Raw genomic sequence first — 121896 nt, 5'->3', positions numbered from 1 at the left:
AATGACAATACCAAAGTTCATTACATCATTTAGCAGACGCTCTTATCCAGAGCGATTTACAGTAGTGAGAGCATACAGTTTCATACTGGTCCCCCGTGGGAATCAAACCATGCTCTACCAACTGAGCCACATGGGACAGTTCATCATCAGTGTATAATGTTTGGCACAATAATGCAACAATTAATTATAAACGTTAAGTTGTGTTTCATATTCACATTTTTGTGGGTTATCACAACTGGTGTTAATGAAATCAGCAGTGTTGGCCTTAAAGGGTCAATCAGCAGTTGCTTCATAATTTTTTTGGGAGGTCCATAAACTGCCATCTGAAAAGTCCAGCCGAAGAGAAATGTATATGCCGCCAGGCCTACTGCCCGCAGAGTGACTATTCAAATGTCTCTCCCCTCTGTCACTAACACTCTGTAAATCCCTGCAGATAGGAACATCTGTCCCATAAATATATAATAATCTCACAGACCCGCCATGCTTGCCCACACACACGTCCTCCGGTCCTGTCCTATCCTTGGGAGACAGTACTCAGTAATTAGACAATATTTAATCGGAGTGTAGAGTATTTGCAGGGTATCATCAATATTATTATGGCAGGATAATTTGAGTCGCATTCACCGTCTGTTTCTCAGATGGTCACCATTAGCTCAAATAACTGGTAGATCAAAGCACTTCAGATACAACACTGTGATGGACTTTTAAACAGACCAGAACACATAAATGGACTCAATAGAAATCGCTGGATTCAAGGATGAGGATCCAGGTGGGGGAATTCTATCCAAATTGGTTTCCTAGTAGCCTTCTTGATGATATGCATCCGCAGCCTGCTGTATGTCTTAAATAGAAGCACAAAGCATGGCCTTTTATAGTAGTCCCCCTATTGTTGGCAGCATTGCAGTCAGGGAGGGGGTGAAGAAAGAATAAAGGGTCCCAGACACTCCAGGACACCTCTACCCAGTGTGTGTTAGCAGTGTCATTCCTCCTGTGTGCCCTGTGTATAGTCGTGCATCGCAATGGCGCCCAAGAAGAAGGAAGAGCCCAAAGAAGCACCCAAACCCAAGGCCCCAGAGCCTGAGCCAGTCAAGATCCCGGAGTTTAACCCCACAGAAGTCGTGGTACAGAACAACTCCTATTTTCACTGGTTTGCATGAAGGGAATAGGGAAAATATGATGAGCTTTGGATGTGGGTGTTGGATGGTGGAAACATTTTTTTTATTTTCTTTACCTTTATTTAACCAGGCAAGTCAGTTAAGAACACATTCTTATTTTCAATGACGGCCTAGGAACAGTGGGTTAACTGCCTGTTCAGGGGCAGAACGACAGATTTGTACCTTGTCAGCTCGGGGGTTTGAACTTGCAACCTTCCGATTACTAGTCCAACGCTCTAACCACTAGACTACCCTGCCGCCCCACATCAACATAACAATGTTTTTATTTGATTATTTGTTATCTTCGAACGTGTTTAAAATGATTTGTTTTATTGGGGATTTATTTAAGACTAAAAAAGTGTGTTACTCATGTACTTGTTAGATGCTAAAATTGTAACTGGGCTATCCTACAGCACATAATTTCACTATAATTTGGGTGAGGTTCCACTCTTTTCATATTCATCAAATTGATAAGAAAATGTAATACTCTTAATCTCAACATCAAGCCATCTATCCACTTGAGGACAAAATTTACCTTTAAAGGAGATGGTAATAACAGTTTGGTCTTCCATTGATAGTCATCTGTGTTTTTCAAGAACATCAGAGACACCGTGTGACGTGAACATTGCAGTGCATGCAAATAGGAGTCCTACAGTTTAGCCGTTTGGACAAGGTCCAATGCAGACATTTTTAAGTCACTATCAAAAAATGTCTGTGTAACAATGAAGTATCTTACTAACCAAGTTACCATCCACAGTGTTTTATGTGAATGATGTCACCGTAGATTTAAAAAATATATATTAAAAAAAACAGGTAGTTTCGGTACAATTTTGAAATTGCCGACAGGTCATTTGTTTGTTTGACATGGTGGGATTTTTTTGTGTAGGTAAAATGTATTATGCGAGAAATGGTGGTGGAAAGGCTTTTATGTGCAAATATTTATATAATACCCATTATATCGAAGTGAACTTGGAGTCACTCGATGGTATAGTGTGTGGTCCAACCACTATGACTAGGGAAACCATGCAGTTTATTAGGCTACAGATTAGATACGTTATGATGAACTTCACAGGGTGGAGAAAGTACATGGTAATGAGCTTGATGCTCATTTTCAATAAATAGCGAGGGTCATATTCTGGTGACATGATGATTGATGCTTGACTGCCGTTTGACAAATAAACATATTCTTGTTCTAATCCATAATTAACTCACCATGTAGACCCCCCTATATCTGCGAACTGTGGGCTGTTTAACGCAGCAGTTTTTGTGACAAAACTATCGGTAGAGTTGAACATATGATGGAAACACATTGAGCTTTAGATTTGAATTCGGTACATGAAAACATAAGCAAAAAATTATATATTGTGTGCACTATTTCATCACTCACTGACTTTTCCGCAACAAGTCAGTTGCGGAAAAGGCGCATATCTTCTTCATGCGGATTTTAGAATAGTCTCATGAAGATCTGTCGCCAATTGGATGGAAACCTAGCTAGTGTGACTGTTTTCAATTAAAATGTCCAAAAAACAAATCTAAATGCTTCTTAGCAAAGAGTGGTCGGACGGAGTGGGTAGGGGAAAATTGAACTAGCTGTTATTGGTATAGAGGTTTGGAACCCTCTTTCTTATTGGTCTAGTAACTAATTTACCACCTGGTGATGTCAAAAGTCAGGCCAAAACTCCATCCGACCAAAACAGAATGACATTTCAGGCAGTCATTTCAAACAGCTCTTACACTAAAAGGGCATTATCATAATTGTCACAATTTCACAGTATTATTCCAACCTCAGTGTGGAAATATATATAAAATCAAGTTTTTGACTTTAAAGATAAGATAATACGAGTAGCATGACAGATTGAAGAGGAACAATGATAATTAACCTGACAGGCAAATATCTACATGCATTTCAAGACCTTTATAGAGCATTTTATCTTCATACTACTATTTACATCGTCACAAGTCACATTATTTTGTACTTAAGCAACAGTAGCTTGAACTTGATGGAGCTTAAAGTTGGGAGAATATTGGCTTACACAAGGCAAAGTTTGTTTCTTGCTGACTCTGCCTCTTCTATATAAGTAAACATTTTCATGGTTGAGGGAACAGCTGTATTATGTAGTGAGGTTAAAACCACTCAATGTGATTTTAATTATGGCCATGCATAGCAGACCACCCAAATCGGAATGCCTTATTTGTGCATAAAAATAAGAAAGAAGTGCAAAGATAAATATATATATTTCTAACCAAGGCCAAATATTTGAAAACATATTAAAATATTTTCTCACAACATACACAATAGGAAAATCGTCAAGAGCGTTTACGATGGTGAACAAGTGCAAGAGGGACGTTCCTTTCCTATCCTCATTACATGAAGGATATCAAATGAATATAAATAGGATTTTAATACAGTTTTAGGTTAGACGTTTGAAGTTTTTCAGATAACCTGAAAGGTTGGTGAAGCACAATTACATTTTCATGTCTTTCTCCTCCTATACTCCTCCATTTTCCATTCACTTTACATTTAGGTTCATTCAGAGTGGGGGATACTACTACCATCAAGGCCAAAGAGTCATGCCTTATGTATTTGACCTCAGTTTTTTTAAAGTCATTTTCACTGTTGCTCACAACATGCAGTTAACTATGTTGGCCATTTTAAATCATTACTTTGTGTCCACTACTTTGTGTCCACTACTTTGTGTCCACTACTTTGTGTCCACATCCTGAACCAAAATGTTATTTTTGTTTTTCCTTTCAGCTTGAATTCACTCCTGAGCAGATTGAGGGTAAGATTGAGATTGTAGTTACAGTTGTGACCTGGAATGGTACACTTATTATAATAGAGGTTGTTTTGGGGTTGTAATTTTAGTATTTTAGTATTTTTGAACATGAGAATACCAAGAAGTGCCTCATACAGTTGAAATGACTAATTGGAGACTGTTGGCATTTGATAGGCTGAGAGCTTGTTCTCTAGTCATTAGCAAATTAAATTGATGGTTTGTGGAAGTGTTCTGAGTGCAACCATATCAATTTACATTCATTTACAGTGGTGTGTGACAGATGACAACAATGATAACTTTTCTCCATTGACAGTATAGTGCAAGAGATAGGTTCCCGTCGCTCAGTTGGTAGAGCACGGTGCTTAATTTGCCACGATGGTGGGTTCAATTCCCAGGACCACCCACATGCAAAATGTGTTCATGCATGACTGTAAGTTGCTTTGGATATAAGTGTCTGCTAAATGGCTTATATTACATACAGGAAAAAAAGTGATATATTGAAAGCAGGAGGCAATCCCCCTTTGATTTCCTCACCACATCAACACGTGGCGGCACACTGTTAGCATACCACAGATTGTGGCATTTCCAGCCTCTCCTCAAAGTGAGATCTGCCTGCTTTTAGGGCCCTGCCAGACACTCACTGCACTCGGAAAGCTAAGTGGAACAGATTTTAGACACACAGTGATACTTTCGTGTTGCTCTCTCCACAGATTTCAAGGATGCTTTCCAGCTGTTTGACAGGACACCACTCAATGAGATGAAAATCACATACGGACAGTGTGGCGATGTGATCAGGGCACTGGGGCAGAACCCTACCAACGCTGAAATCACGTACGTCCTTGGAAAGCCCAAGGCTGAGGGTAAGTCCATGCAACAATCTATGATCAGTTATATATTAGTGTTTTTCTAAAATAAAAACATACTGCTCAGTATGCTTTCTTCGGTGTTTCATCAATAAGCTTTTAACATTTAGCTATTATTACTTTTTATATTTGAAATTTAATAAGGTAATTATACATTTAATATGTATTCTTTTAATTCAGTCTAAGTCAATGTTATACATTTCTAACCCCTGTGTTGGTGATGGTATGGACGGTTTCAATGACATTTGATTTTGTTGTTTCATACAAAGAGATGGCGACAAAGATGCTGGACTTCGACAGCTTCCTGCCAATCCACCAACACATCTGCAAAGCCAAGGACCGCGGCACATATGAGGATTTTGTTGAGGGTCTGAGGGTATTCGACAAACTGGGCGATGGCACAGTCATGGGCGCTGAGCTCAGGCACGTTCTGGCTTCACTAGGTGAGTCGAACGCCTCAGACATCTTTAACATACACCATTTAGTAATACAGACAAAAATTGTTTGATCTTGCCATGTCCCACAATGTATGTGCTGTAACCAACTCGCACATTCATTATTGGACCAGGCTAAAGTCGGCTATAAAGGTTTTAGGGCAGACTCAAGTTTGACGGTATTAGAAAAGGGAATTGAACAGTATTGTTGATTGGTTGAAGGTGAGAAGATGAAGGAGGATGAGGTTGAGCAGCTCATGACAAACCAGGAGGATGCCAACGGCTGTGTAAACTACGAAGGTTAAGAAATGATACCATCTTCTTGCTATCGTTGACTAAACATTCCAAAACATAGCTTTTAAATCAATCAAGATCTCTGTATGTAACTCCCTCGTCTATTTCTCCTCTCAGATTTTGTAAAACACGTCATGGCATCTTAAAAAGGCTGCCAAGACACCCGATAGTTGAAGACGGGGGATTGTTCATATGTTCATGGAAAGTCCACACCATGTCCCTGATCCCAAATGCTCATCTCATGTGCTCATCCCTATGTGCCCAATTGGATTACAATTCCATCAGGTGACGGGACCAATTAACGTCAACTAATTGTTCAATGTTTTCATTTGCTCCCCATCTTGTTCACTCAAATAACAAATGTGATTGTACTAATCATTTGTGGATCAAAACGTGTAATTAAACAGAATGATTCATTATTATAAATAAAATAAAATAAAATAAAATGTTATTTGTCACATACACATGGTTAGCAGATGTTAATGTGAGTGTAGCGAAATGCTTGTATTGTGCAATACTGTACTTCCGAATTTTACCTATCGTAACTGTTTTTCATTAGTCACATTTTCCTTGCCATGTGACGGTATACTGTATTGGGGTCTAAGGTCAATGCTGCCTCATGTAGCCTACATCCAATAGAGGGTGTCATTGGTCTAACTAATATACTTTACCAAACAATCAGCTCACAGTGATACATGAAAAGAAACTGCTAAAAAATAAAATACAGAAAAGGAACAGGTCCTTCATAATCATACATCAACAATGACAATTCTTCTTACTGTATCAAGTTAAGCTTCATGAACAATCTTACGAAATCTTTATGGCGAAAAGAGATGAGACTCAGTTGGACATGTGTGCTCTGACATGTAAATATATTTCATTCACACACAGTCAGTAGCCATCGTAGTCTCTCTATCACATACATTCACATTCCAGGCAGACACCATGTTCCACCTTTTCGTGTCTCCATTCTTCTCTTCTTTGGTTTATCAAACCACACAACCTATGCCACCTTAACGACGCCACTTGATTTTCCTGGTTGCAGACACAAGAGGGCAGACATGTATCAAGTACTGAAAGAAAAAGTACTATTAATATGCCAGAGAAATACCAGATTGATATATTATCAGGATGAATAAGAGCTTCATTTCAAGTATGAACTGTAAAAAAAATCAAGCTAGTTTATAAAAAGTAAAGAGTTTGTTTTAAATATTCCAAATGTAGTGTATGTATAGGCCTACATTATATTAACTGGCTTCTTACCTTCCACAAATAGATTAAGCCCGTGGTCTGAAAACCAGAGACCTTTCTGTGTTTGGTTTGTTTAACTGATTGTTCTCAGCAGGAAAACTCGCCATAATCACCTGGTATTACAAATTGGATTTAAGATGATTGGATAACTGTCCGGTTACAGATCAGTAGGTCCACATCAGTCACCAGTGTCCACATGATGTCCCCCCCACCCCCCAATATTTCCATTTCAGTATACATTGTAACTTATTTACCTTTCGTGTGGATAACGTCTTGCTAATTTGATTATCTGACTCCTAGGAAGAGTACTGTAGAGTGAACAGCAGTCTGTCAACTCATTGTCCTAATGTAGTATAGCACTTCGGACATGTTGTTTTAGCCCCAGTCCCCATGGTTCAACCCCAGGAAGACCCCCTAAATGCTGCTCTCTGTAATAACTAACATTGAGATTCATTAAGCCTGAATGACTTGATAGACAATCCTGCTTTGGATGGGACGTCTCCCGTCACTCGTTTCGTGGAGGTACTGTACGTTGTGAACCAAATACTGCTCTATAGCACATATAGTACAGTGTGCTACTATGACCTTAGTCATGACGTTGGCCTGGGGGGTAGGTTCATGACAGTCATAAATACCTCTTCCCCCCCTGTTTCCTCTCTCTACCCTACTGATGTGACATTTGAAAACCCCTTGGTTAACATAGAGATTCTGGGAGCATCAGAAGGTGGGGGGAAATGAACTATTCTGGTCATCCTACCAATTGAACATATGCGGTGGTACTTAATGAAAATGATGTCAGTTCGGTTGTCATCTGAGACATTCTCATCAATGATAAGATGACAAACTCTACAGTGGAAAGTCTGCACATTGTAGTTATCGGATTCACATGGAATATAAAGCCTTGACAACAATATAGCCTCCTGTTCCAAGTACGTGAGGTCTGCAGCCTCTGCGTTAACATGTCAACTATAGAAGCATGAGCTTTGGTTGCAAATGGTATGAACTTTGAACTCTTATTCACTACAGAAGTGATACCTCCTAGCCGTTGAGTTAGCAACAGCAGCTGCAAATGTGGTCTAGGAAAGAACAGACAGAATATCCTGTCTTCCACACAACGACATTACTACAACGTATCCAATTGACCACCAGAGACATTTAAAATGTTACCCCCTTTTTCTCCCCAATTTCGTGGTATCCAATTGTTAGTAGCTACTATCTTGTCTCATCGCTACAACTCCCATACGGGCTCGGGAGAGACAAAGGTTGAAAGTCCTCCGATACACAACCCAACCAAGCCGCACTGCTTCTTAACACAGGGCACATCCAAACTGGAAGACAGCCGCACCAATGTGTCAGAGGAAACACCTTGCAACCTTGCACTGCGCCCGGCCCGCCACAGGAGTCACTGGTGCACGATGAGACAAGGATATCCCTACCTGCCAAACCCTCCCTAACCCGGACGACACTATGCCAATTGTGCGTCGCTCCACGGACCTCCCGGTTGCGGCCGGTTACGACAGAGCCTGGGCGTGAACCCAGGGTCTCTGGTGGCACAGCTGCCGCTGCAGTACGGCGCCCTTAGCCACTGTGCCACCAAGGAGGCCTCATTTCCATTTTTAAATAATGGATTCAATGGTGCTTTGTGGGATGTTCAAAGTTTTTTAAATATTTTTTTATAACCCAACCCTGATCTGTTCTTCTCCACAACTTTGTCCCTGACCTGTTTGGAGAGGTCTTTGGTCTTCATGGTGCCGCTGGCTTGTTGGTGCCCCTTGCTTAGTGGTGTTGCAGACTGTGGGGCCTATCAGAATAGGTGTATATATATAGGTGTATATATATATGAGATCATGTGACAAATCATGTGACACTTAGATTGCACACAGGTGGACTTTATAAAAGTAATTATGTGACTTCTGAAGGTAGTAATTGGTTGCACCAGATTTAGTTACGGGCTTCATAGCAAAGGGGGAGAATACATATGCACCACTTTTCCATTTTTTGAAACAAGTAGTATTTCTCATTTCACTTCACCAATTTGGACTATTTTGTGTATGTCCGTTACATGCAATCAAAATTTAAAAATCCATTTGATTTACAGGTTGTAATGCAACAAAATAGGAAAAAAATCAAGCGGGATGAATACTTTTGCAAGGCACTGTGTCATAACCCTTTCTTCCCTTACCACTTCTTGCTCCACCAAAATGGTTGATACGTTCCCTCTCCTGACCTTGTTTGGCTATCTTTTCCTTTCTCATCTGAGAAACATTTATAGATCCTCACCATCATCATTTCATTTGCCCAGCATCTTGCATCATACAGTTGAAGTCGGAAGTTTACATACACATTTAAACTCAGTTATTCACAATTCCTGACATTTAATCGAAGTAAAAATTCCCTGTCTTAGGTCAGTTAGGATCACCACTTTATTTTAAGAATGTGAAATATCAGAATAATAGTAAAGCGAATGATTTATTTCAGCTATTATTTCTTTCATCAAATTCCCAGTGGGTCAGAAGTTTACATACACTCAATGTCACGTTCTGACCTTTATTTCCTTTGTTTTGTCATTTTTAGTATGGTCAGGGCGTGAGTTGGGGTGGGCAGTCTATGTTTGTTTTTCTATGATTTTGGGGATTTCTATGTTTCGGCCTAGTATGGTTCTGAATCAGAGGCAGGTGTCATTAGTTATCTTTGATTAAGAATCATACTTAGGTAGCCTGGGTTTCACTGTTTGTTTGTGGGTGATTGTCTATGTTAGTTGCTTGTGTCAGCACAGTTCTTAGGATAGCTTCACGGTCGTTATTTGGTTTTGTACAGTTTACGTCGTGTTTTTTGTCGTCTATTAAATGATGCATTCACGCTGCGCTTTGGTCCGCTTCTTACAAAGATCGTGACACTCAATTAGTATTTGGTAGCATTGCCTTTAACGTTTTGGGTAACCGTCCACAAGCTTCCCACAATAAGTTGGATGACTTTTGGCCCATTCCTCCTGACAGAGCTGGTGTAACTGAGTCAGGTTTGTAGGCCTACTTGCTCACACACTTTTTCAGTTCTGCCCACAAATCTTCTATAAGATTGAGGTCAGGGCTTTGTGATGGCCACTCCAATACCTTGACTTTGTTGTCCTAAAGCCATTTTGCTACAACTTTGGAATTGTGCTTGGGGTCATTGTCCATTTGGAAGACCCATTTGCGACCAAGCTTTAACTTCCTGACTGATGGCTTGAGATGTTGCTTCAATATATCCACCTAATTTTGCATCCTCATGAAGCCATCGATTTTGTGAAGTGCACCAGTCCCTCCTGCAGCAAAACACTCCCACAGCATGATGCTGCCACCCCCGTGTTTCATGGTTAGGATGGTGTTCTTCGGCTTGCAAGCCTCCCCCATTTTCCCCCCGACCATAACAATGGTCATTATGACCAAACAGTTCTATTTTTCTTTCATCAGACCAGAGGACATTTCTCCAAAAAGTATGATCTAAAAAAAAGTATGACGGCTGTGTGGTCCCATGGTGTTTATACTTGCATACTATTGTTTGTATAGATGAACGTGGTACCTTCAGCCATTTGGAAATTGCTCCCAAGGATGAACCAGACTTGTGGAAGTATACAATTTCTTTCTGAGGTCTTGGCTGATTTCTTTAGATTTTCCCATGATGTCAAGTAAAGAGGCACTGAGTGCGAAGGTAGGCCTTGAAATGCATCCACAGGAACACCTCCAATTGTGTCAAATTATGTCAATCAGCCTATCAGAAGCTTCTAAAGCCATGACATAATTTTCTGTAATTTTCCAATCGGTTTTAAAGCACTGCCAACTTAGTGTATCTTCTGACCCTTTGGAATTGTGACAATTGTTGGAAAAATTACTTGTCATGCACAAATTAGATGTCCTAACCAACGTGCCAAAACTATATTATTAACAAGAAATTTGTGGAGTGGATGAAAAACACATTTTAATGACCCCAACCTAAGTGTATGAAAACTTCCGACTTAAACTGTATATGATTTTTTGCGTAACCAATGTTGAGGCTACATTCATATTAATCTGAAATGTTGCTCCAGAAGACATTGAGCTGATTGATTTCTATCTGCAAAACTCATAATAGTAGCCAAAATGATCGGTTAAGTTTGATGGAGATGCGTTGTTGATGCCCCTTCGCTCCACTTTATGCGAAAGTGACTATCAAGGCATGAGGCCAGACCCAGATGCAGACACAGGAGGCAGATGGTTGGAGTCTTACAATTTTTATTAATCCAAAAAGGGGTAGACAAGAGAATGGTCGTGTACAGGCAAAAGGTCAAAACCATTTCAGAGTCCAATCGGTACCGAAGGGAAGGCAGATTCAAGGTCAGGGCAGGCAGGCAGGATGATCAGGCAGGCAGGAAAGTAGTCCAGAGTCAGGCAGTGGTCAAAATCATAACATACATCATACAGTATGTGAAAACTTTTACTCACCATGCAGTTATGACATCATTTATTATTAGCCAAGTTAATGATTGGTGAAATGCGACTGAAAATAGTCGCAGGGAACTTGAGGGACATATTACAAGTTGTAGGAGGACCCAGGAGGATATGCAGCTATAGCCCGAGAGGCACATCAGATCCACAAAACACCTTTTAATCGTCTGTCAAGCAGCAGGAGCATTAATTGTCACAATAAGCCTTTATTTGCTTGAATCAGAGATGCAGCTAATTGTTAGGGCTATATAACTCACAGCGAGTACAGTGAGAGTGCTGCTACACCTCATTCCATCCAACTACAGTAAGAATAGTAGGAAACCCAATCCACATATACAGTCTATTATTTAACCTGGCACTCTTCCTTAGGCCATCTTCAGATACTCCAATGAGTCTAGCATCTGCATGTAAGGTTAGCATGCCATGGAGTCAGTGTAGCCAGCATCCTTCATCATTCAAATATTTATTCTATTCAATAGTTATAATGGTAGTCTGTGGTTAGAGATGTTAAGTCGTTATTAAGCCCTTATTGGGTCAAAGAGATTCTAATCCAAATTGAGCACTGGTGTAATGAAATCGAATGAATACAATGCACAAAATGCAATCCTTCTCCTCATTGTCTCCTCAGTGAATACTGATTATTGAATGAGTCTGACTAAGTCTGGAAATGCTGGACAAGATTGTAGGTAGCAGCCTTACAAACCAGAGAGAATATTTATTTCAAATCTGAAGATTTTACCACATGTACTTGTATAAATGCATATCAATCACACATATCAGTACAACAATTAATGTAGAAACATAGTTTTTGCTCTTTACACAATGTTTTTCTATAAGGCAACATTGGTATTTCAACAAAAAGCCAAAATGCATTCATGCACATTAATACGTCATTAATTCAAACCGACATAAGAGAATGGTGAAGCTTTACAAAGTATGAAAAAGGTTGGGAAAAGTGCACTGACAACAAGTAAACACGTTTCACATCTTTGGTGAATATTACATTTTGAATTAATTAATCATGAAAAATAAAAATAAGTTTCAATCTCAAGTTTTAGTTGGATTTCCATTGGTGAATTTAAAACTCTGCTTACCTTTTAATTAACATTCATGGGAGTGCTGTATGTCCAGAATTGTGATGGCTTCAATAGACTAAACACATCATGGAAAGTACAATTTAAACTGTAAAATGAGAGATGGTGATACAAACAAGTAAAATAACATATTCATACCTTTCTATGATTGCTTTGGATGGTTGTAGGTATTCATGTAACCTGAATGCTCTGAAATTTCTTAATGAATTACTACGGTTACTAACAGTAAAAGAGAAAAAAAACATATTTACTTCATAAAATGTGTACAAATACTGTATTAATTACAATATACAACAAACTTTAAAATAGTTTATGTACAGGACAGCTTAACACCTTTGTTATACATGTTTTATCGCACTCTTTGAAGATTTGATCTTATTTTTTAGACCTTCTCAACTAGAACCCCTAGATATGATTAAACCCCTAGATATGAGAAACATAAATAACAAAATGATGTTCAACCAACAGGGTTTAGTGTTTTAGGACAAGAAAAGAGCTAAAATATTTACAGTTTTTCACATACAGTAGTTTATTGGCAATTTATTTAGATCTTGGGACTGTTTACGGGAAAACTATTTGCTTGAAAAGTTGGTGGTATTTAAGAGAGGAATTGCGCATATGGAGTGAGTCACATTTATGAAAATATAACACAGGAAACTGGTACAAAGCCAACTCTTTCAGAAAATGATACATCAAGCAATCAAGGGGTGCAAACTCTAATGGACATGACAGGTTCATCATTTATTCTATGGTACCACATTATTTTCACAGTAATTGTCGAATAGTGAAGAGAAAAATAACTGACCTTCCAGAAGTAAATCTTTCATTACAAGCAATTTGATAAATTATAATTGGCTATTCTACAACATAAATGTGGGTCTAGTCCAATTTCAATGCCAGGAAAATGTGTAAAGCAATAATTAATTCTGACTGTCACTGATTCGTACCTACGTTATATTTAAAAACAGCAACTCTCAACAGATGTTATATATTTTAATTTGAGCATCTTGCTTACTATATACTCCCAAAGTATAGTTTTTTGTACTTTCACCCCTTCTTGGTGGTTACAGTCTTGTCCAATCGCTGCAACTCCCCTCCGGACTCAGGAAAGGCGACGGTTGAGAGCCATGCATCCTCCGAAACATGACCCTGTCAAGCCGGACTGCTTCTCGACACACTGTTCGCTGAACCTGGAAGCCAGCTGCACCAATGAGTTGGAGGAAACATCATCCAGCTGGCAACCAATGTCAGCTTGCAGGCAACCAATGTCAGCTTGCAGGCACCCAATGTCTGCTTGCAGGCACCCGGCCTGCCACAAGGAGTCGCTAGAGCACGATGGGACAAGGAAATCCCTGCCAGCCAAACATTCCACTAACCCGGACAACACTAGGCAATTGTGTGCCGCCTCAATTGGCCCAGTATCGTCCGGGTTAGTGGGTGCCTGCAAGCTGACATTGGTCGCCAGCTGGGTGATGTTTCCTCTGACTCACGGCCAGCTGTGACACAGCCTGGGACCAAACCCAGGTCTGTGGTGATGCTTCAAGCACTGCGATGCAGTGCCTTAGACCACTGCACAACTTGGGAGAGCTAAATACTCTCAAAGTAACTCAACTGTGAGGTACATGGTTGCTTTTAAACCTAAATAGATTTATACAATGCATTAAACAAATACCCCAGATCAGTGAGCTTGTACTCAATACCCATCTAATTGCATAATTTCTACAATTCCACATTTTAAGAACTTAATTCCCTGGGTGCATGGGTTCTACTGTTCTATTTTCCTGAATAAAAAGGCATGCCTATGTGTCTGGAAAGTGTATTATACTGCAGGGGGGGCCTGGAGGGAGATGAGGATAACACCCATGCAGGTCAGCCTGTCGGTCAGTCACCAGGGAAGAGCTTGGCATGTTGACCTGAGCAGAGCAAAGCATTAAGGAAGCCAAATGAAGATCTCACTAATCAGGCTCTATCTCTCTCTGGCTCCTCGACCCAACAGTTTAGTACTGACACTGATTAAGTATGGCACATTGGGATTTGAAAGAGATAAAATAACTATGTGAAATGGATTTCATGTATGCACAATGTACTGTACCTTCAAATTACTCCTATTTCTCTTGATTTGGGACAGCTGTGGCATTGCGTGGACTGAAGTCAGGGTCTGTTCAGTGTTTAAATAAGTGTTATGTAAAAGTCTCAGAATCACAGTCATGTCTCCATTATTTACATAATAAGATAATGGATATAATCTGAACTCAAACCCAGTGAAAGATAGCTTTGATTTATGATTACTCATCCAAATAAGAGCTGCCTTAGGGTTTTTTCATACAGAAGAGAGAAAAACAGATCATTGATGTTGTGCTGCTCAAAGGCATTTGAGAATGATTGGCAGGGAACAATCTTAATAAATGAGCCGGAAAACATTTATACAATAGAATAGCTCTTAGGGTGACATTTTGACAACGCAAAAAAAGTGGTGCTGATGACAAACCAAACGATATCACTTGGAGTCTGTACGTTCCTTATTACCTTGGTGATTAACAGTATCATTTGATCACTCTCATTGCATCTCGAGCTCAGTCTGCAACAGACACAGAACGCATTTTCACCCCGTGTCTGCTCTGTTAATGCACATTCCTGCTTATCCCTGCCCTCTCATAGACATGAAACAATGAAAGGTTATGGAAATAAATGCTGCTACAAGTATAGTAGAGTACTGAGAGTGATTAGGGTCTCTTGACATTAACGCGGCTTTTTCTTTTGCCTCGTCAGGATTGGTCCTTGACAGGTCGACATTCCTGACCTATTAAAATCCAACCTGGTGTAATACAGTATGAAAACAGCTATTAATGCATTGCCAGTAAGACTCTGACTCTGCAATCACTTCACAAAGTTAATTTGGAGAGGCGGCATTGCCCATCTGTTCTGAATTTACATCTTTGCCACACGTCCAAGGAGGTTGTGTTACAGTACTGTAATTCGGAAATCCTAATGGGCTCTTCCTCAAAGCCCTCTCTATCTGTCCTTATGCAGCTGGGGTAAGACATAAAGGAAATAGACAACATTTATGGAGAGGTGCTTCAAGACAAGTCTCTTCCCAAGAAAAAAATGACATTTCCAAAGGTGACCTTTGGATTTGGTCAAACTGCTGTGGTCTGTTTTATACTATGGAAGCTGATCCTGGTGGGTGAGGTGGGGAGGGACATGGCACGTGCCACGCGCACTCTCAGGGCATGGTTGTCCTGCCAACGATGCCATCTTTTCCTGGCTGCTGAGCGCACCTGGACGATGACAATGAAATACTGTATTAGTGGTGGGCAGCCAGTCTATCTGGTAGGACACACAATATCTAGGGCACAGGAAATCTCTTGAACTTGAATTGACATATTTTACTTAACCTTTATTTCACTAGGTAAGTCAGTTAAAGAACAAATTCTTATTTACAATGACGGCCTACCCAGGCCAAACCCTCCCCTAAACGCGGACGACGCTGGGCCAATTGTGCGCCGCCTTATGGGGCTCCCGAACACGGCCCTCTGTGACAGTAGTGGCGCATCTAGCACTGCGATGCAGTGCCTTAGACCGCTACGCCACTCGGTCAACAAACAATCGTTACAAAATGGTACAGAACCACACATTTCAGATACAGTGAATAGCTTCTAAATGATCCACAGTAGACTTCAATCAGTGTCTTTCATTTCATGTGTATATATCAACGAAAGCTTCATAGATGCAGTTGAGAACAGCAGAAGCAGAAGCGAGCCACATTTTTCACAACCCTTTTTTATGGCACTTGAATGAATTTCAGCAATGATTGACCACTAAAGTAAGGAGGAAATAGGTCTGGAAAAATAGAGCGCATCTTCATTAGCGTTTGTTAAAAGAAAATAGCCTGCAGGATAATGATGGTAAAAGTAGGGTCTCAAGGACTTTCTGTCCACTGCCTCTCATAACGGTCCGCCACACAGCGAAGCCCACGAGTGAAAAGACCATTGTTGACTAACCTCGCCATTAAGAAAGCAGTAGAATACTGACACAAAGAACCCCTGGAAAACAAGACAGAACAACGTTAGAATGTACAGAATGTAAGTTCATATGTAAAATCTGTTTTCATAGATCTTTATTAATTCAGTCAAATAAGGATGTACAAGAATCAATTCACTCAAATACGGGTGAAGTCACTCAAATAGGGATGTACAATATTGGACAATAATCACTTATTGGTCAGATATTTTATAGTGAGTCCAAATAATCAGTTTGCCACTCAAGGTGGGCTAGCAATAGGCATTCTTTTCAGAGTCAAAGTGTGATTCATGTAATAAAAATGCCACTAACTGCAAAGTGGGTGTTTACCAGTGGCGGTCAGTGATGTTTTTTGTTTTTTCATGAGCATGGCCTTATTTCTATGAAAGCATATTGGATGACTGTCATTCATATCCATTTTTCCAGTTCAATGTAGCAGTGATAGGTTTAGGTTACTACATAATAATAGTACTCTAATTTTCCTTATACCCATCATGAGGTTGCTACAACCTAGCCTATGAATGAACGTACAATGTACAGTAGGTGCACACAGGTTGAGAGAACAATTTGAGGTGACAGATGATATACTGTAGGGTGTAATCATTAGCCCAGTTGCAAATGAGAGTTTCAATTGGACAAATTCAGGTATGTTTATCCCCGTTTTGATCCTTTTTCTTGCGCTTAACAAAAGTTGTTCAACAGAATCGGCAGAATGAATACATCCCTGATCACCCGAAAACACAGTTCACTTTCATAGCAGCCACATTCTATTCCTTCTCGCATCTATGCTCTCTCCTCTCACCTTTTCCCTTCGCTTGTGGACTTCAACACACAACACATTAGGCAAAAAAAGCTTTCCAAGAAAACCATATCATAACCGCTACACACAGTCTATAAAGTAGTTGTCAACGTATTAGCTAATGTAAAGTCAACATAGCATATGGAACTAACGTGGTAGTAAACCCGCTACAATCATGCAGTAACGTTACAGTGTACAGTCAGTAAACTGGTGTTTACAACATATTTTCTGCCCCAATGAGTAACTTGTATAGATATGGGAAAAAAAGCAATTGATTCGATGATTCACAAACGTATAAGAACAATTATGCACTGCACTTCACATTCAGGGCAGTCTGTATTTCACATTTCAACATAGCAATAATAGAAGTACTGATTCACGATGGAACAGCCTTTTAAGAATAGTCTAAAACTGACCCCTATTCTCTACACACCTTCACTGAGCACCATTAACACATACAGTACCTGCTCCCCACCCAAGTTTACACTGAGAATACTCAATGTGGACAAACTCACACCCACATACATTCTCCTGACAGCTCAGAACACTTGATAGTAACGCAACAAGGGACAGGTTTGCAAAGTCTTACATTAGTACAAAGGGTCCTTCTTCCACAGGCTATAAAACCTCAAATGAACATCATATTAAAGCTAAAGAAAATTATAAAGATTTAAAAGGTTCAAGAGTTGTGTGTTCTTAGGAAGGAGCAACTTGGTAAAGAAAAAAAAGACTCCATGATCTTACCTGAAATGATTGTAGAAATGAATTGAAATAAATAAAAACTATTTGCGAGATGTCGTCCTCTCCGGGATTCACAAAAAACAGCATGTAGGTGATCCCCAGCAGAGGCAGTAGCACTAATGTCGCTTTTACTGCTTTTCTGTGAAGGAAATAACAGAAAAACAGCAGTACTCCAATTTAGTTACAAAGGTAATTGGTGAAAGTGTTTGCTTCTAAAGGGAAGATGTGTAAATGTTTCAATGTACGTACACTACCGGTCAAACGTTTTGGAACACCTACTCATTCAAGGGTGTTTCTTTATTTTTTACAATTTTCTACATTGTAGAATAATAGTGAAGGCATCAAAACTATGAAATAACACATACGGAATCACATAGTAACGAAAAAAAAAGTGTTAAACAAATATATTTTATATTTGAGATTCTTCAGATAGCCACCCTTTGCATTGATGACAGCTTTACACACTCTTGGCATTCTCTCAACCAGCTTCATGAGGTAGTCACCTGGAATGCATTTCAATTAACAGGTGTGCCTTCTTAAAAGTTAATTTGTGGAATTTCTTTCCTTCTTAATGCATTTGAGCCAATCAGTTGTGTTGTGACAAGGTAGGGGGGTATACAGAAGATAGCCCAATTTGGTAAAAGACCAAGTCCATATTATGTCAAGAACAGCTCAAATAAGCAAAGAGAAACAACAGTCCATCATCACTTTAAGACATGAAGGTCAGTCAATACAGAACATTTCAAGAACTTTGGAAGTTTCTTCAAGTGAAGTTGCAAAAACCATCAAGCACTATGATGAAACTGGCTCTCATGAGGATCGCCACAGGAATGGAAGACCCAGAGTTACTTCTGCTGCAGAGGATAAGTTCATTAGAGTTACCAGCCTCAGAAGTTGCAGCCCAAATAAATGCTTCACAGAGTTCAAGTAACAGACACATCAACAGCAACTGTTCAGAGGAGACTGTGTGAATCAGGCCTTCATGGGTGAATTTCTCCAAGAAACCACTACTAAAGGATGCCAATAATAAGCAGATACTTGCTTGGGCCAAGAAACACGAACAATGGACATCCGTCCGGTGGAAATTTGTCCTTTGGTCTGGAGTCTGTCACGCCATAATCTGTTTCACCTGTCTTTGTGATTGTCTCCACCCACCTCCAGGTGTCACCCGTTTTTCCCCATTAGTCCCTGGATATTTATTCCAGTGTTCCGTGTTTGTCTGTTGCCAGTTCGTCTTGTCAAGTCAACAGCGTGTTTTTTTGTGCGCCCGCTTTTTCTTATCCCTCTTTTGCTAGTCCTCCTGGTTTTGACCCTTGCCTGCCTTGACTCTGAACCCACTGGTCTGACCATACTGCCTGCCCTGACCTTGTGCCTGCCTGCCACTCTGTACCTCCTGGACTCTGACCTTGTTTATAATCTTTTGCCTGTCCACGACCATTCTCTTGCCTGCCCCTTGGATTATAATAAATATCAGAGACGCGAACCATCTACCTCCCATGTCTGCATCTGGGTCTTGCCCTGTTTGGAGATTTTTGGTTCCAACCGCCGTGTCTTTGTGAGACGTGGATGAACGGATGATCTCTGCATGTCTATTTCCCACTGTAAAGCATGGAAGAGGAGGTGTTATGGTGTGGGGGTGCTTTGCTGGTGACACTGTCTGTGATTTACTTAGAATTCAAGGCACACTTAACTTCTTGACGCTACCCATCCCATTAGCGGAATCATTTTCGCCAGCAACCGCTGAATAGCATAACGCCACAGTCAAATAATATTACTCAAAAATATTCATATTCATGAAATCACAAGTGCAATATTGCAAAACACAGCTTAGCCTTTTGTTAATCCGCCTGTCGTCTAAGATTTTGAAATTATGCTTTACAGCGAAAGCAATCCAAGCATTTGTGTTAGTTTATCGATAGCAGAGCAAAACATTATGTACACTAAGCATTAAGTAGCTAGGTCACGAAAATCTGAAAAGCAATCAAATTAATAGTTTACCTTTGATGATCTTCGGATGTTTTCACTCACGAGACTCCCAGGTACACAACAAATGTTCCTTTTGTTCCATAAAGATGATTTTTATGCCCAAAATACCTCAGTTTGTTTGTCACGTTATGTTCAGAAATCCACAGGAAAGAGCAGTCACCACAACGCAGACAAAAATTTCAAATAATATCCATAATGTCCACAGAAACATGTCAAACGTTTTTATAATCAATCCTCTGGTTGTTTTTAAAATATATATTCGATAAAATATCAACCGGGTGTGTAGGTTTTTCCATAACACCGGGAGAAACAATGGCCGCTTTACTCTGTAGCACAAAACTCACTCTAAGAGCCCCCACCTATCCACTTACACAATGTGATCTTTCACGCTAATTTTTCAAAATAAAAGCCTGAAACTATGTCTAAAGACTGTTGACACCTTAGTTAGGGAAGCCATAGAAAAAGGAATCTGGTTGATATCCCATTAAATGGAGGATAGGCATGCATAGGAACAGAGAGGTTTCAAAATAAGAGGCACTTCCTGATAGGATTTTCCTCGTGTTTTTGCCTGCAATATCAGTATCATTATACTCACAGACAATATTTTTACAGTTTTGGAAACTTTAGAGTGTTTTCTACCCTAATATGACAATTATATGCATATTCTAGTTTCTGGGGCTGAGAAATAGGCAGTTTCAAATGGGTACGTTTTTTAGCCAAAAACTAAAATACTGTCCCCTACACTCAAAATGTTAAACAGCATGGCTACCACAGCATTTTGCCACTGGTTTGGGCTTAGTGGTACTATCATTTGTTTTTCAACAGGACAATGACCCAACACACCTCCAGGCTGTGTAAGGAGTATTTTACCAAGAAGGAGAGTGATGTAGTGCTGCATCAGATGACCTGGCCTCCAAAATCCCAGACCTCAACCAAACTGAGGAGGTTTAGAATGAGTCGGACCGCAGAGTGAAGGAAAAACAGGCAACAAGTGCTCAGCATATGTGGGAAATCCTTCAAGACTGTTGGAAAAGCATTCCAGGTGAAGCTGGTTGAGAGAATGCCAAGAGTGTGCAAAGCTGTCATCAACGCAAAGGGTGGCTTTTTGAAGAATCTCAAATATAAAATGTATTTGTTTAACACTTATTTTGGTTACTACATGATTCCATATGTGTGTTTTCATAGTTTTGATGTCTTCACTATTATTCTACAATGTAGAAAATAGTAAACATAAAGAAAAACCCTTGGATGAGTAGATGTTCTAAGACCTGGACCAGTAGTATATGTCAATACAAAAAAGCACTCCAAGACCTAAATTGTATTTTTGGAGATTGTTTGCTACTTACCATTTCTCACAAAGGATGTTGATAAATGACCCCAAACGATCAATATCTTAGATACACATTCATAGCTAGTAAAGTTAGAACCCCATCCTATAAGACTACTTCCTCACTAGGCTCCTTCTATCAGATCAACTAGGAGGGAGATGTACAATATTGGAAAATATCACCTATTGGTCAGATATTTTATAGAGTCCACATAATCAGATTGCCACTCAAGGAGTGCTAGCAATAGGTATTTGTTTCAGAGTGAAAATTTGATAAATAAAATAAAAATGCAGATTTCTTAAAACTGGGCTTGACTCCAACAGGTTGATGATAGAAAGGGGTTTATTGCTTAGGGTTTTGTGGCCAAAACAAAAATCTGACAATATAAGAGGTCTATTTGAGTATCAGGTTGAAAATGGAAAATCTCTCTGGGACACAGTCTTTCATTCCTCATTTCCTCGAATTACGATGGGATTTTAGGTCATCTACCTTAGCAGTGAAGTAGCTGATGGCTCTGTTTACACATCAAATAGCACCTATTGTATGACATAAATCCACTGTTTGACTTTGAGTAGGGAACCCAATGTCAGCAATATCAGCATTGGAGTGACAGAGGCCTATTCTACAGGACAGAGGTCTGCAGGCTTTGCTGGGAATTGAGATGTTCCCTTTTGAGTGTTCAAATAATCCACTATGAATAAAAGCTTCAATGTGAATGGAGGACGATGAAAGTTGTTCCAGGAATAAGGCTATTCTCACTGCGCAACATCAGCAGATCATTAGTGAAGAAAAAGAGGGGTTCTATTTCAAACAGAAACGATCGTCATGGAAAATGGTGTGTGTGTGTGTGTGTGTGTGTGTGTGTGTGTGTGTGTGTGTGTGTGTGTGTGTGTGTGTGTGTGTGTGTGTGTGTGTGTGTGTGTGTGTGTGTGGGGCATATCTTCACAGGAATGTTATGCAATGATGCGTGCAAGTCGAGTACAGATTGAAGTGATTCACCCCGTATAAAGCAGCTGACCTTATTATCACTTCGTTGAGTAGGAGGGATTTGTTAAACAAATGCCCCATTAATTGCTCCATCAACTGTGAATGTTGAGGGGAGGTTGTAATGACTGCAATAACTGTGGGTTGGCAGTCTCACATCACGATACAATGTACCAGACCGAGGACGAAGACCATGTTGTTTGAAATGTTATTGTGTCACCTTTATTATTAAAACGTTTGCGTATGGAGCAACCAAACAGTGAGCGGAAGTTCCCTTATTATCTATGAATTAGTGTAACTCTTAGTGAATCCTATAGTGTAAAGGCATTGGTTTAGGTCAGGTGGGTTTCAAGGCACCAGCCTCAGAAGGAATAACAACATGTCAGAAAACCTGAAACTGGTGTTCTGTGGTGATACCGTTCTTGGAAAGACGTTATTTAACGTTTTTTTAACTAGGCAAGTCAGTTCAGAACAAATTCTGGGCCAATTGCGCCGCCCTATGGGACTCAAACTGGAATCAAACTTGTGCGCCGCCCTATGGGACTCAAAGCCAGGAATCAAACTGAGAAGCAGTGACTTAGACCGCTGCGCCACTCGGGAGCCCCCCCCCCCCCCCCCTCGAGTGAATATTAAATGGAGGTCAAGTAATCTTAATATGGCATGCGATATTTCAAATAACAATCCCACAGGAGTAGTGACTCACCTGTACTGTATAGTTTCTGATGTGGTAGAAGCTCTCAACTTGGTCATAAGGATTCTTACTATGTTGAAGAGGAAAACGAAGTTTATCTAGCAGAGAACAGAGATGGAAAACTTTCATTAAGAGTTCATTATGTAGAACATGATGTTTTAGTAATGAACAAATAACTAAAAGGAAGTGAAATTTGTTGCGGTTGCATTAGGGCAGCTAAGAAATAAAACAGTGAGAGACAATGGTCTTGTTACCTACCAAAAGCACAAGGATGACCGGCCCTTGATAAATGTAGTCAATATACTTTCCAGGTTCTTTCCCAAACCAGCATCTGTTGACACACATTAAAATAATGGCTTTTTGAAGTGTTTGCATATTAAACAACATCATTTGTATGAATCTATATTCCATTATTAGCTAAACAATTTTGGTGCATTATCAAGACTTTCCAGAGTTTCCAAGTTAGAAATTGCTATAATTGAAATTAAATTGGAGATGAAATGTACTCTTTTGGGTAGCCAGGAAGTGCCTTGATAATAGTGGCATAAACATCACGGTCAAAACATATACATCATGACCTTTAACTATTGAACTGAAGTCGGACTTTATTCTATTCAAAAGGACAGCAATTGCATTTTCAAATAAACTGAGCTAGCCTTTTCATAACCTCTTTAGATGACATAAATAATCCTCTTGTAAATGTTACAGTGAATGCCCCTTTGACACCTACAATACAGTAAATTGCTGATTCACCTTGAATCCGTACTGGTAGTGGCTCCACAATACTAAAAGAATTCAAGTCCTACACTGTACTACAAAGGGTATAAGACATATTTCAAGGTTTGTAATGTACAAATGGCATACATGTACAGGTGTAGGATCTTAATCTGATCACCCTGTTGCAGCAGAACTTTTCTGCAATGCAGGACATTTTAAACGTGTAGTTTTAAAAAGTGTAGTTTTCATTTCCACTTTGAAATGTCAGACTTGATTTTCCTTATGAAAATTATATCAATCTGTATTGAAATGTCCATTAATTATGGACATAATAATAATAATCAACATTTCTTGTTGCTAAAGGATCATTTTTCTGCTGTAGCAAACTGGCTCAAATTAAGATTCTACAACGGTATAGGTTTCTTTGCACTCTATCAAAGGTCATTAACCTTCACCTTTGATGGACTGTCAGCTTTTAAAATGGTTAGTCAGATATAACAAAATATCTACAACACAAACAATTCATGAATGCTTGAGATTTCATTGTTGTTGTTTAAATTGAAATTGTGCACTTACTGTTCATTTTCATTATAAAGCTTCCCAATGGCCCAAGCAACAATAATAGGACATGGAATGCCTGAAAGAAATAGAAAAATGAATTGACATATTTGCCAATATTGTGAAAGTCGGTGCTAACCCTGCTCCAGAGCAATGTATCTTAGCCCAGGGATAAAGAGGCTGTTAGCCCTGAGCTGTGCAGTGTAAACTAGGCTAATTAGAATCAGACTGCTGCATTTAGAAGCTATTACAGAGATGAAATAAAGGGATCCATTGAGGCCAGTTGGATCCTTCCAGTTCTACTTTGATCTGGCTTAAGGACTTCTTATCTTGCTGGTCCCCAGTGTTGGACAGATAAAGTGACATCTGTTCTACTTCCTACATTTCTTAATAAGTGATCATTAAAGGATCTGAAGAAGCAGGGCACTGATGACATTGATAACTTTTATAACTGGCTGGAGTGGATCTACTTAAATCAACGTGTTTAAAAATGTTATTATGTGTTCATTATCTCCTTGAAGACCAACAGGTAAACTCCATGACCCAATTAGTATTTAACTTAAACTAACCACCCTGACTACTCAAAACAACGTTTTTTAATATTTGTTAGTACAAAGAACAAAATCCACCAAAGCAATTCCTCTCTGTGAAGGAGAAAATATTTAATTAGCTTTTTGTTTACTTGATTTACTGATTATTAAGAGGATGGCAGTAATCCGTTTCAAATTCACTTCAAAATGAACCTCTCGAGAACCAAAAAAATACAATGACGCGAAAAGACTACATGAAACGCATGACAATTTGATCTTTTCACCAACTGATCTAGACAACGCATAGTTGTTATAATCAACAAAAAGAGAAGAAAGTCTATGTTAAGGTTACCCACATGCCAGACATACTTATTAGAAATGATGATGCTCGAGAGTAAGAACCACATCTAGTCACTGTAATGTCTGAAATGAGAGATCATACTTCAATGTTGTAAATAGGATTCCACTTCAAAAGGTGAGACCTGCGCTTGAAAACCACTTGATCATCAGTGGAAACTGTGATGGACTGAGTAAATTACCGAAGGGTGTACTCAAGGACATCCCGAAAACCAAAACATCAGGCTACAATATTAATTTGTAACAGATAGACACTGAGTGTATAAAACATTAAGAACACCTTCCTCGACATAGACTGACCAGGTGAATCCAGGTGAAAGATATGATCCCTTATTGATGTCACTTGTTAAATATACTTCAATCAGTGTAGATGAAGGGGAGGAGACAGGTTAAAGATTTTGAAGCCTTGAGACAATTGAGACATGGATTGTGTATGTGTGCCATTCAGTGTGAATCGGCAAGACAAAATATTTAAGTGCTTTATGGTTGTAGGTGCCAGGCACATCAGTTTATTTCAAGAACTACAACGCTGCTGAGTTTTTCCTGTGTGCATCAAGAATGGTCCACCACCCAAACAACATCCAGCCAACTTGACACATCTCTGGAAACTATTGGAATCAACATGGTCCAAAATCCCTGTTGAACACTTTCGACAGCTTGCAGAGTCCATGCCCCAACGAATTAAGGTTATTCTGAGGGTAAACTCAATATTTGGAAGATGTTCTACATTGTGTAGATAGCACCAACTGACTGTGCAAGGTTATTTACTTATACACAATAAAGACATCTTCTTGAAGGTACAAAACCAACTCCTTCGGTCATCCCACGGCTGACACCAATACATTCCACTGCAATACATCCCACTGCTGACACCAATACATCTCACTGCTGAAATCTATGTACCTCCCACTTGTGAAACCAATGGACTGTAACAATTCCACATCCCCTCCACTACACACCTGAATTAACAAGTGTGAGTGAACAACCTTTGGTTAATTCCATTTTGAGGCAAAGATGAGATTTCTAATAACTATACTGGGTGTGTTACTATACGGTACTATATCCTATACCCCAATAACTATACTGGGTGTGTTACTATACTGTACTATAACTTATACCCTAATAACTATACTGGGTGTGTTACTATACTGTACCCTATACTCTAATAACTATACTGGGTGTGTTACTATACTGTACCCTATACTCTAATAACTATACTGGGTGTGTTACTATACTGTACCCTAATACCCTAATAACTATACTGGGTGTGTTACTATACTGTACCCTATACTCTAATAACTATACTGGGTGTGTTACTATACTGTACCCTATACTCTAATAACTATACTGGGTGTGTTACTATACTGTACCCTATACTCTAATACCTATACTGGGTGTGTTACTATACTGTACCCTATACTCTAATAACTATACTGGGTGTGTTACTATACTGTACCCTAATACCCTAATAACTATACTGGGTGTGTTACTATACTGTACCCTATACTCTAATAACTGTACTGGGTGTGTTACTATACTGTACCCTATACTCTAATAACTATACTGGGTGTGTTACTATACTGTACCCTATACTCTAATACCTATACTGGGTGTGTTACTATACTGTACTATATCCTACACCCCAATAACTATACTGGGTGTGTTACTATACTGTACTATATCCTACACCCCAATAACTATACTGGGTGTGTTACTATACTGTACTATAACCTATACCCCAATAACTATACTGGGTGTGTTACTATACTGTACTATAACCTACACCCCAATAACTATACTGGGTGTGTTACTATACTGTACTATATCCTACACCCCAATAACTATACTGGGTGTGTTACTATACTGTACCCTATACTCTAATAACTATACTGGGTGTGTTACTATACTGTACCCTATACTCTAATACCTATACTGGGTGTGTTACTATACTGTACCCTATACTCTAATAACTATACTGGGTGTGTTACTATACTGTACCCTAATACCCTAATAACTATACTGGGTGTGTTACTATACTGTACCCTATACTCTAATAACTGTACTGGGTGTGTTACTATACTGTACCCTATACTCTAATAACTATACTGGGTGTGTTACTATACTGTACCCTATACTCTAATACCTATACTGGGTGTGCTACTATACTGTACTATAACCTATACCCCAATAACTATACTGGGTGTGTTACTATACTGTACTATAACCTACACCCCAATAACTATACTGGGTGTGTTACTATACTGTACTATAACCTACACCCCAATAACTATACTGGGTGTGTTACTATACTGTACTATATCCTACACCCCAATAACTATACTGGGTGTGTTACTATACTGTACCCTATACTCTAATAACTATACTGGGTGTGTTACTATACTGTACCCTATACTCTAATAACTGTACTGGGTGTGTTACTATACTGTACCCTATACTCTAATAACTATACTGGGTGTGTTACTATACTGTACCCTATACTCTAATAACTATACTGGGTGTGTTACTATACTGTACTATATCCTACACCCCAATAACTATACTGGGTGTGTTACTATACTGTACTATAACCTATACCCCAATAACTATACTGGGTGTGTTACTATACTGTACTATAACCTACACCCCAATAACTATACTGGGTGTGTTACTATACTGTACTATATCCTACACCCCAATAACTATACTGGGTGTGTTACTATACTGTACCCTATACTCTAATAACTATACTGGGTGTGTTACTATACTGTACCCTATACTCTAATACCTATACTGGGTGTGTTACTATACTGTACCCTATACTCTAATAACTATACTGGGTGTGTTACTATACTGTACCCTAATACCCTAATAACTATACTGGGTGTGTTACTATACTGTACCCTATACTCTAATAACTGTACTGGGTGTGTTACTATACTGTACCCTATACTCTAATAACTATACTGGGTGTGTTACTATACTGTACCCTATACTCTAATACCTATACTGGGTGTGCTACTATACTGTACTATAACCTATACCCCAATAACTATACTGGGTGTGTTACTATACTGTACTATAACCTACACCCCAATAACTATACTGGGTGTGTTACTATACTGTACTATAACCTACACCCCAATAACTATACTGGGTGTGTTACTATACTGTACTATATCCTACACCCCAATAACTATACTGGGTGTGTTACTATACTGTACCCTATACTCTAATAACTATACTGGGTGTGTTACTATACTGTACCCTATACTCTAATAACTGTACTGGGTGTGTTACTATACTGTACCCTATACTCTAATAACTATACTGGGTGTGTTACTATACTGTACCCTATACTCTAATAACTATACTGGGTGTGTTACTATACTGTACCCTATACTCTAATACCTATACTGGGTGTGCTACTATACTGTACTATAACCTATACCCCAATAACTATACTGGGTGTGTTACTATACTGTACTATAACCTATACCCCAATACCTATACTGGGTGTGTTACTATACTGTACTATAACCTACACCCCAATAACTATACTGGGTGTGTTACTATACTGTACTATATCCTACACCCCAATAACTATACTGGGTGTGTTACTATACTGTACTATAACCTATACCCCAATAACTATACTGGGTGTGTTACTATACTGTACTATAACCTACACCCCAATAACTATACTGGGTGTGTTACTATACTGTACTATAACCTACACCCCAATAACTATACTGGGTGTGTTACTATACTGTACTATATCCTACACCCCAATAACTATACTGGGTGTGTTACTATACTGTACTATAACCTATACCCCAATAACAATACTGGGTGTGCTACTATACTGTACTATATCCTACACCCCAATAACTATACTGGGTGTGTTACTATACTGTACTATAACCTACACCCCAATAACTATACTGGGTGTGTTACTATACTGTACTATAACCTACACCCCAATAACTATACTGGGTGTGTTACTATACTGTACTATATCCTACACCCCAATAACTATACTGGGTGTGTTACTATACTGTACTATAACCTACACCCCAATAACTATACTGGGTGTGTTATTATACTGTACTATATCCTACACCCCAATAACTATACTGGGTGTGTTACTATACTGTACCCTATACTCTAATAACTATACTGGGTGTGTTACTATACTGTACCCTATACTCTAATAACTGTACTGGGTGTGTTACTATACTGTACCCTATACTCTAATAACTATACTGGGTGTGTTACTATACTGTACCCTATACTCTAATAACTATACTGGGTGTGTTACTATACTGTACCCTATACTCTAATACCTATACTGGGTGTGCTACTATACTGTACTATAACCTATACCCCAATAACTATACTGGGTGTGTTACTATACTGTACTATAACCTATACCCCAATACCTATACTGGGTGTGTTACTATACTGTACTATAACCTACACCCCAATAACTATACTGGGTGTGTTACTATACTGTACTATATCCTACACCCCAATAACTATACTGGGTGTGTTACTATACTGTACTATAACCTATACCCCAATAACTATACTGGGTGTGTTACTATACTGTACTATAACCTACACCCCAATAACTATACTGGGTGTGTTACTATACTGTACTATAACCTACACCCCAATAACTATACTGGGTGTGTTACTATACTGTACTATATCCTACACCCCAATAACTATACTGGGTGTGTTACTATACTGTACTATAACCTATACCCCAATAACTATACTGGGTGTGCTACTATACTGTACTATATCCTACACCCCAATAACTATACTGGGTGTGTTACTATACTGTACTATAACCTACACCCCAATAACTATACTGGGTGTGTTACTATACTGTACTATAACCTACACCCCAATAACTATACTGGGTGTGTTACTATACTGTACTATATCCTACACCCCAATAACTATACTGGGTGTGCTACTATACTGTACTATAACCTATACCCCAATAACTATACTGGGTGTGTTACTATACTGTACTATAACCTATACCCCAATAACTATACTGGGTGTGTTACTATACTGTACTATATCCTACACCCCAATAACTATACTGGGTGTGTTACTATACTGTACTATAACCTATACCCCAATAACTATACTGGGTGTGTTACTATACTGTACTATAACCTATACCCCAATAACTATACTGGGTGTGTTACTATACTGTACTATATCCTACACCCCAATAACTATACTGGGTGTGTTACTATACTGTACTATAACCTATACCCCAATAACTATACTGGGTGTGTTACTATACTGTACTATAACCTATACCCCAATAACTATACTGGGTGTGTTACTATACTGTACTATAACCTATAGCCCAATAACTATACTGGGTGTGTTACTATACTGTACTATAACCTATACCCCAATAACTATACTGGGTGTGTTACTATACTGTACTATATCCTACACCCCAATAACTATACTGGGTGTGTTACTATACTGTACTATAACCTACACCCCAATAACTATACTGGGTGTGTTACTATACTGTACTATATCCTACACCCCAATAACTATACTGGGTGTGTTACTATACTGTACTATAACCTATACCCCAATAACTATACTGGGTGTGTTACTATACTGTACTATAACCTATAGCCCAATAACTATACTGGGTGTGTTACTATACTGTACTATAACCTATACCCCAATAACTATACTGGGTGTGTTACTATACTGTACTATAACCTATACCCCAATAACTATACTGGGTGTGTTACTATACTGTACTATAACCTATACCCCAATAACTATACTGGGTGTGTTACTATACTGTACTATATCCTACACCCCAATAACTATACTGGGTGTGTTACTATACTGTACTATAACCTACACCCCAATAACTATACTGGGTGTGTTACTATACTGTACTATATCCTACACCCCAATAACTATACTGGGTGTGCTACTATACTGTACTATAACCTATACCCCAATAACTATACTGGGTGTGTTACTATACTGTACTATATCCTACACCCCAATAACTATACTGGGTGTGTTACTATACTGTACTATAACCTACACCCCAATAACTATACTGGGTGTGTTACTATACTGTACTATATCCTACACCCCAATAACTATACTGGGTGTGTTACTATACTGTACTATAACCTATACCCCAATAACTATACTGGGTGTGTTACTATACTGTACTATAACCTATACCCCAATAACTATACTGGGTGTGTTACTATACTGTACTATAACCTATACCCCAATAACTATACTGGGTGTGTTACTATACTGTACTATAACCTATACCCCAATAACTATACTGGGTGTGTTACTATACTGTACTATATCCTACACCCCAATAACTATACTGGGTGTGTTACTATACTGTACTATAACCTACACCCCAATAACTATACTGGGTGTGTTACTATACTGTACTATATCCTACACCCCAATAACTATACTGGGTGTGTTACTATACTGTACTATAACCTACACCCCAATAACTATACTGGGTGTGTTACTATACTGTACTATATCCTACACCCCAATAACTATACTGGGTGTGCTACTATACTGTACTATAACCTATACCCCAATAACTATACTGGGTGTGTTACTATACTGTACTATATCCTACACCCCAATAACTATACTGGGTGTGTTACTATACTGTACTATAACCTACACCCCAATAACTATACTGGGTGTGTTACTATACTGTACTATATCCTACACCCCAATAACTATACTGGGTGTGTTACTATACTGTACTATAACCTATACCCCAATAACTATACTGGGTGTGTTACTATACTGTACTATAACCTATACCCCAATAACTATACTGGGTGTGTTACTATACTGTACTATAACCTATACCCCAATAACTATACTGGGTGTGTTACTATACTGTACTATAACCTATACCCCAATAACTATACTGGGTGTGTTACTATACTGTACTATATCCTACACCCCAATAACTATACTGGGTGTGTTACTATACTGTACTATAACCTACACCCCAATAACTATACTGGGTGTGTTACTATACTGTACTATATCCTACACCCCAATAACTATACTGGGTGTGTTACTATACTGTACTATATCCTACACCCCAATAACTATACTGGGTGTGTTACTATACTGTACTATATCCTACACCCCAATAACTATACTGGGTGTGTTACTATACTGTACTATATCCTACACCCTAGCGTACAATATGTTCAAAGGACTCACATAAATGTGACCTATATACAGATCCATCCAGATCTATGTTTTATGCCATTGCATTCATAGTCCTACATTGCATGTTATATAAAGAAAACGTCAAAATGGCTCAGCAGTGAGCTGAGCTGAGCTGAGCTGAGCTGAGCTGAAGTGTGCTGAGCTGAGCTGAGCTGAGCTGAGCTGAGCTGAAGTGTGCTGAGCTGAGCTGAGCTGAGGTGAGGTGAGCTGAGCTGAGCTGAGCTGAGCTGAGCTGAAGTGTGCTGAGCTGAGCTGAGCTGAGCTGAGCTGAGCTGAGCTGAGCTGAGCTGAGCTGAAGTGTGCTCCAGTGCAGTTTCAGGAGCCTCTCCATTGTGGGAGTTTCTAACATGCAATGTGCTTTCACTAACATCACTCTAGGTGAGTGTGGATAATTATGTGGTGATGACTGGGGGCATCTGCTGCCTGTCTCATTAAGCTCTCGCTCAATTGCAGGCCTGAACTGATGTACAACCACCTCGGACTTCCCCACACTCCAATAGCATTTTCTCTTTTCTTGAAATTAGACACTTCTGTTAATCTCACAAAATGCTTTGTGGGGAATGAAGGGTTGTTTTGCTAACATTGTGTAAGTTTGTCTACTCAAGCATGTACTGTAGCATTCACGCTTTGTGATGTGGAGTGAATTAATAAAAACACTACACAAACTAGTGTAGATCACTCCATAGATCAACAACTTTCAGTTAAAAATGCAGCGATATGCCATCCCATCTGGTTTGCGCTTTGTGGTACCATGCTTCTGTAAGGATTGACGCTGGTAGAGACGAGAAGCAGGTACAGGAAGCGAACATTTAATGGCAACCAACATGGAACAGGACAGGACAGCGTCTGGACATGAACACATAACGCCATTAATGCAGACACAGGGAACAAACGGAGGAGCAGACAGTTATAGACGAGGCAATCAACAAAGGGAAGGAGTCCAGGTGAGTCCAATGAGCGCTGCCGCACATAATGATGGTGACAGGTGTGCGTAATGAAGGGCAGCCTGGCGCACTCAAGTGCCAGAGAGAAGGAGTGGGAGAAGGCGTGACAGCTTCACCATAGGGATAGTGCCAGGTTTCATCCAGACGTGACCTTGGCATTCAGGCCAAATAGTTATATTGTAGTTTCATCCGTCCAAAGAATCTTGTTTCTCATGGTCTGAGAGTCCTTTAGGTGCCTTTTAGCAAGCTCCAAGCGGGCTGTCATGTGCCTTTTACTGAGGAGTGGGTTCCGTCTGGCAACTGTACCATAAAGGCCAGATTGTTGTTCTTCTGGAAGGTTCTCCCATCTACATAGAGGAACTCTTGAGCTCTGTCAGAGTGACCATCAGGTTCTTGGTCACCTCTCTGACCAAGGCCGTTCTCTACCAATTGCTCAGTTTGGCCGGGCGACCAGTTATAGGAAGAGTATTGGCGGTTTCAAACTTCTTCCATTTAAGAATGATGGAGGCCACTGTGTTCTTGGGGACCTTCAATTCTCCAGAAATGTGCTTCGACACAATCCTGTCTTGGAGCTCTACGGACAATTCCTTCGACTACATGGCTTGGTTTTTGCTCTGACATGCACTTTCAACTGTGGGACCTTATATATAGACAGGCGTGTGCCTTTCCAAATCATGTCCAATCAATTGAATTTACCATAGGTGGACTTCAATCAAGTTGTAGAAACAGCTCAAGGATGATGAATGGAAACCGGATGCACCTGAGCTCAATTTCGAGTCTCATAGCAAAGGGTCTGAATACTTATGTAAATAAGATATCTCTGTTTTGTATTTTTAAGAAATTTGCAAACATTTATAAAAACCTGTTTTCGCTTTGTTATTATGGGGTATTGTGTGTAGATTGATGAGGATTTTTTTTTTTAATCAATTTTAGAACAAGACTAACATAACAAAATATATTTTTTTTTACCAGACTGTGATAATGGCTCATTGAGGTGCCAATATGATTGACAGATTGACAAAATAGGGAAAATAACGATTACCATTTCATGTTTCATATTTAGACAGTGTTAATGCTGCTGTGTGTATGGCTGCTATCAAGAGTTTTATGATTGATATTAAATCAAATCAATATTTATTGGTCACATACACATATTTGGCAGATGTTATTGCGAGTGTAGTGAAATTCTTGTGTTCCTAGCTTGTGTTCCTATCAGTCACATGTCATAGTTTGACATGTACAGTACTTACACCAGCCAATGAACAAGAAGACCCATTTTTTTAGCTTGTCTGTAGAATAAGTCATCACAATGGCTGTGTGAAGGTAGCATCCTTCAACAAACATCCAGAAAAAATTGGTCACCACAAAATAGTTATATATCGTTGTTATAAGGCGACACCAAGGCTGTAGAAAGACATAAAAACAAAACGAGTTAGGTATTAGTGCAATGAAAAGCTTAACATTCATGTGAATTGTAAAAAAATAAAAATACAAAATGAATATGTAACAAATGTTACCTCATTGCTCTCATGTATATTGTGGTCAATCAACTGAAGTAGGAACCACATAACATTCCTCAAAATGAAGGTTGTTATCAAGTTCCAGTGGATTATGTTTCGAAGGCATCTTATGCTCCTAGAAATATACAGAACATTAGAAATGTGAAAAAACAACAACAATTCTTTACATACCTAAAGATACAATATTCCAATCAAAAACATATTCCTCCGGTAGGCGACAACATGTTATTCTTGAGTACAATTTACTTGATCGATGATAAATATTAGACCTTTTTTAGATTAACAAGCATTAAAACACAGTTTACATACAAAGACACACAACAACAACAACAACAACAACAACAACAACAAAAATCAATAATCTGGATTAAATATATGATTAGTGAAGGTTTTGAGATGCACTCAACATACTTGTGTTTTCAACTGAGAGGGACCTCTTCATTTTACATTGAATGTGTTAATGGAGGGCAATCCTGCAGTTCAAATAAATGTTGCTCGTTGTTTTGTAAGAGGTCACATGTACCGCAAATTCACTTAGAAGGGTACCATTTCTGTACTTGCCTTAAGCATAAGAAGAGAATGAAGGCCACGACAAGAGCTCCCACAGAAATACAGTGGCCTAGGTAGTTGATGATCAGAGCAATCTTATAGTGCATTGGGTATTTCCTCTGAGGAGAGAATATCACAAGTTCTGCTTCAAAATTGCGAAAGGCAAAAAATGATTAATACAAAATTATACAGGTAACTGCACCTTGGTATAGATTCTACAAGTGTCTGAGACTCTATTGGAGGGATTGCAACACCATACTTCCACGAGAAATTCCATAATTCTGTGTTTTGTTGATGGTGGTGGAAAACGCCTGTCTCAGGCGCCAGGTTGAGATCTGGTGACCGAGACGGCAGTGGCAGACGGTTTACATCGTTTTTATGCTCATCAAACCATTCAGTGACCACTCGTGCCCTGTGGATGGGGGCATAGCTATGGTAGCCAAAATAATGCCCAAAGTAATTGCCTGCCCAGCATTTTTATATATGACCCAAAGCATGATGGGATGTTAATTGCGTAATTAATTTAGGAACCGGTATGGAAGCACCAGCTTTCAATGTACTTTATATTCCTCATTTACTTGTGTTTCCATTATTTTGGCAGTTACCTGTACATACACGTTGACAGAGACATGCATTTGCAATGCACAATTCACCTTCAAAAGATATCAATAAAACTAAATATGGAAATGTGGAACATTCTGATTAATTACCTACTTTAGCTGACTGGATGAGTAACAATGAACAAACATTCCAAAAAGCTAGGATTTGATTTGTTTCCAATTTTTTTTGTGAATTTCATAAATCAGAGCTTTGTATGTTGAGCTAATATTTGAAGTAGCTGCTTTTGAAACATAAAAAGAGAGTAGCTAAATCAAATCAAATGTATTTATATAGCCAGTAGAAAGAGGAGGAAGGGAAGCGCTACTAAGGTACACAATAGTACATTTTGGTAGATAGAAGGTGCTCTTTGGTAAAATGGGTAAATTGGTCATTAAAAAGAAAGGAGGACCAAGGCACTCTTCATGCCTTTATTAGTATGGCATGTTCAATAGAAGAAAAAAAATCTGTGTTTCGGCTGCATGGCCTTCGTCAGGGAGGACAAAAAAAGGAACACAATGTCCTCTTTTGAACAGCTTTTCCAATTAGCCCTAATTGGAAGAGGGAGTGGTTACACAATTGATTGGACACACCTAGTAAGCAATACTACACACATTAAAAGGTGAAATACTGTAGCTTTGTTATCATAAAAATACAACTCCAAGCTAGAAGTATCAGAATACTAAAAGGTAGTAACCTTAAATATGACTGGGAGAAGTGTCAAGAATAAGAAAGCAATATATTCCATAGTACACTAGAACACAGCAAAACATGAACAACAACAGTCTAAACATAGCTGAGGGCAATTGAGCAAAATGTCCACTAGATGACAGCAAATGGACCCATCACGACCCTACAGGAAGGGTGAGAAATCCATATCTTCATTTAAACCAGGGTATTTAGTGGCCTGTAGTTTGTAAATCCAAAAACTTTCCCTTTGGTTTAACTGTTTAAGATGGTCCCCTTTTCTAATAGAGGCTGGAATATGATCAATACCCATAGCTTGTGGGTAGGCAGGTTTGCCATGGTGTAAGGACTTGTATTGCCTTGCCATGGGGTAGTCTTCATTGCCTACCCATGTGGCGTACTTGTGTTCCGCTAAGCGGTCTTGAAGGTGTCTCTTAGTCCGTCCAATGTAGAACACCTTGCACTGTGGACATTCCAATCTATAGATGACATGAGTGGTTTTGCAGTTAATGAAATGCTTGACGTAATACTCCATTTAGGAAGCTGTGTCAACAAAATACTTCTTCTGAGCAATATTTCTGCAATGGTTGCAATGGTTACATTTAAAAGAGCCCTTGGGTTTGTGGTCAAGCCAAGTTTTTTGAGAGTCACCCGGAAGATATCTGTGGACTAATTTGTCATTTAGGGCAGGACATCTCTTAAAGCTTATGACTGGTGGCTCAGGAAAGACTTGGCGTAGTAGCATATCACTTTGGATGATTCCCCAATTATTTTTAATGATTATTTTAATGTTCTCTGCTTCAGTACTGTATTTTGTAACAGAATACACTCTCTCCGATGTATCACGAGGCATTCCCCTTTGCAACAAGTTCTCTCTGTCAAGTAATCCAGCCCTTATACCTGCATCTTTCAGGACCTGAATGCTGTAGCCCCGATTCAAGAAGCGATTCTCCAAGTCAGCAGATTTGACACTGTAGTCAGTTTCCTGATCGCAAATTCTGCAGACTCTTTGGAATTGGCCATATGGAATGTTTTCTTTTAGCCTTTTGGGGTTAAAGCTGTCTGCCCTCAGAATGGTATTCCCATCTGTAGGCTTCCTAAAGATTGATGTGTGCAAACAACCTTTGTCATTTTTTACTAATGTTGAGGTCCAAAAATGAATGTTATCCTTGCTGTACTCCATAGTTAGTTTGATGTTAGGATTGATGCTGGTATTGGTGGAAGGAAATAAGTTCATCTTCTGAGCCGGACCAAAACAGGCAAACGTCATCAATATATCGTCCCCACCATATAATCCGATCAAAGAAATGGTTATTTGAAGGATCCAAAATGACGTAATTTTCCCATTATTCCAAGTACAAACCAGTGTAGGAAGGGCTGTAAAGCAAGCTCCCATGGCACATCCTTTAACCTGTTTAAAAATACGGTCCTGAAAGATAAAGATGTTATGATTAAGAGTCCATTCAGTCAGTGAGACAATGAATTCTGTAAGAGGCATCTCAGTTTCAGGTCGGGTACTCAAGAAATGGTGCATAGCTGCCCAACCTTGTTCATGCTCAATGGTGGTGTATAGAGACTCTCCACATCCATGCTGACTAAAAAGGAAGCTGTACCTATATTGTTCAATTCCTTAATGTTGTTCAACACATCTGTGGTATCTTGAAGATGGGCTGGGAGTGACGTCAGAACAGGGTTAATAAAGTAATCAATGTACTTAGAGATGGGTTCTGTCAGACTTTCATTACCACTAATGACTGGTCTGCCTGGGGGATTTTCAAGATTTGTCTAATTGACGGTAGGCTTCTGTCACATATGTCTTTACTCCACACTACTGTAGCACCACCTTTGTCTGCTGTTTTAACCAGAATCTGTTAATTGTTGGACAATGATTTAAACTGCATCCCTCTCTGTCTTAGAAAGATTACGTTGCGTTTTATTGGAGTCAATCTTGATACAGCCCTTCCTACACTGGTTTGTACTTGGGTAAATGGGAAAATTAGTCATTTTGGATCCTTCTAATAACCATTTATTTGACCGGATTATATGGTGGGGACGCTATATTGATGATGTTTGCCTGTTTTGGTCCGGCTCAGAAGATTAACTTATTTCCTTCCACCAATACCTTAACAGCATCAACCCTAACATCAAACTAACTATGGAGTACAGCAAGGATAACATTCATTTTTGGACCTCGACATTGTCATTTTTACTAAAGGTTGTTTGCACACATCAATCTTTAGGAAGCCTTCAGATGGGAATACCATTCTGAGGGCAGACAGCTTTCACTCCAAAAGGCTTAAAGAAAACATTCCATTTGGCCAATTCCAAAGAGTCTGCAGAATTTGCAGGTATAAGGGCTGGATTACTTGACAGAGAGAACTTGTTGCGAAGGGGAGTGTCTCGTGATACAGGACCACAAACCCAAGGGCTCTTTTAAATGTAACCATTGCAACCATTGCAGTAATATTGCTCAGAAGAAGTATTTTGTTGACACAGCTTCCTAAATGGAGCATTACGTCAAGCATTTCATTAACTGAAAAACCACTCATGTCATCTATAGATTGGAATGTCCACAGTGCGAGGTGTTCTACATTGGACGGACAAAGAGACGCCTTCAAGTCTGCTTAGCGGAACACAAGTATGCCACACGGGTAGGCAATGAAGACTACCCCATGGCAAGGCACTACAAGTCCCTACACCATGGCAACCCTGCCTCCCTACAAGCTATGGGTATTGATCATATTCCGGACTCTATTAGAAAAGTGGACCGTCTTAAACAGTTAAACCAAAGGGAAAGTTTTTGGATTTACAAACTACAGGCCACTAAATACCCTGGTTTAAATGAAGATATGGATTTCTCACCCTTCCTGTCGGGTCGTGATGGGTCCATTTGCTGTCATCTAGTGGACATTTTGCTCAATTGCCCTCAGTTATGTTTAGACTGTTGTTGTTCATGTTTTGCTGTGTTCTAGTGTACTATGGAATATATTGCTTTCTTATTCTTGACACTTCTCCCAGTCATATTTAAGGTTAGAACTACCTTTCTAAGTGTTCTGATACTTCTAGCTTGGAGTTGTATTTTTATGATAACAAAGCTACAGTATTTCACCTTTTAATGTGTGTAGTATTGCTTACTAGGTGTGTCCAATCAATTGTGTAACCACTCCCTCTTCCAATTAGCTCTAATTGGAAAAGTTGTTCAAAAGAGGACATTGTGTTCCTTTTTTTTGAAAGCTTTGTTTCTATTGAGCATGCCATACTAATAAAGGCATTTTAAGTATTTTTATAGCCCTTCTTACATCAGTTGATATATCAAAGTGCTGTACAGACACCCAGCCTAAAACCCCAAACAGCAAGCAATGCAGGTGTAGAAGCACTAATGTCATTAACCATTTGGAGGGAGGGGGGGGGGGGCACAGTCTAGAGCCAGTTGCCCTGTACACACTCACCTTAAATTTGACTGTATTATTAAAAACTGATGGAAATTTTCGTTTCTAAACAAGTGGATTATTTATCTTTAGGCTCCCCTGATGGTGTATCTACAGTATATAAATAAAAGATTATAGCTGTAACTTAATTAGACACATATATATACACACACACTACCATTCAACATTTTGGGGTCACTTAAAATGGTCCTTAAATGAAAAAACACTTACCTAACCTGGTTTTAACTAGAAAAGTCAGTTGAGAATTGTTATTTACAATGACAGCCTGCCAGGGAACAGTAGGTTAACTGCCTTGTTCAGAGGCAGAACGACAGTCTGCTCGGGGATTCAATCCATTAACCTTTCGGTTACTGGCCCAACGCTCTAACCACTAGGCTACCTTCAGCCACATACATGAAATGAGTTGCAAAAAGAATAGGAAATATAGTCAAGCCGTTGACGAGGTTATAAATAATAATTGCGTCCTTCAAACTTTGCTTTCTTCAAAGAATCCTCCATTTGCAGCAAGTACATCCTTGCAGATCTTTGGCATTCTAGTTGTCAATTTGTTGAGGTAATCTGAAGAGATTTCACCCCATGCTTCCTGAAGCACCTTCCACAAGTTGGATTGGCTTGATTGGCACTTCTTACGTACCATACGGTCAAGCTGCTCCCACATAGCTCAATAGAGTTGATATCCGGTGACTGTGCTGGACACTCCCTTATAGACAGAATACCAGTTGACCGCTTGCCTAAATAGTTCTTGCATAGTTTGGAGCTGTGCTTTGGGCCATTTTTATTGGCCAGTCTGAGATATGTCTTTTTCTTTGCAACTTTGCCTAGGCGGCCAGCATCCAGGAGTCGCCACCTCACTGTTGACGTTGACACTGGTGTTTTCCGGGTACTATTTAATGAAGCTGCAAGTTGAGGACTTGTGAGGCATCTGTTTCTCAAACTAGACACTCTAATGTACTTGTGCTCTTGCTCAGTTGTGCACCAGGGCCTTCCACTCCTCTTTCTATTCTGGTTAGAGCCCGTTTGCGCTGTTCTGTGAAGGGAGTAGTACACAGCGTTGTATGAGATCTTCAGTTTCTTGGCAATTTCTCGCATGGAATAGCCTTCATTACTCAGAACAAGAATAGACTGATGAGTTTCAGAAGAAAGTTCTTTGTTTCTGGCCATTTTGAGCCTGTAATCAAACCCACAAATGCTGATGCTACAGATACTCAACTAGTCTAAAGAAGGCCAGGTTTATTGCTTCTTTAATCAGGACAACAGTTTTCAGCTGTGCTAACATAATTGCAAAAGGGTTTTCTAATGATCAATTAGCCTTTTAAAATGATCAACTTGGATTAACTAACACAATGTGCAATTGGAACACAGGAGTGATGGTTGCTGATAATGGGCCTCTGTACTCCTATGTAGATATTCCATAAAAATAAAGAATCTGCCGTTTCCAGCTACAATAGTAATTTACAACATTAACAATGTCTACACTGTATTTCTGATCAATTTGATGTTATTTTAACAGACAAAAAAATAGCTTTTCTTTCAAAAACAAGGACATTTCTAAATTACCCCAAACTTTTGAATGGTAGTGTACAGTATCAGTCAAAAGTTTGGACACACCTTCAAGGGATGTTCTTCATTTTTACTATTTTCTACATTGTAGAATAATAGTGAAGACATCAAAACTGTGAAATAACACACATGGAATCATGTAGTAACCAAAAAAGTGACAACCAAATCAAAATATATTATTTATTTGAGATTCTTCAAATAGCTACCCTTTGCTTTACACACTCTTGGCATTCTCTCAACCAGCTTCATGAGGTTGTCACCTGGAACACATTTCAAATAACAGGTGTGCATTCGTAAAAGTAAATTTGTGGAATTTATTTCCTTCTTAATGCGTTTGAGCCAATCAGTTGTGTTGTGACAAGGTAGGGGTGATATACAGAAGACAGCCCTTTTTGATAAAATACCAAGTCCATTTTATGGCAAGAACAGCTCAAATAAGCAAAGAGAAACGACAGTCCATCATTACTTTAAGGCATGGTTTAAGGTCAGTCAATGCGGAAAATGTCAAGAACTTTGAAAGTTTCTTCAAGTGCAGTCGCAACAAAACAGGCTCTCATGAGGACCGCCACAGGAAAGGAAGACCCAGAGTTACCTCTGCTGCAGAGAATAGGTTCATTAGAGTTGACGGCACCACAGAAATTGCAGCCCAAATAAATGCTTCACAGAGTTCAAGTAAGAGACACATCTCAACATCAACTGGTCAGAGGAGACTGTGTGAATCAGGCCATCATGGTCAAATGAAGGCCTGATTCAAGAAACCACTACTAAAGGACACCAATAATAAGAAGAGACTTGCTTGGGCCAAGAAACATGAGCAATGGGCAGTAGACCGGTGGAAATCTGTCCTTTGGTCTGATGAGGTCTTTTTGAGATGCAGAGTAGGGGAATCGATGATCTCTGCATGTGTGGTTCCCACCGTGAAGCATGAAGGAAGAGGTGTGATGGTGTTGGGGTGCTTTGCTGGTGACACTGTGTGTGATTTATTTAGAATTCAAGGCACACTTAATCAGCATGGCTACCACAGCATTCTTCAGCAATACGCCATCCCATCTGGTTTGCGATTGTGGGACAGTCATGTGTCCCACTGTGTCCCACAGGACAATGACCTAACACACCTTCAGGCTGTGTAATGGCTATTTTACCAAGATGGAGAGTGATGGAAAGCTGCATCAGATTACCAAGCCTCCATAATCACCTGACCTCAACCCAATGATATGATTGGAGTTTGACCACAGAGTGAAGGAAAAGAGGCCAAGATGTGCTCAGCATATGTGGGAACTCCTTCAAGACTGTTGGAAAAGCATTCCAGGTGAAGTCTGGTTGAGAGAATGCCAAGAGAACACCAAGAGTTTGAAAACCTGTCATCAAGGTAAAGGGTGGCAACTTTGAAGAATATATTTTGATTTGTTTAACACTTTTCTGGTATGACATGAATCCATATGTGTTACTTCATAGTTTCAATGTCTTCACTATTATTATAAAATGTAGAAAATAGTAAAAAAATAAACTTTTGACTGGTACTGCATACATACATACGCAGTTGAAATTTGCAAACACTTAGGTTGGAGTCATTAAAACTCGTTTTACAACCACTCCACAAATTTCTTGTTAACAAACTATAGTTTTGTCAAGTCGGTTAGGACATCTACTTTGTGCATGACAAGTAATTTTTACAACAATTGTTTACAGACATATATTTCACTTATAATTCACTGTATCACAATTCCAGTGGGTCTGAAGTTTACATACACTAAGTTGACTGTGCCTTTAAACAGCATGGAAAATTCCAGAAAATGATGTCATGGCTTTAGAAGCTTCTGATAGGCTAATTTACATAATTTGAGTCAATTGGAGGAGGTGTACCTGTGGTTGTATTTCAAGGCCTACTTTCAAACTCACTGCCTCTTTGCTTGACATTGTTGGAAAACCAAAAGAAATCAGCCTAAACCTCAGAAAAAAAATTGGAGACCTTGATCTGCATACTTAAGTCCTACCAACCTTCTCCTCCAAAATAGGTTCACAACTGGAGTAGTTGCTCTTCAGAGCCCACGTTCCATTATCGATGCATTCTCTGTATGCGCTCCCTGCGAAAAGAGGAGCGAGAGGATTGTAAACTTATGGTCGCATTACTTATGGGATACAATGTAAGTAAAAGTACATTCAACGGAGTTAACAGAAAGACTGTGGGTGTGTGGTTAAAATCGATGGGGACGACTTCCCCAATTATCACAACCTCTGTTGTAATTGCATTGTTTGCTCTATAAGCCATTAGAAATGCTTTTTATAGGGCATCGTAATAGCCAATATAAGACCGATAAGCCATAGCCTACATCGTTTCACAGACACAGTTCCAAAAGACAAGTGTCACACAGCACCAGAATAAATTCAACCATAGACGTTTGTCAAATGATCCAATTTAAAACTGGACATACTTTTGTGTATTGATAGTGTATGTGGACAACCTTCACATGAGTGGATTTGGCTATTTCAGCCACAACCCATTGCTGACAGGTGTATAAAATCCAGCACACTGCCATGCAATCTCCATAGACAAAAATTGCCAATAGAATGGCCTTACTGAAGAGCTCAGTGACATTCAACATGGCACCGTCATAGGATGCCACCTTTTCAACAAGTCCGTTCATAATATTTCTGCTCTGCTAGAGCTGCCCCGGTCTACTGTAAGTGCTGTTATTGTGAAGTGGAAACATCTATGAGCAACAACCACTCAGCTGAGAAGTGGTAGGCCATACAAGGATCCTGAAGCGCGTAGCATGCAAAAAGGAGGAATAATCGTCTGAGGCTGTTTTTCATGGTTCGGGCTTGGTCCCTTAGTTCCAGTCAAGGGAAATCTTAATGCTACAGCATACAACATTCTAGACGATTCTGTACTTCCAACTTTGTGGAAAAAGTTTGGGGAAGACCCTTTCCTGTTTCAGCATGACAGTGCCCCCATGCACAATGTGAGGTCTGTACAGAAATGCTTTGTCGAGATTGGTGTGGAAGAACTTGACAGAACCCTGATCTCAACCCCATCGAACACCTGTGGGATGAATTGGAATGCTGACTGCGAGCCAGGCTTAATCGCCCAACATCAGTGCCCGACCTCACTAATGCTCTTGTGGCTAAATGGAAGTCCCCGCAGCAATGTTCCAACATCTAGTGGAAAGCCTGAGTGGAGGCTGTTATAGCAGCAGAGGGGGGACCAAATCCATATTAATGCCCATGATTTTGGAATTAGATGTTAGACAAGCAGGTGTCCACATACTTTTGGTAATGTAGTGTATGTCCTGTTTAAGTACACAAATAAAAATGTAACAAACACTTAAAATTACCAACACAGCATGGTCCAATGTAAGTTAAAGTTAGTTGGCAAAGTCCATATCACCATCGGTATCCTCAAGATGTAATAACTTCCTAAAATACTTTTCCGGAGCTTAAGATTAAAGATTAAAATTGCCAAATGTGAAATTTGTAGGCTAACTACAGGTAGAAGCCCCCGGAAGAGTGCGCAACGCTCATTAAATTATTTTTAATCGTAGCTAAAGTTTGTATTGCTACTGATTCAGTGACATGGTCAGCCTTTACTGCTTGGACTGCAAGTTTTTGGCCCGGTTTCCTGTTAAGTAGCAGTTAGCTGCTAGACATCAAGGGAATGGAGCAGGCTAACACTACCTACTGCTAGCCCACTGGTGTTTTTATCCACAGCTGGGCACAAATGCTTCAGGTGTGAGATGATTTTCACACAATCACAAGTTAGAGATAAGGTGGAACTGGAAATTGGAAGGGGAATTGTCTGCCCTAAATGCACCACCATCTAGTATGTTAGGGAAGAGCTCCTCCGGCTGTTAGCTCGGCTGAGAGAAAAAAGAAGACCTGCTTTGAAAGTACACCGACCTTGCTGTATCCCATGCAAATCAAATCTCTGTTTTAAATGCCTCCTATAGAAAATCTGTCTAAGTCGGCGGCGTTGATCTGTCCCAATCCAAACAGACAACTCTGCGGCCAATGGGAGACTGGACACCTGCAAGGCGTAGGACATCGGGGAGGCAGTCTGGCCACCCATCTATCCGAGAAGATCCGATCCGGCTATCAAACAGCTTTGCCCCGCTTGAGACGGACCTACCAACCCCAGGAATCAGCACAGATCCTGGATGTATACCAACACCTGGTGGCCACCACAGTTTAACAGGTAATTTCCCTATCAGAATCCATCACTCTGGGCAGCTCGATGGTGAGAGATTTTGGCCTGCCTATGGTCTGTGGACCGACCGAGGTCCACTGTCACCCAGAAGCAGTGTCAATGATGTCAACTCTCTCCTGCCCACGGTTCTGGCTAACTACCCCAAGGGACTCGGGACGTTTCAGCCTTACTATTTGCCCAAAATGAGTGCCTGAAGAAACTTTGCAATGATTTTAGTGACAACTTTGATTTGCTGTGGGAGCAACCAGCACTTTTTAAAAGAGACGGATTCACCCTAACCACCGGGGTTCCAGAATTATTTCCAGCAATATTGCAAACTGTTTTAGAGACTGATAGACAGGATATGGTAGTGTTCAAGTTCTACCTGTAAAAATAAGCAACGGGGGACTTGGAAACCATATCAACTCCTATACAAATGACACTATGGTTATCGTGAGTAACCTAATTTACAGTGGGGCAAAATAGTATTTAGGCAGCCACCAATTGTGCAAGTTCTCCCACTTAAAAAGATGAGAGGCCTGTAATTTTCATCATAGGTACACTTCAACTATGACAGACAAAATGAGGAAAAAAAATCCAGAAAATCACATTGTAGGATTTTTTAAATGCATTTATTTGCAAATTATGGTGGAAAATAAGTATTTGGTCAATAACAAAAGTTTATCTCAATACTTTGTTATATACCCTTTGTTGGCAATGACAGAGGTCAAATGTTTTCTGTAAGTCTTCACAAGGTTTTCACACACTGTTACTAGTATTTTGGCCCATTCCTCCATGAAATCCCCTCTAGAGCAGTGATGTTTTGGGGCTGTTGCTGGGCTACATGGACTTTCAACTCCCTCCAAAGATTTTCTATGGGGTTGAGATCTGGAGACTGGCTAGGCCACTCCAGGACCTTGAAATGCTTCTTACGAAGCCACTCCTTCGTTACCCGGGCGGTGTGTTTGGGATCATTGTCATGCTGAAAGACCCAGCCACGTTCAATGCCCTTGCTGATGGAACGAGGTTTTCACTCAAAATCTCACGATACATGGCCCCATTCATTCTTTCCTTTACACGGATCAGTCGTCCTGGTCCCTTTGCAGAAAAACAGCCCCAAAGCATGATGTTTCCAACCCCATGCTTCACAGTAGGTATGGTGTTCTTTGGATGCAACTCAGCATTCTTTGTCCTCCAAACACGACGAGTTGAGTTTTTACCAAAACGTTCTATTTTGGATTCATCTGACCATATGACATTCTCCCAATCCTCTTCTGGATCATCCAAATGCTCTCTAGCAAACTTCAGACAGGCCTGGACATGTACTGGCTTAAGCAGGGGGACATGTCTGGCACTGCAGGATTTGAGTCCCTGGTGGCGTAGTGTGTTACTGATGGTAGGCTTTGTTACTTTGGTCCCAGCTCTCTGCAGGACATTCACTATGTGACTCTTTGAGGTTGTGGACAGGTGTCTTTTATACTGATAACAAGTTCAAACCGGTGCCATTAATACAGGTAACGAGTGGAGGACAGAGGAGCCTCTTAAACAAGAAGGTACAGGTCTGTGAGAGCCAGAATTATTGCTTGTTTTTTTTCACCATAATTTGCAAATAAAATCATAAAATCCTACAATGTGATTTTCAGGATTTTTTTTCTCATTTTGTCTGTCATAGTTGAAGTGTACCTATGATGAAAATTACAGGCATCTCTCATCTTTTTAAGTGGGAGAACTTGCACAATTGGTGGCTGACCTAAATATATTTTTGTATGTTCTTTTAACTCCACCTTCTACTGAGCTCATACAAACATTCATCTCTGTCCATTCTGATAGATTGAAGACTGTCAGAAAATGTGGTTATGTTAATCATTTTGTTATTTCATTGGTTACATCTAGGCAGAGTGGCCTACACCCATTGAATATAGCACTTTTAAATGATAGAGCAATCCCTCGTAAAACCTTTCTCGTGAATGTAAAACCTTTCTTGAAATGATTGCATGTTTCTCACTGAAACATGGCTGCCTTCCGACTATAGTACCGCTCTTTATTGAAGCCTCACCCTGGACTACACAGTTTCATACTCTATCAGAAAATGGGAAAAGGGTGGGGGGACAGCCTGTATTTTTCCTAATGCTCTCAACTATAAGGACATTATTTAATTTGGCAACTTTGGGTCTTTTAAGCATCATGGTATACTGTTTAAATGTCAGCCACCAGTGCTGGCCATAGCCATGTATAGGCCTCCAAAGCACTGCCCCACTTTTTATACGTTGCTTTATTTGATCACCACTGTGTAATTCTTACTACCTTGTTGCCCATGGCAGAGGGTAATACTGAACACATTATTAAGAAACACTATCTTACCTCTGTTGCTACATATTTTATTGAGTGTATGAACAATGCCCCATCACTTAGTCTGCATTCCTCTTGTAATGATTTAGTTGATAACTTTAATAACAAATGGAGGGCAAACATTGATGCTATAGCTCCAGTAAAGTTTTTTTTAAAGGCCAAATCCAAACAGGGAGCCCCTTGGATGAGTGAGGAAACTAATAAATTAAACGGAAATTGCAGAAAGGCAGAGAGGAAGTGGAGAAAGTCAAAGTTGCAGGTCCATTTGGGATATTCTGAGAGAGCATCTTGCCATATATGCTCATTTTTCTCACTTGATCACTAATAATCAGAAGAATTAGAGAGTGCTCTTCTCGACCATTTATGGCCCCACATCTGAATGTGATGAGTTTGCGGCATATTTCAGAGATAAGGTAACAAACATTATGCTGGGTATCAGTCAAGCAAGACCTGATAAGAAGTTTGACATGTGCCCTACTCTTTTTGGTTGACTCCGATGTGCTCAGGAAAGTGATATCAAGAAAGCCTTTGGTTACCTGCAAAACATACAGAATGCTGCAGCATGTGTACTGACCAAGACCAGACGGACAGCGCACATTGCACTGGTTTTAAGGTCTCTGCTCTGGCTGCCTGTGAGTTTTAGAATTTTGTTTAAGATTATTCTATTGGTTTTTAAATCAATCCACATTGTGCACTCCAATACATGTCAGACATGCTTTTAATTTATGCCAGAGAACCTGAGGGGGGCCAACACAGTGGACGTTTTCAAAATAAATCTTAAAAACACACCTTCTTTTTCCTTAGGGTGCTTTTTTTTAAGCTTTTTATCCTCTTGTTGCATAGTAAATATTACATTTTTTGTTTTCATTGTTTTTATTTATTTTTTCTTGTGAAGCACACTGTTGCATTCCATGTCTGAAATGTGCTGTGTAAATTAGGCTTGATTTGATTTGATGTTAACCTGTGGTAACCCCAAGATGTTCATTAAAACAACGCACACTAACTATTGATTCAGGACCACGGAGAGTTACCGGAGAGCGTAGCCTCCCACCTCTGCTATTTGTCAGCACCACCAGCTGGACAGTGCCTCTCTGCGAAGGTAGGTTTGAATGCTTTTCAGAATGGAAAATGACCTTTCAGCTGATGCACTTGTAACATGGATGGTGAGCACCTGTTTCAGGCGTTTGCATACCTCAGGTATTGTGGTGGTCAAGTAATATTTCACTAATAATTGCAGCTGCTCACCGGGTGGTTTGTGGAAGGAGGTATCAGCATAGATTACCTGCAGCTAATTTTTCAACCTCCGGTGGTCAAGGAAAGGGTTCGTTTGGATCAGCTGTGTGAAATCTCTGTCAGGAAACCCCTCTTGCTGTGAGTACTCGGGAATTTACCCATAATCAAGAACACAAAATAAGTCGAGGCTCGTCATATCAGCAAACCTCTAGGTCATGTGTAGTATGATTCCATCAAGTATTTCCTAGTACAGTCATCAGTATCTGTTCAGGAGGCCTGGGTCATTGTCCGTGTTGTCCCTGCCATACCATTTGTCATACTGTACATCCCTTGAAACTTCACATCACTTCTGATGGCTTTTGATGGATTCAGTGTACTATCAACCCGTACACATGAATGCCTTACATCAAGAGATTTGGTCTGAAACAGTGGTTCTGTGAGTCCAATTTTTTTTAAATACATGTTTCAGAGCACTGCTCTGGGCAATTTTAATCTTTATCCCAGAAGGGCTCGGTTACTGTATGATCCGATCAAAAACAATGTTCAATGATCTCTGGCCTTCGTTCACAGCATGCACTGCTCTAATCCTGGTTCCCAAATGGTATTGTCAACCTCAGTAATCATGGATGTCTTTTTGCATGACCGGGTAAAAATGTTATGAAAACTGTCAATAGATATAAAAAAAAAAAACATTTAGTCTTGAATACTGGTTGTCCCCAGCGCTTAAACCAGGTTTAGTTTGTGAGCATAACAATGAATGAATAGGGCATATTGTCAGTGGGTTTTCACGAGCAACTGAACCCCACCTTGCTGCCCACTATACATTTGTATTTTTTATTGAACTAAGCAAGTCGGTTAAGAAAAAATTATTATTTGCAATGACGGCCTACCCCGGCCAAACCCTATCCCGGCCAAACCCTATCCCGGACAAAACTGGGCCAATTGTCCGCTGCCTTATGGGACTCACAATCACGGCCGGTTGTGATACAGCCTGGAATCGAACCAAATCGTATTAGTCACATGCACCAAATACAACAGGTGTAGACCTTAGTGAAATGCTTACTTATGAGCCCCTAACCAACAGTGCACTTTCAAAAAAATATGGATAAGAATAAGAGAAAAGTAACAAGTAATTTAAAGAGCAGCAGTAAAATACCAATAGCGAGACTATATACTGTATAGGGGGGTACCGGTACAGAATCAATGTGCGTTGGCACCGGTTAGTTGAGGTACTATGTACATGTAGGTAGAATTATTAAAGTGACTATGCATAGATGACAACAGAGTAGCAGTGGTGTAAAGGGGAGGGGGGAGCAATGCAAGTAGTCTGGGCAGCCATTTGACTACACGTTCAGGAGTATTATGGCTTGGGGATAGAAGCGGTTTAGAAGCCTCTTGGACCTAGACTTGGCGCGCTGTTACCGCTTGCCGGTGCGGTAGCAGAGAGCACAGTCTAGGACTAGGGTGGCTGGAGTCTGACAATTTTATTGCAGGAAGCTTGGCCCCAGTGATGTACTGGGCCGTTCGCACTACCCTCTGTAATGCCTTGAGGTCGGAGGCCAAGCAGTTGTCATACCAGGTAGTGATGTAACCAGTCAGGATGCTCTTGATGGTGCAGCTGTTGAACCTTTTGAGTATCTGAGGACCCATGCCATATCTTTTCAATCTACTGAGGGGGAGTAGGTTTTGTCGTGCCCTCTTCACAAATGTCTTGGTGTGCTTGGACCATTTTAGTTTGTTGGTGATGTGGAACCCAAGGAACATGAAGCTCTAAACCTGCTCCACTGCCACCCCGTCGATGAGAATGGGGGCGTGCTCAGTCCTTTTTCCCCCTTGTAGTCCACAATCATCTCCTTTGTCTTGATCACGTTCAGGGAGAGGTTGGTCTCTGACCTACTCACTATAGGCCGTCTCGTCGTTGTCGGTGATCAGGACTACCACTGTTGTGTCAATGTCAAATTTAATGATGGTGTTGGAGTCGTGTCTGGCCATGCAGTCATAAGTGCACAGGGACTACAGGAGGGGACTGAGCACCCCTGGGGGGGCCCTGTGTTGAGGATCACCATGGAGGATGTGTTGTTATCTACCCTTACCACCTGGGGGTGGCCCGTCAGGAAGTCCAGGATCCAGTTGCAGAGGGAGGTGTTTAGTCCCAGGGTCCTTAGCTTATTGATGAGCTTTGAGGGCACTACGGTGTTGAACTCTGAGCTGTAGGCAATGAATAGTATTCTCACATAGGTGTTCCTTTTGTCCAGGTGGGAAAGTGCTGTGTGGAGTGTAATAGAGATTGCATCATCTGTGGATCTGTTGGGGTGGCATACAAATTGGAGTGGGTCTAGGGTTTCTGGAATGATTGTGTTGATGTGAGCCATGACCAGCCATTCAAAGCACTTCATGGCTACAGATGTGAGTGCAACTGGTCGGTAGTCATTTAAGCAGGTTACCTTAGTGTTCCTGGGCACAGGGACTATGGTGGTCTGCTTAAAACATTACAGGGTATTACAGACTCGGACAGGGAGAGGTTGAAAATGTCAGTGAAGACACTTGCCAGATGGTCAGCGCATGCTCACAGTACACGTCCTGGTAATCCGTGAATGTTGACCTGTTTGAAAAGGTCTTCACATCGGCTGCAGAGAGCGACAGTCTTCTGGAACAGCTGGTGCTCTCATGCATGTTTCAGTGTTATTTGCCTCGAAGCGAGCATAGAAGTAGTTTAGCCCACCTGCTCACACCCCCATCTCCAGCACCCTCATCACTGTCCATCAAATTGCTCAAACTACCATTTTGTTTCTCACAATCACCCATGCACTTTCAACATTTAGATAAAGCGTTTGCCCTTTCCATTGCGTTAACGATAAAGGATTGGTTGATTTCCAGTTAAGTATGCGTTTTTTAAATCGCCCCGTAGCACTCACATCTGTAGCCATGGCCATGAAATGCGTTGAAAGGCTAGTCATGGCTCACATTAACAGCATCATCCCAGACACCCTGGACCCACTCCAATTTGCATACCACCTCAACAGATCACGCAATCTCTATTGCGCTCCACACTGCCCTCTCTCACCTGGATAAGAGAAACACCTATGTGAGTATGTTGTTCATTGACTACAGTTCAGCTTTCAACACCATATTGCCCTCATCACTAAACTCAGGACCCTGGGACTGAACACCTCCCTCTGCAACTAGAACCAAGACTTCCTGATGGGTCGCCCCTAGGTGGTGAAAGTAGACAACAAATCCGCCATGTTGACCCTCAACACAGGGACCCCTCAGGGGTGTGTGTTTTAGTCCCCTCCTGTACTGCCTGTTCACCCACAACTGTGTGGCCGTGCACAACTTCAACACCATCATTAAGTTTGTTGACGACAGTGGTACAGTTCACTCTTACAAAAAAGGGTTATTTGCGGAGGAATAGGGTTCCAACAAGAACCGTTTTGATCAGAATAAACATTTTTGGAAGAAAGGGTTCTTTGATGATTCATTACAAGGCAAAAAAGGCATCTACATAGAACCATAGATAATATTTCCCAGCATGCTCCATTGCAGGGAGATTTTCAGAATATTTTTTTCCTGTGATATCTGTATTTTTGCATGTACATTGATTAGTTGATTAAAAACTAATCCAATCTGTTTAATTGGATTTACTGCCCCGTTACTGAGATGGTTGTTCCAGTTTAGATGACCGAGGTAGTCTCAGTATACTCTGGCTGGATTCCAACAGGAATTACACATCACTTTGCAAGCCAGAATAATGTGACTTGCAGGCCTGATGTGGCCTATAAACTAGGAGACTCCTAACACCACTGTGTTAGAGTATATGGTAACTAGGCCCTCAAAGAAAGGCCTTATGATATATGTAATGAATTGTCATTAATAATTACATTTTAAAGGTTAGTAAGGTTAAAAAGGTGGGTTCTACCCGTTCATATAGGGTTCTAGGAAGAACTCTCCAAAGAATAAAGGGTTCTCAGTAGAACCCTTCATAGACGATTCTAGGAAGAACCTTAAGATAACATATGGAATTGTTTTCAGATGGTCATACTATGGATCATTTAGCTGTTTGATTTTGAATTTTAGGACCCCTTTAGGTATATAAAAAAATATTGATTTGGTTATTTACTAAAGTCCACAGAAACACAATCAATAAAACATTCATAAATGGCAAAAAAAGGACAGTTAAAATAAATAATCTGAAACAAGGTTTTGAAGTTGATGTCCTATATCTAGGAGATATAAAAAAAACTCTGGGAAAATATATAATGTATATACAGTGGGGAGAACAAGTATTTGATACACTGACGATTTTGCAGGTTTTCCTACTTACAAAGCATGTATGGGTCTGTCATTTTTATCATAGGTACACTTCAACTGTGAGAGGGAATCTAAAACAAAAATCCAGAAAATCTCATTGTATGATTTTAAGTAATGAATTTGCATTTTATTGCATGACATAAGTATTTGATACATCAGAAAAGCAAAACTTTATATTTGGTACAGAAACCTTTGTTTGCAATTACAGAGATCATACGTTTCCTGTAGTTCTTGACCAGGTTTGCACACACTGCAGCAGGGATTTTGGCCCACTCCTCCATACAGACCTTCTCCAGATCCTTCAGGTTTCGGGGCTGTCGCTGGGCAATACGGACTTTCAGCTCCCTCCAAAGATTTTCTATTGGGTTCAGGTCTGGAGACTGGCTAGGCCACTCCAGGACCTTGAGATGCTTCTTACGTTGTCCTGGCTGTGTGTTTTGGGTCGTTGTCATGCTGGAAGGCCCAGCCACAACCCATCTTCAATTCTCTTACTGAGGGAAGGAGGTTGTTGGCCAAGATCTCGCGATACATGGCCCCAACCCTCCTCCCCTCAATACGGTGCAGTCGTCCTGTCCCCTTTGCAGAAAAGCATCCCCAAGGAATGATGTTTCCACCTCTATGCTTCACGGTTGGGAAGCTCTATTTTTGTCTCATCAGACCACATGACCTTCTCCCATTCCTCCTCTGGATCATCCAGATAGTCATTGGCAAACTTTAGACGGGCCTGGACATGCGCTGGCTTGAGAAGGGGGACCTTGCGTGCGCTGCAGGATTTTAATCCATGGCGGCGTAGTGTGTTACTAATGGCTGTCTTTGAGACTGTGGTCCCAGCTCTCTTCAGGTCATTGACCAGGTCCTGCCGTGTAGTTCTGGGCTGATCCCTCACCTTCCTCATCATTGATGCCCCACGAGGTGAGATCTTGCATGGAGCCCCAGACCGAGGATGATTGACCGTCATCTTGAACTTCTCCCATTTTCAATTAATTGCGCCAACAGTTGTTGCCTTCTCACCAAGCTGCTTGCCTACTGTCCTGTAGCCTATCCCAGCCTTGTGCAGGTCTACAATTGTATCCCTGATGTCCTTACACAGCTCTCTGGTCTTGGCCATTGTGGAGAGGTTGGAGTCTGTTTGAGTGTGTGGACAGGTTTCTTTTTAAACAGGTAACGAATTCAAACAGGTGCAGTTAATACAGGTAATGAGTGGAGAACAGGAGGGCTTCTTAAAGAAAAACTAACAGGTCTGTGAGAGCTGTAATTCTTACTGGTTGGTAGGTGATCAAATACTTATCTCATGCAATAAAATGCAAATGAATTACTTAAAAATCATACAATGTAATTTTCTGGATTTTTGGTTTAGATTCCATCTCTCTCAGTTGAAGTGTACCTATGATAAAAAATGACAGACCGCTACATGCTTTGTAAGTAGGAAACACTGCCAATTTTGCAGGTTATCAAATACTTGTTCTCCCCACTGTAGATATAATATTTTTATACATCTAACCCATTTTCTTTGGTAGACACAAAACTACCTTCATACTTTTATTTGTTTTTTAAACCGGTACTGGTTACCTTCAGACGAGTCCCGTGACACTTGAGGGGTGTTGTAGAGAAAAACGGAGAACACCGTCATGTCTGTGAATCTCCCCTTTCCAACATTAGTTTCTGGCCCAAATGGTTTGGACGCTATCAAACAGAAGTTGGCACACCGACGGTACCGACTTCAGATGAGTCTTTTGACACTTGTGGGGGACGGAGAGCAAAACGGAGAACACCCCCGTGTTTCTGAGTTTGTAGGTCAAACCTTTCGGACACTACAGTCGTTTACGTGACAAGATTTTCGGGATGTCTCATGGTCTGCAAAAACACTGCTCTAGCTCTGCCACCTTTCACAGCGGATGCGGAAGTGCGACACTGGCGGATGAAGTGGATTGAGATGCATCCAATGCAACAAAAAAAACTAGATATCTCTAACTTACACTGATGGATATTTATGGGGATTTTTTTTGTTGTGGCCCTCAGATCCTCAAGTTCCACAGCTGCATCATTGAGAGCTTCTTGACTGCTTGGCATCCGACCTCAAGGCGCTACAAAGGGTAGTGCGTATGTCCCAGTAAATCACTGGGGCTGAGTTTCCTGCCATCCAGGACCTCTATACCAGGCAGTGTCAGAGGAAGGCCCTAAACTACTTTGACTTGCTGTTTATTATCTATCCTGTTGCCTAGTCACTTTACCCCTACCTATATGTACATATCTACCTCGATTACCTTATACCCATCTATATAGCCATCATGACTCATTGATTCCTCACACTTTCATCCTTGTATTATTTTAGCAGACACTCTCATCTAGAGAAATTTACAGTAGTGAGTGCATACATTTTCAAATGGGTCCCCATGGGAATCAAACTCTCAACCCTGGCATTGCAAGCACCATGCTCTACCAACTGACCTACACGGAACTACTACATTGTTGGGAAGGGCCCGTAAGTAAGCATTTCACTGTTAGTCGACACCGGTTGTGTACGAAGCATGTGAGAAATACAATTTGATTTGATTCTTTGAATTTAGTCTTGCCATCTGTGTTGAGTTCAATATTACATAATCATTAATGTGCTGTATTTAAATTAAGTAGATAATAGTAACACAACTATCATTCATGTGTAGTAGCAGTTATTAAGTTTATAATAGTGATACAACAATAATACTTCATTTAGTAGGTAAATAATAGATAATAAGTGACATAATGCCATGTAAGTTGATAATAGTTACATAACAGTCTTTCACTTAGTGCTCTCCTGTGAGCTGAGAAAAGATTGTTACCTCATCCCTCAGTTCAAAGTTTACAACTTGAAAAACAATTCTGGCACTCTTGACACTTTAGGAATAACAATGTTCATTCATGAAAGGGGATTTGCAAAGCCTCTTAATCTTCCAGTTAATACATTAGCATATCTTTAAAACCTCTTACTGTAGCTAATTGACTTTGAACTGTTTTCCTTCTGCATTTCCACATTTTCTACATTTCAATGTACTTTTTTATATCCTTGATACTTCATGAATTTGATTTATTTTTATAATCCTCTTAAAGCTGCAATATGTAACCTTTTTGGTAACTGGACCAAATTCACATAGAAATGTGTGGTGTAGATATGTCATGCTCATTGAAAGCAAGTCTTAAAAAGCGGTAGATATGTTCTATGTGCACTATTTCTATGCTTCCCGTTAAGTTTTGTTTTTAGTCTTACTTTTGGTTTTGTACACCAGCTGAAAATACTATATTTTCACAGCGGTTTAGATGGTACAATTATTCTCTACACTATACTTGTTTGTTTTGTCACATAAAAATAAATTAGGGCAAACTATTAGAATATTAGCAACCATGAAATGGCTTAGCGATTTCTGCATAGTGCATCTTTAATGATTTGCATGTCCATTTAATGAAAAAAATATCTGTACATTTCAAATGAACCAGGTATCAGTCTTGCTTAATGGATCATAGTTGCTCTTGTATACAGTACTGGCACATTATTTTCTTTTCAACAGTTTGTTGCTGTATGATTGTCTCTCTTTTGTATAACAAGTTATACAAAATCATGATGTATACAACTAGCATATTCATGTGGTAATGAATGAAAAATGCAAAAATGGGGAATATTCACTGACCTTTTTATAAAAATATTGGCAAGATTATAGATTAGAGGAGCAGGGTTAGATGAGTAAGTGGACAAGAGTGACAGTGGGGATGAATGGGGACAATCAGAAGTACCGTGCAATCTGGTGTATTACCTTTCCAGCGCTTCGTGTTACAGCTAACATGTATGCAAAACCAGGTATCACACTATTAGTTAGCCCAGGATAAATCAAATTGGTCTGAGTTCAATGGCATTTCCTAATCAACAGTAAGATCTCTACTCAAATTCCAAAAATGTATTTAGCAGTGAATGTATATTTAACAATAAAGAATCAACAAGAAACATGGTTTGATTGAATGCAGAGGACACCTTCAGTTAAATCATTTGGAACAAACAGACAACATGAGTCCCATGAGAAAGGGCAAAACAATTAATGACATGACCAAACCAAACACATTGAGCCTGTTCATGTGACCCTTTTCAACAAAACTAACTGGACATGTTCATTGATCCACTGACAGACATTATAAAGCAGCTTCTGATGCTGCTACTCACATCTAAGGCCAAGTAATACATAGTACTGTAGGGGACGGCAAATGCCTTGTTTCACAGATGACAGCTTGACTCAATACATTTTGAGTATAATTTCAGGATATTAACTCTCCCTAAAGATTCATCCCCCTCTGTACTTAGAAACTCGAGAGTTGACAAAGTACATCCAAATTAATTGGGTGTCACTCTGGGAATAGTCTAATAATTTCCCAGCAATGCAGGCAGCCTTGTACGGTAGCTCAAGACAATGAGAATTTTCCCAGATAGTATGATATTAACACAGAGAAATAGTAACTGTCTTTGTAAAGTATGCTCTTTCAGTGAACAAACGAGGGATTGGGAGTAGGTTCAGATGCTTGTGCCTGTGAGCTATTCCACTGAGTCAGCAGTAATTTGAAGCATTGGTGCAGGGAAAGAGTACAGATCTCTGACTAACCATCTGTACTTTATGCATGATGAAGCTAAGTTAATCCGATATGTTTCTCTTTCCAAACCATGGTACTAGGTGGTTTCAGTGCTTCATTTCAGCTTGGTAAGGAGGAACTAAGATGTCTGTGTATACACTACATGATTAAAAGTATGTGGACACCTGCTTATCGAACAACTACTTCCAAAATCATGGGCATTAATATAGAGTCTCCCCTTTGCTGCTCTAACAGCTTCCACTCATCTGGGAAGGCTTTCCACTAGATGTTGGAGCATTGATGCGGGGACTTGCTTCCATTCAGCCACAAGCTTTTGTGAGGTCGGGCAATGATGAGCGATTAGGCCTGGCTCGCAGTAGTTGTTCCAATTCATCTCAAAGGCGTTCGATGGGGTTGAGGTCAGGGCTCTGTACAGGCCAGTCAAGTTCTTCCACACCGATCTCGACAAAGCATTTCTGTATGGACCTCACTTTGTGATGCTGTAACAGGAAAGGGCCTTCCCCAAACTGTTGCCACAACGTTGGAAGCACAGAATCATCTAGAATGTCATTGTACGCTGTAGCGTTAAGATTTCCCTACACTAGAACTAACAGGCCTAATCCAAGCCATAAAAAACAGCCCCAGACCATTATTCCTACTCCACCAAAATTAAGTTGGCACTATAGATTTGGGCAGGTAGTGTTCTCCTGGCATCTGCCAAAACCCATATTTGTCCGTCAGACTGCCAGATTGTGAAGTGTGAATAATCATTCCAGAGAACGCGTTTCCACTGCTCCGGAGTGCAATGGCGGCAAGCTTTATATCACTCCAGCCTACGCTTGGCATTGGACATGGTGATCTTACGCTTGTGTGCGGCTACTCGTCCCCTGAAACCCATTTCATTAAGCTCCCGACTAACAGTTCTTATGCTGACGTGGCTTCCAGAGGCAGTTTGGAAACGAGGAAAATGTTGCAAACGAGGAAAGACGATTTTTACACGCTTCAGTACTCGGCGGTCCCGTTCTGTGAGCTTGTGTGGCCTACTTCGCAACTTACAGTTGACAGGGCAGAAATTTGACAAACTGACTTGGTGCTATGTTAAAAGTCACTGAGCTCTACAGTAAGGCCATTCCACTGCCAATGTTTGACTATGGAGATTCCATGGTTGTGTGCTCGAATTTATACACTTGTCAGCATCGGGTGTGGCTGAAATAGCGGAATCCACTAATTTGAAGGTGTCCACATACTTTTCTATATATAGTGTGTTGCTTATAGTGTTGGAGGAGGTTACACAATGTTTGAAGAGACTCCAGCAGGTTGTAGAATTCCATACCCCCTTTTAACTGCTAGTGATCAAAACAAATGAAAACATAATAATCTCTAATAAAAAGGTATTTTGCAAGTACCTCCAGTATGATCAGTGTGCAGATTCAACGTCAAACAGTTCTCAATTCCTGCCCCACAGCCGATGACTGATGGCTATCAAATAATTTTGTGTTTGATACACAGGACAGGGCAGATGTTTTTTGTTTACAATAGTACAAATAGTGTACTCAATACAACATGAAAGTATATTTTATTGTTTAATCCCAAAATGTTTTACCATTTTGGGATTAAACTATAAAATATGTGCACTGTTAATACAATAGCAAGAGACTGTTTTTTTTCCCACATTTGTATCAGTCCTTCGCATGACAGTAGGCAGTACTTTGGCCATTGTCTAACGCAATAGTATCGTTGACATTGACTCATGAGTTCTAAAAAAGGAACAGTCTAAGGACACACTTGGCAGAGCAGTGTTTATCTTCTCAGCATTATATTTTATTGGTTTAATTTCAGGAGGCATCTGCTGAAATGCAGGAGTCACTGATTTCAGCTGATTGAAGAAACTCTAAAAATACATACACAAATAGAACATCAACGTTTATTTGTCACGTGCTTATTTACAGGCTCTAACTAACAATGCAAAAAAGGTATTAGGTGAACAATCGGTAAGTAAAGAAATAAAAGCGACGCTATAACAGTAGCGATGCTATATACAGTAGCGATGCTATATACAGTAGCGAGGCTATATACAGTAGCGAGGCTATATACAGTAGCGAGGCTATAACAGTAGCGAGGCTATAAACAGTAGGGATGCTATAACAGTAGCGATGCTATAACAGTAGCGAGGCTATAAACAGTAGCGAGGCTATACACAGTAGCGAGGCTATACACAGTAGCGAGGCTATACACAGTAGCGAGGCTATACACAGTAGCGAGGCTATACACAGTAGCGAGGCTATACACAGTAGCGAGGCTATACACAGTAGCGAGGCTATACACAGTAGCGAGGCTATACACAGTAGCGAGGCTATACACAGTAGCGAGGCTATAAACCGTAGCGAGGCTATAAACCGTAGCGAGGCTATACACAGTAGCGAGGCTATACACAGTAGCGAGGCTATACACAGTAGCGAGGCTATACACAGTAGCGAGGCTATACACAGTAGCGAGGCTATACACAGTAGCGAGGCTATACACAGTAGCGAGGCTATATACAGTAGCGAGGCTACATATAGGCACCGGTTAGTCAGGCTGATTGAGGTAGTATGTACATGTAGATATGGTTATAGTGACTGCATATATGATAAACAGAGAGTAGCAGTGGCGTGAAAGAGGGTTTGGTGGGTGGCGGGACACAATGCAGATAGCCCAGTTAGCCAATCAAATTATATTTATTTATAAAGCCCTTCTTACATCAGCTGATCTCAAAGTGATTTACAGAAACCCAGCCTAAATCCCCAAAACAGCAAGCAATGCAGGTGTAGAAGCACGGTGGCTAGGAAAAACTCCCTTGAAAGGCCAGAACCTAGGAAGAAACTTAGAGTGGAACCAGGCTATGAGGGGTGGCCAGTCCTCTTCTGGCTGTGCCGGGTGGAGATAACAGAACATTGCCAAGATGTTCAAATGTTCATAGATGACCAGCAGGGTCAAATAATAATAATCACAATGGTTGTCGAGGGTGCAACAGGTCAGCTCCTCAGGAGTAAATGTCAGTTGGATTTTCATAGCAGATCATTGAGAGTATCTCTACTGCTCCTGCTGTCCCTGGAGAGTTGAAAACAACAGGTCTGGGACAGGTAGCACGTCCGGTGAACAGGTCCCCAATGTGCGGGGGCACTGGTTGGTCGGGCCAATTGAGGTAGTATGTCCATGAATGTATAGTTAAAGTGAGGCTTATAGCAAGACAAGAGTATATATATGAGGCCACAACGTAATATGGTAGGCCCTTTTCATCTTCGGTCACTGAGCAACACACAAAAAGCATTTGTCTCTTTGGAAAAGTGCCCAGAGTGAGTGCATTTGGTGATCAAATGAAATTGACTTCTTCATCCTCTGACCCAGAAGCTTCACCATGACGAGTGAGATTCTTAAAGGGGTAGCTGTAAAATTCTGGAGAAATATAGCACTGTATATACAGTATATAGATATTTATACAATTCAATACACTCATAAATGAGCAAATGTATGCAGTATTTCACTCTTATTGTAATTATTATAGGTAATATTCCATAGAAATCTGTAAAGCTACTTTAAAGGCTAGTAATTTCTGCATTATATCTAATCTAAAAGTTTCTCCAAAACGACAGACGCTGCTGTGTACAACAGCTTGGTGGAGAGCATCCTCACATTCAATATGACAGTCTGGTATGGTAATCTGAGCATGAGGAGCAAAAGCAAACTGTCCGGAATAGTAAACACAGCCAGCAAAATAATTGGTCAACCACAGGCACCTTTGAGCATTCTGTTCTGCAAGGCAACCAAGAAGAAGACACTGGCTGTCGTTGGCCACCCCCTCCCACCCTCTACACACTCAGTTTGAGAGGCTTCCCTCTGGCCGGCGCTTTAGAATGCCCATGGCCAAGAATGTGTTCAAACATTCAATCGTTCCTTGTGCTGTTGGACTACTAAATGCAAAGTAAATTGTATCGGTATATGTACAGTGGCAAGAAAAAAGGATGTGAACCCTTTGGAATTATCTCCATTAGTGCATAAATTGGTCATAAAATTAGATCTGATCTTCATCTCAGTCACAAAAACAGACAAACACAGACTGCTTTTAAACTAATAAACACACCAATTATTGTATTTTTCTTGTCTATATTGAATACATAATTAAACATTCAGTGTAGGTTGGGAAAAGTATGTGAACTCCTAGGCTAATGACTTCTACAAAGGCTAATTGGAGTCAGGAGTCGGCTCACCTGGAGTACAATCATTGAGAAAAGATTCGAGAAGTTGGTTAGAGCTGGCGTGCCATATAAAAAAAATCACAAAATTTGAGTTTGCTATTTACAAGAAGCATTGCCTGATGTGAACCATGCCTCAAACAAAAGAGATCTCAGAAGACCTACGATTAAGAATTGTTGACTTGTATAATGCTGGAAAGGGTTACAAAAGTAACTTGAAAAGCCTCGATGTTCATCAGTCCACGATAAGACAAATTGTCTATAAATTGGGAAAGTTCAGCACTGTTGCTACTCTCCCTAGGAGTGGCCGTCCTGCAAAGACGACTGCAATAGCACAGCGCAGAATGCTCAATGAGGTTAAGAAAAATCTTAGAGCGTCAAAGACTTCCCTGGAACATGCTAACATCTCTGTTGATGAGTCTACGATACGTAAAACACCGAACAAGAATGGTTTTCATGGGAGGACACCACGGAAGAAGTCACTGCTGTCCAAAAAAATACATTGATGCAAGTCTGAAGTCCGCAAAATAGCATCTGGATGTTCCACAGCGCTACTGGCAAAATATACTGTGGACAGATGAAACTAAAGTTGAGTTGTTTGGAAGGACCACACACCACTGTGTGGGGGGGAAAAGGCACAGGACACCAATATCAAAACCTCATCCCAGCTGTAAAGTATGGTGAAGGAAGCATCATGGTTTGGAGCTGCTTTGCTGCCTCAGGGCCTGGACAGTTTGCTTTCATCATCAAGATTATCAAGACATTTTGCAGGAGAATGTAAGTCTATCTGTCCGCCAATTGAAGCTCAACAGAAGTTGGGTGATGCAACAGGACAACGACCCAGAACACGGAAGTAAATCAACAACAGAATGGCTTCAATAGAAGAAAATACGCCTTCTGGAGTGGCCCAGTTAGAGGCCTGACCTCAACCTGACCTTGGGATGCTGTGGCATGACCTCAAGAGAGCGGTTCACACCAGACATCCCAAGAATGTTGCTGAACTGAAACAATTGTGCAAGTCTGATCCGCAACTACAGAAAACGTTTGGTTGAGGTTATTGCTGACAAAGTAGGGTCAACCAGTTATTATAACCAAAGGTACACATACTTTTCCCACCCTGCACTGTGAATATTTCAATATGTTCAATAAAGACATGACAACATATAATTGTTTGTGTGTTATTAGTTTAAGCAGACTGTGACCAATTTATGCAGAAGTCCAGATCATTCTAAAGGGTTCACATACTTTTTCTTCCCACTGTACCTATCTATCTAGTGCAGTTGGTTGTTTGTGAGTGAGTGTATTAAATAATTCCCCTGCATATTATCTTCTTATTTGACCAGATATGATCTCCCATGAGATGATATTCTACTCTACTAAATGAGAGCATTGCCCGATCACTGTTTAGTCAAGAACCACTGCTAGACAGGCACATTGAATGTGACTGTGAATGTGACTGTACTATTTGCCATTGGTGCATATGTTATTCCTGCCTTGTCCTGGATATTAGCACAACTAGGTTAAGACTATTTACACATACTGCTCAGCGTTCAACACCATTGTGCCCTCAAAGCTCATCAATAAGCTAAGGACCCTGGGACTAAACACCTCGCTCTGAAACTGGATCCTGGACATCCTGACGGGCCACCACCAGGTGGTAAGGGTAGGCAGCTACACGCCTGCCACGCTGATCCTCAACGCTGGGGCCTCTCAGGGATGTGTGTTCAGTCCCCTCCTGTACTCCCTGTTCACTCATGACTACACGGCCAGGCACGACTCCAACACCATCATTAAATTTGCAGATGACACAACAGTGGTAGGTCTGACATGTACATACTACCTCAACTAACCAGTTCCCCCGCACATTGACTCCTTACCGGCACCCCCTTGTGTGTGTGTATATATATATATATATATATTTTTAAACTTCTGCTCTTTAATTACTTGTTACTTTTATCTCTCTATTCTTATCCATATTATAAAAACATTTTTTTTAACTGAACTGTTGGTTAGGGGCTTATAAGTAAGCATTTCACTGTAAGGTCTACACCTGTTGTATTCGGCGCATGGGACAAATAACATTTGATTTGATATTTGCATGAGAATAAAGAAGTAAGGAAAGCATGAATACATAAAGGATGGATAAAACTCTGTGGGCATTAGGAAACATCTGCTATTCCAGACTGTACCTGGAAGTAAAAAAAGAAACAAGTCTTGTAACTATGAAAAAGGTACAGTATGTGAGCCATACGGTACCATGACAAACACCAATAAGGTATGCAGTTGAACACAATCTGTACGTTAACACCACCAAATGAACAGTAAATTTAATTTTACTTGGGGGAGAGCTGACTGTCAATCTGTCTCAACATCTGTCTCTGTAAGAGGACACATCAAATCACTTCATGTTGCTCCACATGCATAACCGGAGCATGTGGAGGAATGTTGTTACACTGTTAAACCGCTGCATTAAGTAAAGGTTGCATGTCTGTATGGACATAAATTGATAAGACTACTGACTATGCCACATACATCTAGTTATATTGAATCTAGTCTTGCAGTAGTTGATTTAGAGTTAATGTGACAATCGGCAATAAAAAAACTGAGGTATGGGGCTGGAGAAATGTAGCCACTCTTAAATTGATAGACAGAGCGATGATGCAAGGACTGCGCATCCATGATATAAAATGAGTTGTAACCATGTTATGAGGCTATATAGTGTTTGTTTATATATATTTTGTTTGCGAACATCGGAGTAAAGGAAGCTTATATTTTGGGTTCTGATGGGTATGGCAGTTGGACTAAATTCATAAGGCATTGAAATTATATTCTTCAAGAATCAATGGGTACATATCATTCATTTATAAGTCGAAAAATGAATATTTCAACTGCTGACTGCCTCTTTCATGAACATAATTGTAATAAATGACAGGTTCATTTGAGGTGCTTAGTACAGTCCAACTCCTGTAGAGAGATGGCTGGGGGACAATCACACTGCCACTCAGGCTAGGCTGGCTGGCTGACGCCCTAAAAAAAGGTTATTGAAAAAAGGTTATTTTGAGTGAACATTGCACATCCCTTCTACATCAATATATCAGTCATCTCTGACAGTTTGTGATTTTGTGGACGGGATAAGGGTGATCTTTAAAAAGCAACAAAACATCTCCCAGATGGAACTGAATTGCTATTGAACTCCAGGCTAAGCCAACATTTCAAAGTAACCACTGTCATGTTGACATTATATCGCAAAGGATAAGGAACTCATCTGTTTAGAGATTAGCTCAAATAAATAAAGCCTGAACCCCTAGTCATTTGGGTTTCAGGAACAGTTGGGTGGATGAATATGGCATTTGGAGAAATTTTTTTCTCTGTCAGGTGCAATCTAAATGAAAAGTGACAATTTGAGCAGGCAGGATGCCATTTTGAGAAGAAAGGAGAATCAGAATTGACCTACTTCTCTCTTGTGAACACACTAGGGCTACTGGGGGTTATCGTAAAAAATAAAAATGCAATGCCTCTGTGTGGAAGTCGACAGGAAATCATTTTAGAGTGTACAAAAATGGTGTGAAGAGATTGTTCTGCTGACAAAATACCAAAAATCTCTCTTTGGTTAAACAAAAGAGGACAGGGACTGTGGATTTCACCGTAGGGATGAAAAAGCATATTCTACAGCAAATTCACTCACACATCCTACGGGTGTAAAATGCTAAATGGGCACAATAGTAAACATGAACAGCATATCATTTTTTGTGTGTTATTTATCATATTAACTGATCAGTCAGGATGACTAACTAGCATCCAATTACTTAGTTTACTCAGAGAACAATCAGGTGCAGCGCTAGTTCATACAGGTAACCCTAGTATTGGCTTCAGCGATGCCTCAGCTGACGTCACACCAACCATATTCTACAAACACTTCCTACCTTAATATGGTGGTCTTTTTAGCTGATCAGTTTTACTCACTCATTCTCTGCTGCCTCTAATGCTGTTGGTTACTCGACAGTAAGGGGTTGCATTTTTTTCTTGCATCCAACCACCACCCTAAGCCTCCACCTGTTGGTTCTGTGTTTCCTTCCTGCAGGGAGATTGGTACAATGTACCTTGCTCACTACCTGTGTCATGAGATGCTCATCACAGGCATATAACAGAGTCCCTTGAGAAATGGTGTGAAGCCAATTACTTAGAACTGTAGCTAGTGGTAGATTTGAGGAAAAATAAAGATGTTTTTAATCCCACTTATATTAATTGTGAAGAAATTAGCAGTGTTGCCTCTAAGTACTTTGGTGTAATAGTGGACAACAAACTTAACTGGAAGGAGAATTATCAGTGTCTACAAAAATGGCCAATCCAGACTGTACTTCTTAAGTACTGTGAAAGGCCGTACCTATTCACTGACAATCCTGGGCGGGACAGAACGAAATGAGACGCAGAGATGTAACTTCAACAAAAAGAAGGAAACTGTATTGGGAGTTCTTCTTTCAACTCTCCCCGGGACCGTACAAACAAAGTCCAGGGTAATGGCTATCAAACAGAACCACAAAAAAAACAATGAATAGTTGGTACCACACGCAAATCCAACAGTTTGAGCCGAACCAGGCATCCTACTGTCCTTGAATTCACCTTAGTCTCCGGCTCATAATCACTCTCCCCCCTCTGCCCCTTCCTTAAGATAGCACCATCAATAATCAGTCAATAATCAGTCAATTGGCCTCAGGTGAGCTCATCAGTAGTGGCTGTACTGCGGCCCACCTCCAGGAGAGGGCGGAGTCGGACCACTTGATCCGGCTGATCCCTCACCCCCCCCACCCCCCCTCAAGCCAGACCCAGGGGGGCTCGCGGACATACCAGGTCTCGGCGAGTAAGCGCATATGCGTTATCGTGTCATTTTCCGGGCTTGTGAACCACCTCGAATTTCAACGGCTGCAGTGCTAGGAACCACCTGGTCATCCGGCTATTGTTGTCTCGCTGTCCCGCCATCCACTTGAAGGGGGCGTGGTTGGTGACCAGGTGGAAACGTCTCCCCAGGAGGTAGTACCTCAGATACCCTAGCGCCCATTTAATCTCCAGCACCTCTCCCTCCACAGTAGCATAGTTTCACTCCCTTGGGGACAGCTTACGGCTGATATACACAAGGGGGTGTTCCTCCTCCCCCTCCCCCTGCACAACACGGCCCCTATCCATGTGTCTGATGCGTCTGTGAATACAGTAAAAGGCATGTTAAAGTCTGGCATCCTCAAAACAGGGTTCATGAATAACACAGTCTTAAGTTCATTAAAAGCTTTTCCGGCCCTGTCGGTCCATACCACCCACACTGATTCTATACGGCCTTAAACATACTTTGGCCCTGGGGTCTGTCCAGATATGGTGCTGGATCAGGTTAGTGCTACCTGGAATGGGCTAGAAAACTCTCCTGCTTTGTTTGACCAACACCGTTAGGTCCTGTTACTGTTGTGCCGTTAACTTGGTTCCCATGGGGACTTCCACTGGCGTCGCCTCGTCCTTCCCCTTTCCCCCTATAATACCTGCGCCTCCCTCTCCTGGTACAACTTCAACAGTTGACGTGGTAAATCTGCACGGCTCGGCGCCGCCCAGGCTGCCTAACCGGGTAGGTCACCGGGGACACCTGATCTAACACCTCATAGGGACCCTGCCATTGTGCTAGGAGTTTGTGTTGCGGAGTTGGCACTAACAAGAGGACCTTGTCCCCTGTTTTGAAAGTGTGGTGTTGGGTTGTCCAGTTATAGGACAGTGACTGCGCCATATAGCGGCCATCCTTTCCTGCATCAGGACTACGTAATCAATGAATGAGCGGTAGGGACATGGTTGGTTCTGCCAGGCTTCTTTTGCTAAATTCAAAATGCCTCTGCAAGGTCGCCCGTACAACAACTCGAAGGGGGGAGAACCCGGTAGAGGCTTGAGGAACTTCGCGCAGGGCAAAAATAAGGTGGGGCAACAGCATGTCCCAATTTTTCCCGTACTTATCCACTACACGTCTTAACATGCTCTTGATGGCTTTATCCAGCCTCTCACACAGTCCGTCCGTCTGGGGGTGATAAACACTCGTTCTAATCTGCTCTACACTGTATAGCTGACATAGGGCTTTCATGAGCCGCGACATAAAGGGAGTGCCTTGATCTGTTAAAATAGTCGAGGGTAATCCTACTCGCGAAAACAACATGACCAGCTCCTTGGCTATGCCTTTCATCGCCATGGTGCGTAATGGAATAGCCTCGGGATATTTGGTCGCGTAGGCCACTACTACGAGGTTGTATTGGTGTCCTCGGGCTGACCATGGTAGGTCCATGGCAATCCGTTTGAATGCCGTTTTTATAATGGGAAGAGGTATCAGGGGATTGCAAAAATGGGACTTGGCACCTGTCCATTGACACCTGTCGCATGACCTGCAATATTTGGCTACATCTCTCGTCACCCCCGGCCAGTAGAACTGGGTGAGTACCCTCTCAGCCGTTTTCTCACATCCTAAATGTGCGCCCAAGACATGGGACTGGGCAAAGGGCAGCGCAGTGTCTTGACATGACTTCGGTACTACCAATAGTTCAAACTCCCCATCCCTTCTCCTACATACCCAATATAATAGGCCATTACATATCGCAAAGTATGGGAAACGTAACTCACCCTCATCCTGTAGCCTCTTCCCATCAATAACTGACACTTTGGCCATATGCCTTTGCAGCTCCGGATCTCACTGTTGGGCCGTGCCAAACAGACCCATAAGGTCTTCGGAAAGGGACACTGCTGTAGCTTTCAGACGGGGTGGGGGGCGATCTATGTCGCCGTCATTGGTCTCCATTTCAAACCATGGCCAGGACTTCTCTGGTGTGGACTCAGCGAAGATCTGTCGAAGCCGTTCTCTTTCCTCTTGCCTTCCTATCCTCATCTGCCTGGCTGGATCCCTCTTCGCCTTGGCTCTCGGGTCTCTTCGAAGACCCGCCACAGCAGTCATGTGGATTCCTCCTCCAGCTTCTCCTGTTCCTAGTAGACCTTCTAATCACCCCGTGTGGTTTACTTTCTTTCCCCAGAGTTTATGGCGGGCAACCAGGTTATGTGCCAGGCCCATGCGGTGCTGTGAGCTCCTCTTCTCTTGTCACCCCTCTCATGCTTCTCCACATTGGCCCAAAACCAGTGGAAGAGTGGGCAGTCACGACCGAGGAGGATGGGAACTGATAAGTTCGGTGACAGGCTCATCACCATAGTGACCTTTCCCACAGATGTGGTCATCTTTACTTTGGCCCGGGGGTACTCCTGGATGTCTCCGTGTATGCATGATACCTTCCCTTCCCCTTTGAGCACTGTCCAGTCGTCCTGTATATCCCTTTGGCCGAGGGAGATCATGCTGCCGGAGTCCAGGAAATGTTTCAGTTCCGCCTATTCTCACCGGAACACGCTGGGAGGGGACCGTCTCTGCCTGCCAGCAGGGTACTTGACGAGGAATGTCCCTTGCCTGAGTGGAACCGGGGCTCGGGTTAGGGGACTCGGTGGGCATGGGCTCATCCGTTTTTGAGCAGTGTCGTGAGATGTGTCCTAGGGTTTGACATTGAAAACACCGGACCGTGCGGGCTACAGGTTCATGTCTCGTTCTCTCCCTCTGTGTGGCAGCTTCTCTCTCTTCCTCTCCACTCATAGTAGGGCTTCTTGTGCCGGCTTCCCACGCCTACCGGCCTCTACAAGGGACTCTGTAGCCCTACAGGTCTCAATAGCCCTGACTAGGGCATCCATTGTCTGGGGGTTGCTCTGGCTTACTGTTCTTAGTAAGTTAAGAGGCAGCTCTCTCAAGCACTTGTCGACCTTGATTGTCTCCAGTAGTTTGCCTGTGGCCCGGGCAGACCCCAGCCAGCCTTTCACTAGGCGGACTAACTGGAACACTTGTCCTCTAGGTGATTCGTCATCCCTGTAGGTCCACCCGTAGAACCTCTGGTTATACCGAGCCCTCACTAACCTGTATTTTGTAGTGTCTTTATTTATAGTGTAGCACACAAGAATGCTCCTTCCATTATTGAGGTCAAGATGAGTATGTCATGTATAGATTTGCACAGACAACATGCTGATATTCATACAGTTGTGAGAACAATGAGCTCACAGCATGATCAAAATAGTCTAGAATCACTGCAAGAAGTCACTGTACATACACACAATATTTTGTGAACCCCCACCCTTAAAAGTCTGTTTGTTTTTCTTATTCTAAATAAAATAAAAGTTAATCTGATAGTAAGGGACAAACTGTATACCTTCACAGGTTACGTATTGGCTTGACTTGGTGATGCAATAAGATTCAAATATAGATCCCTCAGACGCCTATTAGAGTCCAAAATGTGTACGCACAGCAGTGGTCTAGAATAGTGGCTTTCATATTTTTCGAATTCTCAGCTTGGCTCAACCAATTTCACCAACTGTCAACATATTCAAATCAGTAGACATATATGCGGAGCCACATGGGTTAGGAATTTTGGGGAGGTGCGTTGTCGGGATGTGCGTACCCAGCAGACTGTGGTCTCAAAGCAACGTAGCTATGTCACAATGGGACGCAAGAATATAGTGTCTAGGCATCCTGAGAGCTAATGAAATAAAATGTTTTGAAGTTCTTTCTATCGTGTGTCCACTGACCCTACAAATTGGTCTTTGGCGAATGCATTGTCATGAAAACACAGATGTACGTATTAAGTGTGATCGCTCCACTTCCAATTCCCCAAGGCATTCCTCTCAGTGCAACAAGAAAGCACTGTTAAAAAACATCAGCATGTGTCGGGTCCAATTGATGCCCCCAAAAAACTGCTGCTTTGTAGAGATCATGTGCATTCAACCAGAACCCAAACACACAACATAAAGTTTTCCATTGGTGTGAAGATTTAAAATAATTAAATACTTTAGTGCATGAAAACACATTAAATGAGCTATTGCACAATGTAATAAAGGAAATACCACATCATGGAGGGCTATAAAGTAATGAGTCAGACTTGCCCCAAGCCTATATCCAATACAGAAAAATGCATTTATTTTCGAGTAAGAGCTAGCGTTGATTCATTATCTCAAACGATGTTTCAATTACCAAACACTCCCCAACTCATTCAGAGATGGGCTATGTTATACTGAACAAAAATATAATTGCAACATGTAAAGTGTTGGTCCCATGTTTCATGAGTTGAATTAAAATATCCCAGAAATGTTCCATACACAAAAAGCTTACTCACTCAAATGGTGTACATACATTTGTTTACATCCCTGTAAGTGAGCGTTTCTCCTTTACCAAGATGATCCATCCAAATGACAGGTTTGGCATTTCACGAAGCTGATTAAACAGCATGGTCATTACACAGGTGAACCTTGTACTGGGGACAAATAAAGACCAGTCTAAACTGTGGAGTTGTCACACAACACAATGCCACATACTGTATGTCTCACATTTTGAGGGAGTGTGCAATTGGCATGCTGACTGCAAGAATGTCCACTAGAGCTGTTTCCAGAGAATAGAATGTTAATTTATCCACCAAAAGCCACCTCCATCGTTTTATAGAATTTGTCACTACGTCCAGCATGATAATGTTTCTGCATTGTAATGCACTGTACATCTGTACATCAGTACACAATTCCTGGAAGCTGAACATTTCCCAGTTCTTCCATGGCCTGCATACTCACCAGACATGTCACCCATTGAGCTGTTTGAGATGCTCTGGATTGACTTGTATGACAGCGTGTTCCAGTTAACACCAATATCCAGCAACTTTGCACAGCCATTGAATAAGAGTGGGACAACAATCCACAGGTCACAATCAACAGCCTGATCAACTCTATGCAAAGGAGATGCGTCGTGCTGCATCAGGCAAACGTTGGTCACACCAGATTTTAAAAAAAATCTGATCCACACCCCAATTTGTTATTGTTTAAGGTATCTGCATATCTGCATTCACAGTCATGTGACATCCATAGATTAGGGCATAATGCATTTATTTCAAATGACTGATTTCCTTATGAACTCTAACTCAGTAAAATCTTTGAAACTGTTGCATTTCTATTTTTGTTCAGTGTAGTTCCTAAAGGGCAGACAATAAAGTCAAAGGCTCTGTGAGATATCCAGTGACATCAACACAATTAGTTTTAGTCTTGAGAAATAGAAATGTTCTCGGTCCTTGTAATTCTGGGATGTTTGTATTTGTGATATCAATGGCAAAGAGATTACATTTCAGCAGAATTACTTGGAGCATTTCTGGGAAGGTGTTGGGAATCTCACTGCATGTGATTAGCTATTTGAAACAATAGGCATGCTGTGAACCACACAGTCGATATACAAAGCCCCGAGTTAAAGTCTTCCAAAAAACAACTTCACACCAGAGCCCCCGGTACTTTTGTATACTTTTTAGACAGTAGTTATAAAAGTAGCCATCATGGGCCAAAAGTGTTCTGGTACTGTGTCACATACAGTACCAGTCAAAAGTTTGGACAAACCTACTCATTCAAGGGTTTTTCTATATTTGTACTATTTTCTACATTGTAGAATAATAGTGAAGACATCAAAACTATGAAATAACACATATGGAATCATGTATTAACCTGTCACGACTTCCGCCGAAGTTGGCTCCCCTGCCAGTTCGGGCGGTGCTCGGCAGTCGTCGTCACCGTCCTACTAGCCGCTACCGATCCCCTTTCATTTGTCTGTTGTATTGGGCTTATCAGTTTGGCGTGCAATAGTAAAGTCAAATCATATTTATTTATATAGCCCTTCGTAGATCACCTGATATCTCAAAGTGCTGTACAGAAACCCAGCCTAAAACCCCAAACAGCAAGCTATGCAGGTGTAGAAGCACGGTGGCTAGGAAAAACTCCCTAGAAAGGCCAAAACCTAGGAAGAAACCTAGAGGAACCAGGCTATGTGGGGTGGCCAGTCCTCTTCTGGCTGTGCCGGGTGGAGATTAAAACAGAACATGGCCAAGATGTTCAAATGTTCATAAATGACCAGCATGTTCGAATAATATGAAGGCAGAACAGTTGAAACTGGAGCAGCAGCACGGCCAGGTGGACTGGGGACAGCAAGGAGTCATCATGTCAGGTAATCCTGGGGCATGGTCCTAGGGCTCAGGTCCTCCGAGAGAGAGAAGGAAAGAATTAGAGAACGCACACTTAGATTCATATAGGACACCGAATAGGACAGGAGAAGTACTCCAGATATAACAAACTGACCCTAGCCCCCCGACACAAACTACTGCAGCATAAATACTGGAGGCTGAGAAAAAGCACTTTACTCCGTTACTCTCTCTCTCTGCGTCTGATTCCTGCACACACACCTAGTCCCGCGTGACAGAATCCCGCACCGGATATGGAATCAGCAGGAGCAGCCGCATCTCCTCTCCCATCGAGAGAGGATAGGGTCCTCCATCATACCAGCGTTCTCCATAGGATTGGTTCAGCCATTGACCAAATGATGGAGAGGATGGATCGATGGGAGAGGAGTGGCCTTCCCACCTCATCTCCAGCACCCCCTCCTCCAGCACCTCCTGTTCCTGCTACCGCATCTGGCTCTGGGGCTCTTCGGGCTGACGCTCCCACGGGAGTATGATGGAACGGCGGCGGGGTGCCAGGGTTTCCTTCTACAACTGGAACTGTACCTGGCCACCGTGTGTCCTGCTCCCTCCGGAGAGGAGAGTGTGAGCGCCCTCGTCTCCTGTTTGACTGGGCGAGCTCTCGAGTGGGCCAACGCAGTGTGGAACAGTTCGGACTCTGCGAGGGATCATTACCCCGAGCTCACCCGCCGATTCCGAGCGGTGTTTGACCATCCACCAGAGGGTTGTGTGGCGGGTGAACGGCTGTTCCACCTGCGTCAGGAGACGAGGAGCGTGCAGGACTTTGCCCTGGAGTTCAGGACCTTGGCCGCAGGAGCAGGGTGGAACGACAGGGCCCTGATAGATCATTTCCGATGCAGTCTCAGGGAGGACGTCCGCAGGGAGCTAGCATGTCGGGACACCACCCTCACGCTGGATGAACTCATTGACATGGCTATCCGTCTCGACAACCAGCTGGCTGCCCGCGGGCGTTCGGATCAGGTCCTGTAGTTTCCACTTCCCAGCCCTCCTGCCCCTATCCCTATGGAGTTAGGAGGGGTGGCTTCGAGGGGGACCGGAGGAGGAGTGTCCTCCTGCACCAGTTGTGGTCGGCGAGGGCACACGGACGACCGGTGCTGGAGGAACTCGTCTGGGAGCTGGGAGGGCAGGCGGAGCACTACTCGATCACCCCAGGTGAGTAAGCACCAGACTCACCCAGAGCTTCCTGTCGGTCATATGTATGTGTTAACTTCTTTCCCTGGGATTTCTCCCTCGCTACAGCATAAGGCGCTAGTCGATTAAGGCGCAGCTGGGAATTTCATGGATCGTGGGCTCGCGTTAAGGCTAGGGATTCCCCTGGTGTCGTTAGAGCTACCTTTCCCCGTGCACTCCTTAGATAGCCGACCATTAGGGTCAGGAGTAGTTAGGGAGGCTACGGTGACGCTGGACATGGTAACGCAGGGGGGTCATAAGGAGCAGATTAGTCTGTTCCTTATAGATTCACCTGCGTTTCCAGTGGTGTTTGGCATTCCTTGGCTAGCTCAGCACAACCTGGTGATTTCCTGGTGACAGGGGTTCTTAAGGGGTGGTCAGAGAAGTGTTCAGGCAGGTGTATAGGAGTTGCCGTTGGTGCGACTACGGTGGAGAGTCCAGACCAGGTTTCCACCATGCGCATTCCCTCTGAATATGCCGATTTGGCTATCGCCTTCAGTAAAAAGAGGGCGACCCAATTACCACCCCATCGTCGAGGGGACTGCTCGATAAACCTTCTGGAGAACGCTGCACTTCCTAGGAGTCACGTGTATCCATTGTCCCAGGAGGAGACAGTAGCGATGGAAACATATGTTGCTGAATCGCTGGGACAGGGGTACATTCGGCCCTCCGCATCACCCGTCTCTTCGAGCTTCTTTTTTGTGAAGAAGAAGAATGGAGGTCTGCTTCCGTGCATTGATTATAGAGGTCTAAATTCCATCACAGTGGGGTTTAGTTACCCACTACCTCTCATCGCTACAGCGGTGGAGTCATTTCACAAGGCGCGCTTCTTCACAAAACTGGCCCAACGTCGTCCGGGTTAGGGGAGGTTTGGCCGGCAGTGATGTCCTTGTTCCATCACGCACTAGAGACTCCTGTGGCAGACCGGGCGCAGTGCATGCTGACACGGTCACCAGGTGTACAGTGTTTCCACAGACAAATTGGTGCAGCTGGCTTCCGGGTTAAGTGGGCAATGTGTCAAGAAGCAGTGTGGCTTGGTTGGGTTGTGTTTCGGAGGACGCACGGCTCTCGACCTTCACCTCTCCCAAGACCGTACGGGAGTTGCAGCGATGAGACAAGACTGTAACTACCAATTGGATACCAAGAAATTTGGGAGGAAAAAAGGGTACAAAATACAAAAACGACTAAAATAAAAGTTAGCCAGGTGTGTCTGACGGTGATTATCGCTACATATTGTATAAAAATGCCAAAACATTTGTATCTGTAATTTGTCTTTCAGCGTCAGTAGAACACGCCAGACTCTCCTCCACCAGTCATACAAGGAGAATGGCCTCTCATCAAAAAGAGAGCTGACCCAAGCAAGCACAGGTTACACCTGAAGCATGAGGACTTGCAGTGAGTTGGGAACTTCATCAACAACTACGCAGAGGATAATGCAATAGTATTACCAGGATGCCACCCAGGACACAAACACTTGGTGGAAAGCTGCTGCCATCCCATGTGACAAAAGCAGCAATGAGGCATCTTTTTTTTCTCCCCTTTATTTTCCTTTAACCTTCTTTAAAAACTTGGCAAGTCAGTTAAGAACAAATTCCTATTTACAATGACGGCCTACTCCGGCCAAACCCGGACGACGCTGGGCCAATTGTTCACCGCCCTATGGGAGTCCCAATCACGGTCGATGTGATACAGCCTGGAGAACACTTGGTATGTAAAGCATTAACAACACATTTTGGTTATTGAATTTACCTCTAACATGATTGGCACTATTTTTATTGATCTCACATCGTTTTTGTTGTTATTTCCTGTTTTACGGCTTTGATGCTCTGGAGCCTGGTGGTGTCGCAAAGGAGCATACGGACTCAGTTGGATCAGGTTTCAGCTGCTGAGCAACGCTGACACCCTTCTTCCCAACGCTGACATCCTTCCCATAGATGGTCTGCCTGTACAAGCACCACCTGGACAGCTAGACAAAAACATATATTTTTGAGAAGATCAGGGAGTTTTGCGACGAAGAGGCTATGGATATCACATGCCCTGCATCACATGCCCTGCACCAAAGTCAAGGGCAAAACCGAATCTCCGAATATAGATTATCTTGTTCATGCGTGGTTCGGACGGACCAGTTCATCACTGGGGGTGAGTTCCCAGTCATCAGCACTATTTGTAGTGCCTCTATTCAAATTACCCTCTCCTAACACTAACGCCATATGTTGCTGCTACAATCTTTTGTTTTTTAATCCTGCTGCTCAGCCACTTTAGCCCTGGTTGTATGCATATTTTATTTAACCTTTATTTAACTAGGCAACTCAGTTAAGAACAAATCTTATTTTCAATGATGGCCTAGCAAAAGGTAATTGAAGTTGTATCTGGTCTGTCCAAAATATAGGTTGTTGGTTTGGAGTTGATTTGGAGGGTAGCATCCTGTATATTTCACTGCCGAAAAATCCCAATTTATCCCAATTTATCTAACTCCAAACTATCTTATTGTAAAAAATGTGCCCAAAGTAAATATGCCCAAAGTAACTGCCTGTAGCTCAGGCCCTTGAAGTCAGGATATGCATATAATTGGTACCATTGGAAAGAAAACACTTTGAAGTTGATAGAAATGTAAAAATAATGTAGGAGACTATAACACAATAGATATGGTAGGAGAAATTCCAAAGAAAAATCCAAATATTTTCAACCAGATTTTTTGGGGAGAGAGACCATCCTCTTAGAAAGGCAAGAGAAAGGTCAGATTGAAAATTTGCTCCCTGAATACAATTCCTATGGATTCCACAGCAGTCTATGTTGAAGGTTTCAGGCTTGTAACTTCAAAAACGAATAAGAATTATCAGTTCAGGATATTTTGATGTGGGGCACCAATCCTCAATCGCATGGCATGTTTTCGCTCTAATAGCTACTGTAAATCGGACAGTGAGGTTAGACCAACAAGAATTTAAGCTTTCAGACGATATAAGACACTTATGTATACATAAATGTTTAAAATCCATAATATTTATGATTATTTATTTGAATTGCACGACCTCCAGTTTCACCGGAAGTTGTCCCGCTAGTGGGACTCCTATCCCTAAGAAGTTTTTAAGTGTGCCTTGAATTCTAAATAAATCACTGACAGTGTCACCATCAAAGCACTCCCACATGAACACACCTCCTACGTCATGCTTCACAGTGGGAACCTACTCTGCGTGTCATAGGTGATGATGGACTGTTGTTTCTCTTTGCATATTTGACTGTTCTTACCATAATATAGACTTGATCTTTTACCAAATAGGGCTATCTTCTGTATACCAGCCCTACCTTGTCACAACAAAACTGATTGGCTCAAACACATTAAGGAAGGAAGGAAATTCCGCAAATGATCTAGGCACACCTGTTAATTGAAATGCATTCCAGGTGACTACCTCATGAAGCTGGTTGAGAGAATGCCAAGAGTGTGCAAAGCTGTCATCAAGGCAAGGGGTGGCTACTTTGAAGAATCTCAAATATTAAATATATTTGGATTTGTTTAACACTTTTTTGGTTATGACATGATTCCATATGTATTATTTCATAGTTTTGATGTCTTCAATATTTTTCTACAATATAGTATAGTAGTATATAGTAAAAATTAACAAAAACCCCTTGAATGAGTAAGTGTGTCCAAACTTTTGACTGGTACTGTATGTGCAGATACTGTATGTTCACCACTTCATTGCTCTCGCTCTCTGGTGTGTCCACTGAACCGTTGGGCCCTGCAACCCAATTGGATAATGCTGGCAGGCCTCTTGTTAGGTGTCACTCAAATGCAAGGGGCTGAAGCTCATTGGTTAGAATTTAAATTCTTAGAGGCTGGCCCACGTGGGGAGGAAATGGAGGGGAAATGGAGCGACAGAGCTTCAAGATAACAGTCACTTTCAAACTAGGGATGTTGTGGCTAATTGAGATAATACAATCATTCTGCTCATAAATTCTGCATATATGAACTACACATTCACACATCCAGCCCAAAGCGAGAGGTTTAAAAAAACCATTATTCCTTAGTCACGAAAGTACTGGAGCATATCTTTACGAAATTGCTGCCTTGTGATGGCCACTAAAAAAGGGACAAACCTTGAGAGCCTGGAGAAGTGTTGGGCAACACTAAGCTGTTTCACAGCTGTGTCTTATAAGCTTCCCATTCCCCTTCATGTTCCCAAAGCACATTAAGAAACACGATTACACTTGGGCAAGGATTCAAATATCCTCATGTGTGTTGTCTAAAGCTCCCACCTCGGGCTTCAAACAAACACAGGGCCAGGGTTGGCCACAGCTGAGATGATGTCCGTATCTGGGACAAACTTTTTTAGAATGTTTACCAGGCCTCAAGCACCATGGGTGACCATTCAAAAGCTGAGATGTTCTAAGTCATCAGTAGTTTCAATAGAAACAGCTTCTACCATAATTGTCAAAATTCTACTCTATTCAAATCGCTTGCTTTGTCTTACACCTACAGTACATGTTCCGTTGCTAGGCTTCTGTTCCATCTATTCTATCAACGCATTCACTTGAGAAATAACTGCTTGCCTTTTCCTCCTTTGTAAATAATTCACACATTATTTGTGTAGCGTCTGTCGGAATACTTTCATTTAACCATTCCACCGAGAGCAATTTAAATATGGTGGATTATTTTATTATGAACAAGCTGTTATTGACGTGAATAAATCATGGCCTCAAAGTACCACCAGAATCCATTGAAGCCTCAAAGTTGGAGAGCAGCATTCTCAGAGAAGCCTCCATACTTTCACATTGAAACTAAGACAAAGTCAAAGATGTGGAAATATGGAAGGTGAAAATGTAATGTATGTTATCTTAGGGGTCTTGAACAGCACTATTGTTTGATCATTTAATTCATTTTAGAGTATATTATTTAATTCAATTAATCAGATTGAAATTACCTTTGGGAAAAATGCAGAAAGAATAGATCAAATCCTCATAGACAAATTCTAAACTTAGACAAGGTCATTTAATTGTCTTGAATGTACTGTACTGTCGAGCTTATTAAGATAAACCCTGTCATATGTTTTTAAACTAGCAGATCAATATGAAGAATGTGAGTGGCACATGTCCCTTTAAACAATGATTATGTTGGGATTTCTTAAGTCACTGAGTAGATTTAGAAGGGAAAATTATTGCTACAAACTGTTTCTGACAACACAGAGGGCCCTGTCCAAAAACAACCCCTAGCCTATCAGGGGGCAAGGTGAAACTACTGCCATATTGCTTGAACCTATATCAGATCCTTTCAGATCTTTGTGAGTCCAGGCACTAGGGATCATTTGTCTGTTAATCCAAAGAAATCAATAGCTGATTTGTTACAACCTCGAATTCAAGGAAACAAGCCGACATACACATATTTTTTGTTTTAAGATACCAATCGGCTACATGATCAAGATTATAACAAAGTAATCCTAAAACTACAATCGTGTAGTGTGAGGGTTCATTCAATGGTGGATGAGTGACTTTCTATGTGGATACAAACTGGATGGAGACCAATTTATTATTTTTGTAGATTTAATCTTCAACTGACCACTGATACAACCATACATGAACAGCCCTACTTCCTGTTCTCTTCCAACATTAACAAACATCTGACCGATCAGAATAGAGCAAAGTAGTTGCTCGGTAGATCATCAACTATCATTTCAAACAACTGATTCACCATATTTTAGAACTACTAAATAAAAATACTGCTCCAGTACTGCTGGTTGGGGGTGAAAACATCCGGCCTACTTAAGGGTCAGGTGGGTCAATGTCCAATGGCCAGAGCCGGGCAGATGGGTCCTGGCGAGGGGCCTGATGAGGGGCCTTGTGAGGCACAGGCGGCTCCAGGGACGGTTCATGTAAGTAGCATTCCCGTGTCTCAGAGGGCCTTGAGGACTTAAAGGGTAAGGAACCTGATAAGGCTGTCAGGGATGGAGATCAAGGAAGTGTTCCACAGGCTATTTCATTCCATGTCAGTGTACAGGTGATGTGTACGGCCTTAAAAGGTTGTAGTGGATCACTTAGATTGGTCCAGTAGGTACCTGATCCTGTATTTTACACCAGGGTGCTCTTCTGTAGATCCAAGGCACTCCATTACCTCAAAGGAACCCTTCAAGTGTGGTGAAAGCTTCTGACGTGCTGCCGTAGGGTCGTTAAGCCACACAATATCTCCTGGGTTGTAGGGAATGTGCCTGACATTGATGTCATAGTTGCATTTTTGTTGAAAGTGAGAATGCTCAAGGACTGTAACTTCCTTCGATCACGTCTGCCTTCAACTTGATTTTGTAATTCCTGCCTTCAGTTTGTTGACACACACTAGGCACGCTGTTTGATGGCATTGCAGCGCCTGTGCAAATACGATGTTTGATTATGCCTGTTTGACCCTGGCCTTCTGAACTCTGCTGAAGACGTCTGTGTACTTGTGAGAAGCAATTTCGGTGACTACGCTTGAGCGGAAGACAGGTTAGTCATATCTATCTTCACAGGAGGTGCAGCAACATCCAGGGAAGGTGATGTGGTAACAGTATGTCTTCCACAACTGAGGTTTCAAGAGATGAGATGGTATGATACTCCGCCAGGTGTTGGCCAGGATGTGGCTCAATATTGTCCTCTGTTGAGTTCACCACACGCACCACAGTCCTGCCATTTTGAACTTTGCTTAGTGTGTGGGCCACAACACCATCACGGTTTGTGTTGGGCATGAGATGGCACAGGAGATGCAGCCATATATAGCCGTGATGATGTTCTTACTACTAGCAGAAATCCGTATTGAAGTCAGCACTGAGACATTGCAGCAAGCAGCAACTTAATGTCCTTTTGGGAGTAGAAGAGAGGTCGACCGATTATTATTTTTCAACGCCGATACCGATTATTGGAGGGCCAAAAAAGTCGATACCGATTAATCAGACGATTTAAAAAAAATGTATTTCTTTGTAATAATGTCAATTACAACAATACTGAATTAACACTTTTATTTTAACTTAATATAATACATCAATCAAATCAATTTAGCCTCAAATAAATAATAGGTTTAAATAATGCAAAAACAAAGTGTTGGAGAAGAAAGTAAAAGGGCAATATGTGCCATGTAAAAAAGCTAACGTTTAAGTTCCTTGCTCAGAACATGAGACAATATCAAAGCTGGTGGTTCCTTTTAACATGAGTCTTCAATATTCCCAGGTAATAAGTTTTAGGTTGAGGTTATTATAGGAATTATAGGACTATTTCTCTCTATACCATTTGTATTTCATATACCTTTGACTATTGGATGTTCTTATTAGTATTGCCAGTGTAACAGTATTGCTTCCGTCCCGCTCCTCATCCCTACCTGGGCTCGAACCAGGAACACATCGACAACAGCCACCCTCGAAGCATCGTTACCCATCGCTACACAAAAGCAGCAGTCCTTGCAGAGCAAGTGGAACAACTACTCCAAGTCTCAGAGCGAGTGATGTTTGAAACGCTATTAGCGCGCACCCCACTAACTAGCTAGCCATTTCACATCTGTTACACCAGCCTACTCTCGGTAGTTGATAGGCTTGAAGTCATAAACAGCGCAATGCTTGAAGCACAGCGAAGAGCTGCTGGCAAACGCACAAAAGTGCTGTTTGAATGAATGCTTTCGTGCCTGCTGCTGCCTACCACCGCTCAGTCAGACTGCTCTATCAAATATCAAATCATAGACTTAATTATAACATAATAACACACAGAAATACGAGCCTTAGGTTGTTAATATGGTCAAATGCGGAAACTATCATTTCGATAATAAAAAGTTTATTCTTTCAGTGAAATACGGAAACGTTCCGTATTTTATCTAATGGGTGGCATCCATAAGTCTAAATATTCCTGTTATATTGCACAACCTTCAATGTTGTCATAATTACGTAAAATTCTGGAAAATTAGTTCGCAACGAGCCAGGCGGCCCAAACTGTTGCATATACCCTGACTCTGCGTGCAATGAACGCAAGAGAAGTGACACAATTTCCCTAGTTTAATATTGCCTGCTAACATGAATTTCTTTTAATGAAATATGTAGGTTTAAAAATATATACTGTGTATTGATTTTAAGAAAGGCATTGATGTTTATGGTTAGGTACATTCGTGCAACGATTATGCTTTTTTCGCAAATGCGCTTTTGTTAAATCATCCCCCATTACCGAAGTTGGCTATCTTTGTTAGAAAGAAATTGTCTTTACAGTTCGCAACGAGCCAGGTCGGGCCAAACTGCTGCGTATACCCTGACTCTGTTGCACAGAACGTAGAGAAGTGACAGAATTTCCCTAGTTAAAAGAAATTCATGTTAGCAGGCAATATTAACTAAATATGCTGGTTTAAAAATATGTACTTGTGTATTGATTTTAAGAAAGGTGTTGATGTTTATGGTTAGGTACACATTGGTGCAACGACAGGGATTTTTTCACGAATGCGCTTGTTAAATCACCCGTTTGGCGAAGTAGGCTATGATTCAATGATAAATTAACAGGCACCGCATTGATTATAAGCAACGCAGGACAAGCTAGTTAAACTAGTAATATCATCAACCATGTGTAGTTAACTAGTGATTATGTTAAGATTGATTGTTTTTTATAAGATACGTTTAATGCTAGCTAGCACCTTACCTTGGCTCCTTGCTGCACTCGCATAACAGGTGGTCAGCCTGCCACTCAGTCTCCTCGTGGAGTGCAATGTACTCGGCCATGATCGGTGTCCAAAAATGCTGATTACCGATTGTTATGAAAACTTGAAATCGACCCTCATTAATTGGCCATTCTGATGAATTGGTCGACCTCTAGAGTAGAGGGAGCTCCATCTTCCACAAGAACAGCTGTCCTTAAAAAAATAAAATAATAATAAAATGTAACTAACAAATTCTTATTTACAACGATGCTGGGCCAGGCCAATTGTGCGCTGCCCTATGGGACTCCCAATCACAGCCAGATGTGGTGCAGCCTGGATTTGAACCAGGGACTGCAGTGATTCCTCTTGCACTGAGATGCAGTGCCTTAGACCACTGCACCATCCTGGAGCCCGGAGTGGTGCAGTCATTGCCGATATCCAATAGGGCATGGTGCTGTCGCAGTACATTTCAGCCCAGTATCACTGGATGGTGGGCCCCTGTAACAACTTAAAACTCATACTGGTGTAGTTCTTTCCCAAAGCGAATGACTACTGACAAAGTCCTAAGAATGTCCAAACATTTTCCATTGACAGAGCGAGCGAGCACAAAGGATGCACTTTTTCAGAGCTGGATGTAAAGTTCTGCATTCCTCACTGTTGATGGAAATGGTCGATCCTGTGTCAAGAAGTGCAGACACTTCCATTCCCTCAAGCATGCCAATAATGTTAGCTGAAACACCTTCTGTGGAAGCCATCTTGTCACCTAACTTTTGTTTATTGTTGGGTGTCAACAGGGGAGCTCTGGTGCACTAGCTAAAGTTTGCTCCTTATAGACAGCGAGTCTTTAAGAAACTGAAAAGTGAAATGACAACATTGAACAGTGAAACATCATATTTGCATATTGAAGATCTAATAATGAAAAAAATTGCTGTTTTGAATTTGGTCAATTTGTGTGGAAGAAGTGGGAAAACAATTGTTATCCATCAATAATGATAAGCCACCAGATGGCTACAACCTAGATGAGAAACTATTGAGAATGGTAGCAGACTGTATTGCCACCCCTATTTGCCATGTCTTTAACCAAAGCCTAAAGGAGTGTGTCCCCACAGGAGTGGATGGAAGCTAAAGTAATTCCACTACTTAAAAACAGTGAAGCACCCTTTGCCGACTCTAACAGCCACCCAATCTGTTTTCTGCCTGTTCCTAGTAAACCGATGGAGAAAATTGGGTTAAACAAATACAATTTTTCAAAGAACACATTAACTGCTGATTTTCAGCATGCATATAGGAAGGACACTCAACTTGTAATGCACTGACTCAGATGACTGATTGGCTAAAGTAAATGAAAAACAAGATGATAGTTACAGCTGTATTGTTAGATTTCAGTGCAGACTAATGTTATTGTTCATGATTTGTTATTGAAAAAACTAACTTGTTATGGCTTTAAATCACCTGCCATCACATGGTATTCTTCAAAAGTAGCTTCTCTCACATCGGATATGTACAGTGCGGTATCTCTTAGGCCAGTTGCCTTGGGCCGTTACTCTTCTCTATTTTTGCAAATGATTTGCTACTTGTCTTACAAGAAGCTAAAAGGACTATGTATGCTGATGATTGCACACTCTACACATCATCACTTACAGTCAGTGTGCTCACTGAGACTCTTAGCAAGGAGTTACAGTCGGTGTCAGAATGGGTCTAACAATAAACTGGTCTTAAATACAAATCAAAACCAAAAGCATTGTATTCGGTTCAAAGTGTTCTCTTAGACCTAAACCTCAACTGGAGTTCTGCATAAAGAGTGTGACCATTGAACAAATTGAAGAAGCTGAACTCCTAGGAGTAACATTGAATGGTTCGGTTATCATGGTCAAGTCATATTTACAAAGTTGTTTAGCCGGGGAAGCTGGGGAGAGGCACTGTATGTCTGATATGTGTCAAAAACACAGAACAACTGTACACGAGGTGGCAAAACCTCTCCCCTCCTTTGTTTTGTGGTCACAGTTTGGGAAGACCTCCAGAAATACAAAAGAAGTGATGTCTAAGCCCTTACCAGGATCCTAGGGCAAGCATTTACATGTGTCTGAAAGAATGGAAGAGAGTTTGGTCTTTACAATGGAGTAGGTCTTCTGAAACATTGATGAAAGGCTGTCCCAGTAGATGAATGTTGCATCAGCTAGACATGTGTGAAAAACGGAGGCTAGCACAGGGTCCAACTCCATATATGGCAGATTTCACATAGCCTGCACAGTCACATCAAAGCGACGAGACCAGTAAGCAAACGACTCAGTGCCATCTCCCTGAAAAGCTGGTGGTTGGTCCATTTTCATGCGCCCTGAGAAGAGATTTGGGACTACAGAGTAATTTGCATTGTCCAAAGATCCATCTTGATTAGCATTAGGCAGAGGTTTGGGGTCATTGTTAGCATTGTTCAGAGATTCAGTTTCTGACATGTTGTTCCAAGAAAGTAACAAAAAGTTCAGAAAACAAAAAACTTCAGTAATCCTCAAAAGCTCTCAGAAAAAGCTAGTAGCTCTAACCAGTTGTCCAGACAGGTCCTTTATCAGTGTGCTAGCTGGTGAAGGTATCCACAATGGCCAATGGAAAATAACCATAAAAAACAGAAACTACCAACAAATATCATAGTTTGAGGGTTATTTCAATGGTGGATGACTCTCTATGTGGATACAAACTGGATCGAGACTGATTACTGTTTTGTAGATTTAATTATCAACTGACCACTAAAACATCCATGCATAAACTACCCTACTTCCTGTTCTCTTCCAACAATTAACACACATCTAACCAATCAGAATAGAGAAAAGTAGTTGCAAGGTAGAAAATGAATTATCATTCAAATTCCAACAGTGGCTTAGAAAATAATACATCTCAGAAAATAATCCTACAATCACAAAGGCAATAAAAACACACTAATGGTGATGCAAAGCAGACAGTCTAGGCAATGTGTCTATGTCGAGGAAATTATAAATTGTTTATTGATAGAGTTAATACTGTGCATGTTGCTTACAATACTTTTTATTCAGTTGGCAACAAGGACTGTAGGGCGACCCAGCCTCCGAAGCGACTCTTATCAACTGTATGCAAGGATTCCTCTGTGTTGTTTTAGGAATGTATCATTATCTCTCCCACCCCCATTGTCACACCTCTGAGAAGCAGAGGTTCTGTTGTCTTTACATTTCTGCAGTTCTGATATCTGACTGGAGGATAACTTTACAATGCTATTTTTCAAACAATCCAGATTTTGAATCCAAACAACTCAGATTTTGTAAACGGATCTTATGTTCATTGTCTCTCTTTTATTCCTGAACGGCTGTGGTCAGATACTCACTCTCTTTCCTTCTTTGTTTCTCCCTTTCCAATGAGCTATGGGCCTTGGCTCAAGCCACGGTTTCTTTCTCTCTCTCTCTCCCTCTCTGATCATGCTCAGAATGATGCCTTGTAATGGTTGTTAATATTTTGAAACTAAAGCTGTATGCCTTGTATGTGAATCCATTCATGTTCTAAAGTCATTAAATAACACTTGCATTTCTTGACGACCTATTACTGTAACTCAACTGTAGTCTCTTGCATATTCGTATTCACCCTGTATCTTATCAGATGTACTTCTTAATAGACCTTGTCAAATGAATTGCATAGTCTTATCATGGGGTTTCCCAAACTCGGGCCTGCCCCCCTATGTCCAGAATCTGGTATAATGACATTAATAAAAGATGCATTCATTTCTGTTTGCAACACAATAGGATTTCTCCATTACATTTGGGGATAAAAATAAAAAACAAACGCAGAAAATCATTTCATTTGAGACGAGCATCTCTTCATTCATTATTTGGGAGAAAAAAAAATATTAATTTTGAATATGACAGTCTCTTCCTCCAGGAGTAATACTATTATATGGGAGATCTCCGTGTTTGCTGAGTGCTGAAGGAGGATTTGGTAAACCTCATCAGCCTGTGGAGTCCTGACACTATACGGTGGATTGTCAGCACTCACTATGTCAGTGTTCAGTGTTGAAGTACAGGGTGCTGGCAGTGTTAATGTACATGGAGACTGTGGCAGTGTTTAGTATTCAGTGTTTACTGTTAAAGTACAGTGAAACTGGCAGTATTCAGGATTCCGCGTTCAGCGGTCAGCACAGGGAGACTGGTGCTGATTAGACAGCCAATCCCATAAGGCAGAATGTGCGGCCAGGGAAGCCCGTGAAGCATTACAACACACCTCGACCCGGATATACTTACCGACAAGTGGAGGGAGAGAGAGGAGAGCAGGGTACATTTGGAGTACAGTCACAATAAGTGTCAAATTATAGTAACTAATTTGCTTAAGTGGCAAAAAAATAAACAGCCACCCAAGTGAGACGTGCCTTGTTGGTACCTACGAGGTAGAATGGTCCGATGGATGTTTACATCAATTCACATTAATTCAAATGTAATACACGGCAAACTATAGATTCCAGTCAGTTTTTTGAGGACACAAGTGTCCATCACATTTGCGATATACCAAATGCAAAAAATTATTATTGTAATTGACTTGAATCTTTAGCATACCAGGTTATTAATAGTGATGGAGGACAAATCACAACAGTAGAGTATCACAATATTATTGTTGCCGATTTTTATATCGATATTCTGACTCCAAGTATCGATTCATACAAAAAAACGATGTAGTTAATGTTAGCTAGCTAGATGACAGTATCTGAGCCAAAATGCTGTTATTTCTCATACTTTAGCCTGTTCTCCTATTCATTTTTAAATGGCGAGCAAACTTGTTTTCTGAACTTTTACTTCCATGATCAAAACTCATTTTGTTCACGCTGACTCTTAATTGCTAGCGGCTGGTGTAATCAGCAGCACTTCATTGGTGCAATGTGAGAGTTTGGGTTTGCTCTTTAAAAGGTTATGAACCCTATAAGACACAGCAGATTCTTTGCCTCACTGGACACAAATAAAAGGGGCAAAGCGTTGGGTGGAACGATGGGTTGGCAGGGGAGAGGAAAGATGATTCACTCTAACTAACCAGTTACACACATTCCAGTGTTGATTTCACTGAATTTGACAAAGCACATGAGGCAACAAAGGAGTGGCCTGAAAGTAAATGGGGCTCCTGGGAGAGGTCACACGATTGTGACACCAAGGTGTTCATATATTTGTCTCTCTAGAGGTCACGGGAACATCCAGTGCCCTAGAGGCTGGACAGCTACTGAATGACACGGTGTAATGGTTTTCCTCCTCTTTGTCTGAAGAGGAGGTGTCGTATGGATGGGCCCAAGATGCGGCGTGGTAAGTGTTCATGATGTTTATTTTAAAGACATACTGAACACTAAAATACAAAAACAATAAACGTAACGTGACTAACCGAAAACAGTACCGTGTGGTGAACAAACACAGACACGGAAACAAACACCCACAAACAAACAGTGAAACCCAGGCTACCTAAGTATGATTCTCAATCAGAGACAACTAATGACACCTGCCTCTGATTGAGAACCATACTAGGCCGAAACATAGAAATCACCAAAATCACAGAAAAACAAACATAGACTGCCCACCCCAACTCACGCCCTGACCATACTAAATAACGACAAAACAAAGGTCAGAACGTGACACACGGTTGTGACACGCAAGGGACAGACAATGAAGGACCTTTGAGCACACTCAACAACTCCTTCCAAACAGCCTGGTGAAGCATGTTTTAAATAAGCCATGGAATTGGATGAATACTCATAGAAAAGAAGGGGCAGAGGAATTTTAAAAATGTATAAACCTCTTAAAGAGTTGACATTAATATTTATACATTCTAAAAGTAAAGGAAGGAAGCCATTTACTGTACAGCAGTGCCAAGGGAAACATCTGATTTGAGTTCAATTGTTGCCAAAACCAACTCACGTAACCCAGGCATTGGGCCCGCTAAACTGTTCATTTGAGTGCAATAAGGTCAAACTCAAGACTTGACAGTCACAGTAGTATCTTTAGAACTGGAAAAGATTATGTGAGGCCAGGCATACAGTATATTCAAGTAAGCATTTCACTGTTTAGTCTAAACCTGTTGTTTAGAAGAATGTGACAAATAAACTTGATTTGATTCCATCTTCCCAGTAACAATTCAATGACCTGAATTTGAACCCAAATTCTACTTTGCAGGCCTATAGTAACTCCATGTCTGATATTGTTCAGAGTACTGTTATCTCAAGGAGACAATCTCTCAGTGAATAGAAATCATTATGACTTCCATATGCCATATGTGTGTATGGAGCATCTACAGTGACAGAATATGTATCGTTTATATCAAGGCAATTTTTACTTAATCTTGACCTATTTAAAGCCAGCTACAGTTAAGAAGTGTGTTAACGGGGTGTATTCACAAAAAGTTAACACCTAGGAGTGTCGAAGTTGTTATTGGTCTGCACAACGCGTCTAACAGAAATAGTTACGCATAAATTAGCAGTCATTAAAGTTATTTTTAAAGTAGAAATGTACAGTTCCTGATTTTAAAGTTGTGTCTTTAGGCAAGGCATATCAAAATAAATATAATGCAAGTCTCTATCATGGATTAAATATACAGGTGAATGCCAAAATAAAGGAAACACCTGAGTTAATGAGGATACAAAGTATATTGAAAGCAGGTGCTAATTAAGCAATTAAAATTCCATCATGCTTAAGGTCATGTATAAAAATGTCGGGTTGCCCATTATTTTGGCTACCATGGCAAGAAGAAAAGATCTCAGTGACTCAGTGAAAGAGAGGTGTGTGTGTGTGTGTGTGTGCGTGCGTGCGTGCGTGCGTGCGTGCGTGCGTGTGTGTGTTGTCTCAGTCAGCAGATCTCAACCCATTTGAACACTGAATGGGGCAGCGTCCCTCCAATAGAGTTCCAGACATATGTAGAATCTATTCCAAGGTGCATTGAAACTGTTCTGGCGCATTGTGGTTGCCTAACGCCCTATTAAGGCACTTTATGTTGGTGTTTTCTTTATTTTGGCTGTGGATAGTGATATTAATGGCCCATGTTTTGTCTTTGGAAAAAACATATTAGGATTACTGTTGTAAGCAATGGGTGGGTGAACACTGATCACCATTTGCTTTATCTTTTCTATTAAAAGCATTATTTAGTAACTTTGTGACAAGAGCATTTTAGGGAATAAATGGAAAAAGGTACAGTATTGAGATAAAGAAACCACACACACAGCATCTCTCCATACCCAAAAGCTTTTAACAGCCTAACGCCGACAGAGATGGTCGCCTCGCTTCAGGTCCTTAGGAAATTATGGTCTTTAGGAAGCTATGCAGTTTTTATTTTTAATGTATTATTTCTTACATTGTTAGCCCAGAAAATCTCAAGTGTTATTACATACAGCCGGGAATAACTATTGGATTTGAAAGCCATGTCAATTTACCAACATTATGACCAGGAATACGTCTTTCCAGAAGCGGATCCATTGTTCGGACCTCCAACCTGGACATGGGAGCTTACTCCAAAGGCCGACCCAAAACAACTTGGTCGCAGCAGGAGAGGCAGACTTTTGTTCACCTGACCTATAATTCCTTACAATCAAATTATCTTCCAAGAGAATTCTCCTCGATTACAGTCACGGCCGTGTATCTCCCCGTCCCCAAAGCAGATACCGCGTCGGCCCTGAAAAGACTTCACTGGACTCTATGTAAACTGGAAATCAAACATCCTGAGGCTGCTTTTATTTTATCTGGGAATTGTAAACCTTCTTAGTGATAGGAGTTCCACTAGCGGGAAAACTTCCGGTGAAACTGGAGGTCGCGCAATTCAAACAAATAATCATAAATATTATGGATTTTAAACACTTATGTACATATAAGTGTCTTATATTGGCTGAAAGCTTAAATTATTGTTAATCTAACTGCACTGTCCGATTTACAGTAGCTATTACAGCGAAAACATGCCATGCGATTGTTTGAGGAAGGCGCCCCACATCAAAATATTTTTCCACCGGCACAGGTTTCATAAATTCACATATAACGATTAAATATTCACTTACTTTTTGAAAATCTTCCTCTGATTTGTCATCCAAAGGGTCCCAGCTATAACATGTAGTGTAGTTTTGTTAAATAAAATCCTTCTTTATATCCCAAAAAGTATGTTTAGTGGGCGCCATCGATTTGAGTAATCCACTCGTTCAACTTGCAGAGAAAGGAATCTGAAAATGTACCACTAAACTTTGTTTCAACAAGTCAAAATATGTTTCTATTTACTCCTCAGATACCCTAAAATGTAATCAAATTATAATATTTCTTATGGAAAGAAGTATGCTCAATAGGAAACTATTTTAGCAGGTGCGTAATGTCTTCATGGCGCGTGCAAACACACATTTCCAAGACTGTGTATTTCTGCTAAAACTCATATTTCTTATTCGTTTTTGAAGTTACGAGCCTGAAACCTTGAACATAGACTGCTGACACCCTGTGGAAGCCATAGGAATTGCATCCAGGGAGCTCATTTTCAATAAGACATTTCTCTTGCCTTTCTAAGAGGATGGTCTCTCAACAACAAAAACAATTCTGGTTGGTTTTTCTTTGGATTTTCTCCTACCATATGTATTGTGTTATATTCTCCTACATTATTTGATCATTTCTACAAACTTCAAAGGGTTTTCTTTCCAATGGTACCAATTATATGCATATCCTGGCTTCATTCCCTGAGCTACAGGCAGTTTACTTTGGGCATGTCCTTTAGACAGGAAGTGGAGAAAAAAGGGGCTTAGCCCTAAGAAGTTGTTTAACAAAGCTAACCTGAGAACAAGTTCTCCTAAATTCAATCAGCATGTCGAATGCGTGACACAAGCTGGTAGCATTCTGGATCATTGCTACTCTAACTTCCGCTATGCATACAAAGACCTCCCCCGCCCTGCCTTCGGCAAATCTGACCATGACTCCATTTTGTTGCTCCCAGCCTATTTACAGAAACTAAAACAGGAAATGCCCGTGCTCAGGTCTATCCAACGCTGGTCTGACAAATCGGATTCCTCGCTTCAAGATTGCTTCGATCACGTGGATTGGGATATGGTCTGGATAGCCTCAGACAATAACATTGATGTTGACTCGGTGAGCGAGTTTATTAGCAAGCGCATCGGAGATGTGGTACCTACTGTGACTATTCAAACCTTTCCTAACCAGAAACCGTTGATTGATGGCAGCTTTCGCCCATAACTCAAAGCGCGAAACACCGCTTTTAATCATGGCCGAATACAAACAGTACAGCTACTCACAACGCAAAGCAATCAAACAGGCAAAGCGTCAGTATAGAGAGAAAGTAGAGTAACAATTCAACGGCTCAAACACAACATGTATGTGGCAGGGTCTACAGTCAATCACGGATTACAACAAGATAACCAGCCCAGTCTCTGACATTGATGTCTTGCTCCCAGACAAATTAAAAAACGTATTTGCTCGCTTTGAGGACAATACAGTGCCACTGACATGGCCCGCTACCAAAGCCTGTGGGTTCTCCTTCTCCATGGCCAACGTGAGTAAAACATTTAAATTAGTTAAGCCTCGCAAGGCTACCAGCCCAGACGGCATCCCTAGCCACGTCCTCAGAGCATGCGCAGATCAGCTGGCTGGTGTGTTTACGGATATACTCAATCAATCCCTATCCCAGGAAAGCTAAGGTAACTGAGCTAAATGACTATCGCCCCGTTGCACTCACTTCTGTCATCATGAAGTGCTTGAGAGACAAGTCAAGGATCATATCAACTCCACCCTACCTGATGCTCTAGACCCACTCCAATTTGCTTACCGCCCCAATAGGTCCACTCACACTGCACACTGCCCTATCCCATCTGGACATGAAGATTACCTATGTAAAAATGCTGTTCATTGACTACAGCTCAGCATTTAACACCATAGTACCCTCCAAACTCGTCATTAAGCTTGAGACCCTGGGTCTCGACTCCGCCCTGTGCAACTGGGTCCTGGACTTTCTGACGGGCCACCCCCAGGTGGTGAAGGTAGGAAACAATATTTCCACCCCGCTGATCCTCAACACTGGGGCCCCACAATGGTGCATTCTCAGCCCTCTCCTGTACTACATGTTCACCCATGACTGTGTGGCCATGCACACTTCCAACTCAATCATCAAGTTTGCAGACGACACTACAGTGGTGGGCTTGATTACCAACAACAACGGCAGGTATCCTAGTGGTTAGAGCATTGGCCAGTAACCAAAAGGTTGCTAGATCGAATCCCTGAGCTGACAAGGTAAAAATCTGTCATTCTGCCCCTGAACAAGGCAGTTAACCCACTGTTCCTATGCCGTCATTGTAAATAATAATTTGTTCTTAACTGACTTGCCTAGTTAAATAAAGGTTAAATGAAGAAAGAAAAAAACAATGAGACTGCCTACATGGAGGAGGTGAGGGCCCTCGGAGTGTGGTGTCAGGAAAAGAACCTCTCACTCAATGTCAACAAAACAAAGGAGATGATTGTGGACTTCAGGAAACAGCAAAGGCAGCATCTCCACATCGACAGGACAGTAGTGGGGACAGTGGAAAATTTGAAGTTCCTCGGCATACACATCACAGGAAAAACTGAAATGGTCCACCCACACAGGCAGCGTGGTGAAGAAGGCACCTCTTCAACCTCAGGAGGCTGAAGAAATGTGGCTTGTCACCTAAAACACTCACAAACTTTTACAGATGCACAATCGAGAGCATCCTGTCGGGCTGTATCACTGCCTGGTACTGCAACTGCACCGCCCTCAACCGCAAGGCTCTCCAGAGGGTGGTGCAGTCTACACAACGCATCACTGGGGGCAAACTACCTGCCCACCAGGACACCTACAGCACCCGATGTCGCAGGAAGGCCAAAAAGATCATCAAGGACAACAGCCACCGAGCCACTGCCTGTTCACCCCGCTATCATCCAGAAGGCGAGGTCAGTACAGGTGCATCAAAGCTGGGCCCAAGAGACTGAAAAACAGCTTCTATCTCAAGGCCATCAGACTGTTAAACAGCCATCATTAACAAAGAGAGGCTGCTGCCAACATACAGACTCAAATCTCTGGTCACTTTAATAAATGGACTTAATAAAGGTATCACTAGTCACTTTAAATAACCCAACTTTAATAATGTTTACATATCCTACATTACTCATCTCATATGTATATACTGTATTCTATACGATCTACTTCATCTTGCCTATGCCGATCTACCATCGCTCAACTATATATTTATATGTACATATTCCTATTCATCCCTTTACATTAGTGTGTATTAGGTAGTTGTTGTGAATTTGTTAGATTACTTGTTAGATATTACTGCATTGTCGGAACTAGAAGCACAAGACTTTCACTGCACTCGCATTAACATCTGCTGACCATGTGTATGTGACCAATAAAATTGGATTTAAATTGATTTAGCACATGAACTGTTAATATTACCAGCGATTGCAAGTTAAAATGTTGGTGTTGTTATCTTTTGCAGTGTGCTGCTTTTAAAAAAAAAAATTATGTATATGCCCTGAAGCACTGTTGGAAAATGATTTATTATTCTGACCCCTGGGATTTCACACACATATTCCTCATAGCTAGACATTCAGGGATTACTAGTTATATCTCAATGACAAGCAAATATCTGTTGATTTTCTGTTGATCATTGAAATGGTCTGGGCCTTGTTTCCCAGTTGGATTTAACTTTAAAATTATGATGATTGTATCAGATGCATGGTTATTTATGAGTGTTTCCAAAACAAGCACGTAGAAAGAACATTTGCTAAGTGCATCGTTAGACCACGCGTCGATACTGAAACGATTGAAAGAAATGCAGCACTGCTCTCGCATGAGCTTATTCCGTTCAAATCTTGCATAAACTGTTCGGACGCTGCAGACAGAAGTTAGCAGATTGGTTGTACCGACTTCAGACGACTCCCAAGTCACCATCGTGTTCATTTCAATAGAGGGCCTAATGTGACAGACTGGATTCAAATCTTGGTTTCCTGCACACCACAAAGATGTTTAACCTGCAGATCCAAAACTCCTGGGCCCGGTTTCCTGATAGCGATGGAATTTAGGCTTATGAGTGTTTCAAAGATGCATCTTTCCTACAATGGCCGAAGACGTAACATGCTTTTTCCAAAACACCACGCAACGCAGAGAGAACGTTGGCCACGTGCGTCGTTGAGGCATGTGTTGATACTGATAGGATCGAAAGAAAGCCAGCACTGCTCTCAGAACAGCTTTCGCCATTCAAATCTTACCTTAACATTATACATTATACAATACTGATGACGGATCAGCTCCTAAAAAGATATCCTCATCTACGGCTGCAAATATTGAGGGTGGTTATTATAATGCTTACTCTATAATAATGCACTAAATCAAGATTTGGCACATTATTGAGCACATGTTGTAACACATCATGAAATACTCTGAACAAAAATATGAATGTAACATGCAACAATTTCAAAGGTTTTACTCAGTCCAAACCATGCTCAATGGGTGACATATCTGGTGAGTATGCAGGCCATGGAAGAACCGGGACATTTTCAGCTTCCAGGAAATGTTTACCTTGCAACATGGGGCTATGCATTATCATGCGGAAACATGGGGTGATGGAGGGGGATGAATGGCACAACAATGGGCCTCAGGATCTCGTCATGGTTTCTCTGTGCATTCAAATTGCCATTGATGCAACTGTGTTCATTGTCCGTAGCTTATGCCTGCCCATACCATAACCCCACCAGCACCTCTGTTCATAATGTTGACATCAGTAAATCGCTCGCCCACACGACACCATACACACAGTCTGCCATCTGCCCGGTACAGCCTTGGTGAGGACGACGGGCAAGCAGATGAGCTTCCGTTCTTCGGTTGTGCAAAGCCACAGTTTTATCAGCTATCGGGGTGGCTGGTCTGAGACGATCCCACAGGTGAAAAAGCCAGATATGGAGGTCCTGGGCTGGAGTGGTTACACGTGGTCTGCGGTTGTGAGGCCGGTTGGTCGTACTACCTATTTCTCTAAAACGACATTGGAAGCGGCTTATGGTAGAGAAATTAACATTAAATGATCTGGCAACAGCTCTGGTGGACATTCCTGCAGTCAGCATGTCAACTGCACGCTCCCTCAAAACTTGAGACATCTGTGCCATTGTGTTTTGTGACAAAACTGCACATTTTAGAGTGGCCTTTTATTGTACCCAGCACAAGGTGCACCTGTGTAATGATCATGCTGTTTAATCAGCTTCTTGATATGCCACACCTGTCAGGTGAATGGATTATCTTGGCAGCAGAGAAATGCTCACAGACAGGGATTTGAGATATATAAGCTGTTTGTGCTTATGGACATTTCTGGGATCTTTTATTTCATCTCATGAAATGTGGGACCAACATTTTGTATGTTGCATGAATATTTTTTGCCCGGTGGATATTGAGGTAAAATTACAGACATTAGCTTACAAAAGCAAAATGTTTACTCAATTGAATGAATGTCAAATTTATTTAAATAGTATTGAATGATATAGGCCTATATAGCCTATACTGTAGACTATTTAAACAACACGACAAAAAGTATGTGGACATCTGCTTGTTGAACATCTCATTCCAAAATTATGGGCATTAATATGGAGTTGGTCCCCCTTTACTGCTGTAACACTCTTCTGGGAAGGCTTTCCACTAGATGCTGGAACATTGATGCGGGGACCTGCTTCCATTCAACCACAAGAGCATTAGTGAGGTCTCTCAGAGATTTTGGGCGATTAGGCCTGGCTCACAGTAAGTGTTCAAATTCATCTTACAGGTGTTCAATGGGGTTCAGATCAGGGCTCTGTGCAGGCCAGTCAAGTTCTTCCACACCGATCTCAACAAACCATTTCTGTATAAACCTCGCTTTGTGCACGGGGGCATTGTCATTCTGAAACAGGAAAGGGCCTTCCCCAACTGTTGCCACAAAGTTGGAAGCACAAAATCGTCTAGATTGTCATCGTATGCTGTAGCATTAAGATTTCCCTTCACTGGAACTCAGGAGCCTGAACAATTAAAAACCGCCTCAGACCATTATTCCTCATCCACCAAACTTTACAGCTCGTACAATGCATTCGGGCAGGTAGCGTTCTGGAAATCGCCAAACCCAGTTTCCTCCGTCGGACTACCGGATGGTGAAGAGATACAGTGCATTCGGAAAGTTTTCAGACCCTTTGACCTTTTCCACATTTTGTTGTGTTACAGTCCCATTCTAAAATGGATCAAATAGTATTTTACCTCATCAATATACACACAATACCCCATAATGACAAAGTAAAACAGGTTTCTAAACATTTTTGCATATGTATAAAAAATAAAAAACTTAGTATCACAATTACACAAGCATTCAGACCCTTTACTCTGTTGAAGCACCTTTGGCACCGATTACAGCCTCAAGTCTTCATGGGTATGACACTACAAGTTTGGCACACTAGTTTCTCCCATTCTTCTCTTTGGCACACTGGTTTCTCCCATTCTTCTCTGCAGATACTCTCAAGCTCTGTCAGGTTTGATCGGGAGCATCGCTGGGCTCTGGCTGGGCCACTCAAGGAAGTTCAGAGACTTGTCCCGAAACCACTCCTGTGTTGTCTTGGCTGTATGCTTAGGTTGTTGTCCTGTTGGAAGGTGAACGTTCACCTCAGTATGAGGTCTTGAGTGCTCTGGAGCATCAAGGATCTCACTTTACTTTTCTCCGTTCATCTTTCCCTTGATCCTGACCAGTCTCCCAGTCCGTGCTGCTGAAAAACATTCCCACAACAGGATGCTAACGCCACCATGCTTCACCGAAGGGATCGTGCCAGGTTTCGTCCAGACATGACACTTGGAATTCAGGCCAACGAGTTCAATCTTGGTTTCATCAGACCAAAGAATCTTAGTTCTCATGGTCTGAGAGTCTTTAGGTGACTTTTGGTAAACACCAAGTGGGCTGTCATGTGCCTTTTACTGACAGGTGTGCCTTTCCAAATCATGTCCAATCAATTGAATTTACCACAGGTGTATTCCAATCAAGTTGTAGAAACATATCAAGGATGATAAATGGAAGCAGGATGCATCTGAGCTCAATTTCGAGTCTCATAGCAAAGGGTCTGAATATCTTTGTAAATAAGGTATTTCTGTTTTATTTTATACATTTGTTAACATTTCTAAAAAACTGTTTTCGCTTTGTCATTATGGGGTATTGTATGTAGATTGATGAGGGATTTATTTGATTTTATCCATTTTAGAGTAAGGCTGTAACGTAACAAAATGTGGAGTCTGAAAACTTTCCGAATGCACTGTATATTACCAATGCGTACCCAATAAAAATACACAAAATCACAGATTTGGCACAGCATTGCACACATATTAGGCTACATATTGAGAAAAATTATAGAGAGAAACAAAATAGAACTCAATTGTTTAAACATGAAATGTATTTCAATATGAATGAAATAGGCCTATTGGGAACTTTGTGTTTGTAGTCAACTTTGATCTGAAGTTATTGTCAGTCACCATATGACAGATAAGATCCAAGTTTGAAGTTTTATTGTCACGTGCACAAGTACAGTTCAAATATGTTGTTTTTGCATTCGTTAGCTCAAATCACCCCGTCAGACTTCATAAATAAGCCATATGTCTATCTCTATCCCCATCTCTGGAGTTGACAGCTCCACCATCATCTGTGATCTATTTTCATTATGACATCTGCCGCTATTATTTAATTAGCGACTCTCATCAATCAATAACTACTCTTCTGGATGTGAACAATGACGCATCGAGTGACACAGGTGTTTCTCTACATTATCAAGCAGGGTGCTGCTGTTCACACATGTGTAATAATCCATCTTGAGAAATTAATGAAAGATGAATGAATGAATGGATGTTTGCAGGTTAGGTATGGTGATGAAAACCGAGTCTACCAAAAGCACAGGGCAGGTCAGAGAGCCAAAACAGAGAGGAAAGATAGCGTTGCTTATTTTGACATTGTTGATCATGTGTCATAACAGGATGGTTCTGGTAGACATAACTGGACTCAGTATTCAATATAAAAATAACATAAATTGGATCAAATCACACTGGATTTGATTTCAGATTTCCGTTCAAATTTATACTGGGTGTATTACAAAATTATTAGAATATGACAATTCATTTCTATACAGTGTTTCCTGTTAAAGAATGTGTTACTATATCATCACACATCTTTGTAGAGCAATTGGAGAGAACTGCATGAATAAATGTATTCGCATTTGCAAAAATGGGTGCTTGAGTCTTCTGACTCTATTCCAGCAACCCACGTGAAAACGAAATATGATATTATTACTGTACCTAGAATTAGAAGATTGGTTTCGATTGCACAGTTTAGAGTTACTGCTTAATATGATCTGCAACATTACCACCAGAAAAGTATCGCCAACCAATTACACATGGACAGCGACAAACCCCATAAACATAAACGGTGGGAAAAAAACGTTAACAGAATTAAATGGTTTAATGTCTTACTTGTTGTGTTGTACTTCACCCCATTGATGTACTCCGGACAGGGTCTCTCCACCATCCGTCCGGTGTTGCTCTTTGGCCAACATGTTCCAATCTCATCCGTTGTGGCATTGCAATACAAACCTTTAAATAAATAATAAGACGTTTAAATAATGATAATTATTCGTCAAAGTTGTCAAGAAAGAGCATTAGCCTAACCATTGATGACCGTGTCAAAATCACCCCAAATCGTACCGTCAAAATCCATCAACGAGAACGATGCGTTTTCATAGAAACTGTCTTGAAATGAATCCATCACACTGCAGTTTGGGTCTCCAAACTCCCCAAAGATGATTTGGTAAATGGTAGCATCCATGGTTAATTGATAGGTTAAATCAAATAATTTTAAACTGGGATTGAAGTCCAAGAGGTTCCCTACACGAAGCCCACTACAGTATGTGCATGTGTTTCATCCAAGCTATAACGGAAAGAAAGAGTGTGCCCTTTCAAACCCATGGAAAACGTCTCGTCCAACTAGTGCACTCAGAAGTGACTCCAAGTGCTCGAGCGCTTATATCTCTCTCCTACTCGCACCGCTCCCTGTACAATCAGATTGACACACCGAGCCTCAGCCTATTTATACACATTCATCATCCCTCTATGGAATTATGCAACAATTATGAAAGTGAGTTAAATTAATACCAAAAATACTTTAATTTAACCATTGTCCATCTGTTCTGTCTCTTGAAGCCGTTATCTAATTTCGTGAACAACAATCTGGTAAGCAAACTACTGATCCAATGTACTGTTGAGACGAATGGGGTTTGGAAACAATATTTTCATTTTTTTCCCTCATAAATGTTGAAGTAAAAATATTAGTTATTTTCTGTAGGTAGGTAGGGAGAGAGCTACAGAGATGAAGATTAAAACGGGTTATAGATAGCCTACTGCTGCGAAACTTTGAAATGTCCTACGTGCTAACTGTTTGTAGTTATACACGTGCCAAGTTCAACCACTTAGCAAGTTGAACATTTCCTAGTTCTGACTTGCACGTGAACGGGCCATAAATCTGAGACTTGCTGTGAGTGACTAAAATGTGGCTTTAAATAGCCTTCAGTGGCATGTAGCCTAGATAATACAGTATATAAATACCCACTGTATGTAGGCTACATCCAAAACACAGACGATTTAACATTTCTAATGTGTTTTACAAATGGAAATTGAGGACAATGATTTTAAAGTAACTACAGTCAGGTTTCCTCTCAGCACCCCCTCAAAGGGACCATGTCTAATCTTGTATTCCTTTACAAAATTAGATACTTTTTCTAACAGTAGTTGGTCAGACATCTATCACAATAGCTTTTCCATACCCCTGAGTTATGGCAGGAATTCCCTAATATAATATTATCCATCCAGATGGAAAAAGGGAAAGTTGGCCTATCTATTTTTTAGTGGATGAAGAAGCTGTTTAATTGATAAAGTAAATGGTATAGCCTATTCCCAGGCCATAACATGAATTTAAAAAACGGTTATGAAGTTGTATGAAAAATGTACCTCAAACAAACTTTTTAACACATGACTTTTGATCGAACTTTGATATTGTTTTTGATAGCTTTTGACACCTTTCCCAATGCTTTTTGTGATACCCACGTGTGTATCCCTATTATGTCATCACAGACTAGTGATCTGTTTATGTGTTCAATTAGACTCCTGACCTTTAGCAAAATCTATCCCACAGCATTGTTGAATACTCATTCCTGATTGGCTCGAAGGGCATTCTAGAAAGGGGATTTAGTAAGGGATAAATGCTGACGTTCTGTACGCAGCGGGGCGAGGCTAAAGTTTAATGTACTACCCAAGAGCAGGACTCTGTGCTAAGCTTTTCAAGCCTACCAGCTATGGAATTAGACTGGCGTATCATTATCACCGCGATGATGATGATGATTATTATTCATTTACATGTTATGCTCCATATTCCATCTGGCTGATGAAGGAAGCAGATAAGTAAACAAATCGGTAAATAACAGAATCGTGCTGACTGCACATCCAATTTATAAACCTATGGGACAGTAATCACGTATTGGCTGTGATACTATATCATGTGCTTCTGCTGTGGAAGGTTCAGACTGGTTTTAAAGGAAGTCTTCAAAATTCAGAAAGAAGACAGTCTTTAAGATGTTGAACTTTGGCTTAATCTTTACACTCCGCTCTCAATTGTTTGCGCAGCAGGGGCATCACATATCAGTTAACTACATGCGACACTTAATACTGGCCTGCTATTTCCTAGGCATTTCCTTGAGAGTAATATAACTGCCAAGTGAACACTAATTTGAGTTCGACAGCGTTATTCCCTGAATGCAAAACAGTGAATCAAGAAGGCTTTATGCATATTGACTGATATGGCTTTACAGAAAATAAAGTGGCTGTGGCATAAGACAATTATCTTTCAGTTTTAATGAGCCTAATACCAATGCATTTGATTGCTTTTCCAAGAGCATGTTGGAGTAAAAATAATTCATTTTGAACTTCTGTCTCCTCAAAAGGATTTTGGTCTGTAAACTTTGGGACCATAGGCTAGACCTGCAGTCATCACATATTTGCATCCTTAATGTAGGCTGTGCAGGTCCAATAAAATATGAATTATCTGTGCTCTAATGGAGTTTGGTGGCATAGTTTACAGCAGTAACTTTAGAAGCCTACCTTGTTCTACACATTTTTGTTCCTACTGAAGTATGGTAAAGGTAAACCCGTCCTGGGCTTTCTGTTTCAGAAGTCTTGAAGTGGATGAGGGACATCACATCAGGGTTGCAACGTGGATCAAAAGACTAGCAAATAGGAGACCAATAGACGCCAGAGTTGTCTTGAGACCCCAACAAGGCCTGTAAGGCTTTCACCTCTCATGTACTGAGGTTGGAAGCTTCTAGAATTGCTTATTGATGCAGTATTTTTGTTGATGAGCATTGACTGCATGTGAATAAGTGCAGTTCGATCTGGTTTGTGATATGAGATGTTGTAGCACATCATGTTATGATGTCTTTTTTGGTCAAAGCATCATATTTTCAGATGCAGACTGCATTTACCCATTAACCCATTACACAGCCATGGACAATCTACAACAGGTTACTTGAATGTGTTGACTTTCTGGTAACTTTTGTATCCTCACTCACTTCCTCTTTATATGTCATCATAATAGTGAGGACAACAAAATATATTAGCAATATAATCATATATTCTTCCTTCTGAAGTCAACTTGTCTGACCTAATTTTAAACACTGACTATCATTTCTGCAAGCCCAGTTCAACCATGTTTGTGCTGGTTCAAAGAGACAAGTTTGCTTTAATTGTCTGAATGACAAAGACTGAGTCTGCCAGGCCCGCCAGACAGGGAAAAAGCTGCAGATTCTTCCTCAGTGAGGTGTTGCTCAGAGCAATGGCACAAGGAACTGGAAAAACAGATTGCGGGAAAAAAGAGTGGGAGCATGCAGGATGTAAGAAGAAGAAGCAGCTGAAGGAGTTATTGTCATTGTTTGGTATCACTTGGCTTAATGTCAGATACTATAATTGGAAAATGCTCTAGTCTTTTCCTGCCATATGTTAGTTTATTGTTCGCTTCACAGTCCTTAATCTCTTTTGTAATGGACATCTACTGGTAGAATCTCTCTGAAAGCAAGATTTTGTTTTATCATGATGCAGCCGGTCTTACATTTTTAGACTTGATCTGAAATAAGCAGGGAGAGGGAGCTGTTAGTTTGCAATGATAGTGAGAATACAGGAGCAGAAGCTGCCTGTTTCAAATAATCACGACGAGGCAGGAGTGATGATGAAATGTTCTGTAGCTAGGGTGACCACATTTAAAATACCCCAGGTACTGGAGTGCAATACAAATTGAAATTATGTCATCATTTCTCAAAATTTGTACAAGTGTTTTTTTCCCCACAAGTGTAGCCTATTGATATTAATCCTCCAATTGCAATGTTTGTCTATGCCCACACATATTGTCTCAAAAAGGTCATATTTTTAATACCCTCAAACGCCAAGTTAGGCAAACGTAATTTCAAAATAGGCCACTGTCAGTCGTAAATGATAATTAAACACATTTTACCGGTGAAACTTCCAAACTGCATCTGCATGCCAATCATTTGATCTCAATGGATTTCATGGGAATATGGATTCAGATCTTCTTGAATTACTGTTTCCTGGGCAGAACAGATGGTGTTAACAAACTAAATCCTGTATTTAGTTTCAATCCAAACACATTCTGCCTAGTGGCGCACGCTGTCGTTTCATTCTCTTTTTTGTTTTTTACTATTCAACTAACCATTGTAAAATAGAAATTAGGTGATTTTTTTGTTGTTGTCTAACTGTAATGTTATACCATACTATTATATTTGGTTCTGTTATGTAGAATACAAATGAATCATTATGAGTTCTTCCAAGACATTCATTAACCTTTGATCTAACTTTACTAAACAGGCACAGTTGTGAGAAGTGGTGGTGCGACGATCTGGCGGCTCAGGCAGCACTGCTCCACCGAATGAGCTATTTGAAGCGTACCTAGCGTACCTAGAGTACCTAGCGTACCTAGTGTACCTAGCCTATTCTTTTACCTTGCACAATATTTGCTGTTGAAGAAATGAGATACCATGACATGTGTGGCTGTTATATAAATCTGGGAGTATGTGGCCAAGTAAACATTTCTTGTGAGTCTCAGGGAATGTAAAACCATTAGTTAGGGAGACTTAAAATAGGATTGAATGAAGTAGCAGTGAATATGTTGAATGAGCAACTCATGAATGAGTTTGCTCACAAGTCTGACAAAATTACCTTATCTTCAGGGGTGCAACTTTCACTGGAGACGGGGGTCATGATAACCCACATTCATAAATTGCATTCCCCCTTCCCCCCTCCAGTTTTATCATTGCGCTGTGATACCAAAAATGGCATCTGTGTGCTTTAGGAATATGCGGACACCACAGAGCGGGCGGACATGCTGTGTAAATGCAAAGCTTCGGAAAGGCTGGCTGAACCAGCATGGGAGAGTTGAACAGAGGCAGCTGCTGTCAGTGTGTAAAGCAAGCAGAGCAGAAACCGGCTACTCTTTAGTTGACTGATGTAGCTGGCAAGGTAACTGCTGTTTAATTTAACAAAAATTTTTTAGACTAATGTTTATTCCCAGTGCTGAGCTAGTAGTATACCTGACATGTAATGTTAGCTAATGTTTCATCCCCTCTTGAATTAAGGTGAATTAATTAGCTAGCTAGTAGCTATAACAGCCAGTTCAGCTCTAGCTCAGATAGTGATTTGACGTGGCTCCTATTTATTACTATCTAAAAGCTGTTGTTTGTATGGAATTGTTTTGTAGCCTTTTTTAACTGTTTCAACAGAAGTACATATAAATGAACGTAGCTAGCTTTCGCCAGTTGATGTACCGTTAGAGAGAGAGCTAGTAGGTAGGTATAATTTTTGCCTCATTCACACAAGACCTGAATCAAACGATGAAACCAGCATCCAAACAATTGAAGACCGATAATTCTGATGTTTTATTTTGTGCAATGTGGGTTTTTATTAGTCAGTATAATAGCAATGTAATGTTATTGACCTGTCAGTTACCCTAGCTATTTCCCTGCTTTTCACATTGACACAGTAATAAACAGCTCTACAGGCTGCACTGTCATGGTGCTTCACTGTCATGGTGCACTTGTCAGTAAACAACATTATGATCATCATGTCTTAGCAGGATCAGATGGTGACAAGTGTCCCAGTGTAGCACATGGGGATGTGTGAAATGTACTCCTCAGCCTGAAGTGTCCCACTTGTGTCGCCTTATTAGCTAGCTTTTGAGGTGGTGCAATTGGCAAAGATGCTTGAGGACATGCTCATAGGTCCTGAGTTCGTGCCAGGTGTGGGTCGAATCGGGAAGAAGTGTTACTCGCTAAGCAAGCAGCGTGACGTGCTTTATACCAGCAGGGTCAGACAGTCAGGGAAGACCATTCTAAGGAGCTGAGCTGAATTTTGCAGTATATTAACAATATCAGTGAATGATACAAAGTTCCATCTTGAAGCTACAGTCTGGGACCTGGGAATAATGGTCATTTCAATTATTGAACCATTGATTCTATTCTTGAAAAGTATAATGTATAAATATACACCAAGGTAATTCTTTGTCATGCCTCATCTTACTTCTGAGGATCAGATGTTGACGGCCTCTGCAGGGTCGGCCAGCCAGGGAAGGCTAGTCTGTGACGGAGCATATATACATTTTTGCAGATCCAACACTTTATTCTCTCAGTGCAGCAAACACTGGACAAGCCAGATGCTTCAAAGATTGAAACTATTTTAAGGTAGTCTGACAAACCTTCATAGTTGATTGCCAAACCTAATCAATGGTTGATAACGCTTTTCCAGATAACACTTGGCACGTAAAACAAAAATGCAAGGAAGACCTGGTAGAAGCTCTTGATGATGATGAATGGATACAGATGTGTTTGAATGTCACAGGCACAGGTCGAACCGGGCTGTGGGGGAGCACTGGAGATCTGGGCCTTAACACTTGCACCTCTCCTCTTGGCTGAATGCCCACTTTTTCCGGCACGGGCGGAGCGCAGGCATAGGACGCACTGAGCAGTCACAGCACACCGGAGACACAGTGCGCAGAGCCGGCGCAGGATACCCTGGGCAGAAACGGCGCACTGGAGACCAAGCACGCTGAGCTGCCACAATCTGCCCTGGCTGGATGCCCACTCTAGCGTGGCACTTGCGGAGAGCTGGCATATAGCGCACCGGGCTATGAGAGCGCACTGGAGACACCGTGCGCTTTACCGCATAACACAGGGTGCCTGACCAGTACCACGCTCCTTACGGTAAGCACGGGGAGTTGGCTCAGGTCTATACCCTGACTCTGCCACTCTCCCCGTGTGCCTCCCCCCAATTTATGGGGGGGGGGGGGCTGCCTCTCGCTGCTGTTCTCGGCCACGCCGCTTGGTCCGTTTGTGGTGGGTAGTTCTGTCACGACCGTCTTCCTGGAAATGACTGGACCAAAGCGCAGCGTGATGAGCGTACATTTATTTTTATTTGAAATGAATGTCGCCAACAAAGCAAAGAAACGACCGTAAAGCTTAACTTGGGCAGTCATGCCACTAACAAAGTCAACTACCCACAAATGCGAAAGGAAAAAAGGCTGCCTAAGTATGATTCCCAATCAGAGACCACAATAGACAGCTGCCTCTGATTGAGAACCACACCCGGCCAAACACAAAGAAATAGAAAACATAGAAATAAAGAAACTAGAATGCCCACCCTAGTCACACCCTGGCCTAACCAAAATAGAATTCAGCCACCCTGGCCTAACCAATATAAACCTCTCTATGGCCAGGGCGTGACAATGTCATTCCTCTGCTTGAGGTGTAAATCACAAAAGGGGACATATTTGCATATGTTATTGTCTTGTGAAGGCTAGCTGAATTCTGGTAGAATATGTATTTTATCTCAGCATGTCTACAGATTCTCCCTTCTCCTTGTTTTTGCTTGCTTCTAAATGTTGATACTGGAGACTGTTATCAAACAAAACTGTGTAACCAAGCATCTAAGAAAAACATTGCTATTAATTGGAAGGTTGGTAGGCCGTCATTGTAAATAAGAATTTGTTCTTTACTGACTTGCCTAGTTAAATAAAGGTTAAAAAAAATACAAATAATATCCTCACACAATGTCACAATGGATGGCAGAAATGTCAAGTTGTGTATCACTAGATTTGACTTATTACAAGATTAAGGGTATACTGGGCAACTTTTATAAAGTGGGGGGGACACTTCTAAACCCCCAGGGGGTCTGAGGGTCCTCCCCCAGATTTTTGGGGGGCATCTAAAGCTAATTTCCTACATTTCTACAAAATCCAATACGACCCATGGCCCTTCTAGCTGTCTCTATTTAGAACAACAAAAATAACTGCAATAAAATGTACCGATGCTCCATCACAGACTAGTCTTCCCTGGCATTTTTGGTTGCGAGACAAAGGGCCAAAATGCGGGACACCCAATTTGGGATATTGGGTCACACTATGTGTAGCATGTGAAGGGAAAAGATTGTTATTTCATAACTAATGTAATTCGAGAGAAGCTAACATCCAGTCCCTGGAAAATAATGTGGACAAACTCAGGGCAAGGCTCTCCTTCCAGAGAGACATAATGGACTGTAACATACTCCGTTTTACGGAATCATGGCTCTCTCTGGATATGTTGTCCCTATCCATACAGCCATGACAGGAAGAAGGAACTCTCTGGGAAACAGAGGTAGAGGGGTATGTCTCATGATTAATAACTCATGGTGTGAGTGTGGTAAAGTCCAGGAACTCAAGCCCTTTTGTTCTCCCAATCTGGAATACAAATGTCAAATCAAATGTCAACCGCATTACCACCTGAGATTATTGTCACTGCCGTGTATATTCCCCCCCAAGCCGACAGCGCTCTCAAGGAACTACACTGGACTTTGTGCAAACTGGAAACCACATATCCTAAGAAAGCATTTATTGTAACTGGGGACTTTAATAAAGGAAATCTGAAGATAATGCTCCCGAAATCTAGCAACACATCTCCTGTGCTATATGCAGAGAAAACAAGCTTGACCGTTGCTACTATCCCTTCCAGGACAGCTACAAGACAGCTACAGGACAGCTTCTCCCCGCCTATAGGAAGAAACTTAAGCAGGAAGCTCCCGCGGTAAGGACTGATCAACATTGGTGTCACGCCCTGGCCATAGAGAGGCTTTAATTCTCTATTTTGGTTAGGCCAGGGTGTGACTAGGGTGGGCATTCTATGTTCCTTTTTCTATGTTTTTGGATTTCTTTGTTGTTTGGCCGGGTGTGGTTCTCAATCAGAGGCAGCTGTCTATTATTGTCTCTGATTGAGAACCATACTTAGGTAGCTTTTTACCACTGGGTTTTGTGGGTAGTTAATTTCTGTTTAGTGTGTTTCGGTTGTCTCTTTGTTGTTTTGCATTTTAGTGTTCCACCTTCTTCCACCAACGGCCATTACAATTGGTCTGACCAATCGGAATCTATGCTTCAAGATTGTTTTGATCACGCGGATTGGGAAATGTTCCATGTCGCCTCTGAGAATAGTACAATTTGAACTTTTCCAAACCAAACACAGTGGATAAATGTCAGCATTAGTGCAAACCACTGCATTTATGCAGTGCAAACCACTGTATTTAACCACGGAAAGGTAACTGGGAACATGGACATGTACACTAAGACCAGCTATGACCTCCGAAAGGCAATCAGAGGCATAACGATAGTGGAGTCATGATTCAACAGCTCAGACACGAGACGCATGTGGCAGGGACTACAGACAATAATGGATTATAAAGGGAAAGCCAGCCATGCTGCGGACACTGACTTCTCACTCCCGGACAAGCTAAACACCTTCTTCACCTGCTTCAAGGAAAACAACACCAAGCTGCAGACGTGGGCCCCCGCCGTTCACGCGGACTGTGTGTTCTCGATCTCCATGGCCGACGTGAGTAAGACATTTAAGCGTGTTAACCCTTGCAAGAATGCTGACCCAGACAGCATCCCAAGCCACGTCCGAAGAGTATGTGCAGACCAGCTGGCTGTTGTCTCCTCTTGTTTCAAAATGTCCACCATTTCCTGTACCCAAGAAAGCGAAGGTGACTGAACTAAATGACTATCAAAGCTGAGACCGGGAGACTGATAAAAGCTTCGATCTCCAGGCCATCGGACTGTTAAACACTCATCACTAGTCGGCTTTTGCCCAGCACCCTTAGAGACTGCTGCCCTTTGTTGAAGGTGAACCTTCACCCCAGTCTAAGGTCCTGAGCACTCTGTACCAGGTTTTCATCAAGGATCTCTCTGTACTTTTCTCCATTAATCTTTCACTCAATCCTTACTAGTCTCCCAGTCCCTGCCGCTGAAAAAATTATGCCACCACCATGCTTCACCGTAGGGATGGTGCCAGGTTTCTTCCAGATGTGACGCTTGGTATTAAAGCCAAAGAGTTCAATCTTGGTTTCATCAGAGCAGAGAATCTTGTTTCTCATGGTCTGAGAATCTTTAGCTGCCTTTTGCGAAACTCCAAGCGGGCTGTCATGTGCAAAAATGTCTAAAAACCCGTTTTCGCTTTTTCATTATGAGGTATTGTGTGTGATTTTATTTATTTAATCCATTTTAGAAGGCTGTAACGTAACAAAATGTGGAAAAAGTCGAGGGGTCTGAATACTTTCCGAAGGCACATTACATTGTTGAATATTCCTTTCTGATTGGCTTGAAGGGTATTCTAATGTACATTATTTCCCTATAATGCATGGTTATTTTGCACAGTAGAATTCAATGGCTATCGTTAATTTTTACATGTTTTGTTTTGAGGTGCTTGTGAAAGCAAAAGTGTTGGTGTTGTTGGATTCGTTGTTGGATTCGCTTTTCATAATAGCAAGCTAGGACTGATGGTTTGGTTAGCTAAACCAACAAGTCTGTTAGTTCGGATACCATGACAACTACTGTCGCTTTAGAACACACCTTCCACATCGTTCATTATTTTCTATAGAAAGCATAGCCCCTCGTTGATTATCCCTTGCATGTTGTGCAAGGAGGCCAGACTATTCCCTAAAAGAATGCTGCAGCTGCATCTATTTCCGCTGTTCAAAGAAAATGTGTTTATCGCACAAAATAATTGTTGGGGTCTCCTCACATCATTATGGAGCTTGTCGAATTTCATGCTCGCAAATGAACACCAAGTGTATGTAAAACCTCACACATCCAATGCTTTGGAGTAAGTGCTGCTCAAGTATCTTAATGGGTATGACTGAGAAAGTGGATGTGATTATTCATACTAGCTAATTATGCCAATACACATCCTCGAGTTCAGTTATCTGCTTTGGCTTAAGCAGTGCTTGTCATTCAATATCAGCCCATTGTGCACACAAATGAGTGTTACTTTTGGCTGGTTGCATGATGAAGCTACATTTTGGTATGCACTCTGACTGAGCAGCACTCTAATTCTTCAGTAAATAAATGAAGTAAAGTTATTAACAGGCTGGAAAGAACAAACACTCATTGTGTTCCTCAGTTTCATTAATATTTTACATTACCTGTGACATTGTAGAGAGTGGAGAGAGCCTCACAGTATTTCTGTAGAAGTGCAAGCAGAGAGAGCTGGGAGAGCTGCTCAGACAATGTACTGGGCTGGATAGAAGAAGAAAAAAGTATTTTAGAGTGCAATGTTAGCAATTTGAATAATGATGCAAATAGGCTTTTTTAATCAGCTAAATGCAGGATTCTTTTGATGAATATTTAAAATCTGGCATCAAATCTGCTATTACATGAACAATGTTAAGAAAGTGATACTGTCACACACTGATCTGTTTCACCTGCCTTGTGCTTGTCTCCACCCCCCACCAGGTGTGTACTTATACCTGCATTTTCTGTTTGTTTGTTGCCAGTTTGTCTTGTTATGTCAGGTCTTACAAGCATTTTCCCCATTTCACCTGTTCTTAAGTTTTGTTTTCCAGTCTTCCTGGTTTTGACCTTTCTGCCTGTCCTGACCCTGAGCCCGTCTGCCGTTCTGTCCCTGATTGACTCTGCCTTGGGTTACGACCCTCTGCCTGCCCTCGACCTGCCCTTTGCCTGCCCATTTGTTATAATAAATATTCTGTGAATCGTACTATCCGCCTCCTGTGTTTGCATCTGGGTCATATCCTGAGTCGTGATAGTACAAACTGGCCATGACTGACCCAGCAGACTCGGACCAGCTCTGTAACGCTGTCTCCTCACAAGGAGCAACCATTGGAAGACATGAGGAGTTACTACATAACCTTATGGAAGGATTCCACACCTTGCGGGAACACCATGACCATGCCGTCAATGCATTGTTGGAATAATTCCGCAGACTATGTATTAGGCAGCAAGCCACAATGGAAATCTCCCAGACTCAGTAACCCAGACTCAGTAACTCCGTAAGCTACCAACGGTGCTTCTCTCCAACCTACCCCTGCTTCCCGGGAACCCCGCTTACCTCCTCCGTAGTGCTACGCCGGGGAGCACGGGAAACTGTCTGCCGTTTCTCTCCCAGTGCTCCCTCATTTTCCAGCTGCAGCCCTCTTCGTTTCCTTCGGACCGACAGCGTATCTTATAATGCTGATGTCCAGTTCGGGCATTCGCCTGGACTACGGCGCTGTGGGAACAACAATCCACTGTTTGCCTTAGTCTGGAGGATTTTGTGGGGGAAGTAAGGGATATGTCCGACTTTCCGTTGTCTGGGAGAGAAGATACTTCAACTGCGTCAAGACTCCCATAGTGTGGCAGACTATGCAGTAGACTTTCGCACTTTAGTAACCGAGAGTGCCTGGAACCCGGAATCTCAACACGTTCCTTCATGCATAATCGGAGGGAATTAAGGACAAGCTCGCAGCCCGGGAGCTGCCTTTGGACCTTGACTCTCTCATAGCCTTGACCATAAGGATTGATGGGCAACTATGGGAACGCAGTAGGGAGGGATGTGCCTGTCCACGGTTTTCCCCTTGCCTCCGAAGAACCCCGGAAATCCCCGATGCCTGCATTCCCGAGAGAATTCGATTTCACCCGAGTTCCCTCAGAAATCATTGAAGACTGTCGACTTGCCTCCAGCGCACATGCAGCTGGGCAGGGCTAGATTGTCCCCCGAGGATCCTTTATGCAGACTGAGCTCTAAAAGCTGTCTGTGTTGTAGAACTTCAGGACATTACATTTCCACCTGTCCAGTAAAAAGCCCCGGCTCATCAGGAGGTACGAGTACGCTGGTGGGCCATACAGGTAGTCTCCCAGCTCCTATTACTCATACAGTACTTCTCTCCATCCCATACTGTTGTGGGGTGACCGGTTTAAATCTCTTCGGGTGCTCATGGACTCTGGGGCTGGCGAGAGCTTTATGGATACCCAGTTCCGACACCAGGGTAGTTTCTACACAAAACTACTCTCCGTTCCCATGGGTGCCAGAGCATTGGACGGATGCTCTATTGTCAGGGTCACTTGCAGTACGATTCCTATCAACTTGCGAGTGTCAGGGAATCACAGTGAGTCCATGCGGTTCCTGTTCATTGAATCTCCTCATGCACCTGTTGTCTTGGGATTGTAGTGACTTCAGAGGCACAATCCCCAACTGGGCTAGGGGTTCTATCCTGGTCTGTTCTGCCATGTGCATTGCCTCAAGTTGGCGTAGCCCCTGGACTCTCCTCCTACGGACTTTGGTAAAGCCTTTGATCTCTCCACTGTTCCTGCGGAGTATCAGGACTTCCGCACCACATCTCTTCCTCCACATCGACCCTATGAATGCGCCATTGACCTCCTCCCTGGCACTACACCGCCTCGGGGGTGGTTTTATTCCCTGTCTGGTCCGGAGACCAAGACCATGAAAGGGTACATTGAGGACTCTCTGGGGGCAGGGTTCATTCGTCCTTTTTTGTCCACTGCCGGTGCAGGATTCTTCTTTGTTAAGAAGAAGGACAAGACCCTGCGCCCGTGTATGGACTACCAGGGCCTTAATGACATCACAGTAAAGAACCGTTACCCACTACCACTCCTTTGCTTTCAAGCCTCTCTAGGGGGCGACTATATTCTCAGAGTTGGACCTTCAGAATGCCTACCATCTGGTTCGGATACGGGAAGGAGGCAAATGGAAGACACAGCTAACATAGCTAGCAGGTACTATGTGTATGTGGTTATGCCATTCAGACTGACCAACGCTCCAGTGGTGTTCCAGGCTCTGGTCAAAGATGTGCTCCATGACATTTTGAACCGTTTCATGTTTGTCTACCTTGACGACATCCTTGTCTTTTCCCATTTGGTTTAGGAGCATGTGCTCCTCTTCCGACAAGTCCTCCAGTGCCTACTGGAGAACCAGTTGTTTATCAAGGCGGAGAAGTTGGTGGTGGTGGAGTGTCCCCAACCCACATCCAGAGTGCAGCTGCAACGTTTCCTGGGATTTGCTCATTTCTACCGCCACTTCATCCGGGGCTACAGCACCCTGGCTTTCCTCCTTCTCTTCACTCACCTCATCCAATGTTGCGTTCACGTGGTCCCCAGCTGCTGACCGGGTGTTTTCGAATCTTAAGCATAGGTTCCCTACAGCCCCCATCTTAACCCATCTGGACCCGTCCCGTCAGTTTGTGGTGGAGGTTGATGCCTCGAACGTTGGAGTGGGGGCTGTCCTGTCCCAGCGTTCTACCCAGAACCAAAAGCTGCATCCCTGAGCTTTCCTTTCCCATCGTCTTAATCCCGCAGAGGAACTATGACATTTGTACCCGGGAACTTCTTGCAATCAAGATGGCACTGGAGGAATGGAGACACCGGCTAGAAGGGGTGGAATATCCATTCCTAGTGTGGACCGACCACAAGAATCTGCAATATCTCCACACCACCAAGCGCCTCAACTCAAGGCAGGCTCGCTGGGCTCTGTTGTTCACTCATTTCAATTTCACCGTCTGCTACTGCCCTGGGTCCAAGAATCTCTCGCTTGCACAGCTCCGCTGTTATTACGTCTGACCCAGAGACAATACTCCCTACCTCCAGTCTAGCAGTGACACTCATCTGGGGTATTGAGGGCCTGGCCCGCAAAGCACAGCGTTCCCAGCCGGACCCCGGGGGGTGTCCCAGATTCTTCCCGGTTCCCGGTCCTGGAATGGGCTCATTCCGCAAAGCTAACCTATCATCCAGGCTCATGCCGGACCCTGGCCTTCCTCTGATAACATTTTTTGTTGGCCCACTATGGTTTCTGATGTATCTGTATTCGTCGCTGCACACACGGTGTGTGCTCAGAATAAGACTCCGCCGCAAGCTCCGGCCGGCTTCCTTCAACCACTCCCTGTTCCTCATTGCCCCTGGTTCCATATATCCCTGGACTTTGTCACTGGTCTCTCTCCATTTGATGGCTACACCACCATCATTACGGTGTTAGATAGGTTTTCCAAAGCTGCCCATTTCATCCCCCTTCCCAAGTTACCTTCAGTCAAGGAGACGGCCCAACTCATGGTACAGCACGTCTTCCAGTTCACCTTCCAGTTCCTGTCCCGATTCTGGAAGGTGTTCTGCACACTCATTGGGTTGTCTGCCAGCCTGTTCTCCGGGTTTCATCCTCAATCTAACGGCCTGTCGGAGCGTGCCAATCTCAACCTGGAGTCAACTCTTCAGTGCCTCGTCTCGGCCAAACCCACCACCTGGAGCCAGCAACTTGTGTGAGTGGAGTACACCCGGAACACATTTCCCTGCTCGGCCACTGGTCTCTCGCCTTTTGAGTGCTTCGTGGGTTATCAGCCCCCGCCTTTCCATAAGCAAGAGGAAGAGGTCAACATACCCTCGGCCCAGTTTTTCGTCTGCCGCTGTCGGTGTACCTGGAAGAGAGCCCGCCACCGGACCCCAGCTCCCCACTATTCTCGGGAAGAGGTTATGGCTCTCCACTCGGGATCTGCCCCTCCTGGTGGAGTCCCGTAAACTTTCCCCCCGCTTTATTGGCCTTTTCCCCACTGCTGTTCGTCTTCTGTTGCCCAGCACCCGTCATATACATCCCACTTTCCATGAGTCTAGGATTAAACCTCTGTCTCACAGCCCCTTGTCTCCTGTTTCTCGTTCGTCTTGTTATGTCAGGTTTTACCAGCGTTTTCCCCGTTTCTCCTGTTTTCATGTTTTGTTTTCTAGTCTTCACGGTTTGGAATATTCTGCCTGTCCTGACCCTGAGCCCACCTGCCTTTCTGTCCCTAATCGTCTCTGCCTTGGATTACGAAACTCGGCATGTCCTCAACCTGCCCTTCGTTATAATAAATATTCTGAGAATCGTGTCTGCATCTGGGTCATATCCTGAGTTGTGATAGATACCTAGCCATGGTAAATAACCTTACGGAAAAAAGCACATGAATTTCACGTGATCTTATGTGAAGGTTATGTGATTAACATGTGGCAACATGTAATAGCAACATGAAACTACACGTGAAAACATTTGAGCACGTGAAATAAATGTGACAACATGGGGATGCGAAATTTCAACAACAAACTACACGTGGACATTTGGACCTTTTCATTTGGACGTTATCACAAGCAAAACTGCAAATTTGATTTTCACGTGAGATGTGAAAATGTGAAAATGCAAATGTAATTTTTTCATGTAAAACTGCACCTTTCACGTGAATCTGCAATTCACATGTGAGGTGAAAACATGTTATTCTCCTCACATGTGAAACAGTGGTTTAACATGTGAACAACGAACTTCACGTCTCTTGTTTTCACATGTGAAAATGTCAGTTCAACATGTGAAAACAACTATTTTACATGTGTTTTTGTAAGGGAAGTATTGATATGGTATGGGGGAATTAAGGTAAGTGGTACGCTGTTCACCTAAAATAGTGTTAAAATCTTGATCACTTAGTTCTGACCATTCAATATAACCCCAAATTGGATTTGAATTGACATTCTCTGGATTTTGAGCGCACTGATCTTTCTGCTAAGCCACGAAGTCTGTAGTTTTCTCAGAAGTCCCCTACACATTCATTACCTATAATACATCTCAGCATCACTCTGGATCATTGCTACTCTAATTTCCACGACGCATACAAAGCCCTCCCTCCCTCCCTCCTTTCGGCATATCTGGCCATGACTCCATTTTGTTGCTCCCAGCCTATTGACAGAAACTAAACCAGGAAACGCCCATGCTCAGGTCTGTTCAACGCTGGTCCGACCAATCTGATTCCACGCTTCAAGATTGCTTCGATCACTTGTACTGGAATATGTTCCGGATAGCATCGGACAATAACATTGATGTATATGCTGATTCGTGAGTGAGTTTATTAGCAAGTGCATCGGTGATGTGGTACCCACTATTAAATCCTTCCCCAACCAGAAACCGTGGATTGATGGCATCATTCTTGCCAAACTGAAAGCGCGAACCATTGCTTTTAATCATGGTAAGGCGACCGGAAACATGAGCGAATACAAACAGTGTAGCTATTCCCTCTTCAAGGCAATCAAACAGGCTTAGCGTCAGTATAGAGACAAAGTAGAGTCACAATTCAACGGCTAAGACACGAGTCGTATGTGGCAGGGTCTACAGTCAATCACGGACTACAAAAAGAAAACCAGCCCCGTCGCAGACACGGATGTCTTGCTCCCAGACAAATGAAACAACTTCTTTGCTCACTTTAAGGACAATACAGTTCCACTGACACGGCCTGCTACCAAAACCTGTGGGCTCTCCTTCACCGCAGCCAACGTCAGTAAAACATTTAAACATGTTAACCCTCACAAGGCTGCCGGCCCAAACGGTATCGCTAGCCACATCCTCAGAGCATGCTCAGACCAGCTGGCTGGTGTGTTTACGGACATATTCAATTAATCCCTATCCCAGTCTGCTGTCCCCACATGCTTCAAGAGGGCCACCATTGTTCCTGTTCTCAAGTAAGCTAAGGTAACTGAGCTAAACTACTATTGTCCTGTAGCACTCACTTCCGTCATCAAGTGCTTGAGAGACTAGTCAAGGATCATATCATCTCCACCCTACCTGACACCCTAGACCCACTCCAATTTGCTTACCGCCCCAAAAGGTCCACAGACGACGCAATCGCAACCACGCTGCACACTGCCCTAACCCATCTGGACAAGAGGAATACCTATGTAAGAATATGCTGTTCATCGATTACAGCTCAGCATTTAACACCATAGTACCCTCCAAACTCGTCATCAAGTTCGAGACCCTGGGTGGGTCTCGACCCCGCCCTGTGCAACTGGGTCCTGGACTTTCTGACGATCCGCCCCCAGGTGGTGAGGGTAGGAAACAACATCTCCACCCCGCTGATCCTCAACACTAGGGCCCCACAAGGATGTGTTCTCAGCCCTCTCCTGTACTCCCTGTTCACTCATGACTGCGTGGCCATTCACGCCTCCAACTCAATCATAAAGTTTGTAGACGACACTACAGTGGTAGGCTTGATTACCAACAACGACGAGTCGGCCTACAGGGAGGAGGTGAGGGCCCTCAGAGTGTAGTGTCAGGAAAATAACCTCACTCTCAACATCAATGAAACAAAGGAGATGATCGTGGACTTCAGGAAACAGCAGAGGGAGCACCCCCCTATCCACATCGACGGGACAGTGGTGGAGAAGGTGGAAAGTTTGAAGTTCCTCTGTGTACACATCACGGACAAACTGAAATGGTCCACCCACACAGACATTATGGTGAAGAAGGCGCAACAGCACCTCTTTAACCTCAGGAGGCTGAAGAAATTTGGCTTGTCACCAATAACACTCACAAACCTTTACAGATGCACAATCGAGAGCATCCTGTATCACCGCCTGGTACGGCAACTGCTCCGCCCAAAACCATAAGGCTCTCCAGAGGGTAGTGAGGTCTGCACAATGCATCACTGGGGGAAAACTACCTGCCCTCCAGGACACCTATACCATCCGATGTCACAGGAAGGCCAAAAAGATCAAGGACAACAACCACCCGAGAAACTGAAAAGAAAAGCCAGAAAAGAAAAGCGTCCAGAAAGCGTGGTCAGTACAGATACATCAAAGCTAGGACCGAGAAACTGAAAAACAGCTTCCATCTCAAAGCCATCAGACTGTTAAACAGCCATCACTATCATTGAGTGGCTTCTGCCAACATACAGATTCAATCTCTAGGCACTTTTATAATTAACATTTCGATGTAATAAATGTATCACTAGTCACTTAAACAAAGCCACTTTATATAATTTTCACATACCCTACATTACTCATCTCATGTACTCTATACCATCTACTGCATCTTGCCTATGCCGTTCGGCCATCCCTCATCCATTTATTTATATGTACATATTCTTAATCATTCCTTTACACTTCTGTGTGTATAAGGTAGTTGCTGTGAAATTGTTAGATTACTTGTTACACTCACATTAACATCTGCTAACCATGTGTATGTGACCAACAAAATTTGATTTGATTTGATTTGCAATTAGCAAAAGACTGATATCTGCACTGCTATTTTAGTCATCAGTTAATCTCACTATTCTCTCAGTGATTTCATTTAGTTATTTAAGCAAATTGAGGGTTTTCTGTATAGATGTCTAATGTTGGTGGGGGATATTATTCTGTTTTAATGTTACTCCTGAATCACTATGATAAATATAGTTTTTCCTTGAGGGTATTTTTAACAAGGCTGGCATTTACTTTGAAGTCCAGTGTAGAATACAGGTGAAATCAGTCAATGTCACAGACGTGGTGGCATAGCAGGAAGTTCAGAATGCAGTGAACCGATAGGTTGTTAGTTCCCAGGTGAGGACATGTTGAAAAAAAATTATTGTATAAATACACATGCAACACTCATGCAACTGTATATACATACGACATTAACCCATTTGGACTCACATAATGCAGACCGACACACTTTTACACTCATCATTTGCTGCTCTGTTCTTTATTTGACTCTTATTATTATCTATCCTGATGCCTCCTCACTTTACCTTGCTTTCTTGTACATATCTACCTCAAATACCTCGAAACCTCTGCACATTGATATTGTAACGGTTTTCGTGTCGAAGGAGAGGCAGACCAAAACGCAGCGTGGTTATTATTCATGGTTCTTTAATAAAGAAACTATACATGAATAGACTAACAAAACCAAGAAATGTGAGAAAAAAATACAAAAAAACAGCCCTATCTGGTGCAAACACAGAGACAGGAACAATCACCCACAAAACCCAACACCAAACAGGCTACCTAAATATGGTTCCCAATCAGAGACAATGACTAACACCTGCCTCTGATTGAGAACCATATCAGGCCAAACACAGAAACAGACAAACTAGACACACAACATAGAATGCCCACTCAGATCACACCCTGACCAAACAAAACATAGAAACATACAAAGCAAACTATGGTCAGGGTGTGACAGATATGGTACTGGTATTCCCTGTATATACTGTAGCTCTATTCTTGTGTATTTTATTTTATTCCTCTTGTGTTAATATATATTTTATTTTTAATCTACATTGTTGGGAAGGGCTCATAAGGCTCATCATTTCACTGTAAATTATACACCAGTAGTTTTTTGTGACAAATTAAATGTGATTTGTGTTTTGAACATACACATTGTTATCGTGTTAAATATGTAAATATGTATGTTGAAAACACTGCGACTATTTTGTGACATTCCAGGGACATCATAACGTAAAAAATCTTATGCAGGGCATCACCTGTGAAGTAATGTGATTTTCCACATATGAAATCATGTGGTTTTTCTGTAAGGGTAGTTAGGCCTGAAGGTTAATTGAACAGTGGTTCTAATCAGAGGCGGTCAACAGTGTGTCCCTACTGTCCCCACGTAATGCAATGACTCCTGCTTTTCAATGTTTACTCAAATAAAATGATACAATGAATTATTTATTCAACCTGAAACTCATTGGCCTTGGCTCATTTTCTGTGTAGAATATGTAAAATAGCACATTTTCCTTGATATATTACATATGTGGTGTTTGGGTCCCAAGAGTAATAAAAGTGTGGAAAAGTGAGTGTGTAGGTGAAAACAAGTAAAAATGAAACAAAAAGGTTTGCTGTGTGCCTCACTCTGTCTTCCTCCTCACTGGGCCTGCTGTTTAAACATAGCACCAAGACCTGGTTTGTCTCCCTGCCTGTCTGCCTGTCTCCCGCTTTTCTCGCAGTCTTTACCCTTTGTAGTTTGTGAAACTACTCAATGTCTTGCGGGAACCTGCACAATGTTATTACAATACATTATTTCAATACATTATTTTGACACATAAGCTTGTATTTACCCACACTACCCCAGGCTGGTGCAAATTGGGGGATGGACGCAACAAATAAATAGCTTTACATGTGTGGCTCCTTACCACAATCAATCAGTATGTCAAAAATAATCTCTGCTCAGAGGGCCTTAGAGAGAGAGGCTAGTGGGGAAGGAATGTCTTCCACTTTGGAAGATTAAGAATTTTCAAAATATGAGGATCATGTCTCTGTAAATTCGGAGTCTGACAGTGAGTTGGAAGAACAGGATGCGATTGACCCTCAGCCAGTCTCAGGACCAACCCATCAGCAACCAGCTCATCAACAGCCTCAGGAGGAGAAATATGGATGTCAAAAAATTGTGAAATTGAATGTTCTTCTTGCCCAAGGAATGAGCCACCCCTCATGGCTGCCAATGTGATAAGGATGCAACCAGGGCCGACGTGGATGGCGGTTACTCATATGCAGGACATAAAGTCTTCGTTTCAACTCCAGAAAATCATTCTGAACTGCACTAATTTGGAGGGAAGGGGGGTTTTTGGAGAGACATGGAAGGAGATGGACCAAACTAATTTACATGCCTACTTTGGTGTTCTTATCCTTGCTGGTGTATTCAGATCCAATGGGGAATGTACAGAATCCCTGTGAGATGCGGAAACTGTCAGATAACTTTTCCGAGCAACAATGTCTCTTGAAAACTTCCACGTTATTTCCAGGATTATCCGCTTCGATAACCGAGACTCTAGACCAGCTTGGCAGCAGAGAGACAAGCTACAGTAGCTGCAATCAGGTCAGTATGGGAGTGGGTGGACCGCCTACATCACTCCTCCCTCATGTGGTACCCTTCCTGCAGGCTCATCCTGACATGACCCTCCAGCATGACAATGCCACCAGCCATACTGCTCATTCTGTGTGTGTTTTCCTGCAAGACAGGAATGTCAGTGCTCTGCCATGGTCAGAGAAGAGCCCGGATCTCAATCCCATTGATCACGTCTGGGACCTGTTGGATCATAGGGCCAGGGCCAGGGCCACATCAAGTTTGTCATCTGGATGGTGTTGAACCCAGATTTGAACAGAGGGAAGCTCCAGAGAAGACGGCTCTTTCTCGAGGAGCTGGGTAAGGGATTGGTAAGACCTCAAATCCAGAGGCAACAAATCCCAAGAACCCCAGCTTCTGCATCCATCGTGAGTTGTATTCAGGAGGAGGATGCTGGTGCCCCATCCGCCCGACCCACAGAACCAACAACTCCAATACCGGAAGTAAGTGTGAG

General features: G+C 41.6%; 2 protein-coding genes across 2 annotated transcripts; one reads left to right on the top strand and one right to left on the bottom strand.

Moving 5' to 3' along the window:
- Positions 1-947: 947 nt before the first annotated feature.
- LOC109872005 (myosin light chain 1, cardiac muscle-like) lies at positions 948-6276 on the top strand. Its single transcript, XM_020463074.2, has 6 exons — positions 948-1121; positions 3910-3937; positions 4642-4791; positions 5064-5237; positions 5451-5528; positions 5640-6276. Exons 1-6 carry the CDS (start codon positions 1020-1022, stop codon positions 5666-5668), a joined length of 561 nt encoding a protein of 186 aa, XP_020318663.1. The 5' UTR covers positions 948-1019; the 3' UTR covers positions 5669-6276.
- A 4733-nt stretch (positions 6277-11009) lies between these two features.
- On the bottom strand, positions 11010-100450 carry LOC109871452 (corticotropin-releasing factor receptor 2). Its single transcript, XM_020462353.2, has 12 exons — positions 100132-100450; positions 99901-100020; positions 43645-43730; positions 35366-35472; positions 34802-34919; positions 34535-34688; positions 24170-24230; positions 23135-23207; positions 22889-22974; positions 17891-18026; positions 16329-16370; positions 11010-15605 (listed from the first exon to the last, which is right to left on the bottom strand). The coding sequence occupies exons 1-12, from the start codon at positions 100250-100252 to the stop codon at positions 15465-15467; spliced, it is 1245 nt and encodes a 414-aa protein (XP_020317942.1). The 5' UTR covers positions 100253-100450; the 3' UTR covers positions 11010-15464.
- Positions 100451-121896: the final 21446 nt, after the last annotated feature.

The sequence above is a fragment of the Oncorhynchus kisutch genome, linkage group LG27, assembly GCF_002021735.2.
Source record: "Oncorhynchus kisutch isolate 150728-3 linkage group LG27, Okis_V2, whole genome shotgun sequence".
Taxonomy (NCBI): Eukaryota; Metazoa; Chordata; class Actinopteri; order Salmoniformes; family Salmonidae; genus Oncorhynchus; species Oncorhynchus kisutch.
Note: the sequence above shows the minus strand (reverse complement) of the source record. Positions and strands in the feature narration are given on the sequence as shown.

Excerpts from the sequence above, each read along its gene's own strand:
- LOC109871452 (XM_020462353.2), bottom strand. The coding sequence starts at position 100,252 with ATGGATGCTACCATTTACCAAATCATCTTTGGGGAGTTTGGAGACCCA. Across the intron at positions 34,689-34,801 it reads ATATACATGAGAGCAATGAG|CCTTGGTGTCGCCTTATAAC; the intron begins GTAACATTTGTT and ends GTCTTTCTACAG. Across the intron at positions 18,027-22,888 it reads TCAGAAACTATACAGTACAG|AAAAGCAGTAAAAGCGACAT; the intron begins GTGAGTCACTAC and ends TTTCCTTCACAG.
- LOC109872005 (XM_020463074.2), top strand. The coding sequence starts at position 1,020 with ATGGCGCCCAAGAAGAAGGAAGAGCCCAAAGAAGCACCCAAACCCAAG. Across the intron at positions 4,792-5,063 it reads TGGAAAGCCCAAGGCTGAGG|AGATGGCGACAAAGATGCTG; the intron begins GTAAGTCCATGC and ends TTTCATACAAAG. Across the intron at positions 5,529-5,639 it reads CGGCTGTGTAAACTACGAAG|ATTTTGTAAAACACGTCATG; the intron begins GTTAAGAAATGA and ends TTCTCCTCTCAG.